Source organism: Cylas formicarius, unplaced genomic scaffold, assembly GCF_029955315.1.
Source record: "Cylas formicarius isolate icCylForm1 unplaced genomic scaffold, icCylForm1.1 PGA_scaffold_8__14_contigs__length_24414737, whole genome shotgun sequence".
In the NCBI taxonomy this organism is placed as follows: domain Eukaryota; kingdom Metazoa; phylum Arthropoda; class Insecta; order Coleoptera; family Brentidae; genus Cylas; species Cylas formicarius.
Window position 1 is genome coordinate 14738730 of NW_026844361.1, and position 125619 is coordinate 14864348.

General features: G+C 33.6%; 2 protein-coding genes and 1 long non-coding RNA gene across 3 annotated transcripts; 1 reads left to right on the forward strand and 2 right to left on the reverse strand.

The window, feature by feature from the left end:
• Nucleotides 1-840: 840 nt before the first annotated feature.
• On the reverse strand, nucleotides 841-3506 carry LOC132706468 (D-aspartate oxidase). Its single transcript, XM_060677817.1, has 2 exons — nucleotides 3212-3506; nucleotides 841-1656 (listed from the first exon to the last, which is right to left on the reverse strand). Exons 1-2 carry the CDS (start codon nucleotides 3504-3506, stop codon nucleotides 869-871), a joined length of 1083 nt encoding a protein of 360 aa, XP_060533800.1. The 3' UTR covers nucleotides 841-868.
• Nucleotides 3507-12338: 8832 nt separating this feature from the next.
• On the reverse strand, nucleotides 12339-104498 carry LOC132705998 (trace amine-associated receptor 8c). Its single transcript, XM_060677027.1, has 8 exons — nucleotides 104408-104498; nucleotides 102792-103059; nucleotides 96525-96650; nucleotides 79142-79258; nucleotides 43765-44079; nucleotides 16884-17135; nucleotides 14892-14894; nucleotides 12339-12636 (listed from the first exon to the last, which is right to left on the reverse strand). Exons 2-8 carry the CDS (start codon nucleotides 103011-103013, stop codon nucleotides 12388-12390), a joined length of 1284 nt encoding a protein of 427 aa, XP_060533010.1. The 5' UTR covers nucleotides 103014-103059; nucleotides 104408-104498; the 3' UTR covers nucleotides 12339-12387.
• On the forward strand, nucleotides 41266-42837 carry LOC132706001 (uncharacterized). The gene is made up of 3 exons (XR_009619541.1): nucleotides 41266-41341; nucleotides 41413-41557; nucleotides 42675-42837. It is a non-coding gene; the product is annotated as an uncharacterized LOC132706001 (long non-coding RNA).
• Nucleotides 104499-125619: the final 21121 nt, after the last annotated feature.

Consider the following 125619-nt stretch of genomic DNA (forward strand, 5'->3'; position numbering starts at 1 on the left):
AAGACTGATCCCTGTGATATTACTTATTGATTCTCTCTATCTAGACAGCTATAAATCCTTCCAGATATTAAACCAATTGCATCAGATGCACTTTTATTTTGTGTAAAACCGAAGTGATTATTAGAAATAAGCCCCTTTAACGTGTTGGGTAGAAATGATCATGTTTATGGGTCTATTATAAAAAGAAAACTTTGTATGAACATGTCTCCTAAACGTCTTAATTTTTGACATACAGAGATTTTTTTAATATCTATAATACAACTTTAGATATTTTAATGAAATTTGGCAAACATGTATCAAGGGGCATTACTTAGAGTATCACAACTTTTTTTAAATACACCATATATATATACAATCACTTTTGTGTTGTGTCAAACGTTGTTTCAACCACTGTGAGGTTTGTCCAATATAACAAACACGACAATTGCTATATGACATTAGAGTTGTATAATAGAGGAGTGGATCTTTGACTCTGGAAAAAAGTTTTGGGTCTTTTTGAGTATTATTTTTGACAAGTTTTATTTCCTTGATTTCTTTGAAAATATTTATTATAGATTCCGTGCATCCGTGAGATTGCATCTCAAAAGTTAAGACTTTCAGCAGGAAAATCGCTCACTTCATTACGCAATACGCAAATAATTTTTTCAATCTCACTAATATCCGTTCCTTCAATTGACATCGACCCTCTGATATTATGGTTATTATGAAGTCAATATTCGTGGTTCGGATGTTATCCGCTCACTTTTACCCTATAGTAGATAAATAGTCATTAAAAAAAATTGCCATGTCGTACGGACCAGATAATATTCTTCCCAAACGTTGAATTTTATTAACCTCGTCGTTTATTATTATTATTATATTTTATTTATTACAATTTATTATCTCCGACTTTTAACAAGTTTTGAACTAACGATGCGGCTTCCCTCGCACAACCCACGCTCAGCGTAATACCAGCTCCTCCGTGCCCGTAATTATGTACCACCTTCACCACCCTTCCATCCGACATCCTCAGGAACTCTCCCTCTAACCTAACTTTGTTTCTGCCCGGACGAAGTCCCACTTGATGCTTCGAGATCCTGCACCCCTCAAGCGAAGGGCATACCTTCAACGTGTTTCTTAAAATCTTCTTATAATCGTCTTCATCTATTCGGGTATTAAAACTTTCCTGCTTGGTACCACCAAGTATTACCGTGTGGGTGTTTGGTATAATATAACAGGAAGAATTATCGTCTTGCGACTGAACTATGTAAATGACATTCTGCCATGGGGCTTCCACGTTCACGATCTGGCCCCTTATTGGGATTAATTTATCGTCATCAATTAAACGTCTGGCATTTAAACCGGTGCAATTTACCATGACATCGTAGTCGGTGAGTTCGCTTAAGCTTCGGATGTGTCTTTCGATAATTCTGCCTCCGTTTTTAGTAAACGTATTTTGCAAATAAGGCAGAAATATCCGCGCCTCCCACGTGAATGTGACAAATAGAAACCCGGCGTTAATGTTTTGGCCGATCTGTTTGCCAAGTCGTACGAGATAGTCCGGAGATAAATCACAACAGCCCACTGCAATGGCTGCCCATTTTGGATGTTTAAAATTTTCGTCGCTGTACAAGTTTATGGCCGGTTGAAGACATATGCCGATATCTTTTGCTTTTCCTGAAAAAAAAAATCGGCAATAAAACACCAAAAATAGAGGATTCTTTGGGCAAAAATCTTACGATTTAACGAAGCTTAACTTAGACCAACAGTTGATATTAACCAAAAGATATATAGAAAGATATTTTTTAAATTTAGCAAATCTGAGAAATCCGTTTTCGTTTCGAATGATGCTAGAGGGCGCTACGCACGGTATTTTTCGTGCATTTGCACATGCAACTGTTTTGCGCCATAGTGATCAGTTTCATGTGTAATTCAAAGTAGGCTTTGGCTAACATAATTGCAATAAAAGACAGCAAAACTGTGCGGCTCTGACGAAAATAGACGCAATAAAATAACTGCAAAATTTTCCAGAGTGGGCTTTGACTAAAAAAAATGCGACAAAGGCCCAGATTTTAAAATTTTTATGAATATTTATAACAGACTAAGCGAAATTGGGGATTCTGGATTCTTTGGGACTTTAAAAAATGATTACTAATAAGCTAAAGGGGAAATTTTGGTCCTAGTAGTTGAAAATCGAGACATAAGCACAAGACGAAGGGTAATGGGAACCGGAGTGAGCAAATTTATAGTGTTTCACCAAGAAAAGCTTTATTGTCCGGTGGCCACATTCAAATTTGCTCGTTTTTGTCGTTATAAACAAAATAATATTTATAGATGAAGCATGCGCGTGTTCTAGAGAATCCCCGTTTGACATCTGTACGCCATTTCCAAGAAGAATTTAAAATAAACGTTTGGTGCGGAATAACTGATAATTACATATTAGGACCCATCGAACTACCACTTAATTTGAACGGTGGGCTGCACCTCAATTTTTTGCAAACCCATTTCCGGATAACCTATCCTCAAAGTTAAGAAAAACAATGATATTTATCTAAAATGGTACTTTTGTCCGCCTAGGAGTCCACATTTCAATTCTATTGATTTTTGTGTTTGGAGGTATATGTCGCTATAAAGAAGTAGTTCATTCTCGAGATTAATTATGGCCATTATTACTTAAAATCAGACAGTCTTTCAATAAAAGTGTCTCGAAATGCATCAAAGTGACTGAAAATCATTTTGAACATTTCTTGCCGAATAGAAATCTTTTTTTATGAATAGTATTTGCATTTTATTTTCAAAATAATGATACTAGATGAAATTTTAATTATTACGTATTGATGTACTGGTCATTTCAATCCCAAATTTCTCGAAAACGGCGATTTTTTGTGCAAAAAAGGTGTAAGAAGTGATATCTGCACCCGCTGCAATTTTCTCCAAAAAACAAACGATTTGCCAAATTTTGTACAAAAAACTCGATTAATTCAGGAATTATAAAAAAAAATGGAATTGTAAGTATAACACCTTGTGTCTCGGTTAATATATACTTTTGAACTAAAGTAAGTTTCGTTAAATCGTAATAATTTTTATTTTAATATCCAATATCCAGGAAAGTCGTTTTTTTTTATTTCTTTAAATTTAATAGTATACATTTTTCCCTCAAAACTGGCCTAACAGTGTATCAGAGAGAGGAAACTCTTGACACCATCGGAATTTAGGGAACACCAGCCCTTACCTTGTTTCCACATTTCCAAAAGGTAATCGTAAGTCACTTTGGACCACCTAATAATGTCATCTTCATTGTTTTCCTGCAGCAAATAAGGTTCCCATAAACCTGCCGCGATGTCGCTGGTAGTGTATGGGCTAACATCTTTTGTGAATATTGTGATATTCGCACTTCCAGGTAATATTTTTTGAATTTCCAACGCCGTTGTTAAACCGATCGCCCCACATCCTACAACGGCGACGTTATACATTGTACTGGCTGCGAGTCTGATAACCCCGACCAGCGGTTTGATAAGGGTTCCCATCTGCTTGGCTATTTTGTTTTTTTCTTAAATATAAATAAAAGTTATATGCTGAAGACAGGTTAGTGTCTAAGTTAGATGTACCGGGTGGCTCATTAATGAATAGTCCAACAACTTAGAATCGGTCAAGAGAACAAGCTGGAAATTATTCATAATATGGCCCCTAGGGGGCGCAACCTCCAGTAGAAAATAGAAAAAACGGGTTTTCTCAAAAATATTCCAAATTAACCTATATCAAAATTCGTTTTAACGTAATCTATAATCTACTGTAGACAAGGAAACCGTATTGTTTGAACAATTTTTTTCTATCTCGTCAAATTAAGGGTGGGGGAAGAGTCTAATATTGTTTTACAAAAAGTTGAATAACTATTGTTTGGCTAATCCAATTTTAATGAACTTCGTTTAGTATGAAAGAGTATTTACAGGAGCTTCGACTGGCATGCCAATATCACGACAATAATTCTTTTACGAGTCAGTAGGTGGCGCTTCATATCAAAAACAACGATTTTTATGATTTAGATATAATGCTATAAATATTTTTTGCTAGGATGAAAGAGCGTAAAAAGACACATAAAGTAGTGGAAACGGCATGGTAATATCTTTTTCCCTTTTCAGATATAAATAAAAATGTGTTTATTAAACTAATTTTTCAACCGTTGCATAGTAATGGCACCAGAAACGGCAGACGTGAATTGGAATGCTTATATTTTTTACTAGAGTTGAATTGATTTTGTCCTAGTTTGTCCATAATAATCGCCAATAATCAATAATAAATCAAAATCAAATCAAAATAAATCATCAATATAATTTATAAATATATTACATTTATTGTCGATATTGGAGAAAAGGGTAAAATAACTAAGTATGCTTAGAGGTTGGCATGGTAACGGCACGATGAAGAAAAAAAAAGAATCCTCTTAAACTTGCTTGCTTGCGGTGTATTTTGAATGCACGCAGAATGCAACTATTGCTGGAATTTTCTAAGCTGTAAGATATCCAGAAAGATTTTGATTGGCACGAAGATTGAAAACCATCGGAAATATTCATCGGCATTAATGATTTTGTTACGTGCGTAGTTTTGTTTAGTGTTAGGTTTTGTTTGAATTAAAATAAGTTTATACAGTTCATGGAGTTAGAAATTATAAACCAGGGCGGACTTCAATTACTATGGAACCCAAGCCAGACATCAATTTATTGAGGTATTTTGTGGTATTCTTTCTAACCTAATTTCCTCTCAATTATGTTTTATATATAAAATAATTTAACAAGATAGAAAAAAATTAAAAGAAAAAAGTTTCCTTATCTAGAGTAGATTACGTTAAAACTAATTTTGGTATATGGTAATTTGGAGTATTTTTGAGATAACCAGTTTTTTTTCTATTTTACACTAAAGTTACGCTCCATAGCGGCCAATTTATTAACCTGAAAATAATTTCCAGGTTTTTCTCTTGTAGGTCCAACAGAGATATGGCCAGCGTCCTTTATTCATGGGCCATCCGGTAGTTATTAATACTGAGAAAACCTGTAAACCCATTATTCTCAAACGTGGATAATGTTCTTAATTGCGGGAAGAGAGACGTATAGATTTATTATCAAATGCTAATCTTTTTTTATATTGCGCTAAGATGTCTAATTACCGGGGTATGTTTGCTCAAAAATCTACGAAAAATGCAGATAGCCAACCACTTCTCAATCGATTGATGACATATCTGATGAGATAGCCGAGCTGAAGCTTATGGTTTAATTAGGCAAAATGAGAACAGAGAGATAATCAGAAGTCTTGAATTTGTCAGCATTCGATTTGATGAGGAGACCAAACGATCAACGCGTTTGGAAAGAATGGTGGTTAAACTTAAACGAATTCAAATTTCATTTTAATCAGGACGCGAAGATAACCAGGAGCAAGCAATTAAGGAAACCCTAGCCCTGTTCTTTTATTTGCATATGCCTATTTGATCAAGTTAAATTTCGGCCAAATGACTCAAAGGCGTGCAAGAATGATGGCTCCAAAGTTATGGCTATCGGTATTGACATAAACTCTTATGGTCTCCTTTATTGATTCTCCTTTGTCTCTCTTTTTATTTTTTTCCTTTTTTTTTGTTGAAATAGTTTAGTTTATTCACAACTTCCTATCCTTATGACTACCCAAAATCATTATATTAATTTAAAATCCTTATTACCAAGTTCTTATGAAATTAAAATGTCGATAAGCCAATAAATAAAAACTAAAACTAAAAAAAAAACTCAAAATTATATATATTCACATGACAATTGTTTCGACAACACCGTGTCTTTACCAAATGTAATATTTACAAACTACCTGCTACTATATACACCGAAAAATGACAATAAAACCTTAATTAATGTTGTTGTGAGAATTGAAGTTTAATAATGGAGAGGTATTTAAATCTAATTGATCGTATAAATAATTTTAATTATTTATTATTATTATTATAATTATTATAATTTTTGTGGCTATATGTAAAATATAAAAATGGTCGTCAAAAATGTGTTCTTCTGTGTTTAAGTGTGTAGCATAATTAGAATCTAGACTATTGTTTTTAAACGCTCTTTTATGTTGGTTAATGCGTTTCATGAAGGATCTACCTGTTTGTCCAATATAAATTTTAGGACAAGATCCGCATTTAAACCTGTAGACAAGTGATTTTTGAGATTTCGGACATTTCGTCTTATTGTTTTGTGAAAATTTTCCTATTGTGTTGCTAGTGCTGAGAGCTATTTTTAAACCACATTTTGACAAATGTTTTGAAACTTTTTCACTGGGTTCTGCTATGTGTAATTGTTTTAAATTGTTCGTGTTCTGTATTAGCTTTGGATAAATACTGTGGTCTGGATTTGTTTTTTATTTATAACTTTATCGATAATGGACGGATTAGAGCCGCTGTTCACTGCAACTTGTTTAATGATATTACGTTCTTTGTTGTGATTTTCTGTTGAGAGTGCCGTATGTGTATAAAAGAGTGAAATGCAGCGATTTTCTGTATATAAGGGTGATTTGAGCTGTTATGTATGACTGTGTCCATGTGTGAAGGTTATCCTGTTCAATCTCGATAGTGAATTTTATATGATTATGTAACGAGTTAATGTAATTTAAAAAAGAATCCAATTATCTGTCCGTTCCAGCAAGCAAGCAAAGACATCATCCACTTTTCTATACCACCATAGAAAGCTTTTACTTAAACTATGTTCTAGTATGATTTTCCCAATTATCCATAAAAATCTCTGCTAACAAAGGACTAATCAATATAATCAATAATCAAACATTACTTAGAGATGTAAATGTCCATTAAATTCAAATTAATTTTGGTCTAAAAATACTATTAAGCCTGTCTCCGAGTGAGGGTAAAATCTACTAAATCTATCACATCCAAAGGTGGAATACTGGGAAATAAGTTTTGTACATCAAAAGACAATAGTGTTGGGTTAGAAGGGATGTTGATATCTTTAATTTTGTTGATTAATTCAAAAGAATTTTTTATTGCAAATTTTGGTTTAAAATCTGTTTGGAACTTTAAAATATTTACTAATTTTGTTGAGAGTTTAACTGCTGGAGCCGTTATATAAGACACGACTGGTCTAATGGGCATATCTTGTTTACGTAATTTAACTGAGAAATATAATTTCCGCGGTTGTGGATTCATAATTATTAAAAAATACTTGTCTTTGTCACTAAATAGTGTGGAGTCAATAATTACTTGCTTGACTTGTCTTTGATAAAACTCGGTAGGATCGTGTTTAATACATTGGAAAAGTTCTGGTCTAAGAAAATTGTTGGTTTTTCAAATATATTCTGGGAGATCGATAGCTGTGACTGTCTTCCCTTTATCTGCACTTGTAAATATTATGTTATTTTCAGAAGCTTTGTTTTTGATAGATTTTACTAGTGACATTTGAGAAATTTTTTGGTGTTTCTTGTTATTTATTAAATTAGGATCGTTAATGTCCTTAATTGCTAATTCACAGTCAATCTCTAGACAGTCTAATTCTCTATTAATCTTCGAGTGCTGTAAGTTGAAACCTTTTTCCATAAATTCAACTTCACTGTCCTAAAATTTATATTGGACAAACAGTTAGAACCTTCAAAAACGCATTAACGAACATAAAAGAGCGTTTAAAAACAATAGTTTAGATTCTAATTATGCTACATACTTAACCACAGAAAAACACATTTTTGATTACAATTTTGATATTTTACATGCAGCCACAAAAAGTAGAAAATTAAATTTATTGGAAGCCATGGAGATTAACAAAACGAGACATTCAAATGTATTGCTTAACAAACAATTAGATTTAAATATCCCTCCATCATTAAACTTAAATTCTCACAATAACATTAATTAAAGTTTTATTGTCATTTTTCGGTATATATAGTAGCAGCTAGTTTGTAAATATTACATTTGATAAAGACACGGTGTTGTCGAAACAAAAAATCTGAACTTTTAGTTCTTATTTATTGCGTTAAATGGATTTTCATCAAGTAAAAGCCATCTCAGTTCAATTGTTGATAAGCCGTTTGAAGTTGGGTATTTTGACAACGTCCGAGTCTTGGCTTGCAGGAAATGTATCTATGGGAGCTTACATTCGATCAAATATTACTCAGATGACCGTCTGTTAGTGACCATGTTCATCTGATCACCAATTAATCTACTGCTTTCTAAATGTCTTTGGTGTTTTAATATTAGCCAAAAGGCTAATACGCTTTCTCAGATGATTCTGATTCATTTTGACAACCACGCACAACTCAACAAAGCGTAAAAGACCACCTTTTTCTTAGTTTACCAATGTTTTATGTACAAAAGCGGGAGACATAAGGAAATTACCAATATGGCTCTATGGACTGAAAAATTCTGATATTGACTAGATAACTATACAAAAAATCGTACTATTGACCATCTGAACATAAATCAATCAAAAAAGAATTCTGAGCTCATTAATCAATATTTTGTTGATTCAGTACGTCAGATTCTTAACACTGTTTATTTTGATTTCCAAATATCTCAGTAAAAAATGTGCATCAGCAGAATTTGAGCTCGAGCAAGTAAGTGAGGAGCAGGGTGTCTGGGCTATAATGGGATTGAAGTCTATTGCGCACGGTACGGCTGGAATTACACTAAAAATTGTGTCGCACAATATTCTTACTCAACTTACTCAATACTATTAGAGACCTTCGACCTATTTCCAGCACCTTCTGAACTAAATGCATGAATATTTCATTACAAACACTTTTTTCGCTTCACTGAAAGTTCTAGATGACATCCAGCAAACAAGTGGGATACCCTCAACCATGCTGTGCTATATCAACTAATTTCGACTGGATCGAAAACCTTAAAAGGTAACAGGGGGATCCCTCGGGGTTCACTATTAGGACCTCTTTCTTTCATTATTTATGCAGCAAATATGTCGGGTATTTAAATACTCAAATATTCATGGCTCAAAACTTGTATATATTTATAAATGGCATTAAAATTACAATTGTTGGGGAATGTTAAAACTTGGGCATAATTTTTGATAATGAACTTAGAGATCGTAGACAGGTTTGCACAGTTCTCCAAAAAACTTATAGTAATTTCAGGAGCACCTAGAAAGGTAAAGATATTCTGAACTTTAATTTAAAAAAAATCGCTGCGAAGAACTGGTCCACTAAATTACTATAATTTTGTCCACGGACCCTACTTGGATGTTTTGACAAGTAACAACATACAAAATTCTTTAGTGGATTCTGTAGTTAATTTACACTGGATTTGTCCTATAAAGAGGTAGTTGAAATTCGTGGTTCCCTCAAAACTATAAAACAGATAAACCGTTCCAACTCTGGGATACGGAAAATGGCCGTTTGTTTATAAAACAAAGAACAGGAGCTTAATAAATATCGTAATAATAACCACACATGCCATCACAAAAACTTAATTTGCCTAAAGAATTTAATGACCCGAATACAATTAATTAATACAGTGACACTAAAAAGTCAGGTGCTTGTAATCTGATGGCCGGTGTCCCACAGGAAAGCATTCTCGGCCCTCTTATTTTCTCAATATCTTGTACTAGCCATAATTAGGTAGAGGATAAGCAATTTTTTTTTTATTTTGAACGAGGACCTTAAAACGCTTTCTGGGTTAGCAAGAAACCATCAGTTACAAATGAATGTTTCAAAATCGGTAACTCTTCTTTTTTGAGGATTTTCAAATTATTCAAATAATCCCGGTAGTATAATGGACAATAAATTAAAATTACTATCAGCGAGGTCGGTTTATAAAAAGTCTCCTAAGTGTCTAATCTATCTAACTTCTAAGTATCTATCGTAAGCAAATAAACATAATTTAAGCTGAACTTTTTAAAAAAATCCTTTTCTTACATTGTCGTCATCATAAATCAGTTTCTAATATGCAATTTCTCAATAGTACCTGCATCTCTTAGAAACATCTTTTTTTTTGTTATAAATGTCTTTTTTCCATTTTAATTTTTCGTGCTATTTGCATATTTATCAATTTCTGAAGGATTTAAAAAATATATTTTCTTATCAGTCGTGTTTTTATTGTTATTATCATAATCTAGACTACGCTTCAAGCTTTTGTGAGTTCGTCTGAAATAAGGGCCAGTTAACCGATTTACCGTAATAGCGTTATTGTTTAATCCTGTTTTGTGTGGATGCAGTGAATTGAGTTCATACATTATTCAACTGGCCAGGATTAGAATTAGATCCCAAAATTTAAATTTTGGGAGAATGCAAGTTTTGAACCAGTTTTATCCCCAATGTACTCGTGTCTTCTGTCATGCTGTGAAAAGAATTGTTTCTCTCCATTCTGTCCTCTCTTGCTTTTCAAGTTTTGTTGTTCTTCAATGTTTTTCAGATTTTCCCGGAGGGTAAAGCGGATTTTAGCGAATTTTAGGTCACTTTTAGTTTGTAGAATAATATTGGTGGGACAGACAACAGTTATTTTCCTACAAATATAAACCGCACTTATTTAGTAATTGTTTGAAGTATGAAAAAAAAAATTAATTGTTATTTTAAGAGAAAACAGTGGCGTACCATCAATGTTTGCCAAAATGGACATGTGGCATTCCGCACGCCTGACACATTCTATATGTGTGCCCAATTGCAAAATTGCATAGAAACGGATATAATGGCTGGAAAATATTAGAGACTCGATAGGAATTATCAACATCAGGTGGACCTTACACGGCACCGAAAGAAGCAGAAGAACGCAGCATTCCTGAGGCCTATTTCGTAAGCCAAATTGACGTAAAAATAAAACTGTTTAACCTTTGAATGACCTTTGTTTCGTGCCATAACAAATAGGTAATTAAATTGACTGTAAATTTATTTAAAGTGTGCGACGCTTCAAGATTCCAGGAAAACACAAATAACTTCACTTTGTCAAACAAAACGTTTTGATTATTTTGACAGTAAGTTCATATAAAAAGTCTTACCCGGTCAATCAAGAATCACCACAGACAACGCAATCATTTGGTAACTATGGCGGTCTCGCAAGAGCTGTTTTTTTTTAGCATTTCAGGCAAGAAAAAGCGTCCAATTAAGAAAAATTAACAATTTCAGCCCAAACATTTCTTAATGCTTAAATTCAACCACTGCATGGGGGCGCATAAATGCATTTCTGTAAAAATTAGCTTCATCTATGAATGGCATTTCTTGGTCAAACAAGGGATAATCCGCAATTTTGTCCAAAAACTATTGACAAAAATTAACACCCAATTTAAAATCTCTGGGAAGTAACGCTTGGACTCGTTGAATGTGATATGGGTACAACAGAAAATCGTGCAAAATTTTTAAACCAAGAAGATAGAATTTAAAACTGCTTCTTCAATATCTGGAGTTCTTACAGTCCGATGGGCCACTTTTAATTGATCATTTCATTGATGAAGTAGCCGTTTTAGTAAACCTTCTATGTCCGTTTGAAGATGTTCTGGTATGACTCTATTTGGAGAGATATCTTGATATAATCGCCTAGTATCAGGCGCACTGCAACAATCAAGTACAAGTACAAGTAAACAAGAAAGTGGTATTCCAGATATTAAAATAGTATATTTTATTTTTGTAAACGTTCTCCTTTTTAAATGAGTACAAAAATCGTCAACATAATTATTGATATTGGAAAACAGCCTGTATGGGGCTGAAATCTGAACCATAGAGCCAGCGTGAACAGCTAGGCAGGTCAGCTAAGCAGTATTAAATAGAGTCAGGGGTTCGCAAACTGTTCAATCAAGATAATAAAGATATTCTATCTGGGGCGCGTTCTTATAACGAAGGAAAAAATCGAGGGACGAAGAAAAATTGGATAGAAACGGATACTATGGCTGGAAAATATTAGAGACTGGACAGGAATTACCAACATCAGGTGGATTTAACACGGCACCGAAAGGAGCAGAAGAATCCAGCATTCCTGGGGCCTTTTTCGTAAGCCAAATCGACGTAGAAATAAAACTGTTTAACCTTTGAATTACCTTTGTTTCGTGCCATAACAAATAGGTAATTAAATTGACTGTAAATTTATTTAAAGTATGCGTCTCATGATTCGAGGAAAACGCAAATAGCTTATTAGAATGCATCGCTAGAACGCCACATACTCGTAACAATTGTATAATAATAATTATAGAAAAATACCTAAAATCCTAGGTCTAACCTATTATTAATCTCGGCCTAGAGTTTAATCGCTTCACATGCAACTTTGTCCAACAAAACGTTTTAGTTATTTTCACAGTAAGTTCATAAAAAAAGTCTTATCAAGCCAATCAAGAATCACCACAGACCACGAAATCATTTGGTAACTATGGCGGTCTCGCAAGAGCTGCCCATGCTCTCGCTCGCCGTCGTAATGTCAAATGTCTGCGTGGTCTTGTCCGATTTTCATAAGTCCGGCACGGCCAAGTCCAAGATCCGCATTTCCTGCAGGCCGTTGCAGTCGAGCTGAGAGTATGCGCCTTGCAGCGCGTGGAGCGAACTCGACGACAAAGTGCGCTCCAATATCTCTCCCCAATACTTCTCGGAGAGTCCCTCCAGGTCGCAGCCGGGCACGTGACCCATGAACGTGGGTGTGTTGTTGCAACAGTGCTGCGAGTCTTCTTGCTTGTGCTGATGCGCCTTGCGGCAGAATATCTATCGAAATGAAGGGATTAGAAGTCTACGAAATGAAACAAAATGAATAATCATAGACGTTTTTTAATAAGATTCAATTTAAAAGTTACGATGGTATGGTAACCCATCAGCAAAAGTACTGCAGCACAGACATTCACATTGTGTTACAGCCAGTTTTAATAAATATCTAAAAACTTTTAGTGTATTAGGAACGACCAGTTTGTTGTAAACCTTGATTCCCAAATAAGCGAAATTTTGACTTTGAGTTTTAAATTTTCTATGGCGACGCAAATGAAAATATTTTTTGAATAGACTCCATTTGTCAAAAATACCTCAACACAGATATTTTCTGTAACAAAACCTAGAAGTCGCAGTTGCTTATATCACATTTTTCTAAAAATTAAAAAATTATTCCTGCGATACTAAATATTCATTGTTAAAAACATAAACTATAAAAAAGAAAAAAGTTGGAAAATCCCACCTTTAGACTTGACGTACTTCGATTTCAATAAAACAGACATTAAGCGAAAACCATATATCGGATTAAAAAAAATCGAAAATTTAAATTTCTTTAGAAATATTTTTTATTTTAAGAGAACTCAGTGGCGTACCATCAATCAAGCTTGAAATTATTTTCAAGTTCATAAAATGGCCGCTAGGGAGAGGAACCTCTACTGTAAAATAGAAAAAAACGGGTTTTCTCAAAAATATTCTAAATTACCCTACATCAAAATTAGTTTTGACCTAATCTACTCTAGATAAGGAAACTTTTTTGTTTGATCATTTTTTTCTGTCTAGTCAAATTAAGGGTGGGGAAAGGATCACATATTGGTCTAGAAAAAGTTGGATAACTTTTTTGGCTAATCCGAATTTGACGAACTTAGTTTAGTTTTAAAGAGTATTTATAAGAGCCTCGACCGGCACTAGGTTAGAAAGGATTATTCAGAAAATACATAAATAAATTGACATCTAGGCTGGGTTCCATAATAGTCGTGCCGTTACCATGCCAACCGCTAAGACTCATTTTACGCCTTTCTCCAATATTGACAATACATGTAATATAAATTAGGACAAAATCAATTTTAACTCTAGTAGAAAATATAAGCATCCTACGTCACGTCTGTCGTCTCTGGTCTTATTACTATGCTACGGTTGAAAAATATGTTTAATAAACACATTTTTATTTATATCTTAAAGGGGAAAAAAGATATTGCCATGCCATTTCCACTTCTTGCTGTATTTTTTACGTTCTTTCATCCTAGCTAAAAATATTTATTCCTTTGTATTAGAAATTTTCGAGAAAATCATAAAAATAGCTGTTTTTCACATAAAGCGCCTTCTACCGACTCGTAAAAGAATTAATATCGTGATATTGACATGCCAGTAGAAGCTCCTATAAATACTCTTTAAAACTAAATTAAGCACGTCGAAATCGGATTAGCTAAAAATATTTTATTTTTTTGTTATTTTATTTGCTAAACCCATATTTGGCCCTTTCCACACCTTTAATTAGTCGAGATAGAAAAAAATACTTCAAACAAAACAAAGTTTCCTTATCTAGAGCCGTCGCCTATACACATGAAAATCGTCAACGAAAAACATATAGTCCGGAATCAAATCGATTATATTCTCCTCAATCAGAGAAATTCAGTGAAAAGTGCCAAAACATAGCCAGGAGCAGATGTAGGCTCGGATCATAATCTTCTTGTGGCGGAGATTATGGTGAAGCTCAAAAAGCTGAAAATATCATCGAACCAAGGACCTATTGATACTATCCTACTAAAAGGGAATGCCGTGAAAGTGAAGCTGTACCGAGACATCAATGAGGACCTGAATAAGTTGAAAAATACCCGTTCGGCAACTCAGAACCAACCTGAAGAAATGTGACAAAGTTTAAAATCGAATATCATAGAACCTTGCAGGAAGCATCTGAAACCGGAGAAAAGAACAAATCGAAAGGATTGGACGACTGAGGATTTATTAGTGCTTATGGAAAAACGAAGAAACCTGAAAAATACGGACAAACAGAAATATAATGAAGTGCATAAGGACATCAAATATAAATGTCGCCAAGCTAGGGAGGATTGGATAAAAGAGAAATAGACCGAAACAGAAAATTTGCAGAGACTCCACGACTCTCACAGTGTGCATAAAAAAATAAGAGAGTTTACTGGAACTGCTTGGAAGCAAAAATCATATACTCTTACAAATGAAGAGGGAAACATTGTGTTGGATATTAAAGATCAACTGATTATATGGGAAGACTACATTAAAACCCTCTTCAACGATCAAAGAGAGGAAATAATTACCAACATCTATTCTAAAGGAAGAAGTACAAACAGCAATAAAATCAACCAAAGATGGGAAAGAACCTGGCCCTGACAACCTACCTGCAGAAGCGCTCAAGTTGATTTAAGAACAACATTGTAACATGCTGAAATTTCCCTGTTTAATAAGATCTATGAAACAGGAATAATACCAAAGGAATTGCTCCTTTCAACTTTTATCACAATTCTTAAGAAGCCTAATTCCAAAAAATGTGAGGAACATCGTATGATCAGCCTTATGAGCCATACACTGAAGATCTTTCTCAAAGTCATCCACCGCAGGATTTATAAGAAGCTGGAAGAGGATATAACAGATACTCAGTTTGGTTTTAGAAATGATTTCGGCACAAGGCAGGCTTTGTTTGCCTATAATGTCTTGATGCAACGGTGTCTTGATGTCAACCAAAACATGGCCTGTTTTATTGATTATACTAAAGCATTTGATAGGGTGAGACACAAGCAGCTAATAGGAGCACTAGAACGAAAAAACCTCGACACAAGAGATATACAAATAATAGTAAAACTATATTTAAACCAAAGTGCGTGGATTTGCGTCCAATCTGAAATGACGAAAGCTATGGAAATCAAGCGAGGAATTAGACAAGGGTATGTTCTTTCACCACTCCTCTTCAACGTCTACTCAGAGGAAATCTTCACCAAAGCCGTCGAAAATGATATCGCTGGGATAAGAATTAACGGCATTCCACTGAACAATCTGCGTTACGCGGATGATACAGTACTTCTCGCCGAAAACATGCAAGACCTGCAGAATATGTTAAATAATGTCGTCAAGACTAGTCGAGACCGAGTACATGATTGTCACTAAAACCATGAACATCTGTACGTTGAAAACCAAGAGCTGGACAAAGTCAAGAGATATGATTACCTGGGTACGAGTGTCGACTGCAATGTGGATTATTCTTCGGAAATAAAGATCCGTATTGAGACAGCCCGTGCAGCCTTTGTGAAGATAAAGAAGCTGCTCTGTAGTCGCGATTTGAGCCTAGATCTGAGAACTCGAATGCTCAAGTGTTATGTATTCCCGGTCCTTTTGTATGGTGTGGAAGCTTGGACTCTCAACCTGTTTTGTGAACGGAAACTGGAAGCCTTCGAGATGTGGGCATACCGTAGGATGCTGAGAATACCATGGACGGAACATGTGACCAACGTGGAGATTCTGAGAAGAATGAAGAAAGGTGTAGAGATCCTACAGGAAGTGAAAGAAAGGAAATTGGCCACATCATGAGAGGACCAAAGTATGAAATTTTACAACTCATAATCCAGGGAAAAATTGTGGGAAGAAGATCTATTGGAAGAAGAAGAATATCCTGGCTTAGAAACATACGAAAATGGTTTAATATCACATCATCTGACCTATTTAAAGCCGCTTCCAAAATCAAAATAGCAATGATGATAGCCAACCTCCGTAGTGGAGACGGTACATGAAGAAGAAGAAGATCTAGAGCAGATTACGTGAAAGCTAATTTTGATATAGGTTAATTTGGACTATTTTTGAGAGAACCCGTTTTTTCTATTTTACAGTAGAGGTTACGTCCCCTAGCGGCCATTTTATAAACTTGAAAATAATTTTCAGCTTTTTCTCTTGGCGGATTTTATTTTTGAAAATTTTACCGTGTGTCTCAAAACTTAGGACGTTTAGGACATACGTTCGCCATCGCCACCTTAATGATTGACATTAAATTAGAAAACACCCAATATATTTAATATCTAGTGCTGTCTAGGATTCTTAAGTCAAAATTTCTAATATAACAATCATATGACTATGCTACTATTATTTTCAGTTCGCCTTGTTACAGATTTATGTTAATTTATTAGGTTATTAATTTCTTAATTTTATTTGTTTTGCTCAATATTTTTGTTTATATCTGTTAGACAATAAATTATTATTATCTCTATACCAAACTCGGTGTTTATACAGACCCCCTTAAGTATATCTTTGCTGATGCGGCGGAAATGGTTGTTCAGTAGCCAGTACAGAAACGGGTTCCAGAAGCAGTCGCTGAGCGCTAACCAAGTGGCGAGGAAATCGAGGATTCGCGGGGCACGCGATCCGGTACACGCAGCTACCACCTCCTGGATGGTCCACGGTGTTACAAGCACGATGAACCCCAAGGACATGGCCGCCATAGTTCTCGAAGCAGACGTGCTCAGTTTTCGTTCCTGCGTCAGTAACTGAAAACCAACAAATGCACAAAGTGAATGGGAATGCTTAAGGTAGGGTTTCAATTTGTTGTCACCGAAAACAGCCTCTAGAAAATCACGCCGGTCTGAAAACTAAACTAAAACAAACAGGACAATGCGTTAAACAGTTCAGAATTCACAAACAGTTATATTAAACGCCTTAAGGTCTGAAAGTTTGAAATCGATGGTCGCTAACATTTTTAAATGTTGGTTTCAAAAGTTCTTGTATTATTGGCATAGACCAAATAGCTACTAGTCATATAGAGGCCCGGCCTATGCTAATAGTGCAGAAACTCGTGAAGCAACTATGTAACAAAGTTTTGAGAGGGTCTCGTTAATGCGCGCATGCGCGAGATTTGAAATTTCGTTTTTAACCAGTGGCAACTCTAATTGTAAATTCTAACGTTCGACCCGATGTTTGGATGTTGCTTTTTTACGGCAGTATTTTCTTAAAATATGTGGAAATCCCATTAAATTTTCAGGCAAAAAAGGACTGAACTTGTGGAAAGCGTTGTAAAAAAAATTAGCGCCAAATGCAGAGTTAACATCATCCGATCGGCGTCCTTACAATAATTGTGTAAATATTTTGGCGTTTTGGTTCTTTAAGATACGATACCGGCTAATTTTTCCCGAATTTGTGCCCGTAAATCGGAGCAAACAGTTTGTTTTTGGGTATTGGAAAATGTACTAAGAAAATTAAAAACTAGTATAAAACAAGTCAATAAACAATTAGTCCTAAATGTAACACAATTAATATTACCAAACGCAAAAAAGTGACGTGTATTGTCACAAAATTGCATGGTGGCTACCGCAAAAAATTCCCCGTTAAAAACATTTAACAACAATTGTTATATGCTAAAAATACCAGAAATTGCATCGTTTCTACCGGGCTTTAGACACTAATATCGATTCACATAATAATTTAGCTATATTTTATTGCAATCTGGATTCAAATGTAAATAACCAAAAGTTACTTTTCCAGAAATGCTCAGGATGTTTTAAATGTTCAAGCTCATATGAAACATTCTAATAGGAATATGTATTATTAGGAAATATTTTTTTCCAGATGCAAACTCCAGACTGGTTTTGTGGACAAGATTGTGGTTTATGCCACAACTATAATTTACCTTTAATTATAATAGCATTTTATATAGTGTTTTTTTAACTCGTTTTGAAGTTCACAGACGATATAGTAGCATGTTAGAGAACTAACACAATGTAAAAATATAACTGAATAAATACATCAATTATTTAATAAGACTTTTATTCAAGAAAAACGCAATAAGAACATGGCTTCCGACGCAACATGCTTCAGTATTACTCTTTTGAAGGAACATTTATATTACTTGATTACACCTTTAAAAATTGTAAAAAAGATTATGAAAGCAATAAAAAAAATTCAATTTATAATACATGAAACTATTGTTAATTATAAAATTTCATTAACCGTATATTCGAAACAAAATTTAAATCAGAATTACTTTACTTGTTGACAATATGTTACTGTGGCTTAAGTTATACTAATAATTAAAGATCTGCTGGTGTCTGCTCTAGTTTTACCAACAAATTATGCATGAAAAATATCAATATTTTATAAAAATATTGGTAACATATTACAAACAAAATAATATTTTTGAGGAATGTGGAATTATTTGATAAATTTTATCAGTCGGGTTAGATATACATCAGAAATGAAACAGTAAAATAAGTAAAAAAAATAGAAAAAAGGTACCATTTGGCACTCTAAATATGGGCTAGCCGTTAAGTATCATCGGCAAATAGAAAACAAGTAACGTAAAAGAGTCTGCACTGCTTACTTTATCAAGTGTTTACCACCTCTCCTATAGGTTAAAAGAGTGTTATAGATGCTGTTCTAAAGCTATCAGCCTCCCTGGCAGCTCCATTTTTGCCAAGAAATGTTATCCACTGTTTCCTTAGAATTTCTTCTTTTGGTAAATTATAAAATAAGATGTAAATTGAATGACACTACCTTGATAAGTGTCATTCAAGTCTACAAAACTGATAGAGAGAAAGGGCATCAGTCCCATAACTTGTACTAAATAGTTCTTCACAGGTAGGTGATACTTACAAGTCAAGAACATAGCTTATTCTCGAGTCAAGGAAGGGTTGGGAAAATAGTCCCAAGTTGTGCATGTAATATGTTTCCTACTCAAGTTGTTCCGAATCCAACAAGCAAATTTACAAAATCAAATGATAGAACTGTTCCTATTTAATCAGTGCCAACTTATGTGTGTAGATACTGTAGTATTCCCTTACCTCCCTAAGGAAATAGGTGACATACAATTGATGTACCCCAAAATTTTTAATAGTTTTCCAGACTTCCCAAAAATATCCTGCAGATTTATGGTTTAAATTCTCCCTGTTGCAGCCGAACTGATTCTGGTAATTCTCCACTTTCTGCGGTAATAAGATCTGTAATTTTTGGCCAACCGAAAAGCAATTTTGTTTTCACTAAGCGTGATTACTTTACCACATTGCGTTTTACAAGGATTTGTAATTTCAATGGGTATTTCTTATGAGTGTTCCAGTAAAACTTGCAGATAAATTGTTTTCTAATATTTCCTGTAATTATTGTACACTAATACATATTAGCTAAACATCTTCTGTAGCTATTTAATTGTATCTTGCAGTTTGTTAAATCAGTCGGGTTTGTCTAAGATCCTATTAGGTCGTCATATTTGTCACACTTGGTGTAACTTCGTGAAGGAGCAAGTAATGAAAGCACAAATTATACAAATTTGTTACTGGCAGTCCTATAGAAATCACTTTTAAATCAACTTGTACATACCGTTTTGACCACAAACACAAGTTTTTCACACAAACACGAAAAAGGTACGGACAGAATCATAATTGCTAATTGTATTCCGATTTGAGAGACTGATTTTGCGTTCTACGAAAATATCATAGCCATCTGCCGTGCACCACTTTTTACCGGAGGAGAGCCATTATATTATCTAACAGCTATATGGCATAAACGCATCCAGCAAGTATATGTTTGCTCTCAAAGATCGACTTTACTTCAGAGCTGGCACGTGATGATATTAAGCTAAGTCTCTTGATGTTCTTCTGATTAGCTGATTAGTACATAATGGTCTCTTTTTCGAAGATTGTATAGAGGAATGTCTTTTTTTATTGGTATAATTAAAAAAATTAAGGGCTTATAACATGTTTTTATTTTAGAAGAAGAAGGCTGGCAAATACGAGCAAACTCGAGTACAAGAAATTAAATTTTTACGAAACGCTATTGAAAGAAGCATCGAAATGCAGGAGGAAAGAAATAAAATTTTGCACTAATTACGTGAACTACAAAAAAAGAGCAATAATTGATAAATTGATCTGGATTGCCTTATCTTTTCCACCCTCATCTGCAATATCCACTTCCAGGTGCGGTAGCTCCTCTTCTAAACATATCGAATGTCTCGCTGCTCCGAAACGTGCTAGATATTGTGCTAAATTCTAAAATAGACCTCTTATAATAAGTTTAGAAATCTAAACCTCGAAAATATTCTAAGAATAAGTTCATTTGACCAACCACATTTATATCTATATTATTCTCTCATTTCGTTTTGAATTAAAATGTCCATTACATCTGTTTCTACTAATTTCTGATGTATTAGGTATTAGAGTACAAAGACGTTTCCATTTTATGAACCCTGAACTACTATCGCACATTTATACTTACATAACTATTATCGTGGGGTCCCAAAGGACCCCCCAATTTTTAATTGATTGTGGTAAATATTTAAACGTAATTTGTGATTTTTTTATCTCAAAAAAATAAAAATATTAGAACATAAATAAGCAACACTTTCATTTTTATATAAACAAAAACAAACGTTCATTAGAACAAAAAAAAAATATTGGAACAAAAAGTCTATTCTATGTAAATATGATTGTCATAATACTATCTGCTCCTGTAACAGAAGAAAAAGATATTCAAATCGCAAGCAAAAAAAAGGACACTCATGTTTTTGACATAATTTTTGAAACTATGATTGCAATAGAAATTGATTTTTTATATGCTTACCTATTCTAGGCTTGAAGTACAGGTGACTTGTTGTAGTGAATGAGTTTTGCAGATTGTTCTATGACATTCTGAGCAAATGGTGGAATGTTTGGTATATTTACCCCTGGGACACAAGTAGCATCTACGCCCTACAACAGGGCTTCCCGTCTAAGCTAATCTCAAGAGAACTTTCAGATCCTAATGCTTTCGAGATTATTGAACGAAGTTCTCTGGACAAATTGCTCATTTATAAGACTCATTCCAGGCTCTTTGATAAACTCAGAGCGATTTTCTTTATATCAGGATTAGCTGCGTGAAAAATGATATATTATAGCGTACCAAATCGCCAAAGGCCATCGACGAAACCTTCGACCTGAACGATAAAGGGCACATTTTTAGTCAAGGACATCAACGCCTCCGTTCGTGTCATTATCTCAGGTTTTTTAGTTTCCTGATCAACAGAGTTGTCGTGGTGCATGGTGGACAACATGGGCACATTGATTTTTTTTTTGACATGTGATACTATTGGGATGTCTCGAGTAAAACCAAATGAACACTTATCAACTTCGTAGTTTTTATTGGGTTGAAATGGTGGAGGAATTTCTCTCTTGCTTTTACGCATGATTCCCACATATGTAAGTCCAAGTTTCAGTTCCAAAGCATTTACCAAATAATGTGTCTTGGAATCACATAGACACATAATCTTGATGCCGTACTTGACTGGTTTCGCTTTCATATACATCCTAAAAGGCCATCCGTGTGTGACATATTCGGAACAGGTGTAATTTGCTATACTGTTGGCTATAAAAGTGTTGAACAAATAGGATATTGCTGCAAGTCTATCACCACTGGCCTTTTTTTGCTCTCTTATTACATGATTATCAAATCTAATCGCAGCGAGAAGAAATAAGAAGCGTTCCTTTGACATTGGTGCCCGAAAAATTGGTCTCCCTAAGCAACTTGTTGAAAATAGTGATTCTACGTCCTCGTGATTGGATTTGAATAAACCAGAGAGATATAAAATACCCATAAAGGCCTTGAGTCCAGCTTCGCTTACATTATCGGCAAATGTGCATGTATCTCCATAATTCGCACTTAGATAGGTAATTTTTTCATTTGTATACTGTAAAATGCTGGCTAACATATTAGGGATTATCAATAGAGACCACGATTTAATTGAACTAGATGGTGTTGCTTGTAAGGCAGGTCCATGAAGACCTGAAAGGTGCGTAATAATATTCTGCGTTACTTAGATGGATTTCTGAAGCTATATCATGTTCAGAGTGTCCACTTTCATTGTCTGTATCACTGTTATTATTGTCACTATTATCTTCAACACTCTCAGGTGGGTCGTTTAAAGAGTCTACAAAGTTGTACACATTGTCCGATGTCACTGTGACACAGCCAATTCGAACATCATCACTATTAGAAGCCATTCCGACTAAATTACTAAAATTAAGCAACTACTATCGCGAGCTCAAATTCGACCCCCAATAGCAAATTACTTGCGATTAGTGCTACGGAAGCTCTACTACTAAACGGTATGCTAAACTATGCACTTAGGTGCAACGTCTGCCAGGAAATCACAGAAGTTTAAGTGCTGGGGCCAGATTTGACCGGACGATAGTAGTTCAGGGTTAAGATTTGCTAAATCGGCAGCACTAAATACAAGCACAGAATAAGATGCAACTTCGAAAAAAACTAAAGCTTAAAATCAACAACACCCGAACAAAAATAAGAAACCATAACCTCTAGATATGTCAAAAATGGACACGGTAAATGTTAAACGGTAGCCATTTTCATATAAAACGCCTGGTGGTCGATATTATTGGCAGGTATCAAATGTCATTTTATCACCTAGACAACTAGACGCTCCCCGCGTTTGCGTGTTCGTGCAGGCAGCGCGGGCAGTAGTGCGAGACCTCAATCAATCCTGTGGCGGCAAATGTAAATGAGACTATTTAATTTTTGCATGTAAAAGAAAGTACAAATAGACAAAAACACATAAAATTATTTTTTTGTGAAAATTATTATCTTAAAATTTAACTCGTAAATAAAAGTTAAAAAGTAAGCACCGATAATTCAATTTTTGTTTGTTTGTTTCTGCGTATTTGCACCTTCTTTTACAAAAGGAACGAAAACGCAAAGAAATAATGAATAAAAATAAATTAATTGACAAATGCATATAAATATTAAGTAACAGGAAATTAATTATAATAAAATTAACAAAAAGAAAACATGATAAAGTGAGTACGAAAGCTTTAATTAAATTTGAACACAATTTTATTTAATTTTCGTTTTAAGGAAATTGTGCATGTATTTTCTTTCTATATTATATATATCATTATATTTATATATTAGTATACTTGACGCATTACCTTTCTGAAATATTTTTTCTCATTTTTGTTTAATCTATGTCATTCGAGAGACACAAAAAATTTTTGATAAATTGATCATTGTCGATTCTTTATAACAGTCGATGCCGATTGTGGTTATGTGTCTTTCAGATATATTCGTCAAAATTGACATTGATTTGTTGTGACTTGTAATTAATACCGACGAAGACCACAATGACGATTAAAACATCTTAGAATTTAATTCTGGTTCCCGATTTAAACGTGTATTATGTCTTAATTACGTTCTGTTTAGTTTTATGCTATAATATTGTTGAATACAGCTTATTACATAGGTTTACAATATTTACCGGGTATTTTTTGATTGTTTTGTTTTTCAAAACCTGTTTTTTTTTAAAGAAATCAACAGATATGTAGCTAATACCAGTAAAGTTCTTAAAATGTCACAATTACATTTCTGTCAGGAAAGAGAGAGAATGTGCCTCATCTAAATGAAACCCACAGAATTGAAATTTAAATTTTTATTAATTTTATACACTTTTTTTTCTTCAGTTAAATTTAAATTTCTCAACCTTCACACAAATATTCCATAAATTTTTGATGATTTGTGATTCTGGTTAGGGCAATCAGTTCTATTTTGCAATATCAGTCTAAATAACTGAAAAACAGGGAAAAAAATGATCTAGGTGAAGTGCCCTCCAGTGACAGATTTTTGAAACAGTTTTATTTTGTAACAGTTATTCTTGATCTGTGTCTGTTGTCACAACCTATTTGGTATGGAAGTATGGAATTATTTTTTGGGGAGGTAGTGGCCAACGGCAGAAAATTTTCGTGGTTCAAAAGAGGACTGTAATTTAAAGAGAGTTGCAGAGGAGTGTTCAAAGCCGAATGCATTTTCACCGTGTACACTTTATATAGTTATGAAGCATTGATATTCTTTTTTAAAAATAGAAAGGACTTCGAGCTGCAGATGTTTTACGGGTATAACACCAGAACCTTGACTGTAAATTATCCCATTAAAGAAATTGCAATTCTAAAACTCTTTAAGTTCACTATAAAAAAAGTTACTAACACTTACCCTTTAGAAGCCTTTATTTTGTTGTAGTCCTTAATAGGATCTAGTATCTTTTCCTTTTAACGCCCATTTCCTTTATGTTTGGTGTGTTATTTTTATGTAATGTATTTGTAACACAATGTGAAATAAAGTTTATTATTGTTATTATTATTCCGTGGAAAATCAAGTCCACTGCGTTAAAAATAAAATGAAATAAATGAATTTTGACAAAGCTATAACTCGGAAGTAATATCTTGCAAATTTTTGTTACATGACTGGTTACCATTATTTTACTACGTTGAATATTTCCTCCAAGTTTCCGAACACAATATCCGAACACCCTGTATTTTGTTAAATAAGTATAGCAAGTATTTAATTTGATTTTGTTGTTATTCAAACAATATTACAATATTGATTTTAACTAACACGCCGCAAAACATTTTAAAAAATGGAAGAGTGAAACAAGTTCATCTGGGAAGTAAATTTTCCAGCAGCAATACAAATTAGGGTCGGAATTTTTGTTCGGAAGAGGAATCCGCTATTTCACGCGCAATTTCTCAAATCGCGTTACTTGTTTTTTGCTCTTTAAACACCAATCATCCTTAATGAAATCGATTTAAAGTTCCCGAACTTTACTTAGGGATCGATGCTGCGTCCTCGTACCGAGATTTCTCCAACGGCGGTGAATATTAAATTACTATCCAATAAAGGAGGTAGAACATAATGGACTACTATCATATTGCAGACAAGTTGTTATGCCTTAATTGTAATAATAACAATAAAATTTCTTTTTAAGGCGATGTTCATTACAAAGATCCTTGAATTTAAGGGATGTAAGGACGAACTTGCGACAGGTGTCCAGTATCACCCATTTCTGGAGTTATGGTATGAGATATTCTAAGTTTAGTCCTTTTGCATGAGTCATAGTGGATTTTGGTATTATACCCGTTGCCGATACAATGATTGGTCTGACGTTGACTCGATCTACTCTCCACATATGCTTCGTTTCACCTGCAAGTTCTATATATTTATTTATTTTTGTTGCATAAGCCATTTGTATGTTCGCTGATCCTGGTATTGTTACTTCGACGAAAGTAATTACCTTATTTCCTTTATCATATAGAAGATCAGGTTTGCTTGGATGTTGATGTCAGTTCTGATTTCTCTATTCCAATACAGTTTAAAGTGTTCATTTTGCAATACATCCATTGGCTCATATTTGTAATACGGAATTGATCCCCTGACAAACTGTTGCCGATTTGCAAGGTCCTGATGTATTATTCTTGCAATGTTGTCATGCCTCTTGGTGTAATCATATCTCATATTCCCTTGTTATATGTTCGATAGTTTCTCCTTTACGTCCACATCTCCGACACTTATCGTCGAAATCTTCTCCCATAATATACTTGCCATGGTTTCTTGTAGGTATTATTCTGTCTTGGATGGACATCATGAATCCAACTGTTTTGCCGTAGAGGGAACCCGTCTTCAGCCATTTGTTAGACGGGGTCTTGTATATATCGTCTTGGTTTAAGTAGCTAGGGTGTGTGCCATGTAGTTGCTTATACTTCCACTCGATCCAATCCAATCAACTTGCTGTATGTTTGCTCCGCTGCAACTTAAACTTGGACAACTTAAAAAATACCAAATTACAGCCTTGAAAGCATTTTTCTTGAAAAAAAAAATTCTGGATTTTATTCCTGGTAAATAAATAATAACTCTTAGATTACTAATTTCAACGAAGTAAGCATACAGAGTAAATGTAGATACAAAAAGTAGAAAAGAATCATGAGCAATAAATGGATCAAATAAATAAATTGCAAATTATTAGTTGTTCTTCAATTCTATTATTCCATGGATTTCATGTCTAGTTATTTCGATTTTAATAAATGTTTTTAATCTGATTTTAAATAACGAAAGTGTTCTACTATTAAGCAATCCTGTAGCAGATAGATAAAGAAAACGTTTCTGTCCTATTGTGTTAGGTACCTTAGGATTGATAGTGACTTGGTTCATTCTGTTGCTGGTTAAGTAAGGATGTTCATAGATTCTAATATGAATTTTATTTTAAAAGATTTGGACTGCTATTTTTCATACATTAAAACATTGTATTAGTTTTATAAATAATTTTTAAAATCCATTTTTGTGAAATGTTAATTCCCTCTAAATATTTTTTGGTCAACCCACTCCATGCTAAAATTCCGTAACTTAAATATAATTGAGCGAGCACATAGTACGAGGTTTTAAGTTGCTCTAAAATTTGGATCAAGTTTGACTAACTTTGTTGTTGCTAAACCATGTTATGTATTCCATAAAATAAATTTAAATGTTCCCAAGTATTAGTCTCATAGTAAAAAGTCATAGTAAAAGAGTGGGCCAAGGACAGTTACTTGGGCAACTTCGCAGGTCAATTCTAAAGGTCAATTCTCAGAACACCACAGACTGCCTCCTATTACAGATGTAGCTTTTTTGTAATTCCAATTCTGCTCCTGAAAAACCATCATTTTTTAACTTTAGAGATGGTTGCAAATGCTTTTGCAAGATCAACGAAAACAGAAAAAGATGAGAGACTTTTGTCTAAGGAATTGTAAACTTTTGAAGAAAAGTCCGCCCCTGCGTCCTGGGTTGATCTTGCTCGTTGTTTCAGAATTTTTATTATTATTATTCTATAATTGAAAACTTTTGGTTTCTCGTCGGTTTTAAACAAAGGTTTAACTATAGCTTTTTTAAATAATTCTGGAAAATGTGAAAAGAATTTCAAATCATTATTGAACTACGAAATTTTTGTTTTTTATAGTTCGACACACGATATGTGGGCAAAATAAATAAATACATTTTGTTTTATTTTGTACTGCATAATTTTAATTAAATAAATAATAAAATCATATCAAATAAAATCAGTCGCCAGAAAAGTTTTCGTTTGTTTTGGTTAGTTCAAGTTCAAGTTTTAAGTACATGGTTCTCTAAGATTACGTTCTGATATTAATTCACACTGAGTTTTAATTAAATTAGTTGGATGGGCGGAAATTTTTGGGATTATCTTACTGTCTTTAGCATTGTTTTTTTCCTTATTCGGACCATATCACTTCTGTAAGATTCAAATCACAGTGAGTTTTATCATGCAATTTGGTCTATTTCTGTTTTGTATAATCATCTTCAAAATAAACTTGCTGACGTTTTGCCAATTCATAATTTTTGTAAATTTTGAAAAATTAACAAAAAAGTCATGCTACCGAACGAGCTCACTCAATACTACTCTTTTACGGTTGGTACTTTCTTTAGTTTTAGCAAAAATGTAGTGATAACCATAAACTAATACGCTGCCTGGTGGGATATTTACAATTTTCAATTTTTTATAATCTATGAGCATGAAAAGAGACTGCCAAATAGAGGGAAGAATTTGAGACGCTGATAACTTATTATTTTGACTAAAATTTACTATTTTTACAATTTTTATATTATTGTTTCCGTAAAAGTTTTAATTTACTTGATCTTAGAATAATTAATATCTCAATTATTTCAATTATTGCGATTTGTCTGAAGTTTACCATACATTACATTACATTACATACAAGTATCATTAATTAATCTCGAGACAGTGTTTTCAGTAAGTTCAGAAACGTAATTTCCCGAAACTGGTAGAAATAGAAAATTATGAGCACAAGCCAAGCCATATGCAAAACATATTTTAAGAGATATTTGTTATTGACGACATTTATTATTGATATTGCTAATGTAGGAACAAGCATATATATAAAATATCTTTAAATTCCTCTAAACTTTCTAATTCTAAAATAACATCAATATTTAACCCAAAAAACTGCATATTGTCAAAATGTTGCCGTCATACGCCATAGAAAGGTTGTTGATAATTCTTCTACTCAAACGTTAGACATTATTTTCTCCCCCTCTGAGATGATAAATATATTTTTTAATTTTTGGCAAACCGAGAATACCAATTTCAAAAGAAATTTTTTGCCAATTCATATCCCCGAGATTCTTGAACGGTTCTGGATAAATTACGATACGATGTTTCCCAAAGAAGATTATTTCGCAGTCTGTCACCCCTTTTGTAGGTCCGTTTAAAGTCAAAGTTGCTTTGACAACCCGATTTCCGGAAGGGTTAGTTAATAACGCCTCCAGGTAGAAGATTTTAGCCTTGATGAATCCCTCTCTCGACAAAGTGAAACAAATTATTTATGTGGTTAAAATATCTACATCATTTATAAACTCTATTAGTCCAAATCTATTCGGTTCCCATTTTATATTAAGAAAATTACTCCAAAGATATAGTTATGCAAATAGAATATTCCACATGAATGATGTAACTAAAATGTTGAGATCATATGGGAAAATATCAACCTATTATTAGAGTTTTAAAAAATAAATCAAATAAAAGTTAACATAAAGATACAAGAAACTGAGATGAATAAAAAATTGTTAGGAATTTATTTACAGTGAGATGGGAGAAAAAAGCGTTTTACAGTTAGAAATTTTTGAATTCCATACCTGCTCTTCCAGCTGATCATGAACCTAACTACCAAAGTCACTGCTATTGCCATTGCCACTACTAGTATTATTTCCAGAAAAATGTCAGGTTGTCAAAGTTGACAAATTGAAAAGCATTTAGAGAAAAATTAAACATTACATCAAAACCAGTCTGGCGGCGGAGTCATCATTGCACAGCAGCGGCACAGAACTACTAAGCATAACACAAGATGTTCTTAGTGTTAGTGAAAAAGGACATCAAAAGGGGAAGTCCTAGGTACCAGTTCCAAAAACAATTTTTAATTATTCTCCAAATTTTCGCCCTGCTTTTTGTGTTTCGTGTTTCGGAATTTAAATTAAAAAGAAAGTTCGTCTAGAGACGATAATAGTGCACACTTAATGAGCTTAATAAAATGTGCAAAATCATTTATATAAAACTAACCAAAACCGGTCCTTGCGGGACACCGTGAAGCTGGGGTAACAAAGAAGAGGTATGGTCTGTTCATAGATATAAGAAGGTGACCAAGTGCTTTTGAATGGGATTATCCAAGGGTGGTCATTAACATACAATGCAACAAGATTATTACCTAAAGTTTCGGAATTTAAATCCAGGTAAAGTTGTGGTCCGTAATAGAAAATCATTTTATAACTACCTGTGTTTAATATTCTTTGGTTTGGTATACTATTTAGTTTAAGTTTATTAGTAATCATTCTTATTTCATGTGTAATACAGCGCGTGTTGAATCGTGTGCGAATTATTCAAAATATGTGCGAGTCCAGTATATCTCAGGAGATGCTCCCGCCCAAAAGTAGAAAACACTATTCTATTGAGACTCAGAAAGTTTTAAACAATATTTATTTGAATCTCATGGTGCCAGCAAGAAAGAAAAAGAAGAAACGGCCACATTGACGAAAATTTCAATGTCAACTGTATGGAAAATTGTGAATAATCCCATTTTAGCGAGGAAAAAAAGAAGCGATGCAGAGATTTTCTCGAGTTTAGATGAAAGTGATCTCTGTCTGCGAAAAATATTAAAGATTCTTCTCTAGATTACCATGAAGACACCATCGCTGATTTATTTGAAAGTTTGTTTAAAAACAAACTAGTTCCAAACATTCCACCTAAAAGCAACAATCCAAAATTACATGTATAGTAACGACATTTATTTTCACGCAGATTATACCAAAAAGCAATTGATTGAGGTTCTAAAAAGCTTGAACCTACAAAAGGAATATGTCTGTGATAATTATGCACAAAATCTGGGGCATACCTTACCACTGTATATTTAATCCCATTGAACATGTTTGGCACCATCTGAAATCTGCCATTCATTGTAACAATGTTTTCCCCGTGTTAACTGAAATGTCCTCAAACTTATAGAAACCGAAGTTTTTAACATCCCTCCACAAAGTTCTTGTAAACATATAGAAAAAACAGAACCATCGTATTGAACAAATAATATATATATATATATATATATATATATATATATATATATATATATATATATATATATATATATATATATATATATATATATATATATATATATATATATATATATATATATATATATATATATATATATATAATATTGAACAAATAATAATTAGAACAGGCGATGATAGCGATAGTAAATTATGTGAATAATTTTAAGTAATTTAAGTAGGTAATAAAAATAATTTGTAATTTTATTTTAGATTTAAACATAAATACATTCATAAATAAGTAAATATTGTTTAGTATCTTTCCTACCAAAACCCCAAATAATTAAATTCTAAGCAAAGTACGGACCTGTTCGGCCATATTTCATTCTTACGGCTTAGCTGGGTCTTTCCTTAATTCATATCAGTTAGTTATTTTCTTATATCTATGAACTTATATTTAGATAGATACCGTAAAACTGCAGGTCAGAGTTAAGCATAGCCTACTATGGTAATTATTAAAAATTGCAGATATATTTTAAACTACTTAATAAAAATAGGTGTAGACTTTTTTTAAATTGGGGTATTCCATTAAAAAAAATGTAACTTTGTGTTATGTCTCGTGAACTAAAGGCCTTAAGACAAAATCAGAGAAACAGATTTGCTCTCAAAAAACCTTCAAAAAATGTTTTTAGTAAAAATTTCTATCTTTACAAATAAAAAAGTTATAGAGGGTTTCTAGAAACGCACATTTTAAGAATCACCGTGTGACTCAGAAACGCTTCGACTTCTCTCGAAAATCAAGCCCGTAACATGCATATTAGTTTTGGGCTGACCATACTGCAAATGCTTAAAGCCATAGAGGCCCCTCGAATTTGGACCACGCTGTGCATTTTCAAATATGGGGATTATTTTAAAATATGAAAATTTTTAAAATAGAAAATCAAGGCGAGTTTTTACCAGATAACGAACACAGACGGTTCGGACAAAACAACCAATGATCTAATCGAGACTCGCGTTGCCCTTGTCGATACGGAAACTTTCGGTAAACCGGTGAACTTCGACACTTATACGTAAAATATTAGGCAGTGCGCAAATGTATTCCAAGTAGGGTGAAAATTCATTTTAAAAGTTGGAGGGACGTGAGACGGAGGTATAAAGTTTTGGAATAATTTTTTTTTCTTCTTTCTTTTTCATTACACTTCGCAAATTTGTTTTTTCTTCGCAATTAAAACGTCTCCCGTTCTCAATTAAATTACAAGAAGTTATAATTTAGTCGTTGATTGCTATCCACGCCCCTATCTAATGTTCTCCAAGTGAAAACCGTCCTTCGGCAATAACTGAAAACGAAAGTTTCGAATATTTGCAGAGATTTTCAAATAGCATTTTGTCTGGAGTTTTTCCTCCCTAAACAGAACGAGAAACTTTGGTACCTCGAGGAATAGTAGGTATTATTAAGTGTCTATCATTGGTTTTACTTTGTTATACACTTTTAATTTCAAATATCCCGGAAATCGCGTCATTTTTAGGTATTTTTTTTATCCATGTCAACTAACAGAGATAAAAAAAACGTCAATGGCGGATTTGGTTGCGACTTTCAGAATATACAGTGACCCATAGCTTAAACGATGCAGTCAACAATAAAGAATTAATTAAATTAAATGCAATATTAAAGTCACAGCTTATCGTGAATGAACGTGAGAAAACATGGGTTGTAAAATATGCAAAAAAAATTGCTCCAAAAATGTGTGTCGAGGTGGAAAAATAGTTTGGAAAAAGGTGTAGCCCCGAAACAATTCGACGAATCCTGGGAAACAATAATTTACATGACTGCCAGCCCGTGACTTTTAAATTTTTCAATTTTAATTCTTCCTTAGGCTTTCTCCATACTGATATTTTTCCATCTGATCCAAATAAGGTTCTTTTGGTTCAATCGGCAAATATTACCGAATTCCAGTAGTTCAAATCTTTAATGCCAATCTCACGCTTCTATTTCTTCGGTTAATGAAAAGCTTATTTCTGGCAGTTCCATCATGTAAATTATTGTTTGCATTGTTTCGGGGTTACACCTTTTCCCAAACTGTATTTCCTCCTCGACACACGTTCAATGATATGTTGAACAATTGACGGACATTTATTTACCATTTTGGCTGTCTCTTTGACTGTATCCATTTCTGTGATGAGTAATAATTAAATATCTTTCAGAAATTGTAGTCCGACTACCCATTAATTAAAAAATTTGAGAAAGAAAACGTGTTTTAGAATAACAAACTAAACAAAAAACAATTGCAGTAATAAATAAAAGTTTGAACCTCCGTTATTATTTTTGCACAATTTAAACAGTAAGTAACTAAGTAAGGTAAATTTAAGACAAAAAATAAGTCACGCCTTTTTTAGAAGGTTCTTTACTAACTTCATTTAAATAAGTTGTTTCTTTTGTTCAAATAAATAAAGCGACATGCAGACTAGTTAGTTTTTGTTGCATCATTTAAGCTGTGGGTCCCTGTATATTCTGAAAGACGCGACCAAAACCGGAATTTACGTTTTTTTTGTGTTTTTTTTATCTCTATCAGTTGGCATAGATAAAACAAAAATTTGAGCTGTAAGTCACTGCATTCGTCAAAATTGATGTGACGCTTTAAACACTTTTGAAAGATGCCGCAGAGATATAATCATCAATCGCGGCTAATAATTTTCAAATGGAAGGGATCACTCTAAAAATGGGATCCTTCAGCAAATTGATAATGTAAATCGGCGAGTTTCAGCGATACGACAATCATAAATATTAAGAAAAAGGAAAGCGATGAATCTTTTACATCTAGAATGTTTCACAAGCAAAAAGAGCTAAAAACAAATATTACTTGCTAACTTAAAGAATAAAATAAGAGATATGATCTACGTTAATACGTTACAATGCAGACTGCTTAAAAAACTAAAAAAGACAAATGAATATTTTAATTTAAAAAGATAGAAATTAAGTATTTTCAGAGGTCTGGAAAAATTATGTCAATCACACAGGACAAAGAAAAACAGTACAATTTTGCTTATTTACCGTACCATTTAAACAAACCATGGATTTAAGTTGCACATTTCCACTGTAGTTTCACAATACATCATCATCTTTAGTCAGCTGCTGTAGTTACGTAATCTTATATGAAGCTTAGTTACATAAAGAAATAACAATTAAATTACACAAACCATTAGGATTAGTGCTTAATGAACACGATATACCATACCACATCTGGGAAAGCTATTTTTTTTTCCAAATAATGCACCCCCAAAATATATTATAAATACCTGCAACCTTAATATGAGTAACTATATTCTAATATTTTCTATTTTATTTTCCTAAGACGCATGTTAAATAAAATGTGTGTATTTAGCAGTAAATTAATATAAATTATGCAAACAATACTGAAAATTTATTTTTATTTCAGATAATGGCATAACGAACATACAATATAGAGACCAATTAGCTGTAGCGTCGACTGGCGCAGCCTAGCTTAGAATCAGCTATTCTACTGAACCAGTGCTTGGCACAATAGTACACAACAAAATTAAAAAAGCAATTGATGATGACGTCCTCTCCCAGCTAGGATTTTTTAAAGCATGGTTTAAACAAATGCATAAGAAAAACTGAAAAAAAAAACAGAAATATTGATTGATATCTTCCTCTCATCCGCAAAGTAGATTATTTCGATACAACAGTTGATTAAGATACATTGATTAATGTGTATTGATTAATATATACTACAGGACTTAGCAGACTAGTTGCATTGGTTTTAATACCATTCAGCGGCTTATTTACTTCTGTTATTGTTGAAAGTTTAAAAGAAAATTGCAAATTATTATTGTAAAAATTGTTGCCATAAAAGGTGTTTTTTTCATTGCAATCGGAAATATTCCGATGTACCGAAATAATTATTGTGTCTGGTATAGTCTGATTTTCTTTGCCATTTCAACAATTTAATTTTTTTTTCCCAGCAAACCATACCATAGTATTTCTTTTTTTTTCCTTCTTATCATGGATAATGTAAAGTTTCTTAAAATATTATTATTCTTCCATTTTTTCATTTTCAAGTTTTGATTTTTTTCTAATATTATTTATGGCTATCTGTTAGATTTAGATTTAGATTAGATTTAGATTTTTTTTATTTAACTTTTTTATTTAACAAAAGAGAAAAAAATGTATATATACACATACGACTTTATGTCTACAATAATAATAGGTATAACAACGTAATACATAACCCATAAAAATAAACAGGACTAAAAATTTAAAATAAAGGAAAAAAAAGAAATATATCGAACACAGCCAAACAGTGGCCACCATCAAGAATCGGGTAATCAGGTAATAAAGATTTTATTTTGGTTTTAAAATTTGTAAATAGCAAGTTTGTGACTTGATTCGGAATTAAGTTATATAAACTTTGGTCAAGACATGCTTTTAGTGTATCTAAACTTTCTAGTTCGAAGCATAATTGAGGAAGTGGGATATTTATGACCATCTGAGTGAACTGAGAACATATTTTTTTGTTTGATACAATAAAAATGATATTTGTTGGTATAACAACAAATTTTGAAGTGCAGTTTAGCTCGGCGCATTTACGAAAGCAAAAATGGCGAGGCATGCGTTGCCACTTCACTTTTATAAAAACAGAAATGGCCTGCGGCATAGGTCGCTTCGGCGGCCGCAGCAATTTCCGAGATCTTTTCACGTTTGACGATCCGTTGGAAGCGTTCCAGCTTAGTTTAAAGTATGAAGGAAATGGCCACGCAAAAATCTGAATTGGTTCGAAAAAAGCAGTGTTCTCCGAAATGCATGGGAAAACAAAATAGCCATTTAATTTTTAAAGGAACTTCCGCGGGCTGTGGATTTTCCGGCACACTCCTGAATTTTTCCTGTGTCGGATATTGAGATGTAAGATTAAATTTTAGATGTAAGATTCAGGCAGAGCAGAACAGCGCTCTCAAGAAGCCACCAGTATGTTTGACAAATAGATAAAAAGACAAATAGATCAAGAAATGTGGCTGTATTGCCTATAATTAACTAAAAGAGGGAAAAAATACGAGGTGTATTCAAAAAAAAGGTGACTTTTAAGTCCTATCTAAAAGTATTTATTTAAACTTGAGCCAACGTTTTTCAATCTTTCCAGACCTGGGTATGACCTTTTTGAACATATCAAACACATCAAATTTTGCTGTTACACGTTTCATGCCAAAAATTTCGTAAAAAAATGTATGGCACAAGCCAAGAGAGATGCCAACGTCTTTTGCCACTTGTCTGCTAGTAATATGACGATTTTTCAACACCCTTTGTTTCACTTCTTCAACGCTTTCATTAGTTATTGACGTACTGGGGCGTTCAAAGCGAGGTTCATCATTGGCGTCTTCTCAGCCATCTTGGAACAGCTTGTACCACGTATTATCTTTTTTTTTTGGCTCAAAGTAGATTCACCATATGCCGTTGTCAAGTGTTTTGCAGCACTATATTTTACACAAAATTTTAGGCAAGCTTTTTGTTCCATTTTTTTTGACAGCAGAAAATCGCAGAGCACACAAAGCACGTCTAACGCTGTCTCACAAAAAATAAATAAAAGTGCGAACTGGCTGAAAAAATATAACAAAAAAAATGTCGAAGTTCCAATAAAGTAGCCCGATACAAAAGTCACTCTACTTTTTGAACACACCTCGTACACAAATACAGTTCAGATTTCATAGTAATATCAACAGTATAAATGTACCAAACGTGGAAAAAATTAATATACCAAAGCTAAGTGAAGAACTCTTTTTGTATAGGATTTAAAGACGTTGAAAATGTTTTGCAAAAAAAAATACCGTTGGCATTTAACTTAACCTCAAGAAGTTAGTCAATAAACTTTTAATAAACGGGTCGGGTGCAAAACTGTTCAATATTTAGTTATTGCCGTTAAGCAAAATGCTGTCCAAACCGCGTTTAAATTCAGACAATCTCTCAGGGTAAACTGTTTCAATGATCGAATGTCATGTTACTTACGAAATGCAAGCGATGTGTAGTCCTGACTTGTTCTCATTGCTTACTACCACAAAATGCATGTCAGATGGAAAACAGTTCCAAGTTGAAGTCAAGTGAAGCCTTTTGAAACACATTCCAAGATGGAAAATTGTAAGTGCTAAAAACTCTGGAAGCGATATATATATATATATATATATATATATATATATATATATATATATATATATATATATATATATATATATATATATATATATATATAATATGATTCACGAATGGAAAAATAAGTTGACAATACATTCCGGACTGAAATCCAAATCCTGCAGACGTTTCGCCAAGATCTCACTTGGCATCTTCAATGCTCGTGCTCCGAAAACACTTCGAACACTCAAGGACGACATTATGGCAAGCTTAAAATCCCTATACCCGAGCAATCCAGTAGATGAGGCACTCCTGCTTATAAAAGCGAACGAAGATCTTCCGCCGTATATAACGGATCTGTCAAGACACTGCCTGAAAAATGCTTGCTTTACGTACAATGGGAAAATTTATCGACAAGTGGATGGAGCATCAATGGGATCATCTCTCTCACCTGTGATTGCTTACCTCTTCATGATTTATTTTGAAAAGAAAGCAAAACAGATGGAACATCTGAGGCCAAAACTATGGACAAGATACGTTGACGTATTTATTATATGGTCTTTTGGCAAGGAGGAGCTTTTGAAATTCCTAGACCATCTGAATTCTATTAATCCAAGGATACAATTCACAATGGAGCTTCAAAAGGATAACAGTCTGCAATTTCTAGATGTACACATCACAAAGAACGAAGATGGACACTTGGAACACACCGTCTATAAAAAACCAACACACACCAATATATATCTGAACGCTGAATCTCACCACCAGCCATCACAGATACGAGAAGAACAGAGATGATGAACTGAAGAAAATTAGTACTCGTCTTCGGCAAAACGGATACCAAAGGCGCACCATCAGCAGGGCAATAAGCGAACAACAGCAGCCGCAACAGAGAGTGCAGGATGAAAGAAAGATCGATCGCTGTTCTGCCATACATCAAGGGGGTTACTGACAGAATTGGCCGGATATTACGGAAACACGAGATATCTACGGCACACAAACCGGATCATACCATTGGAGCAATTTTAAGAAACCCAAAACAAACAATTACTTTGGAAAACCAAGGAGTATATAGTGTGGCTTGCGAATCGTGCAGCTTGACGTACGTAGGACAGACCAATAGGAGGATTTCAGCCAAGCTCGAGGAACATTGACTAGCCATAAGAAATAAACAAATAATATCGGCTTTATTCCAGCACCAACACCAAACAGGCAATAAAATTGATTTCGGCACTTGTAAACAAATACCTAAAATTTCTGATTTTAGCACCAGGATTATACGAGAGGCTATCGAGATAGAAAAGTCCGGACACCTAAATACGAGAGACGATGCTCTGCATTTATCCAATATATGGAAAACGATAGTCAAACGGCAAAGCGATACGCAGCAGCCAACGGGAACATCGCAACTACGATCGGGTCAAATAAACAACGTGACAATTCCGAGGGTGGAGTCGTCTCCCCTCCCGCAGAAGCAGCACCGCTACCACCTTCAGCGCAGGTTATAAATACCGCACGCATCGCCGATAACCTTCCAGTGTTCGAAGTGTTTTCGGAGTGAGAGCATTGAAAATGCCAAGTGAGATCATGGAGTTCAACAAGTGAATGGAATGATATCCCGGAATATATTGTCGACACATTTTTCTTTCTACGAAAACCAGAGTGATAAATAAAACTTAACCGCGTTAACACCTCACGAAAAAGGTAAAAATTTGTTTTCTTTCTTCTTCACTTCAGGTTTTAGACACTTGCGATACACATAAATTTCTAGGCCTTCCATGGCATTGATTTCTCTTCTCGTTCTACGTATTTTTTCCTCTTACTTTTATTTTCCTTTTGATTCTGCCTTATACTAAAGCTACAGCTAAAGCACCGGTCGTTTAGAAGAATATTTGGTAACGCTTTTTCACGACCACAAAGCGTGCCTAATGGTGTTCCACAAGGATCAGTGCTGGACCCGGTGTCGTTCATGGTTCTAAAGGAAAATAAAAGTAAGCGGAAAAAATTCATAGAACGAGAAGAGAAATCAATGCCATGGGACGCCTAAAAAAATATTAAACCTGACGTGAAGAAGAAGACAAATTTTTACCTTTTTTGTTAGGTGTTAACAAGGTTGTGTTTTATTTATCACTCTGGTTTTCGTAGGAAGAAAAATGTGTTGACAAAATATTTTCGGATCTCGGATGCTCTTGTCATTGCTCGGAAGGGGTAGAGTGTCGTCTTACGCAGATCACCCAGTACAATTACGCTTTAGTCGATTTATTACCGCTTGTCAAGGAAACGTTTTGCATCATTTAGAAAAGGGAATCGGGCAATTTATAAAAGTAATCGCCTCCGAAGATCTCTCTTTAAATTCCGCAGTGGGTCAGTGTTTGTCACCGTTTTACCGCGACTTTTTCACCGACATTATTTATTTCTTGCCGAGGGATACCGTTATCGGGTTCGTTTTGTCTGCAGGGTAAAAATGGCATCGGACAATTTATTATGGACCGATCGGGACTGCATTATGTGGTGGCGGTTTCGTGTGTTTCGCCCAAATGTGCTCTTTACAGCTCGTCCACCCAAAGTGTTTCTTTTATTTTTGTTTTTTGATAACCTTTTTTACTCAAATTTATGAAGTCCCGGAACAAAAAAGCCCTATAGAAAAAGAAGGACAATAAAATCGAATTAAGGATAACCCCGCCTTGTAGGATAATGAAAGAAAGAAGTGACTAATAAGTGTATTAATAAGTGTATTGCAATAGTTTTTTCTATAATAATGCCAATGAAAAGAATGTATGGGCAGGCGTGAGGACTATGGGACTATTGAAGGGGGAAAATGGTAATTTACCTGCGAATATATGTAATGTTGAGGATGTAAACAGTCACTTTATAGAGTCTGTTCCCGATTTACTCCCTAATAAGGATTTAATTTCATATCATACAAATAGAGAAAATAGTTCAATCCCACGTACTTTTTCTTTTACCCCTGTAACTGTAACTGTTGTATTGCGGATAATTAAGACTATTAAGACTCAGACAGTAGGTTGCGATGGTATTAATATTTCTACAATCAATTTATCATATCACGCATATTATAAACTATTGCTTAAAATATTCAATTTTCCCGAATCAGCGGAAAAAGGCACTCGTCATACCGTTACCAAAAATTGCAAATCCAACAACCTTAGATAATATTGGCCCTATCAGTATTTTACCAACCTTTTCAAAAATCTTGGAAAAGGTTATATGTGAGCAGATGCAGTTTCACTTAGATAATAACAAGATTATCCCCGTTACTCAATCAGGATATAAAACTGGACAGCTCTACTACATATAACCGATGATATATTTAGGGCTACAGATGAAGGCAAGCTGACACTACTGACCCTTTTAGACTGATAGCCTTAATTATCAAATTTTAATTTCAATGTTAAATTTTATTGGTTTGTCAGAAAACGCAATTAATCTTTTAGCTTGTCAAGTTGTCATAATTATTATGCAGACGACACAAATTTACGTTTCTTTTTTTCCAGGTGAAGCTAAGCAAGCCGTTGCAGCCCTAAACTACGACTTGAACATGGTTTTTGAGATGTCCACTAAGCATTGTTTACAATTAAATGCTAGCAAGTCCGCAGTAATCATTTTTGTCCGAAAGGGTGATAGGGAGAGATTTTTATTGGGTTGCCATGCTGTGATTCGGTAAGAAACTTAGGAATGATAATGGACAAGGATTTGAGATTTTCAGAGCATATTTCTAAATGTTTACAAAATGCATATTTAATGGTAAAATTTATATTTCAAAATAGTGAGTTTTCAAGCAGAAAACATAGAACAAGGCTGTGTGAGTCTCTGGTTTTGTCTCAACTAAGCTTGATCAGGTTGATTTATGGAATCCGAAAGTTCGACAGAATTAGTCACACAGTTCACAGAGTTAATTGGCTAAATATGAAAAATAGAATATTTCTTCATTCTGCCGTCTATATTCAAAAATACTAAGTAGAAAGTCTACTTCATACCTTCAAATAAAATAAGCTATCGCTGTGACGTACATATTCTTAATATACGATTTAGGGGAATGCTTACTGCGCCAATGCATGCAACTGAAATTTTTAAACGCTCCTTTTCATATAATATTGTTGGGTGTTTAAATAATTTACCAAATAAAATCAAAAATTTAAGCAACCTAAAACGCTTCAAAATTAATCTTTTTCAGAGACTACTGGACGAGGAAATCAAGGAAATTTGTAGGTAACTGTGTGCGCTACATGTAATGAAATATTTTTTTTTGTTTAAGTTACAACTTATAAAATGGAAATTCAAGTACTCTTTTTTCTCTCTTTTATCGGGTTAGATAGAACAGTATACTAATTCTTAGTAGACTGAATCTCGCCTTTTTGCCAAAATGTTATCTTGTTTATGTTATATTGTATATAATTGAAATAAAGACCTTTATTATTATTATTATTATTATTATTATTATTTATTATTAGGGTAGCAGCTTTAGTGGGGTTTATTAACCAGTCACTAAAGTTGGGGGGGGGGAAGGTTTATGTCTCCGGGATATTCAGGCTCTTTCGGACGATTTTGCAAGTTTCAAGTATTACGGACTTTTGCATTTTTGTAACGATGGTTTTATTCGTTATATTCAGTCTTTCCAGGTATCCTACAAGCTTCTTGGTAACTAGCTCAGTGGCCGATATAATTACACGGATAACATGTACTGCTTTTAGGGTGAGTATTTTTTTATATTCCTCTGCCAAGTCGTAATACTTATTAATTTTTTATCTTTCTTTCTGTTCCAGGGATGTGAGACGTCGATGAAATACGCCTTTTTATTAGCCTTATCCAGCAGAATAATGTCTGGTCTATTGCTGGCTATTGGTTTATCTGTTACTATAGGTGTATCCCAGTATAGCCGATAATTTTCGTTCTCAAGAACTGGAGCAGGTATGTATTTAAAATATGGACTGTATTTTCCCTCTCCTAGGTTGCATAGCATTGCTAGTTCTTGGTGTACAATATTTGCTGTTGAATTGTGCCTTTTGGTGTATTCAGACGGAGCTAGCGTTTGACATCCTGCTATTACATGTTCGATGGTCTCTGGCACCCGTCCACACATACGACATTTATCATCATCTATTCTGATCTTTTGGATATACTTCTTATAATTCCTAGTCGCTATGCTTCCATCCTGAATAGCTGTGATAAATCCTTCAGTTTCAGCGAATAGCTGCCCCTTAACTAACCAATTTGTTGATTCGCTCCCAGCAGTTTTTAAACTAGCTGGATATTTTCCATGTAGGGGCTTACTCAACCACTTCTCTTTTACCTCATCAAGTGTTGGTATCTCTTTTATTTCATTTTTTCTGAGATCTACAGCTGAGTATCTATCCGACTGACAAGCGAGCTTATGCAACGTCGAAGTATCTTTTTTACGGTGGAAGAACTTCTTTAACTGATTTACTTGACGCCTATGCAGTATGTTGAGGTCAGCCAATCCTCTTCCGCCCGTCGATCTTGGTAAGTATAGCCTTTCAGTGCATGCCTTAGGATGATGAATTCTATGCTCTATCATGAGGGTCCTTATTTTCCTGTTCAGCCTCTTCAAGTCAGTGTTAGACCATTTTAATATACCAAACGTGTACGTGATTATCGGTACCGCCCATGTGTTTACAGCTTTAATTTTGTTTTTTCCGTTTAGTTCCGTTTTTAATATTTTTATCACCCTGTTTTGCAGTTTAGTTTCTATATTAGCCTTAGCATTGTTCTGATTAATATTAAAATTCTGCTCATATCCTAGATATTTATAATACGCGTTGTTAAGATACATTATTTCGGTTTCAGATTCCAGCTTATCATAAGTTTTTGGTATACCTTTATGACCTTTATGAGCTATAAGTTTGTTTAAGCTATAAGTTATTATTATTATTATTATTATTATTATTATTATTATTATTATTATTATTGTTATTATTATATATAAAATCAGTTTTAGAACGTCCTGTAACGTTGTTCGATGACCTGCTTCCATTGCCTGATATCTTCCTATTGCCTTTTTTTTTAGGTCTCTTTTGCTCAGTACCTTTGGGACTCCTGCCCAGATCTTCCTGAATCTTCTTTTCTTGGGTGTGTATGGTGGTGTCCATTTCATGGCCATCTTTGGAAGTCTTGTGTTGTCCATGCGTTTCAGATGTCCATACCAAATCAGTCGATTTGAATTTTTAGCATTAAGGGTACTATAAAATATGTTGGTTGTTCTGGTTAGTTTAATATTTTTTTATAATTGATCTGTTAAAAATAATATTTTAAAAAATTATGTGATTAAAAAATATGTTGTGTATTTTTTCTTTTGACTTATATATCAAAATGCGAAACCAAGAAAATTTTTAAATGCCTGCGACATGGAGTTTTAATGCCTCGTTATCCTCATTTTTTTGAGAAGTTACTAAATACGTTTCTTAGGATTATCATTAGACAACACTTAAACAACAATTTTGTAAAGCAATGCTTATCATTTTCAAATAAAAAAAAATTATATGTGATATACCGGGTGACACAAGGATGTGGGATTTTTTTAATTTTTAAAAATTGTGTCTAGGAGGCTGTGACCATCATAAATACTATTTTTCTACTCCCGTCTGTAAAATACCTAATTACGCACCGATCTAGTGTGCGGGAAGTGTCGCTTTACCACGTCAGTTTCGTTTCCCACGAATCCGAACCACTTCGGGATTTTACGGCACGGGTTTGGGAGCAATCCGATGTTTTCAGAGATATTTCCCACCCTTTGACTTTTCTTCTCGTATTGCATACTGCATTTTCCAGTTGAACCAGTTGAAAATAAATTTGATTATTATAACACACACAAACAATGTTATTATTTTTCGTACAAATTTAACATTCTATTTAAAAACATGTTACAAATTAGATTTTGTATGTTTCCGTTAATTTTACAAAACTCTTATTACGTTTAAAAACGCATAGTAATAGTATATACATAATATCTGTAACTATTTCTTTACACGAATTATGTAAAGTTACATCCAAAATTTAAATTTACTGTGAATTTTACAAGAATCGAATAACCAATAATTTTTGTAGTGATTTTACAGCATTTGCGTTTACGGTGTAGAGTGCCGTAAGATTTCACTTACCTTTTCCATGCTCGATGTTTTGATGTAGCCCCCGTCCGGGCTGGAAATTGCGTTGCATCCTGTGCCGCCGTTGCTGAACTTCCTGAGTCTAAGTTTGTTGACGTGGAACGCGGAACCGTAGCAATACATCAGGATCATTGTCGTAGGAAAATAAAAACCGCAAGCGGCTAGAATACGGACCGAAGATCGACGATAAAACGGCTCGCAAGCCATCATTCCGGTCGAATTGAAGTAGAAACCGCCGCTAGGCAGCACCAGGAAAGTGAACAAACTCATTGAAAGAACCCACGTCATACTGATGAGAGCGACGCAGCCCTAAAACGAATAGAATTTGATATTTAGGGTGCTAGTCCGCAGTTATTCGTGTTAAGTAACATAAAAATGTTTCTTTACGTTTACACCAAGTGTCAAATAAATGTGTTGCAAGTTGCAAGTGCCACAGGCTATTGTAATACTATCTACAAATCTAGAAAATTTGCTGAAGTTTCGCCAATAAACCTGCTGGTGAGTCGCGGTTAAGATTGCTTGGTTGCTTATAGATTTCTCCTCTAGATTATCGGATTTTTGTTTGGTAGACCTAGTGTGATTCAGGATCACAGCCAATGAAATTCTTAAAAAATCCAAACCAAATTTAAGATTCCAAAGCCTGCACGCAAAGCTTATCGCAATTCGAAAGGCAGATAAAGGAAATGCGGTGGCCATGAAAACAAGTGAATATCAGGAAAAATTTGAAGATATCAACTTAAGAAAGATCCCACATCATCTATCGCCTCCTTAAATCCTTAAAGTCACCCGTCATAACTATAAAATTCGTCATCTCTCTAAGATTTACAAATCATGATTGTCCCTTGGACCTATTGTCAACAATATTCTCTTTCAAAATATCTAACTTCTATATCAAAACCCTTTACAGGGAAAACTGATATTTGTCTTACAAATAAATTGCAATATAATGGACAATCATGGAAGAGGACACATTCGGGGAATCATCTGAAATGTTAATGTTATTGAAAAATTTCCTATACTTTTGTTAAAATCAAACATACCAGACATTAAAAAAACAAAGCAAATGAACTACAAATATGGAACCTGAGAAAGAAAGACTAATAAAAATCAATCAGGAAATAAAAGGATTCAAACTGAGAGAATGAGAAACGAATTTTTTTAATTTTATGGAAATAGAAATAAATCCAATTTGAGGAGTAAAAGTGAGCATTTTAAATAGCTGCGAAATAATGAAATGTTGATAAACTATATATTTTTGAAATCAGAAAAAAATTCTACGATTTAAGCTAATAATATATGTCATTTTATTAAAAATGGTCGTTTATTTTTTCTGACATTTGCATATGGTATTAAAGCTAATATCTTCAAACTTTTGTAATTACACAATCTCCCCAAAAGCTTTCGAATATTACTTATTACGGTGATTTATATTTTCAATTTATTGTTATGCGAAAATATCCAAAGTTGTGACGTTTCTATTAAACGTGACCACTAGCTAACTTTACTCGATAATGTCTAATTTAAGAGGTTTCGTCTCCGCACAATATTTTTGTGAGTCATAGAAAAGAACACAATGCAAGTGATGAATACTGGATTCCAAAAGAAAACTAATATACCACATAAAAAATTGCATGAAAATAATCTAAACCACTGATATAAATTTACATAGTTTGACCTTCTTAAGAAACTGTTTATAAATCATTGTATGTCAATCAAACTTGTTGACCTTTCCTCAATTACCATGTTGGCTTCTTGGGAGCTTAGCTGAAACTGGCTCGCATTTTACTCTCTACCTGCTTATATATTGTTTGAGAGGGGCGGAGCTAAATGAGGGGATAAACATCGTCTCGGAGGACTGATTTCCATATTGGTGAAAGAAACCTAAGGAACGGTTAGGACTGTGTGGTTGCTTATACATTTTTATAGATTTTCGAGTTTTTCTTTGGCAAAAGAATTTGAGAAAAGTTCAGTTTCAGTTTCAGTTTGTGTTCTGCAATTACTGACAAGTTTATAGGCTCTTTCGTGTTCTTTGAGCTTAGATGATATTTTTGGTCCGGATTCTCCAATGTATTCTTTACCGCATATATGTGAAAGCTACCGATATAAGAAAAACAGGCCAGAAAAAAATGCTTGGCTTTTTTTCAAACACCGCAAAAGGACACTACAAATGTTTATTTGCAAAATCATCAAAACACGTGAAATGAGAAATGCAATGAAATTTTTAAATGTAACGTTGGTTTTTGAATATTTTGGTAAATCATGAACAGATAAAAAATTTGGCTGCCAAGTCTGTTTGTGGTGTGTTGATAAATATTCTGGTAGAAACTATGTTTTTATTCCAAATTTAGTTCAATTAAATACTTACTGTACCTATGCGCTGAAATAACAGATTATTTAAAGACCCTATTAACTACCTTATGTTGAACTAAATATAATTAATCAAATGTTATAAACGTTGAAATTCTGGTGTACTAAGGTTTCTGGTTTCATCAACTTCTGCCAGTTTTTCCCTGAATTGCGGATTTTGTTTTCTCTTTCATATAGGTTGTCTTATTATAGAAGTCTTGGATGTTCCAGACACATTATAGTTAGAACTTTAAAAATTATATCCTTATCTTGAATATTAGAATTAATTATTTGGCAGCTATTTAAAATGCTTATAAATTACTACACTTTTACTCTGCAAATTGGATTTATTTCTACTTCCATATAATTAAAAAAATTGGTTTCTCATTCTCTCAGTTTGTATCCTTTTATTTCCTGTTTCATCTTTATTAGTCTTTTTTTATCAGGTTCCATATTTGTGCTTCATTTAGTTTTTTTTTTTTTTAATATCTGGTATGTTTGATTGTATGGGAAATTTTTCAATAGCATTAACATTTTAGATGATTCCCCGAATGTGTCTTCTTCCATGATTGCCCATTATATCGCAATTTATTTGTAAAACAAATATCAGTTTTCCTTTGGCCTTGGAATATTAAATTTAGGGGGTTTGGATTTTTTAAGAATTTCATTAGCTGTTTGAGATGGCAGTTGGTGGTATGATTTGAAATTATTTTCTCTTTTATAATACGGTTGCTATCAAGGAAGACTTGACCATTTTTAAACAATATGGATATTGTCCAGAAATCGGATGATAAATATTTTTAAACTGAAATATCACACAAACGGCTAATTAAAATGTCAATAAACCATATGTTTTTGAAATCACGAAAAAATAAATCTACGATTTAGGCTAATAAAGTATACGGCTTTTTGACAGCTTGCGATAGTCGTATATTTTTTTTTTGACATTTGCATAAGACAATAGATCAGATATGCTCAAACATTTGAATTTACACTTTTTTTTCTATATTTCAAAATTAACGCTGTACGTGGGTGTCAAAATATAATAAATAACTGTGTACTTTAAAAAGGATTTTAAACAAATCGGCATTGCAGGCAAAAACGTAACAACTTCGTATATTCTGCGGAATTAATTTCACCAAATTTTATTGCCACCGTATACTGAGGATGATCTAGATAACATTTCCCAGCGTTGGATTGTTATTCCGTGAAAATTTAATGGAGTGTATCGTCTTCGTTAACCAACAATGATCGAAGCGGGGAATAATGTGCACATTGTCGATAAAGATAAGCGGAGACTATCCGGCGTTGTAAATTCACTTAATAAAGACGATCCCGAGGTTCGAAACCGCAGGTGCAGCGTCGTTATGCTTTAATGAAGGGCTGCTATTAAGACCTAGCGAATGCAAAATCTACCTACATCCCCTGTGACAAGAATTACTTGTTTTCGTAAGTTCACTTTCTATTACGGTCAGGTTATTCCCTTGAATTTGGGTTTCCATGTGGTTTAAATACTTATTTTATTCCTTTATTTTTACTTTATGACCTCAAAGACTAACCGACAGGCAAACGGCTGCTGCTCAATACAAAAGAAACTTATCTAGATATTTCCTAAGCTAATAGACAGTAATTAAAAGAATGTTACAAAATTTTCACAGATGTATTTAAGTTGAATAAGTCCGTATCTTCGTTGTTGAGCAAAACACATACTAGTATATCTGAGTTTAAGAAGTAATTAGATCTGATTCTTTCTATAGAAAAGTTAGCCTAGTGTGTGTGCATTCGATAAGCATTAAAAGATAAGTGACTTGTACAATTTTGACAATTTGACAATTTTTTAAAGAAAAATTACGTCTGAGCAATTCCTGCTACTTAATTTATAAAACTCTAGGTTATTTTCATACGAAAAGTAGTGTCTGTCTCTATTATATCCAAAATTAAGGTTTCTAAAAATCTTTTTTTGGACACTCTCTATCCGATCGACATACATGCGATAGATCAGTTTCCATACGGTAGATGAGTATTCCGAGATGGATTTGATGACGCATAAATTAAAATAACTGATTTGTGGTTGTCTTTGGTGTTACGTAATACAAAACCACATACCAAATTTCATATACAGGGCGTCTCATATTTGATGAAGGACATTAGGAGTTTTCAGATGAAGCAATGTGCTGAAAATTTTGTCACATACGTTTTCGATATTCCTCCGTCGATCTAAAATATTTTCCGTGTCGCATTGTTGCCACTTGTATCTAAAGAACAGAAACAGACTCGAATTCGAAACCTTATTGTTATATTTTTGGAAAGCTAAAACTTTGGCTGAAATTTGCCAATATCTTGGATACCAGTTGTTTTTCAAAAACTCAATCTCAAGCAATGAGAAGAACCACCAACAAAACCATATATTTTTTATAAAAATTAAAAACCTATTATGATGGACACTGTTCAGCGCCTTGCTGAGATCGCAGAAGATCCCAACATGACATTCCTCCCCAAGTATCGATCAAGACACTATACTTTTACATGCCGAAAATATTTTATGATTTTTTTATAGTCGAAACTCTTCGAAATAACCGTCACAGTCACTTGCACAGTCAACTTTGCACTCAAATTTCTTTTTTTAAGAATTTCCCTTATTTAACTCTACCGATTCTTAATATACTTGGGAGCTCACCACAACAGAATGATATATTCGTAAGTGGTTTTATCATTTTGCAAGGTCATCAAAACCATATATTTTCATTTTTTTAATTTTGTTAAAGTTATTTTATTATAACGAGGATACTATATTATTATTATATGATACTATATTATTATTATATGATACTATATTATTATTATATGAATACTCATCATTTTATGGGGCGTGTTCAAAAGGTAAGGTGACTTTCAAGTTTTCTCCCCTGTTGTGCCTATGTTCCGCCCCCCGCCCCCCCTCCTTTTTAATCTTTACTCTGAAACGATTTTCGATAGAGCCTTAAGAGACATTGAACCTTCGCTATACTGATGATACATTCATAATAGCCAAGAAGCGCTGCAACGACTAATAGATAGAACAAACACCGACTGGGACTGAAGATCAATATAGACAGGACGAAGGTAAGGGTGGTAAGCAGAACACGAAACATGCAAATTAATATAAGAGTAAAAAACAAGAACATCCAAAAGCTCACCATGTTCAGATATCTGGGTAGACTTAAAGATAAGTGGCAGGATCAAGCAAGCCAGAACAGCATTCATTAATATGAGAACCTTGTTAAGCAACAGCGGAATTAACATAACGCTTCCATATCGCTTTGTAAAATGTTACATTTTATTTTTATATTATATTATATTATATATATTTATATTATATTTATTTATTACATGATTATTACACTGCTATATGGACATTTTTTCAAACAGAACACCCTACATTTTATTGCATTTTTGGATAGTCCTTTCAAAGACAAATTCAATAATATATGTGAGTATGGGTCTATAATGCACCGTTTCGAACTTATTAGCGATCATCTTCAGAATTCGGGTTATATTAAAAAAATCATTGTTGGGTTGCTTATTAACTATTTAAACTTTTTTCCATCTACTATTTTTACAAAAATAATGGTTTTCTTTAGGCAATCATCAAATTTAAAATATTTTCTTAAAATCGCGACGTTGCCACGATTCAATTTTCTTAAATGAGGCACCCTGTAAATTATTGGATTTTAGAATAGCTCTTTAATATCAATTTTAATTATATGACATACCGTTAATACATAAATTCTTTTACATTCGTAATTTAAGAATCTTGTAAATAAGGTCCTTAAATGGAAAAAAAAACTTTTAGGAACTATTCATATTCTTAATAATATTAATAAAAATTGATGATATTATTAATTTTGACCTTTTACTTACTAATAGTTCTCTGTTGTGGTAATATTACTGATTTTTTGACAGGTATCAGTGTATTATAACATTTTAAGCGAATTTTTTCGGAGTTCCACTATTTTCTCTTTATTTTATTATGTTACTTTTTTGTTGAGTCCATTTTGTATAATGTATACAAAGGAGGAAAAAGTTGACCTATTAGAATGTTACATCACCAATAACAAAAATCCGACTCTAGCGCTCAGACAATATAGAGCGATTACCAGGAAAAATAATATTTGCCAAAATATACCAGCAGTTTCGAACAAATTGCAATGTTTTAGTTAACAAAAGTAGGAGCCGAACGATTTTGGATGAAAATATGCCGCTTCAGATGTAGATGTAAGATGATCCACACTTCAAACATATTTAAAAATTAATAGTTATAAGCCATTTAAATTCACACCAGTACAAAAACTACAAGAATCAGACTCGAATTTTGCAGTATAATGATGGATAAAAATTTTTTAGATAACAAATTTCAAAGTTTTATACAAATACAAAATACGCATTTTGAAGTAAACAAGCAGGGGCGAAGATCCGTGAAAGTACGGTGCGCTATCTGGATCTAGAATTTTAGGGCCCATATTATACCAACAAAATTTAACACCCGTTCGATATTTAAACTTATTAAGGTACCAAATTCGGCCACTTATACTTAATAATATTCCCAGAGAGCATCCAATTTTAATTTGGCAGCAAGATGGCGCTCCTTACCATCGAAGTGCTGCAATCATTCGTTCTTTAAACGGAAAGTTCAGAGAGTGGATTGGATAAAACGGAAGCATCTCTCGGCCAGCAAGGAGTCCAGATTTGACCCCGATGGTCTTTTTTTGTTTGGCACTTTGAAAGATATGGTTTACAAAGATAAACGGTCAACAGGTTTGGAAGCACAGCATCGAGTTCGCGTGGCAATACGCTATCTGAATGAAACGAATTATGTCTCAAATGCAACATATATTTGTAGTCTTCAACACGGGCGACATATTGAAAAACTAATTTAATTAATTTTTCATGTTAATTTTTTATAATTATTTCACGTAGACATTTAAACGTAGATATAGGTAATTTGCGTAATTTGGCAAAATTTTGCAGAGCTTAATATTTTGTTTTTAATATGACTTCTTAACAATGCTCTAAAACGGTTGTGAATAAATTGATAAGGATCTAATTCCCATTTTTCATATCTTAATAAACTAAATTTTATAATCAGTTTTCAATTTTATATGCCAATTAATCCGAAAAGGTAAGTCAATGACCCGTACTATGTTACATAATTGAAATTCCTGTTAATGTGGCTATTTGAAAATGCAATAATATACAGGGTATAAGAAAATTGAGAAAAATATTATTTTGCGAAACGTCGCAACACCGCGTATTTTAAGAAAATAATTGATCATTGCCTAAAATAAAGTTTTATTTTCGAAAAAATAATATATGGAAAAAAGTTTAAATAGTTAATAAGCAACCCAACAATGATTTTTTTAATATAACCCGAATTCTGAAGATGATCGCTAATAAGTTCGAAACGATGCATCACAGACCCGTACTCATAGATACCATTCAATTTTTCTTTGAAAGGACTATCGAAATATGCAATAAAATGTAGGGTGTGTTAAAAAAATGTTAATTTGTTTTACCACCTACATAAATTACGTCTCAAATACCTTATGCCATTTAGAAATAGCCTATAGTACTTGTATTCTTCAAATCGGCGGACATATTGAAAAACTAATTTAATTAATTTTTTTTGTAAGTTGTAGTTCTTCTAATCATTTCACGTAGACATCTAAACATAGAAATAAGTAATTTGCGAAATTTGGCAATATTGTGCAAAGCTTAATATTCTGGTTTTAACATGACGTCTTAACTATGCTATAAAATGGTTGTGAATAAATTGATAAAAAGCTAATTCCCAGTTTCATGTCTTAATAATTTAAATCTTATACCCAGTTTTTATGCCAATTAAACCAAAACGGTAAGTCAGAGACCCGTACCATGTTATATAATTGAAATTGTGTGGCCATTCGAAAATCAAATAATATACAGAAAATTTAGAAAAGCATCATTTTGCAATACGTCGCGTATTTTAAGAAAATATTTTAAATTTGATCATTTCCTAAAGAAAAGCATTACTTTCGTAAGAATGATAAATGTAAAATAGTTTAAATAGTTAATAAGCAACCTAACAATGATGATTTAAACATAACCCGAATTCTGAAGATGATCGCTCATAAGTTCGAAACGGTTCATCGCAGACCCGTACTCATAGATATCGTTGAATTTGTCTTTGAAAAGACTATTCAAAAATGCAATAAAATGTAGGGTGTTTTATTTTAAAAAAAGGTAACTTTGTTTTACCACCCTGTATATAAAATAGTGACGATTTAAAAAAAAGTCATTTTAATTGAAACAACTTTTGCATTTAATTTTTTTTATAACCCCCGTAGGTTTCGAGATAACTACTAAGCCGCTGTTAAACAGGCCACCCTGTACATAGCCCTCCCAATTACAAAAGTCACTTTACTTTTTGAACCCACCTCGTACGTTTGTAGTTCCTTTGTGCAGTGCCTTGTTTTAGTAAATTTACTCTATGTGTGTGACGTACTTCAAAAATGTATCACGAACTGATTTTCGTTCGGACTTCATGTTAGTTTTTATTATCTGACAGACCGCTTACACCGCTTCATCCGCATCCGATTATATCAATATGTGGTGCCGATACGATCCGTAAATCCATAAAGTCCTACGTCGCCCATATAAAGCTTTATAAAGACGCTCGCTAGGGTCTGAGTCAATTTTCAAGTGATGCGAAGAAATCGCCCGAACAAAATTGATAGTTGCGTAAATCAGTTTCCTTCTGAAATATTACGGTCAGTCTATCTATAAGATAGCTTAGGGTGCGAGATATCCCTATTCAAAACATTTTTGCGTCTAAAAAACTTTGATCTCCACTCTACAAAGCTCATGCTGATGCGCTATTGCACTTAGATTAATTTGGTGAAGTTATTGATTCGCACATATCACAAATACTTAAGCAACAATATTAATAATGGCCTTCAAAAATTATTTCCATGGACCTGATTTCCGGTATCGCAAAATCTCAAAAATATAAACAATATAATACAAACATTAAACGTTAACATAATATACAAATATTAAAAAAAACGATTATAACAATATGTTACCACAGTAAAAAACATAATTTAAACTATAAAAGGCAGCACGAAGTAAATTGGTTAGTTTGGGTTAGTTTAGTTAGGGCATGACGGAGTAAATTGGTTAGTTTTGGTTAGTTTAGTTAGGCATGACGGAATAAATTGTTTACTTTGGTTAGTTTAGCTAGGCATGACGGAGTAAATTGGTCAATTTTGGTTTGTTTAGTTAGGGAATGACGGAGTAAATTGGTTAGTTTTGGTTAGTTTAGTTAGGCATGACGGAATAAATTGTTTACTTTGGTTAGTTTAGCTAGGCATGACGGAGTAAATTGGTCAATTTTGGTTAGTTTAGTTAGGAATGACGAAGTAAGTTGGTTAGTTTTGGTTAGTTTAGTTAGGCATGACGGAATAAATTGTTTATTTTGGTTAGTTTAGCTAGGCATGACGGAGTGAATTGGTCAATTTTGGTTTGTTTAGTTAGGGATGACGAAGTAAATTGGTTAGTTTTGGTTAGTTTAGTTAGGCATGACGGAATAAATTGTTTACTTTGGTTAGTTTAGCTAGGCATGACGGAGTAAATTGGTCAATTTTGGTTAGTTTAGTAAGGGATGACGAAGTAAATTGGTTAGTTTTGGTTAGTTTAGTTAGGCATGACGGAATAAATTGTTTACTTTGGTTAGTTTAGCTAGGCATGACGGAGTAAATTGGTCAATTTTGGTTAGTTTAGTTAGGGATGACGAAGTAAATTGGATTTTACCCCGTATTTAAACTCACCAACACTATGTGTCTGTTTCAGTGAAGTAGGAAAATAATTAAAAAGTTTTACAGGCAAAAACAATCAGACTATTGACAATATGTGCCTAGGATTAGATTTAACAATTAACACAAAATTATAAATAAAAAGACCGGAAAGAGTATTCCCATATCACGAAATAGTTAACGACAAGAGAAAAACCTAGGTTTAAATAACATTTGTTGTTATGAACATGTGCAGAATAATATAAACGCAATAAATCCACAAAAAACAAATTTCTTAATCTCTATAAATCTCCAGATTAAAAGACTTTTGTTTAAATCCCTGCAAGCAAACGCAAGCAACTTCGTTTTCTCGGAAGTCAAAATAAAATTAGTAGATTGGAGACGTTGATGTTGGTTCCACTGCGCAACTCTTGAAACTAAAAAGTAGAAGATATCGTGTATAAATGCAATAAACAGGCAGACTGCCATCTTTAAGTTTTACTGCTTGACGTTCAAGTGTATCTCCACGCACACCATAAGCAAATAGTTTATCGAACTGCATATTTGAAAAATAATTATTTACTTCTGAAAATGATACGGGACTCATGTAAAAGCCTTTTTCGAAGATTTTAGAAAATACTGAGAGCTATAGCTCTTCTTGTAAAGCGGAAAAATTGTTGCATTTTTTAAGCCAAGTCGAAAAGTACAGTGCAGAAAGAATAATTTACAAAATATATTCAACCGCAGGCTTCGCGGCATGATGGAGACTATTAGAGATAGAGATGGTAAACAAATTCAAGAATTTGGCAACTGGGTCACCAAGCAGCAGCCACTGAACGCTATTGAGAAAGTGAAGATTGAACTCTTCAGCAGCAACTTCAACGCAAGACATCTCTTGACCACTAGTCAAAGCACTCAAGAAGTATGAAAGAAACATTATTAGATCTACGCAGAATACCATTGTTGTAGTTCTCCCTTGCCAAACGGACATTTTGTCATGATTTTTTTTTCAATTTTTTATGCAACCTAGCACTCTCCCTAATAATGTCCGCAATTGCACGTGGTTTCCTGCAATAGGAGACTTTGGAAATGATATTTACATAAAAAAAAGCATAATCAAACACATCTAAAAATGTGCCATGAAAATAATTAAATTTTTCATCTAAGGTATTGCCAACAGCACTTAGAACTTTTGACAGTTCTGAATTAAATTTACTAATATTTGAAGTTTCATTGAATAGTCGAATAAACCATGGTTTGTTCAATTGTCATTTATTAGAATGTTACAAACATAGAAAATGTACACAATCAGTTATTTAATTAAAGCTGAATGAAGATTATCATAGAAAATTATCATCGTAAGCTAGAAGTCCAATAGCTGCAATCCCTTGAATCCCTTGATAAGCTGTAAAAGGATTGCTCTATTAAAAGGTATATAATCGTATCGATTTTAAGCTCCGAAAGTTTCGATCTAATATCCTCTCTATACTTGAAATTTGTGATAATTCGTTTTAGGCCAAAGACTCTTGCTGCACCGGGAGCCTAGCTCCAGTTTATCAGACCATAAAGTAAGTGGAAACCAATTAGAGCATGATATGCTGTCTATATTATGTTACAACCTACAGTTCCCTTTAATCTACTTATTAGAAAGGTTTTTTTTTATTTATTTTTTTAGCCACTTTAGGGCCTAAATGAATTCCCAAAAATTTTGTAGCTTGTCTATTATTTAACTTCGTTGATGTGTCTTTTGAGAGAAGATTGAAGAAACTGTTTTCCCTTCGTTAATGGTTAAGCTATTGTTTGTAAACGATTCCTTAGCTCTTGCTAGCTTCAGCAAGTGCTTCAGTTTTTTTTATTTATTGAGAAAGTAGCGTCGTCTTCTACAACGCCAGCCAACCATTCCAAAGAGCTTCAAGAAGGTCGTTGATATATATGATAAAGAGAGTAGGTCCCATTACTGAGCCCTGCACAACTTCATTTCTCACTGGTTGACTATAGCTTATTGTTGACCAAAGCAAATGTTTGTTAATTTTGTTTTTTATTACTGAATTAATTTTTGGCATAAAAATAGGTCTAAAGTTGTAACTTCCCCAAAAATTATTTTTTTTTTAAATATTTGGGTACACTCCCTCCTCGATTAAGGGATTCATCAAAAGAGTAAGATTAAAATATTTGCTACATGGATATGGCAAAGTGATCTTGGCTATTTTTACTTTTCAAATTTACCAAAAATATCCCTTACTTGATTGAAGGTCACTTGTGAGAATTTGAACAAAGGAAGATTGCTGGTACGATTTAGAAAATTTTGATTGTTTTTTAAATTATCAGCAGTACATGCAAGAAGTTGATCGATTCCTTAACTTAATAGGAAACATCGACACACACTACCTGGGATTACAAGACTTAAGATACTTTTCTACAGCACATCAAAATTACTAGATTTCCCAAAGTGTGATCAACATTCTTACTTTACATGAAAAACATATTTTTTTTATTTAAGTTGACTGAAGACAAATAAAATATTCAAATTTGATTGAAAACTATTAGAACTGTGGCCTGGATCAATTGTCCCGTATTCTTTGCAACTAGGCAAAGACAAATAATATTAGTAGTTTCCACTACAAAATAGGGCCCCTTTTTGCGGATAAGGGTTAAAAAGCAAAAACCCTGTTTTCAGAATTGTATAATATTAATTTAAAAAGAAAATGATTCTTTAATTTTTTCCGCTATGATTTGATCTCGTGACGTATGCTTAATCACGCAAAGCGATAACACGAAAAAATAACATCGTTTATTTTGTACAGACAAATTAAAAACCCTTGATTCATAAATCATCCTTAATGTCCTGGCGGGGACGTGAAAGGGACGTATAAAACATTTTTTTCCGAGGCAGGATAGCATAAATAAACTTTTGCTAGCAGTTCCACGATAGTATTTCCTAAAGGTCCATCTTTGCTTTTATTTAGATGTCACTTAATAACGAAATTATATATATATATATATATATATATATATATATATATATATATATATATATATATATATATATATATATATATATATATATATATATATATATATATATATATATATATATATATATATATATATATATATATATATATATATATATATATATATATATATATATATATATATATATATATATATATATATATATATATATATATATATATATATATATATATATATATATATATATATATATATATATATATATATATATATATATATTCTCACGTATTGAATCACGGACGGAAAAATGTGATGACATTATACTCCGGGATATCATCCGTTCGCTCGTTGAACTCCGACTGGAATCCTGCAGACGTTTCGCCAAAATCTCACTTGGCATCTTCAATGCTCGCACTCCGAAAACACTTCGAAAAAACAGTGTTCGAAGTGTTTTCGGAGCGCGAGCATTGAAGATGCCAAGTGAGATTTTGGCGAAACGTCTGCAGGATTTGGATTTCAGTCCGGAATGTATTGTCAACTTATTTTTCCATTCGTGAATCATATTATATATATATATATATATATATATATATATATATATATATATATATATATATATATATATATATATATATATATATATATATATATATATATATATATATATATATATATATATTATATAATATAAAACTTTGTAATACGAACAAAATTTCTAGTATTATTACAAAACTATGTATTAATCCACTCTGTATAACGAATTTCTCGCTCTGTATACCGAAAGAAAAAAGGACACACTTAGTAAATACGGCGAGTATGGCGAGTAAGCGAAAAATTTTATCTCTAGATGATAAAGTTGCTTTAATTCGGGAGAACGGGAGAAAAGAAAAGTAATGTGGGAAGTCGATATGGACTTACACCGTCGACTGTATCCACGATTTGAAAGTGCAAAGAAAAAATCATTCAGGCTGAAGCGGCAGGCAGTTCTAATAAAATACTAAGAAAGCCAAAATTTGAAGACCTGGATCAGGCAATGTTGCTTTGGTTCCAACAGCAACGTCTTAAAAATGTACCACTCTCTGGACCTATCTTATAACTAAAAGGAGAAAAGTTTGCTGAACAGCTTATCGGTTTCTTCAAGGCTTCGGAAGGATGGTTGGGGAAGTTCAAACAGAGACATGGTATAAATTATGGACAGATAAGTAGCGAAGCCCGTGATGTCGACCGAAACGTCACTAACGATTGGCTGGAGAAGACGCGGCAAACAAGTCTGTATGGATGACATCGCAAATTTTTAAAGAGGAGATACAGAAATGCGTTGCAGAATTAAATAATAACTGCGCTGCACATCCCCATATTTTCATTTCTTCCAGCCAAAACAACAAGTGTATTATAGCCGATGGGCCAGAGCGTAATAAAAAGTATTAAGAGTCGAAACAGGAAAAACATTTTAATGGAAATGATCGTCCGAAGACAAATTTTCCATTAATATGCTAGATGCAGTCAATTTTATTAGTAAAGCTTGGGAAGAGGTGACAGCACAAACAATTCAACACTCCTATCGTCATGCAGGACTTATTACCGAAACAGGACTTGGAAGATGATCAGCCGTTAAGCGAGTGGATAAAACAGTTTCAAACAACGATTACGTTTACAAGTGAGGAGTTGTCAGATTTTATGGTGATAGATCAGGATTTGCCTACAACAGCAGACTTGACAGAGGAAGCCATATTACAACAAGCAAGAAAGGGTGAGGAAGAGCACCAAGAGGAAGAAGAAGATGATGAAGAAGTTGACCTGGGACCACCACCAACCATTCAACAAGCCCTATATTCAGTTAAGCTGCAAGAGAAATTTTTTACGTATCATGGGAAAGATGCCCCTCTCGAAGAAATGGTTGTTAGTGTAAATGGGATCGACCCCCAGTTCACTTTTCTGACATTAGTGAATTAAATGATTGCTTTAATGAGTGAATGTCCACGTTGAATAAATGTGACAATAAGGGCACTCAAGTGTGCTTAGAATCTTTTATACTCCTACAATTAATATTGAAAACTTGACTTGTTGAGTTTTTCATATGTAATAAACGAGAATTCAAAAAAGTTTCCCGAGTATATTGTGTTTATAACTTCAAAGGAATGAGTCTGACTTATGAAGACGTTGATGCATTTTCGGAGCTACTTTTATGGGAACTTGTTTCCATAAAATAATCTGAGAAATCACTCCCTTAAATAGGATGAGATATATCTGGGACTGGTTTTTTGTTTTAGGTGACGTAAGCGCTCAACTAATAATATTCTACTTAATGTCTATAAAAGCTTCGGTTACTCAACAAAATTATGTATAAATTTGTCAGTCCAAACTGTATTACCTAGATAATTTTTCAAAGAAACTTCCACAGGCTACTGCAATACTTTTTATAAAACTTTTGAATTCCCCCTGCGTTGGTTTTTGTTGACCCGAACTAGCTAACGTTTCCCAATCCTAGCTTCTTCAGCGCTTGACTGAAACTGGCTCGTATTTGAGTCTGTACCTGCTTTTATGTTGTTTGAGAGGGGCGGAGCTAAATGAGCATGAACACCGTCTCGGATTGGTGAGATTATTAGGTTGCTTATAGATTTCTATGTTCGGCAACTGCTGATGAGTTTATTTGTTGTAGTCTTCAGACTCTTTCATGTTCTTTGAGTCTGGTTGATATTTTTCGTCCGTCTCTCCAATGTATTCTTTGCCGCATACGCATGGAATGCTATAAACTCCTAGCATCTCAAATGGAATTTTTTCTTTGACTGATCGAAGATGTGAGAGATTTTGGAAGTGGTAAATCTGGTTTTGACGTTATATTTCTTTAGAACTTTTGATATTGATTGATATGTGGACAGTCCTTCCTTATATTCAAAACATCACTGAACACATATCAAAAGTTCTAAAGAAATATAACGTCAATTCTTCTATCAACGAAACATCCGAGAGTCGTTCTTTGACTTCGTTGCTCCTTGAATGTTTACCCAGTTCGTAAAGTAATGATCATGCCCGACATTTCTTTTGAAGGATGTATAGGGTTGAAAGGACTACGAAGCACGACTTCACCAAGAGTATCGCACATTAATTGTAAGAGTAGTAGTAGTAGTAGTCACAGCAATAACCGTATAGTGTAGGCAAGTAAAATTAATGGAAAAAAGGAAAGGTCTCCCAGAAGTACAGGATTGAAAATAAAGAGACAAAGTACAATTGAGTTTTTGTTGCATTGAAACCAAAGCAATTCCTAAATTAAATAACAAGAATTGTAAAAAAAAATAATTAATATCTATACACCCAGAAACCATTAATAAGTACGTTACCTAAAAAACAGAAAAAAATACAAATAGAAAAATTCAAACAGGAAAAGCTGTTTATTATTATTATATATAAAAAATTAAATTTAAAATAATTCCTGCAAATTTCGGCCTGCGGTCAGAGTAATTGAAAATGTAGCTAATTGAATTCGAACCGGTAATAGTAATAAATTTTCTCGTACTGTCGGGTCCATTGCGATCGTACAGTTAATTTACAATAATGGCGTCTTATCTTGGTAGTTTTGAAACGTTTGCGCTCGTTCCAGCGTCCCGAATTAGAGCGTTATCCTAGATAATGTCCGCCGATTGGCGAAAAATTCCCAAAGAAAAATGATGTCGAACGGGACTCGGAGTAAAACGGGAACGCTCCCCTGGGAATTTTACTTTTTTGTGATTACGCCGTTGTATGAGAGTAGTGGGAAGCGCAACAAAAACGATATAGATATACAGGGAATCCTTCTTTAATCTTATTCCACTAGATATTTTTTACATCGTTGATAAGTCTTTTTTGAACACGAGCTTGATAAATTAACCTGTACTTAAGACTTTATATGATTTCGTATTTTCGGGTGAATGTTTCTCATATATTTTGTAGTTTCAGTTTTGATTTTGCAGAAAATTAATAATAAGAACAAAATAAATAAGAACTAAAAGTTCAGATTCTCATGAAATATTTCAAAGTTCCAAACAAATTTTAAACTAAAATTTGCAATAAAAAAATCCTTTGAATTAATCAACAAAATTAAAGATATCAAAATTCCTTTTAAGGCAACACATTTTTTTATGTAAAAAACTTATTTCCCAGTATTCCACCTATGGATATGATAGATTTAGTAGATTTTACCCCCACTCGGAAACCGGTTAACCCTTTGTTGAAACAAGATTTATTACAATGCTTAACAGTATTTTTAGACCAAAATTATTAATGGACAGATTTACATCTCTAAAGAAGGTTTTATTATGGGAAACCCACTTAGTCCTCTGTTATCCGAGATTTTTATGGATAATTTGGAAAATATCATACAAGAACATCCTTTTAGTAAAAGTTTTCTATGGTGGTATAGATACGTTGATGATGTCTTTGCTTACTTTGTGGGAACGGACAGACAATTGAATTCTTTTTTAAATTACATTAACTCATTACATAATCGTATAAAATTCACTATCGAAATTGAACAGGATAACTCAATTAATTTTTTAGGCTAAACTATTAAGCCAAGACAAATTAGATTTTACCCTTTACCATAAACCTTCACACACAGACACAGTTATACTTAACAGCTCAAATCACCATTATACACACAAAATATCTGCATTTCTCTCTTTTATACAGAGACTTCTTAATACGCCACTCTCGACAGAAAATTACCACAAAAAACTTTAACAAATAGGACTGAACAACGGCTATAATCCGCCCATTATCGGTAAAATTATAAATAAAAAACAAATCCAGACAACAGTAAACTCTATTTATCCGAAACCTAATACAGAACACGAACAATTTAAAATAATTACATACATAGCAGAACCCAGTGAAAAAGTTTCCAAACATTTGTCAAAATGTGGTTCAAAAATAGCTTTCAGAACTAACAACACAATAGAAACATTTTTAGAAAACAATAAAACGAAGTGTCCAAAAATCAGGTACGTTGAAATGTCATGGATTATGTCCTAAAATGTATATTGGACAAACAGGTAGATCCTTCAAGAAACGCATTAACTAACATAAAAGAGCGTTTAAAAACACTAGATTCTAATTATACTACACACTTAAACACAGAAAAACACACTTTTCACTACAATTTTGATATTTTACATAAAGCCACAAAAAGTAGACAATTAAATTTATTGGAAGCCATGGAGATTAACAAAATGAGAGAATGAAATGTATTGCTTAACGATTAATTATATTTAAATACCTCTCCATTATTAAACCTAAATTCTCACAACAACATTAATTAAGGTTTTATTGTCATTTTTCGGTATATATAGTAGCAGGTACTTCGTAAATATTATATTTGATAAGGACACGGTGTTGTCGAAACAATTGTCATGTGAATATGTATAATTTCGTGAAAACTGAACTGTTAGTTCCGACTTATTTTTTTTTAATAATATGTCATTTACCGTATCGGGAATGAGTTCGGAAAATCTAAAACTATTAGTTTTGGCCGAACAATATCATCAGTGATATTTATAAGAGCATTCGCAGTACTTGGTGTTCGTCTACTATTTTCTGGTACTATTCTATTAACAATTATATAATTGCTTGAAGGTGGTAGACACTGATTCCGTAGAAATATAAAAGGATGTCGAACTTCCATTGTCTTTATTTTTAACTTACACGACGTTTCGGACAGTTGTATCACTACACGTATTCAAGTGTAAACTTTTTTTTTAGACTTGATAACAAGTAGTGATACAACTGTCCGAAAGGTTGTGTAAGTTAAAAATAGAGACAATGAAAGTTCGACATCCTTTTAGTAATTATATTATTATACATTTGATTATAGACAATTTTTTCAAACATTTTAAGTTATTAAAACTGTACGGGATGTCATTTTTAGCTAATGGTTTTCCGAATAACACTTTCCAACTAGCTGGAAAATAGTTTAGCTATATAGAAGAATTAATAATGTGAGTGAGATATTTCAACAGCACCCGTGGTATTTGTTTTAATTAAATAAAAAATAACAAATTCAATAATAAGCCTTGTTCTGATAATATTGCATTTCATCATTTCACTTGGATGTGTTTTGAAGAAATTGCGAAAAAAATATATTTATTTTTTCAAGGTCATTCAACAAATTCATATTCACGATAAGTGGTCATGACTGTAATAAATCTATTAACCTTTTCTTGAATGATTCAGTAGTTTTTATTTTATTTTACACAACGGTTCGGGCAGATGCATCACTACCAGTTAACAAGTGCAGATTAATTTTGATTCTGAGGCTACAAGGCTACTAAACTACAACGTTTTGCTAATTTATTAAATAAACTATTGTCCGATCCAATTTTCTTTGGTAACGGTCTGGAGAGCTGCCCTTCAAACAGATATTACAGACAGACACTACTATCATTTTTATTAAATAAAAGAATATTTTACACTCAGCCAACACCAATTCTATGGCATTATATACATACTCTTAAAACTTGATCAGTAATTATCTCGAATGTAGCATTCGGCAAGTTTGTTTTTTAATTTTTGGAAATTTTTTACAACTTCAAAGGTAGAACAACTTCTTTCTCTCTTAGTTTTATGATCAAATATGCCATTGCAAATCGTACCGACTATAGTTTATTATATACATTATAATGGGACCGACTCAGATGGTTTACCGATTTCTTATATATGAATTCATTCATAGAATTACCCACACTTTAGGATTGTTCCAATGGAGACAATACACCACTCAAAATCACGACGAAATACCTTAAGAGCCAATTTACCTAATAATGGACAAAAAAAATGTAATGCATAATGCTTCCCGTCAGTCTCATTCAAGATGCGTTGACGACTCCTACTTGAAATCAGCGTTGCTGGAAGTTATCCCCTCATACAAAAATGTACTCAAATATGAAATTTAAGAAATAGCTGGGAAATACGGCATACATGTTTTACGTTTACCACTGTGAGTTCAACCCTGTCGAGATGGTATGAAATCGATTTCAATACAGAACATTCGTTCGGGTGTATAGAGTTTAAATGTCTAAGAAAATCTACTAGGGATTCCTGACCATGAGGCCAATTAACAAAAGAATCATCGACGTAGCGTTTCCATAATTTTGAATTTAGATGGAAACATTAGCTAGTTCAACTTAACAAAAAACGACGCAGGAGGAATCCAGAAGTATTAGAGTAACCTGTGAAGTTTCTTTGACAAATATATTCAACATGTTATGGAAAAAATTTGAAAGGAAATGTTGTTCGCTTATAATCTCCAAAACAACTTGAATGATATTATAATTAGCGTAAATGCTGGCTACAGTTCTTACAGCGACAGTCATTTGATTGATTTCCGATGTCGCTTAAGAATAAAAAATTCCACTGATAAAAGGAAAACCAGTTGAAGGGAAATATTTTGAAGGCCGGACCTGATCGGTGTCCGACACCAGCGATGCTACAGTTGGCAACGGTGCGCTCTGCATTCCCAAAGTGACTTGGCCTATAGAATCGCTATTCATTTTTTCGAAAAACAGGTGATTTGCATTAGAAAATTTAGTATAGAACTGGAAAGCGATAAAAACCATGTGGGCTTTCCTCGTCCGCATCTTAATCACGATATCTTGGACATTCGAGGAAAATATTGCCCCAATCAGTTTTTGCTTCCGCGTTTTTTGTCCGACGCGACAATTTCCCGTCACATAATAAAGAAAAAAATGCGACTCGATCAATCACCTTCAGCGCGGTAAACGAATTGACCGTTCCTTGGAAAAATTTCGACCCGCTTATCAAATTTCTTGAGGCGCTTTTTGTTTACTCGAAGCTCGAGCGGCGGCCTACCCTTGTCTATTCTAGGTTTGATCAAAACTATTATGACAGAAGAGACTGTCGCCCGATAATTTATGTGATGTTTAATAGTCCGGGAACGGTTTAAGCTTATTCTCTTTCCGCGAGCACTAAAAATTTTTATTTATACACAGTGTGTTCCACATAAGAACTGTACACCATTGTGAAATCTTTGTTTATGGATAGATTTTGAATTTTTTTTATGCACCAAAACCCTGTTTTGCTTAGTCATGGATAACTGATACAGTTGTTTGAAGCGCAAAATCTAGAAGTGCTTTTAGAGATTTTTTCAAATAGAAAATGACAACAAATTCACGTTCAGGACTATCTAAAAGTAACTAGAACAATGACCAAAGCTTTCGATGTTTTAAAAAAAGAGACACAGTGAAAGCACCTGTGTATTATAGCCGATGGACCCGAGCGTGATAAAAAGTCTTAAGAGTTAATACAGGAAAAACATTTTAATGGAAATGATCGAGTCCGAAAACAAATTTTCCATAAATATGATAGATGCAGTCAACTTTTTATTGGAAAAGCTTGAAAGAGGTGCCAGCAGAAACAATTCGACACTCCTATCGTCATGCAGAACTTATTAAGGAGACAGAATGTGAACAGGAATTGGAAGATGATCAGCCACTAAGGGAGTGATTAAAGCTGTTTCAAACAAAAATTACGTTTACAAGTTACAAGATTTTATGGTGATAGAGCAGAATTTGCCTACAATAGTAGACTGGACAGAGGAAGCCATATTAAAACAAGCAAGAAAGGGTGCGGAAGAGCACAAAGAGGAAGAAGTTGATCTGGGACCACCACCACCACCACCCGAAGAAATGATGAAAATACAAGCCAAAGTACGAGGTGCGTTTTGGCATACCAAAAAAAATTCAAAAGCAGTGCCTTCAATTTCGTAAACCTTAAAAATAGCGATTATTTTGCATGTGCTTTTAAGATCTTACAAATTATACAAATTTCAAAAATAATGACAAAAAAGACTTTTTAAGGGACACTTATTTTTTAGTGTCATCTTAAAATAACAGCATTAATAAATCTTATTATTCAAAAGATATAATGTAAACAAAATTAAAATGTAAATTAGCAATTGGAATTCACTGTGAATATTCGTTTTTTTTAAATTTAATTTAAATATTTCTGTTATTGTCATTATTAGATAAGAATTAAAAATTCTTTTTTTATTAAAAAAATTCTGCATTGTAAAGTTTGTATAGTTCATATCAAATCCTCTGTAATCAGTATGTAGTATAGTTAGGTTTTATGTAGTCCTGAATAAGCATTCATTGACATCTTGTTCCCTAATAGCCCTTCTCGATATTTGACTAAAAGTTAGTCCCAGTTAGCCATGACTTCAGGTTTATGTAATAAGAAACATAAGGTTTTAGTGCTTTTTTGAGAAAACTCACAAAAAATATATCAAAATCAAACTGTAATCAAAGATTTTACAAAGAGGTACAGCCTTGAGCGAGGCGCATACGATATTTAAAACGCCCTGTATCGAAACATAAAAATTGCTATAGTTGGGTTCTAAATACTGCTCAATAAGAATTCCTTGCCAAATTATTTTTTTATTTTTTTTTTTAATTTAGATAGCACTTCTCCGTTCTGACTCTTTAGTTAAATAGTATCAATTGAACATGACTTTAAGTTGAAGCAATAAACAAAACAAGGTTTTAGTGCATTTTTCAGAGAAAAAAAATCAAAATCGAAAAATAAACAAAGATTTTATCAGGGTGTACAGTTTTTAAGTGGGACACACTGTATATTTTTATTCCTATTTTTTAATTTTACGAAAAAACGTGCCTCTTCCTAAAATGTGCTGCTTGGGGAGAAAATAAATCTGCAGAAGAATATTTGTCTATTGCGCTATGCCAAAGCACTGTAGTTTTCTTTTTCATTGCTTTAGAAATTTTCCTTCATAGGCCCTTTGGTCTTTAGCGGAATTGAATTGATTCTGCTTGACGCCTGTACTGCACTTAGATATATATGCGTTCCCCACAAGAGGCTATCGACAGGGTATCATTGACTTCTGAAGTCCAATCCAGACCAATTCTTAGGAATAAGGACAACAATTACCAAAGAAATGTGGTGCACAAGGTAAAAGTCAAATACTACTAGACTGAGAAAAACGATGAATTTTAAAATGCACAAGAAATAGCCCTGTCATAAATCAAATCTTTTCTACAATTTAACTACTCAAAAAATAAGATTTTGTGTACGTATGCAAATATTTTGATTGATTTTTGTTTGTTTCCTATCTTTAATATAATGCGTATTTGTTTTAAACGTAATTATTACAAAAGGACGTATTTCCGTTCTGTTATAATAGCAAGATATTTATCAAACTGGAACGTTTAATGGGAACAACATAGTTATACTACTAATAGTCCAGACTATCGTTTCCTAATGAATTTGGTACCTTATTTCGAATAATTTGAGTTTTAAGCTCTGAAGAAGCCAACAGGATGATTGGCGAAACATCAGTAAATTCGACTTAGGAGGATTTCAGAAGTTTTGTAATTAGCATAATCAGGATAATCTTCCCATTAATATTAAGAGCTCATACGTGGTAAATACTTTCTAGACGTAACTAGCAACTAGCTTTTGGGTCAAATCCAAAAAAAAATCGTTTTTTTTTACTCGCCCTGATATTCACTTCGATAACAAATTTAGCGAAATGTAAACTTAAATAACTAGAAAATTACTTAACGTAATTTTAGAGCTAAAACTTGAACATTGAGCAGCGCAAGTGAGAATTTATATCGCACCTGGGTTGCCCTGGCTTTTGTTATGCAGCGTAGATATCCGCAAGTCGTGTCGGATGAAACTCGCTTCTTTCTACAGTTACTTTGGCATATAAATCATATTCAAATGAGAACCCGCCTGCTAAAATAGGTACACGGTTATATTGCAAACGGAATGCCGGATATAATAAATTGCGTTGAGCTTTTGATCTTTGTGCTGTGCTGCAAAAACCGTAATAATAATAATAATAAGAATAATAATAATAATAGACTTTAGACTTTAGACTTTATTGGCCATTAAATACATTACAAGAACAACAAATGGCAAGTCACAATATCAAACACATTCTAATAACATTCATAGAGAGCAACATAATTATCAGATAGACAAACACCAAACATTGAAACAAAAATTAGGTAAAAAAAAAAAAAGTAAATAAATAATTTCCCAATTAGTATTATGGAGACACTCGTGACGCAACACGGATGTACTCATCTGCAGTATAGAATGCGTTCTCCAATAGAAATTGTTTTATTATATTACAAAATTTAGTGAATGGCAGATCCTTGACAACGGTTGGTAGAACATTGTAGTAATTAATGTACAATTTATTTAACTCGGATGTAGGCAGCCTAGAATGACCCTGGACAATTAATTCAGATCCCCTGGTGTAGTGATTGTGGCGATCACAGTGCTTAGGCATATCGTTCTTTAGCTCATGTATGAAAGTGACTGTATAGTAAATAAACAGTGATGGTAAGGTCAAAATATTAAGCTTTGAGAAGAGCGGGCGGCAGTGATCACGAGGCTTTGCATTCGCAATCACACGTATCGCTCTTTTTTGCATAAGAAAAGCCTTGCGGGCATGCACGGAACCACCCCACAAAACAATAGCGTACGCTAAATGAGAATGGAACAATCCGAAATAAGCAAGTCTTGACATGATATGAATGAGTGACTTGTTTAAGTATCTAATTAGAAACAATTAACTTGACAGTCTGTGGCAAAGGTGTTCAATGTGATCCTTCCAAGAAAGAGAACGATCGATCCAGACTCCAAGTACCTTAACCGGAGCATTGTTTAAATTGTGCACCTTGCTACAAGAGAAAATAAGATTGTTCGTTTTATTTTCGTAAATAATAATGATAATAATAATAATAATAATAATAATAATAATAACGATAATAATAATAATAATAATAATAATAATAACACCAATGCAAAAAAATGCCTCCCGAACAAAAAGGATGTTGCGAAGGATCTAAGGTGCTTCAAAGATAAGCTGATAATATTTCAAATCAAATTTTTGAGGACTGCAGAAAACGCAAACGTAACTTGACACCGGCCTGAATCGATTATAAAAAGGCGTTGGACAGTGTCCCTCATTCTTGGATCCTAAAAAGCCTGGAACTAGTAGAAGTGCATGAAAATATTATAAAGAGGGGGATATTCCAGGAAGATCCACTCTCACCTCTCCTGTTCTGTATATCCCTAATACCACGGTCTACCGAATTAAACAAAAAGAACACATGGTATGGTCTGTTCATAGATATAAGAAAATTACCAATTGCTTTTGAATGGGATTATCCAAGGGTGGTCATTAACATACAATGCAACAAGATTATTACCTAAAGTTTCGGAATTTAAATTCAAGTAAAATTGTGGTCCGTAATGGGAAATAATTTTATACCTACCTGTGTTTAATATTCTTTGGTTTGGTATACTACTTAGTTCAAGTTTATTAGTAATCATTCTTATTTCGTGTGTAATACAGCGTGTGTTGAATCGTGTACGAATTATGCAAAATATGTGTGAGTCTAGTGTATCTCAGGAGATGCTCCCGCCCAAATATAAAAAACACTATCCTATTGAGACTAAGAAAGTTAAACAATGTTTATTTGACTCTCATTGAACGTGGTGCCAGCAAGCAAGCATCTTTAGAAGAAACGGCCACATTGACGAAAATTCCAACATCAACTGTATGGAAAATTGTGAATAATCCCATTTCAGCGAGGAAAAAAGAGGCGATGCTGACATTTTCTCGAGTGTAGATAAAAGTGATCAAGATATATAATACGGCGGAAAATTTACCAGTTATACGAGGAACAAAGCGTGCCTACATTAGATATCTATTTGCATGGTGGCTCTAAAGATGGTTGGATTCCAAATGAACTTTCTCTGTCTGCGAAAAATATTAAAGTTTCTTCTCTGGATTACTATAAAGACATCACCGCTGATTTATTTGAAAGTTGGTTTAAAAACAAACTAGTTCCAAACATTCCTCCTAATAGCGTCATTGTAATGGACAATGCAAGTTATCACAGTAGACAGTTGACTAAAATCCCTTCCTCATGTGACACAAAAGCAACAATCCAAAACTACATGTATAATAACAACATTTATTTTTACGAAGATTATACCAAAAAGCAATAAATGGAGGTTCTACACAGCTCATCAAAGCAAAGCAAATCTAGGGCATACAGTTTTAAGGCTTCCACCTTACCACTGTATATTTAATCCCATTGAACATGTTTGGCACCAACTGAAATCTGCCATTCGTCGTAACAATGTTTTCCCCGTGTTAACTCCAATGTCCTCAAACTTATAGAAACCGAAGTTTATAACATCCCTCCACAAAGTTGGGCCAATTCTGTTAAACATATAGAAAAAGCAGGACAATCGTATATCCATATTGCAAATAATATAGAACAAATAATAATTAGAACAGGTGATGATAGCGATAGTGATACTGATATATTTTTAATTTTATTTTAGATTTAAACATAAATACATACATAAATAAATAAATATTGCTTAGTATCTTTCATTCTTACAGTTTGCCCGGGTCTTTCCTTAATTCGTATCAGTTAGTCACTTTCTTATATCTATGAACAGACTTTACCTTTAAGTTTGGCTAAATTTGAAAACTACTGTTCTGAAGCTGGACAAATTTTTTTGAAAACATACCCATGGTTCCCCATGCCAGCAAGTATCCATAAGGTACTTAATCATAATAGAGAAATTATATAAAACTGTCTATTGCCACCAGGGTTCGTAGGGGAGGAAGTAGCAGAGTTCCGCAGTAAATTTTGCAAATAAGACCGGGAAAACCATGCACGAAAAAACAGCAGGACTAATACTCTGACCCACATTTTCAATAGAGCCATGGATACATCTGATTAAATTCTAGTTTGTCGGTAGGATCGCAAAAATCGAAATTAGAACTAAAAGCATTACCTACTAAAGTGAAAAACCTTCTAGAATCACACAATTCTGATCGTCATATAGTCTAGAATAGTCTAGAAACTTTTTTTGACGATTTAGGCTTAGATGACATTGAACTAGATACAGAAATGTAAAATGTTTAGTAATTAGTTAAGTTTTAGCTTTCCTTGTTAAGTTGCCCCATTATATGTATCGTTTGATTTCCCTGTTTCTTTGAAAAAAATAATAAAAAATTTGTAAACGGACATGGGGCTTTTAAAAAATATATATTTTTTTAATTTTAAAAAAATTAACAAAAGTAACCAAAATTAATACCGCATTGTTTTTAAAGCATAACACATAAATTGGTTTTAAAAAAAATTCGCTAGATGCATTCTCGATTTTGTTCTCTGTTCGTAGCCAAAATAACTCAATCCTATCCCATAGTGGCATTAGTTTGAAATTTTATGAGCGCGTAACTTGTCTAAATTTGTGAGGCGTCCTCGTTAATGGAAAAACACGATCGTCTTAAAGCTTAAAATACGGTAAATAGCGTTGCTAAGTGCGAATACTGGTACCCAACTTTGGACAAACTGATAATCCGGGAGGAATGAAAATCGCCATCAATTAGGCGCCTCAGATTTATAACAAACTATTCGAGCGAGAAACGGGGCCAAAATAGAGCCACGGCCGAGAGTTCTAATTACTGGCCGTGTTAAATTACATACTTTCCGAAAGTTAGGAGATAAGAAAGGGACCAGGCAGGGACGGCAGGATGGGCCAAACGACGTGGCCCAGATAGTTGCCAAGGTTTTTCTTTTCATTTTTTTTTTGTAAAATTATGGACTGGATTAAAGCCGAAGTTTGCCATAAATCACGGAAATTTATACCGCGAGGGGCGCCAGGGCAAAGTATTTCATGCAATATACACCGGCTTTAACGTTTCTGTGGGTGAATTTTGGTGATGGATGCACGAGGACGCAATATGGCCACTTTTTTCCGGGTCACCTTCTTTTTGTTGCTTTTTGAAGAAGACATATTGTTTTCAAGTCCGAAGATCAGATCAAAAGTTGGCCACGCAAATCTAAGTTTGCCATGCAAACGTAGGTTGGTCATACAAATGCAAGTTGATACTCATTCAAAATTGTATTATCAATCTAGATCAACATTTTGTCAGTAGGTGTAGGAAAAAAATTTTGAGCAAGATTGTTTTTTCGAACATGTAGAAGAAATATTTTTTTTTAAATTACGGTGGGTAATAAGAGGTAGTCCGATTAGATGGCCACCTAGATCTCCTGATCTAACAGAGATGGCTATATGTGACGGATATAAGACCAGGTTTTCGAAAATCTTATAAATACCATTAACACATTTTTATAGTAGTAGTTTAGTATTATTATATATAATACTAAAAATATGGAAGAGCCAGAAGCTTCCCCAAAATTTGGTTAAACTTAGTTAAAGTTAGTCAAAAACAATTCGACTTGATATAAAAATATTACTTGAACGTAAAAAGTCTACAGAGACGAAGTAAGCATAATTTTTTGAGATAATATCATTAATTACATATTAATACAAAATGTAATGCCGAAATTATTTTAGATTTAAACCAAAACAAACAATTTCAAGAATAAATCACGCTAGGGATATTATTAAAAATGCAATATTAATATTGACAATTGTTCCAGAAAAAATACTCAAAACCTAAGAACAAAAAAAAGAACTGTTCAATTAAGTTTCACTTTATTTATTGCTCGAAATGTCTTGAAGAAAATCTTTAAACGAAAATCAAAATAAATAAGAACTAAAAGTTCAGATTTTCACGAAATTATATATTTTGACATGACAATTGTTTCGACAACACCGTGTCTTTATCAAATTTTTTTAAACAGCATGCTTAATAAAATTGTACTACGCAAATAAGTTCGACCTGAATAGCTGATGTTTTTGTTACGTTTTTGACGTATATTTTTATAGGTACATTTTCTGGAATTTAAAAAAATTATAAATAACTATTGCAATTATTTTTACTTAATTATCCTGAGCGCAAAGAAGACAAGAGATCAAAACCTATCCAATTTAAAAATGTCATTTGTAATGTAACATATATCCAGAATTAATCATATTCCTTCTAATTCACAGTTTTAAATAGTTTCAAAATTTAATTGGAGTACAACAAATTTTTCTTTAAAAACTGAAAATATAAATCAGAATATTTATTACCTAATTAAAAATATTTCTATAATTGCAAAAATAAATTTAGAACATTTGGGTAAAAGCTCATATAATGTTTTTAAAGTGTGTTTTTAATGAAAATATAGATTTCTAAATAATATATATGTGTATGTCAAAAATGTAAAAATGAAATTTTTGTTTCGAAAAATTCTCAATATAAAGTCTGTAAAATCTGAGCTCATCAAAAATATGGAACTATTAGGTGTAAGAAAAGAACTCATATTTTAAAAAATATATGGTAAATTTGTAGAAAATAAAATTTTTAAATATTACATGAAAATAGCTGCTTCTTTTGTAATTTTTAAGTTTTAATTTTGTAATTTCTTAAGTATTGTAATTTTTGTAATAAAAAAAAAAGTCTATAAAATCCTGTTACAATTTACTTGGAAAAATCCAAAACTCGTAATGTGAATTGTAGCGACAATCCCGGCGTTCTTAGGGAAGGCATTTAACAATCATGATATGGCTGTATACTAATAATGGTTTTTTTTTCAATGTATAGAACTTTAAGTTGGCATTACTGTTCAAGATGGCGACCGATTTAACAGCTGTCAAGTGATTTATCCTCAGTTTGGTTTGGCAATTCATCATGAATAGACTCATGCCTGAACAACGCTTGCAAATAGTGCAATTTTATTTCGAAAGTAATGGTTCTGTGCGGAATACGTATCAGAGCAGTTAATTCGTTTAACCATGGAACGTTTTCGCACCACGTTTACTCTTATTGATAACTCGCATACAGAAAAAGCTGCTGTAGGGCGTAGCATTGAGAAAGACCCGAATGAGTACATCCGCCATCGAGCACAGGAATTTGTGTCCATCCATTTTATGGAAGATTTTGCGGAAGGATATTGGTTTACGTGCTTACAAAATACAACTCGTGCAAGAATTGAAGCCAAACGATCATCAAGTAAGGCGTAGATTCGTCGAATAGGCCCAAAACGAGATTGCCATTGTTCCCGATTTTCAGAAGTGAATTTTGTTTAGTGATGAAGCGCACTTCTGGTTGAATGGCTACGTTAACAAACAAAACTGCCGCATTTGGAGCGAAGCTAATCTTCAAGTGTATGTCGAAACACCGTTAGTTACATCCAGAAAAACTGACTGTTTGGTGCGCTTTATGGGCTGGTGGAATCATTGGTCCGTACTTCTTCAAAAACGATGATGGCCAGAACGTTACAGTCAATGGTGATCGGTATAGAGCTATGATTACTAACTCTTTCATTCCTGAATTGAATAACCATGATGTCCAGGAGATGTGGTTTCAACAAGACGGCGCAACATGTCACACAGCTCGTGCCACAATCGATTTATTGAAAGACACGTTTGGTGACCGCCTAATTTCACGTTTTGGACCTGTGAATTGGCCTCCACGATCTTGTGATTTAACACCACTAGACTACTTTCTGTGAGGCTATGTAAAGTCATTGGTCTCTGCGGATAAGCCACAAACGCTTGACCATTTGGAAGCCAACATTCGCCGTATTATTGCCGATATACGGCCACAAATGTTGGAAAAAGTCATCGAAAATTGGACGTCCAGATTGGACTACATATTTAAAATGTAATGCCACAAGATTATCTTTCGGATAAATAAAATTCATGTCATCGTTGTTTTATTGCAACTTTTCTGATTTTGTTTACAGGTATTGATCAAAGTGGGGGTCGTATTAAGCAGTTCATTTATTAGTGCATGCATTTTTTTCTGTTTCTAATATTGAACCAGGAAGTTGTAACAGTTGAACGTTTTCATAAATAGAAAAAGGATTTTCGAATCGTTGTTTGACATTGAGAACGTCCCATTCGAGTCAGACGCTTAATCCGAATCTAAATTCATTCCTGTTAAACTGTAAAGATTTTATCGATGAAGATGCAGTATCTGGTGTGCGTAAATTAACAGATTACTGCGATTTCTAGGAATTGGCACACGAAAGGACTTTGTTAGTGCTCGAGTGATTTTTATACATTCACATTTTGTGTTTTTTAAATAAACATTGCCGTTAGAAACATTTTGTGAAGCAATAAAGTCAGATAACAGAAATATTCTTAAAGATGCAGGGATCTAACAGAAGTGTAGGCATTATTCAAATCAGGTTTTCGGTCCGAATGAAACGATTTTCCGGACGATTATCCGTGCCGTTTCGATTTCCTTTTATTTGCCATCTATTTACATAAACTCTTACTCGGCAGTCGAAATCTGTTAGCACCGTTGCTGACGCTGCTCATTTGTAATACGGCTAGGATGGAATTTAAAGTACCGCGTTTACGTCGACGAAATTGGAAAGAAAAAAAAAACGGGAAAGAAGAATCCGCAAAATTATTTACAACATTGTAAAGAAGAGCAACATCAAAAAAGTTTCTTCGAGTTTTAAGTAACCTTAAACGGTAAAATTTTAAGTTTTCTTCGTACGAGTAGAACTGTAGGTCTCTGTTGTATCTAGAGTTGTTAAAAAGTTTTTTTGTATGCATGCTATTTACTATAATATATAATATATAATAGGAATTGAAACTGTAGACGAGTACTCTAGCACAGTCCTTATGCTATTGTACACGATTATTACTGACTGATGCTTCTTGTGAATCCTTTGGTAGTTCTCAAAATGAACGTTTTTTGACAATAATTTCGATATGAGCCTCAAAGTTTAACTGAAAGCCAAGAACACTTCCCAAGTCTTTTATTTGCTTAACTTTTTTCTGCTGTTTATTATCAAGCATAAAGTTAATATCTATAAAACCATTTTTCTTTGTAAGTAGAATATCAAGATTCAAAAATAATCTCTGGTTTCAATTATGAGCAGATCTGTCTCCAATACATCTAAATGTGAACGAATATCTTCTTTTAGTTTTAAATTATTAGCAAAAGAAGCATGAATAGAAACCAGAAAACATCGAAACATAGAAAACAAAAACATTGAAGAGTAAAGGACCCAAATGAGATCCCTGGGGGATACCAGAAGTAACAATTGCACAACGAGATTTTTTACCATTGACAACAACAAAATCCTTGAAAAAATCGCTGCATACAGTGGACGTCTCAAAATCGTTATGCATGGAAAAATTCATGTCATGGATGAACGGTACCAAGTTTATAAGAACTCAACGTTTTTTGTGAACACGTGTTGATTTGGATATATGTTATTTTTTACCAGAAAGAACAACTGTGAATAAATTGTAGCCCCAAAAATCTTGGCAATGTAACATAAGAGACAGATAGGATGATAATTAGCTTCGTTTCCAGCTTTTTGGAAACGTCCCTTGACCTAGACATTTATTAAAGAGAATACTAAGAGGTTTGGACAAAAGTGGGCAATTTTTGAGAGTGGGTCCTTTTTAGGATCCGAATTGTGCAATATTTTTTTAATAGAATTTTCCGAAAATCCAGATATGATGACACTCCCACTTGTAGGAAAAATACACTAACCAACTAACCAAAACTTTGGTTTTACTTTTTAGGAATATTCGACGGTCATATTCACTAGCTAATTTTTATTTATGCTATTGTTTTAATGTGATATTAAAAAATAAAATAAGGGTGTACATTCCTTAATACACTGTATACAACTATAAAAGATTCGAATTCAATACATTTTCCCACTAAACATTGTCGGGTTTTTTTTGTTAAGGTGCAGTTTGCTTGCGATAAAAGTTTCTTAATGAAGGAGTTACATTTAAAATGTTTAGTGACCAATGCAACGATTGCGAGGGTGTATACATTGGTCAGGCAAGCCAACGCTGAATGAAACATCCTTTTAATTTTGAAAAAGTATATAATATAAAAAAGAACATAATATAATGCTCCCCCACTTTGACTCTAACTGGCTGTAAGATTTATCCTATATTGTTAAATGTAATGTTTAGGTTATTTTATTTCGAGGAAGGTCACATTGAACCGAAACGTCAAATGAAAAATATAGTATTCTAATTTTGCCAGTTCCATAACAAGACCTGCATCCCAAGAAACCTAATATACTTTGAGCAAAATTAAAACCATCAGACATTCCGCTCGATGACTTTTTACAGGCAGTCGTAGTAACCATAAATTCAATATACTTCGCGTACAATAAAAAATTCTACCAACAAATCGATGGTTGCGCTATGGGAGCCTCAATTTCTAGGACTATCGCCCAAATTGTGATGGAGAATCTGGAAGAATCAATACTAAGTGGTATCACTTTTGACATTCCATTTTTTTACAGATACGTTGACGATTGCATTATGGCAATACGTAAGAGAAAACAAAACGAGGTTGTACGACTGTATCATCCAAAAATACAATTCACAATCGGGGTTGAATAAAAAAACAAAAAATTAACTTTCTTGATATGACCCTACACAATTTGCAAGGATCAATTAAAACTGGTACACTAAAGAAACTTGGTCATCTGGATGTGTTGATTTTAACATCACATAGCCCAAAAAAAGTCAGTCATTATTATTGGACTGGCTGACCGATCTATTAGGCTTTCTGATGCTGCCTTGAGAAGGACATCCATAACCAAAGCGAAGCAGGCACTAAAATTAAATAACTGCTCTGAAAAAATAGTAAATAACATATTTAAGAAACGCATAAACCTGTTTTATAATTAAAATCAACTTAAAAATAATAAAGGTGAAACCAAAGAAAAAAAAATTACCTCTCCTTGCCCTATATGCCGGGTATGTCGGAAAATCTCAACAAGATTTTCATAAGCAATAACATTACTGTCGCACATAAAGGTTTTAATTTAATGCGACATCACTTTAATTATCTAAAAGATAAGCTTCCTTATGAGAAAAAAAGCCCCGTCATTTACGAAATACCATGCAATGATTGTGAGGGTGTGTACATTGGTCAGAGAAGCCAGTATCTTAAAAACAGATTAAATGGACACAAATATGACAAGAAAAATAAGACAGCCTTGAAGAGCCATTGCGTTGTAAGGAAACATTCCTTTAATTTTGAAAAAGTAAAAATTCTAAAATCCAAAAACAATACAAAGAAAAGAGAAATCTTAGAAATGATTGAAATCCAAAAAAACAAAGATGCTATAAACGCCAAGACAGACACCAACAATATTCTAACTGAGTACATCCAAATATTTCGCATATCGCACCATTTTATGTCGTTCAGTGCGAAACGGAATGCAAACTTGGAAACATTTCGCGGTGCGTCGTCCCAATCGACAGGGTAAAAAAAAGTTATAAAAAAAAACAACTTTAATTATTTTAATTCGATGTGTTTCTACCCCCTTGTGTTGATTATTTTGTGAACCACTGTTCCATGAGCGTGAGTCGTTTTATATACATTTTATTTTGGATTGTTTCACACAAGGGTGAATTGGTTAAAAAAAATCATTTTTCCAATTAACATAAACTAATGAGGAGAAAAACAAAATTCTAGGTACACGACCAACAATTTTAATAATTTGATAATAATATAATGCCCTCCCACTTTGATTCTAACAGATTTATTTATACTGTATGACTGATCTCTTTCTTAAATGTAATTTTTAGAATTTTTTTTTCTGAGGAAGGTCACTTTTGGACCGAAACGTCAAATAGAAAATGTAGTATTCTAATTTTGCCAGTTCCATAACCAGACCTGCATCCCAAGAAACCTAACCTATGTATGGAGTTATGGTGAAACTTTTCAACTACCTTTCAAGTGTGATAACATATTTTCAGTGCCTAAGAGACAATTAATACTCTGAGATCGGGGCGTTTAACAGCGTCCTTTGGATTGATTACACTCTTCCCACTTTTTAACTCTCTCGTTAAATTTTAATGAGTACGGAGAGTGCAGCGAAGTGCTTGCGTTTTTGACTCGGCACGGATTCATTACCAGATTAAATTTGGTTTTGCGGCGACTTCGAATAATTTTAAATTTTAATGAAGTATCCGAGTTCACCTGGGACAGAAATTTTCTCACTGTACAAGTGTTTATTAAGATTTTTTTCAAAAGGTTAACGCCAATCGGATTTTACGTGGTAATAATCAGGTTTAGATTCGAATTCAACGAGGTCATTAATAAGCACAAAGAGATATTACGTTTTGAAACAAATTTCCAATTCCGAATATTACGGATATTTTTGATTCTCTTGCAGGATGGAGTTAAAAAATGGCTAGGATTTATAACAATAATTATCTAAGAACAAAGCAAATTTTCATCTCCAGTTGTGTTAGTTCCAAAAATGGGATTCAGCTTAGTTACCTACACTTACCTTCTTGCTCGAATGCTTGTGATATCTGACTGGGTGCAGCATGCAGAAGTATCTGTCCATCGCCATGCAAATTAATATGACAGCACTCTGTTGGCTTATAGCTCCACGTAGCAATGCCTGTAACAAAACCATGTTTTACAATATTTGCGTGGGAACTGTCTAAGCGAAATGAGCGACACCCTCAAATTAACGAATTGTATCAATAAATTAAAAAGGAACAAATACAGAAAATCAACCTTCTTTTATTTGAGTCCCGCTTCCCAGATCTGTCAGGCCGCCCGCCCTCCTGTCTTGGACGCCATTTCTATTTCCCACATTGCCCAGCTGAATGGTCACCGTCAATTTGCTCTACCAAAAAAAACAACAACCAAGAAACTGTAATGTATCGCTTAACCAGCTTCATGTCTCGCATGCTTAAAGCATTCCTACGCGTCTTGCGCGCTCGTATGATGTTGATGATCCCCAGATTGGCTCAAAGGCCTCAAAGTGAACGAAGAGACAATAACAGATCAGATACGCAAATGATTCTGGTGAGTATAATTGAGAGATTGCAATCACTCGTGAACAAAATTGGTACAGTGGGAGAAAAACAACATCTTAAAATCAATATATAAAAGACCAAATTCATGATATTCAGTCGACAACCTCATCAAGCCAAGTTCAAATACCTCGGTAGTATCATCACAGAAAATCTGGAGATGAAATTTTTCAAACAGAGCACATAAAAGTAAGAACAATGATCTATGAATGCTGAAGCTGAGTGAATCGCTTACTATACGGCGATTAATTTGTGAAGCAGACTTTTCCCATAAATTAACTAACAGATCTGAAAGTGGCATTAACGGTTTTAGACCAATCAATTTGTTGTCAGCCCTCTCAAAGGTTGTTGAAAAAATTGAAGCTAAACAACTTCGTCAGTTCCTATGCAATAACAAAATCCTCCTAGACACTTAATCGGGTTCTCGACTTCTTCACAGTACTATTTCTGAATTGCTTCATGATTTATTGAGAGCTGCTGATTCGAAATTAATCTATTGCCTCATACTCTTGGACTATAGCCAAGCGTTCGACTCCTTGGATCATTTCCTTCTCTTAGCTAAACTGAAATACTTAGGTATAAAAGGTACTGCCCTTTCTTTTTTTTTTATTTTCTTTGTCAGAGATACCAAACAGTAGTTATAGGAAATACTAATTCAGATACTATTTCTTTGTAAATCTCATCAATACGTCGATGATACTTAGTTATATTTATCTTTTGTTTAGTATTCCCGCCAGTATCTAGCAAAAACGTACGAGTTTATGATGTGCCTCTATTTCTTTTATTGATGGTGGTGGTGCTGTGCTGTCTTGGTTCTACATGGAAGAGCGTACCCTTGTATTATAACGAATATTATAAAATTTTGATTTTAAATAAACGCAGTTTATTATTATTGTTAATAATGGGGAATACAGATACAACCAGTATCGAAGTGCAGCGGAAGTGAGACTAGGTTGACTGGGGACAAAAACAACGGTCAGATACGCAGATGATTCTGGTGTATACGATGGAGGTACAGTGGGAGAAAAACAAGGTCTTAAAATCAATATCCCAAAGACCAAATTCATGATGTTCAACCTACAGCCTCATCAAGTAAGGAGTAACCAAGTTACCTTGTAATATCATCACCCTGCAATACAGACGGAGCACATAAAAGAAAGAAAAAGAAATGCCGATCTGAATAGTAGAATTTCAAAGCTGATTGAATGACTTGCGATAAATTTACGAATCAGACGTCAAATAAGTAAATTCAGATTAATTTTGGGAATTTTCGCATAAATTAACTGACGGATCTGAGGGAACGGCACAATTTATAACCAAGAGCCCGGTTCCGCGTTATAACGAAGCGGATTTGCGTGCCTCCTCACAGTTTTCCCTCCGATTTCGAAACGTTATTAAATGCCAGTAGGGCCAATACAACAACAATTAGAAAGGTACGCTATGAAAGTCACACATATAACTTAACCCTTTGTGAAAAGTTTGGGGTGGACGATTAATCAGCGTATGAGAGAGAGGCGTTTTATTTTAGTTAATTTTTGATTTAGAAGGCGTAGATCCTTTGACGACGGAGGCGCCGCAAAACGTAAGTTGACTTAATCTTCACGCTTAAGCAGATTAGCTGAGAATTAACGCGAAAGCTGATATAAAAAATAAATTCGTCCGCTTTCGTACATAAAAAATGTGGGACGTTTTAGACGCAACGGAAATACTGACGTTGATTAATGTGTTAAACGGGAACTAGGACGTGTTCGTTTTCCGGGGGTATTTGTTAAATGTTAAGGATTGCAATGACGTGGATAAACTCCCGTTAAAAATATTTTCTTGCTGATCAGTTTAAAAAAAATATATTTTCTTCTTGTAAATACCCAAGTTCTATCCGTTCAGAGTTTTTAGTTTTGGTTACCGGATGTCCATCTGGTTCTAGGTGTGGAAAATCTACAATTAAGGCAGTTAGGAGAGAAGTGAAGAGGGGAGATTGGTTCGATGCTAGTTTTTCTGACCTTTGCAAGGCATAAGTTGCATAGTCAGGAACAGGTAGTATTGCCCATTCGTTTTGTAGTTCCTATCTGTGTAATAAAAAACGGATGATACCTGTTAATATTATGATTTCAGAGCTAGTCGATATTTCAACGGGAGTGCCCCAAGGCTCGGTTTTAGGACCACTTCCTTTCATTTTTTTACTAAACCGCATAACTATAATACTAATGCCAAAGTATTAATAATTTTCTTATTATTTTCTCAATAGTTTTAAATACTGTCGCAAATTATTTAAAATCAAATCAATTTAGCAAAATGTTTGTTCAAATTCCATCTTATTTGGATTGTTAAGAAATCGTCACTTGAAAAGCCAAATTTTTGATAGAAATCACTCAATTCTTCAATTTGTAATTGAAGAATTGAGTGAATCCATATGCAGAAATAGCACAGGGTAAAATAAGGGTATGCCAACAATACAAAAACCTTATTTTATGTAAATTTTAATGCTTCTTACTAAAAGAAAACTTGTTAAAATCAGCAAGAATAGTAAAGAAATGCATAATAAGAACAAAAACACATTATAAAACGAAAACAAAGAGAAACTTGGGCAAGATGTATAAAAAACCTTAAATAAACTAGTATACCGGGTGATGAATGGCTGAACGACACATAATAAATCCCATGTAAATTTTTAGATGTGTAAATATTGGATGCCCTGTACATTTTACAGCAAAGTTCTAATGCAGCTTTTTGAAAGAGCCGGTAACATTTTTGCAAATTTTGCATATGAGAGACTGTTTCATATATAATACTTAATTATGGTTATTTTTTCTATATATTCCACAATTTTTTTAATTTTGCCGTCATATTTAATTTAATAACTGAAGATTGGCTTATTAAAATTTATTCAAATTTTGCATATGAGTTAAATTTTAATAAGCCAATCTTAAATTAAATATGTGATTGGTCTAAAATCGTTAATGCCACTTGGACACTCTTTCTTTGGAACGGGTATAACTTCAGCTTGCTTCCATGAGTCCTGGAAAACCCCGGTCAGCAGACACCTGTCAACAAGGAAAGTGATATGGTCGACTAAATATGGAGTAGTCAAAAGAATCATTTTTATATCAATATTTTCTGAACCATGAGCCATACAAACCTGATCGTACCATTGGAACAATATTAAGACACCCAAAACAAAAAAATATTTTGGAAAACCAAGGAGTATATAGTGTGGCGTCGCGAATCGTCCAGCTTGACGTACATGGGACAGACAAATAGGAGGATTTCAGCCAGGCTCGAGGAACGCCGACAGCACCAACACCAGACAGGCCATAAAATTGATTTCCGCACTTGTAAACAAATAGCTAACATTTCTGATTTTAGGACCAGGATTATACGAGAGGCCATCCAGATAGAAAAGTCCGGACACCTAAATACGAGAGGACGCTCTGCATTTATCCAATACGTGGAAAATGATAATCAAACGGCAGAGCGATATGCAGCAGTCAACAGGGACATCGCAACTACGGTGGGGCGAAATAAACAACGCGACAATTCGGGGGGCGGAGCCGTCTCTCCTGCCGCAGAAGCAGCACCGTTACCACCTCAGGCGCAGGCTATAAATACCGCACACATCGCCGATAACCTCCCAGTGGTCGAACTGTTTTCGGAGTGTGAGCATTGAAGATGCCAAGTGAGATCTTAGCGAAACGTCTGCAGGATTCCAGTCGGAGTTCAACAAACGAACAGACGATATCCCGAAATATATTGTCAACATACGTGAAAATATATCAGGAGAAAATGACCGTTCTTCGTAACAGCAAATATATAGGATGTACAATTTAAAAATGGAAAACTTGCTACCGTTTTTTTTTATTAACCATTTTTCTCCATTAGGTATATACGCAAATGTAAATAATAACCCTGCACCCAAAAACTACTGGTTATTGAAAAAGCATGCCACTTTGATAAGTTTCTTGAGTGATTCGTTTATTGAACATTAGCTACGCTCCCGCCAAATCAAACCAGTGACTAAAGTGCCGTTTGTAAAACTTCTAGCTTAATATTCTATTAATACACCATTACTAGCCCCTTTATTCATTATCATTTTGAAAGCAGCCTGCACAGTAAATTAAACATCCTAAAACCCTAAAGCCTTTGAGTACTCAGGAAGAAAAAAACGAAATTTTTAAAAATCATCTGTAAAAGAACATTTTATCAGAGAGTTTATCAGTGACATGAACAATCGCTAACATTTTACAAATACCGCCACAATGAGAATACGTCTCAGTTGAAGCTACCCGCATTAATCAACGTCAGTTTTTCAATTGTGTTTGTGTATAAAACGTTCCACATCTTTTATGTACGCAAAGCGATAAAAATTTTTTTTTGCGTTAGCTTCCGTGTTAATTTTTAGATTAATCGGTTTAAGCGTTAAATCAGTTTAGGTACATAAAAATTAATTTCCTTTTTAGAATCAAGGAGAGTGATAGTGAAAACAAGTTGGAACAGGTGGACGTAATTTCAAATAAAAAAGTTTAGTCTGTCGACCTGCCGACGGAAATAAAATTCGGGTCCGATAGAATATTAGGGACTGACTCTCAAAGGTTTTGGTAAAAATATATATATTAATTATAATCTTATTAAATTAAACAAAGAAAAAACAACGACATCAAATATATACAATAAATTCACAGAAAAGAATATCTATACATAATTACAGTTTCATCCTAAATGTCCAAATCTGATTCTGTTTCACTATCAGAGTCGTGATTGAGATTAATTTTTTCAGCTCTCAATTGGTATATTATTAATTATGATTTCTATAATAATAATAATAAAAGCCTTTATTCAGAAAAAGTAGAGCGAGATTCAGAAATGCAAAGGTAGAAAGTTGCTCTATGTAGGTATCTAACTTATAACTGACCGGATTGCGGATTGATATATATATATATATATATATATATATATATATATATATATATATATATATATATATATATATATATATATATATCAATTAAATTTTTTTTCCATAATTATTAAGGGCAGCAGGAGCTCGAATGCTTTCATCGGGACTAAACGACAAGTAAAGCTGCATGTCATCAGGGTAATAATGTTTGACTGAAAAATAAAAGGGAAGTCCGACACACAGATTGAAAAAAGGAGGGGGCGGTGAATAGAACCTTGCGGTACACCGGTTGTAGTATTCAATTAAAGAGAAGTTTTTCCTGCATAAGTCACGACCTGTGATGTATTATCCAGATAATTTGCTATCAAAATGCGTGCATTCTGCGTCAGTCCTACATATTCCAATATTGAATTCAAAATGCTATGATTGAGAGTCTCAAATGCCTTACTATAATCTGACATAATTAGATTGTTAGTTCATTTTTATCTGTATCCGATAGTATATCAATTGTTACCAGAGCTGTGGAGCAGCTATGACCTTGCCTAAATCCGGGGCGTAGGTCATTATATGACAGCGGCTTAGATATTTTTGCTAGTGCTAATACTCTAGCTTTTTTCCACTCCGCTGGCAGGGGAAAAGGTACACACAATTTGATTCTTAAAATATTTAGAACACTGGGAATTAAAGCAGGAGCAATATTTTCTGCTCTGACCTGTGATTTTACTTGGCTCAAATGCAATAAATGCATATGCAAGGTCTCCAGATATTACTGCACTGGGTTTTTTCCTCTGAGCGTATTTAATATTATAAGAGTTTAGGGAAAAATAATGTGTAGGATTCGAAAGTTAATGTTGGGCATTTTCAACGTCTAATAAAATGATGTCTTATTTTACTCACTGTTCACCGTCTGAATATTTTGACACATGAGACATATACATGAAATTTTTCGTACATCGCTATGAAACGCGATACTACACACACTATACTACCTATTGAAATTGGTGGGGCTGGGGGATCGGAAAGCATTTTTAAAAAATTAAAAACCGCGTTTGCGTGGATCTAAAAAAAATCATTTCTCCAAAACGGTGTACGAGATCTATAAAAATTGTGTATCAAAAGATGCGCAAGACCCAATTCTATAAACTTTTATTCCTGACAATTTTTAAAAATGTATAGTCTGTGGCCAGTATTGGCAAAAAACTGGAAATGGGGTTTCTCTTTTAATGAAAATTTTCCATAACTAGAAGACTGCGATTCCGAAGGCAATTTGTATTGCACCAAAATATAGCTCATGTACCCAGCTCAGGCTTTTGCACTTAAGGTTTTTACCTATTGTACAGGGTGTTCGCGATATACCGTGCAATATTATTAAAAGTAATAGGTACTCTAAATTTGCAGCTCCCGACTTCAGATTTAGCAGAAGAATTTTTTAATTTTTTTTTGGGTTATTTTGGTTTCCAGAAAAATATTGCTTTCTGGAAAACCATTATTCCGATCGGCAAAATTCTGTAACCAGCCGACGCGGAAGATTCGGTACTATTACTTTTATTTTCAGCATTTTTTTGATTATGTACAGGGTTTTTCAGTTATGGAAAAAATATAAATGGCCCCGAAAATTCTTGTTTTCCAAAGTAAACTATTAGCCGTAAATCAAAATTTGTAGACAATATGACTAACTGGTTTAAACAGTATTATAGACCGCATCAAGAGTTACAATTTTTGTATTTACGGTTTTCGTCCATCACACTATTCCTCGGACTTAGTCTACATGCGATGACGTCATTGACTACTACGACGTACTGCATAGTTTTAGAAAAAAAATTATTTTCTCGAAAACCATTAGAAAAATTCTAGGGCCAGGAAACGCGCGAGATTCAGGACGTTGTATCCATTTCCAATAAAAATAGTTTAGATTCGCCATATACTTTCTTTGTGTCAGAAATGTAATTGTGACAATTTAATAACCAATTTTACTGAGCATCAGCTACCTATCTTGTTTATTTAAAAATTAAATTCCTGTATTTTATTGTTTTGCTCATAGAAAGTAAAAAATAGGTTGAGAGTATGCTACATGATCGACCCTGTATATTTTATATTTTTAATTTTTATTTTTTTTTTAGATTTTTAAATCAATGTGTTCAATATTTTAGCTGTTTATATATATTTCCTCTTGGAAGGACTTGATGGTCAACAAATTCCATATAAAAAGGTTTATTGAAAATTACAATCTCTAGTAGCTCATTTTTTAGAATATTTTTCTGAAATTGCTTCTTACTCAAGGCAAGCCAACTCAAGATGTAATTTCTTTCTGAATTCTGAATTTTTTCTAGGTAAAACGACTGTCATTCTCCTTTTCGAATTCATTTATTATAGTTTACTTTATTGCCGTACTTCTAAGTGACCTAATGTGAAATATATGACAAATATGGCCTGCATTGCAACTATTTCTGCAATTCCGAATATTGGATTTTCGACGGCGAAAAGCTTTGAACACATAGAGAATAATAATTTTCTCTCATTTCTAGAAAGCCAGATTTTATTAAACCGTTTCCTAGTAACAAATTCAGGCACGAACGAACTTTGCCAACAATTGCTGAACGGTAACTATAATTCTAATTTTAAACACTAAAGAAGATGTACCTCGTTCACTCTTTACTAGACTTCGTAATATTTGCCAGAAGTCCCAGAGAGCTGGAAAAAATCCTTTACTAAGCCGTTACCAAAAATTCCCTACCCTAAAGATAATTTTAAAGGTTTGGCAGCGCTTTCAAAAATTATAGAAAATAATATTTATTATCAATTGATTAGTTTTGTTTGATCAGCAATTAAAAATTGAAATACACAAAAATGATTGCAGGTTTACGGCTAGGGTTCATTTTATCGCATCTACTATTTTCGCCGGAAGCTGATACATTACATGCATCCATTACACGTCCTTGTCTTAAACAACTTGCGGACTATTCTCAGCTTCAATTATTGTTCAGTCTTGAAAATATCGAACAAACACAAAAAAATGTTAAAGGGGACCTAAAACATATAAGTAATTAAGCAAAAGAGAATCTCAAACCAGAAAATTCATAATCATCAACATTACACAAAATGAGGAAATAATTAAAAATTTAGGAATTATTTTCGATAGGGAAACGAGTTTCAAATCACATATAATCAAAAACATGCGCGTATGCGCGGTTATAAACATGTATAAAAAATATCTTCCACAAAAACCAGATATTATTTACGAGGGCGGCCTGAATATGAAAGAAACAAAGTAGAGTAACAAATTTTTATTATTTTTCAATATAATCCCCCTTAACTTCAATACACTTATTACATCTCTTTATTAAAAACTCAATCCTTTTAAAAAATATATTCTTTTGGTTTGTCTGCAAAATGAGCTAAAACAGCCTCTTTTAACTCAACTTCGTCGTTAAACCGCATATCGGGGCCATATCTGGACTATGGAGAGGATGATCTATCTGTTGGAACCCACACTCCAAAATGGCAGCTTGTGCAACACCAGCAGTATGGACAGATGCATTATCGTGCAAAAGACGCACGCCTCTGGTTAGTTTTCCTCGATTTTTTACACGTATGCAGTCTCACAATTTATGTAATCATGTTGCATAATACTTACCATTGACAGTGGTATTAGTTTCGCTTTTTACAAAACTGCTGGATTCCTGCTGCGTCGGTTTTTGCTTAGTCGAAATTGCTGACGTTTCGCCAATCATCCTGTTGGCTTTTTCAGAACTTGACTGAAACTGGCTGGAAGCTCTGTAGAAGCCAACAGGATGATTGGCGAAACGTCAGCAACTTCTACTAAGCAAAAACCGACGCAGGAGGAATCCAGAAGTTTTGTAAAAAGCATTACAGTAGCTTGTGGAAGTTTCGTTGAAAAATTAGCAAGGTATTAGTTTCTTTAAAATCTATCAAAAGAATTCCTTCACAATCCCAAAAGATCATGGCCATCACCTTTTTTGTTGACTGACAGACTGAATTTTCTTGGAGGTGTTTCACCCTTACGACGCTACTCCATTGATTCTTTTTTCGATAGAGGGTCATAATAGAGAACCATAGTTTCATCTCCCTTCACAATAGTTTCTATCACAGGCTTCGGTTCCGACCCACAGAGTTCCAACAAAGACTGCGCACACTCGACACGGCGTTGTTTTTGAATATCCGAAAGGTTTTTAGGAACCCATCTTGCACTAATCTTATGCATACCTAAATAATCATGCTGGATTCAACGAACACTTGTATCAGAAAGCTTAGTAATTTCGGAGATTTCCTTGAGCTTTAAACGTCGATCACTCAATACCACCTCTTCCACAATCGCAACAATATCTTCCGTTATGACCTCCACTGGTCGACCAGTCCTTGAATCATCTTCAAGGGACTCCCGCCCCATTCGAAAACGTTTCGCCCATTCTTTCACTACAGAATACGAAGGAGAACTTTGGCCATACACACCATCCAGCCTTTCTTTAATAATTTTAGGTGCTAACCCTTCCTTTGTCAAAAACTTTATGACTGCTCTATACTCAATTTGCGTTATTTGCGACATTTTTTCGGACACGTCTTATTTAAAATGCTGTCAATAAAAAACTATTTGACGCTAGACTTCAATTTTTTTTTGTAGCCTACAAAAAAGGAGGCAAAGTTTTATCGTGATACTGGAGCTGAATCTAGGTCAGACTGGGAAATTTTGGCGCTAACCTCATATGTAATGCCTTACACTAAACAATTCAACATTTAATTTTGAATATGAAAAATCGATGAATTATATTTTTACATTTATTTACAAAATCTACAGGCCAGCCGGTTTACTTTCCCAACATAAATCTGTTTGATTTCAAAAATCTTTTTCCTATTTTGACTTGATCGCAAATTAAAACTTATATTTAAACTAAGCTACTAGATGAGCAAAGATTTTAAAAATTACGAGTTAACGCTTTTTCTTCCATGCCTGAGTCCTTCTTTCCTTTTTCTTCTCTGTTTTTTCTGCTTTAGTGTTTTTCCTATATTAAGTGAGCAAAACAGAATATCCTCGCAATGTGTGCAGTTCACTAATGGAAAAAATAGTTTTTTTTTTACATTTAGCAATAAATGTCACACGCAAACATGCAGGTTGATGCCCGTGCAGATGGTTAGTGAAGTTCCACATACCTACGCCCTTCCTGATCTTAATTAGCCTCCGAAAAATGCCATTGACTTTCATTACGTGGCCCTCCAACTCGGTATGCGGTCGTAAAGGAAAATTAAACGACAGGGAGCCCTCAATTAACAGCGAAACTAACGCTGTAATTTCAACAATGTCGACAACATCGCTAATTAGAATTCAAACAACGGGGAATTGAAGTTTTAACGGGCCTACGTCGAGAGAAGGTTCATAAAAAGGGGTAAAAGGGCTCTTTTTTTTTTCGAGGATACGCGACACGTGATGTGAATTATTTTATGTTGAAGCAACAGTGGAATTCGAAACCAAGAATAGGTGATTAGCTAAGTGTCAAAGCTCTAGGCTGTTTTTTTTATATATATAATTTTGCCTTGATAGTAAATTATAAAATATAATATAATAATAATCGGAGACAGCCTAGACTGGATATTTGATTTTAACTTATGAAAACCTCATTGATTCGTGGCATCCTAAAATATCACTCAGGCTAGATTAATATTTCCGAATGCTAGTCAATTTACAAGCGAATAGGCACTAAAGGCACTCTTTTCAGGTACTCTTTTTGGTTAGAACTGTACACTCTGGTAAATCTTATGATTTTTACCAGATCAACTTGAATAAATGGCTGACTGGGACTAACTATTGATGTCAAATTGCAAGAAAGGTCATTAGGGATTTCTTTAAGAATAAAATTTCAACGAATTCTTATTCAGATCTACACAAAACCTAACTACACTAATTTCCCTGTTGTTCCAATACAGGGTGCTCGAAATATCGCTGGCGCCTCGATTAAGCATAACACCTGTAGAATGTTTGTTCATGGCTAATTTTGATAATCTTTTTTTGATGGAGGATTAGATATGAACTAAATAGACTTTACAACGCTGTATTTTTTTAATTAAAAGGGACATTTAATTCTCATCTAAAAATGGTATGGTACTAAAAAATAAAAAAAAAATTTATCATTATTTTGGCAATTTGTATAATTAAAATTTACAAGATGTTAAAATCACACAATATAATGTTATTTACAAGGTTTACAATATATTTTTTAAAACATTAAAATCGTGGGTCATTGGTCTAGTTATTTTTAGGTAGTCCTAAATACAGTGTTCGAAGTGTTTTCGGAGCGCGAGCATTGAAGATGGCAAGTGAGATTTTGGCGAAACGTCTGCAGGATTCCAGTCGGAGTTCAACAAGCGAACGGATGATATGATATATATATATATATATATATATATATATATATATATATATATATATATATATATATATATATATATATATATATATATATATATATGTGTGTGTGTTTTTTTTCGATGTATAGAACTTTAAGTTGCAATAAAACAACGATGGATTATTCGATTGACATAAATTTTATTTATCCAACAGATAATCTTGTGGCATTACATTTTAAATATGATTTCTGCCATTTCCGCCACGGCTGGCGGTCCAATGTAGTCCAATCTGGACGTCCAATTTTCGATGACTTTTTCCAACATTTGTGGCCGTATATCGGCAATAACACGGCGAATGTTATCTTCCAAATGGTCAAGCGTTTGTGGCTTATCTGCATCGACCAATGACTTTACATAGCCCCACAGAAAGTAGTCTAGCGGTGTTAAATCACAAGATCTTGAAGGCTAATTCACAGGTCCAAAACTTGAAATTAGGCGGTCACCAAACGTGTCTTTCAATAAATCGATTGTGGCACGAGCTGTGTGACATGCGCCGTCTTGTTGAAACCACATCTCCCGGACATCATGGTTATTCAATTCAGGAATGAAAGAGTTAGTAATCATAGATCTATACCGATCACCATTGACTGTAACGTTCTGGCCATCACCGTTTTTGAAGAAGTACGGACCAATGATTCCAACAGCCCATAAAGCGCACCAAACAGTCAGTTTTTCTGGATGTAACGGTGTTTCGACATACACTTGAGGATTAGCTTCGCTCCCAATGCGGTAGTTTTGTTTGTTGACGTAGCCATTCAACCAGAAGTGCGCCTCATCGCTAAACAAAATTCGCTTATGAAAATCGGGAACAACGGCAATCTGGTTTTGGGCCTATTTGCACGCGTTGTTCAGGCGTGAGTTCATGATGAATTGCCAAACCAAACTGAAAATAAATCACTTGACAGCTATGTAAATCGCATAGAATGCAACATAACATTTAAGTTTCTTACAAGTGATTTTCTTTTCCTCGCACTTACTGTCTGTCACATTTTTAAATTATTATTTTCTCATGCACAGACTTCTTCGATCTGCCAAAGACAAAATTCCGTTTGAGATGCCAGGAGTTTACAGCATTCCATGCATATGGGACAACATTGGAGAAACAGAATAAACTAAGGCAAAAGAACACACGAAAGAGCCTTAAGGCACAATGACGGAACAGGATATCAAATCATACTCGATAAGACTGAAATTTTTGCTTATAATCAATTTTTCTTGCAAAGAAAAATCCCAAAAATCGATAAGGAACCAACTCACCAATAAGAGCATCAGTCATCCGAGACGGTGTTTAAGCCTGTCCTTTAGCTCCGTCCCTTCAAACAGTATATAAGCAACTACAGAGTAGAATACGAACCAGCCTCAAAAAACTTCACCAATTACAGAGCACTACAAGGAGTGATATTGGGTGGCACATTTGGGCATTTGCATGTAAAAATGCCCGAAATTAGATCCGCATCCGCGAACAAATACACCGATATTGATTTCGACGTCCTGTCCCGACGCTAATGCATTTCAACAGTGCACTTAGCGGGAAATTTTAGCGATACGTGATCGGGATTGCTTCGGACGATCATGTCTACGGTTCATTACATGAGAACAGCCACAATTTGTCCGACGCAGGGAGTATGCTTTAAAGTTTCGCGTCAACTTTGATGATGATGTATGTACACGGAATGTTGTACACTATGTAATACTGGATTTGAAAACGAATCCAAAAAAAATTATTTTCTTCAATGCGGTTCTAACAGCGTTAAACATACCCAAATTAGGATAGCGATTATGAAAACGACACTCAGTAAACAGGTTGTTTGCCGTATTGTATAGTCCAGCACACAATATACTCAATAAACCCAGCAGGAAACCAATAATAACTGATTTACAAATTTTTTTCAGGGATTAATTTTAGTAGTGTCTATCACAAAACCAACCAAGTTTGATACTATGACATACCAACCACAACCTGGGCAGTACAGTGTTTCGGATCAACATAAATAAGAACTTTAATATTATCAAACAATATTCAAGAACAAAACGTGCATTGAATTTTAATGAATGAATAAAACGAAAGATAATCTATTTTCCTTAATATTTTATATGTTTCTTATTTACATATTTATACATATGCAATTCGAATTGTATTTTCTTTTTCTGTTTCTCTGTTTTATACGCCTCACAATATTTTCCCTTCCATGCAATTCCTCCAATTCTTCATTGTTGCTCCGTCTCCATTCATTAGTGTTTATATCTCTATACGGGCCGTATATACTTCGTAGTATTTGACGTTTCCACAACAACAACTTATTTATTTCTCTTTGATTTAGCGTCAGGCTTCTCTGCCATATATAACAACCGGTCGACTTAATGATTTATGTAATTTTGCTTTTGTTCTTCTAGAGAGGAGTTTAGACTTAAATAGGTATTGTACCGCATAGAATGCTCTGTTTCCTGCAGCTGCTGCTTGCTACTTTGTTGTGATCTCTTATAACTGCTCCCAAGAATTTCAATTCTTTAACGACTTCGAAATTGTGATGGTTGATGGAAATGTTTTGTCTCATTCTTTCTCTGGTATTCTTTGACACTATAATATATTCGAGTTTTTCTTCATTGACTTTGAGCCCCATTGGTGATGCTGTGCTTTCAAATTATGTCAACACAGTTTTCACATCTCTCGTTATTTGTGCTGCAGTGTCTAAGTCATCTGCAAATGCTAATATTATTTTTGTTCTTCTTGCTGCCATATCAGTAACAAGATTTGATTTCGAAAAATCGTGGCAGTGCAAGTCGTCTGCTCCGTACTATGCGCTACGTCAACACACAGCTTTGTGCCCTAGTGGGCATTGTTTTTCTATCGTGTTCCTGCGGAACGCTATGGAACTTTCGCAAAACCGATGTCATTTTATTGCGCATACACTCTGTATAAAATGTCTTTCACGTCTCGCCGAACTGTAAAGTTACGGAAAAGTTTGGTAAATATTAAAATATTCCAATGATATTTTTTCAAATATTTCAAATTTTTCAAATATTTCAAATATGTATGATAGATGAAACCTCAACCTCTCTCGACATGGTATACGATAGTGTTCAAATAAAATTATCCCATCTTAAACGGTTTTTCATTTATCGCCAATAATTTACCCACAAAAACGGAAATGTTTAAGATCTTTTAGATTTTGACACATAAACCACATAGCCCGCATATAATTCAAACAATGTTCGAAATAGAGGTAATAGCCCTGGATCTCTCATTTCTCCTATTATATAAATTTTTCCAATAGAGCAAATGGTTTCGGAAAAAATACTTGTTTTCTGAAACCATGCAGTACGTCGTCATAGTAAATTGGTGAATTTCATTTGGATTTTTTTTAATATCACGAACAGTGTATGTGATAGACGAAAACCGTTTCAATAATTTACGCTAAAAAAATTATTTTCAGGATCTTTTTAATTCTCTGCTAAATTTGAAGTCGATAGTTACAAATTTGAGAGATCTATTACATTTTTGAATATGGTGCAGAATATCTCGAATACCTTGTACAATATGTGAAAACCCAAAATACAAAAATGTTAGCAGTCCATACGCATTACATGGTCGCGTGAAAGAAAATGGCATCTCAAACACAGCCCTCTAGTTTTTTGCCACTTGGCGCACCCTGTACATTTTTACAAAATCATCAAGGATAAATGATTTTTTCCAGGATCTCGCGCGTCTTCTGGTTAAAGAATTTTGCGATCACGTATAAAGCTTTTGAGAAATGATTTTTTTTCTCGATACCCTCTAAATGCGGTTTAAACATTTTTAAAATAATTCCCGACTTCCCCAGCCCCCAATTTCAATAGATTCCGTTAGGGGACTAAACCCTATATTTGAAATCGATAACTACAACTCTCGGACACTTATCATGTTTCATGGCGATGTATGAAAAACAGACGAAAATCGCAAGAAAAAGGGAGAAGCCAATTTCCAATCGCAGCCAGTCTCGTGGTCAGTTCAAAACTTCAGCTCCCTCACTGAAATCGTACGGAAGTTATTCCCGTTCTTATGGAGGGTCGACTGAGAACAGAGAATAGTGAACAAAAAATTAAAATGTTTAATTTTCGACGCTGATTCCATCGGTACTAACGGCGACGCTGTACGACGCCCCGTTAATAATCCTCTATTACGTTTTCAACATAAGGTGTTATTCTTTTTAGTACAACAATGCTCATGACTTTGTACGTTCTATTCAGCAGAGAGATTACTCTATAATTCTTGCACTAGTCTTTTGTACCCTTTTAATGAATAGATATGACTACAATTTCTCCTCACTACTAAGGCATTGCTTCTCTATTCCAAGCTGTTGTCACTTCCTGGAGATTTGTCGTTCTTTAAAGATCCCAGAGCCGCCCTTACTTCTTCCAGTGTCGGGGGACTGAAGTCTGGTTCAGCAGAGAAGTACATTATTTTCTCAGCATTTTTAACATTGTGGATGTTAAGCAGTGGTTCAAAACACACCTTCCACCTTTTAATGTTCTTCTTTTCTGCAGTTAGAAGCTGTGCATCGCTGCTCATTACACTGGTGTCCGTCATAGTTGTCCATTTTTGCATTTCTTGACATTTTTTTGTATTGACTCTTTCCTTCCTCGATCTTTCTGATTTGTGCTTCTAGGTGGCGTATTTTCTTTGTCGGTAGCACTTTCCATGCTTTTGCTCTTTCTCTGTTAAACTCTTCTCTGTTTTCGTTTACCGGATTATTTACGTATTTTATCCTCCTTTTGTTTTTTAGTTGTAGAGCTTGTTCACATTCCTCATCGTACCACTTGTTCGTATTATTGTTATTTTTTCCTAGACACTGTCTAGGGGTTTCGTATACAACTTCTGCCTGCCACTCCTCCCTTTCTCGATCTACCACCACTTTTTCGGCATCTTCAGCTTCCTCCTGTGCTTGGGACCTATTACAGACAGCTATTTGGTATTGTGTTCCTCTTTTAATATCTTGAAGCTTCTCCACATCCCATCTTGCTACCCGTTCTTGTTTTTGTGTAACCTATGTCGATAGTCTTGTCCTCAGTCCGTCTTTAACCAGGAAATGGTCCATGTCCCCATCTAGTCCTCTTATACTTCTTGTATTAATAATGTTGCTGGAGTGTCTACCCTCACATAATTTGTCATTGTCAATATATCAGGTAAATGTCATGTCCACTTCTAAAATTTATATATAAATTCTTTTTTTTTTGTTTCTATAAATGATTTAAACTAATTACCTCATAAATTCTTATTTCTATGATCAAACTAAAAAAGTGACACTTTTAATGTATAATGTTAACACTGAATTCCCATTCAATAACTTTTGTCTTTAACATTTAATACATCTTTGAATTTATATGACTCGAGCGAAATCTACATTGAGATTTACGAAACGTATAGTGAATCATATCATCTGAGTACCGTTTACAAATATGGAGTTGATGAAATAATGCAAACTTTATATGATTTTAGAACTCTGATTTATTTTATATCAGTACCGTGGATAAATGACTCAGTAAAACCTCAGCCTTACCTGAATTTGACATACTAGTTCGCCATAGGGCCAACAATTCCTCAAGGATGGCAGGACAGCAAATGGCGTCACCAGTAAACCCATCGCCAAGTCATTGCAGGCCAGTGAGGTCAAGAGATAGCGAGGCTGAAATTAAAATTAAAAATAAATTAATCCGCTCTGTTGTTCGAATACACTAATATTAATAAAGTTGCTTCGAGAAGTATCAGTTACTGATTTATTACGCAATTTTTGACGACAGGAAAAAAGGAAAAAAAGGCGATCAAATTTTGTAAGTTCGTAACACTTTCCACATTTGTGGAAAGTTTATTGCCTAGAAATACCTAATCCATTAGCACAATATTTTAATCGAGCTTCATTAGTAACGTCATTCGTTCTTAGTACATTAGTAACTTTGACTTAAAATAATATTGTATGTGGAATGTGTGTATGTAGTGTACACAAATATGTGTATAACTCAATTGTCTGTACAGTGTACACAAAAGTGTAGATTTAAAAATTTAAACATTTTTCGTAAACCAAAAACTACTTCTGACTTATATTTATTATTTTATTAACTATTAAGATTAGACATTTTTAAAATGTATTTTGGCATGATGTTCTGCAAGGACAAAAATCATATCAATGACAATATTAACTTTCCGTTTGAAATTACAATAATTACAAAAAAATATACCAGAACAGCAAAAAATTGAGAGCCTAAAGAAATTTTAAATATCATAGAGCAACTAGTGTTGACAAATCGTTGAATCACTATTAGAGAAGTGGCCGAAGACTTCGGCATCTCTATTGGCTGGTGCGATGCAATTTTTTCCGAAACTTTGGTCATGAAACATGTAGCACCAAAATTTAACTTAACTTTGAACGAACAAGAGCTGTTAAGCGACGTCAATGATAATCCTGATATGCTCAAAAAGGTCATAACTGGAGGCGGGGAATCAAAACTATAGATCAGTCGTCTCAATGGAAGAACCCAGAATCGCCAAGACCGAAAAACGGACGTCAAATTCGATCCATTGTCAAGGTTTTGTTTGACTATCGTCGCGTAGTACATCAAGAGTTCTTACCACAAGGTTCTTACGATCAACAAAGAGTTAAGTTATGTTAAGTTATGCTCAGTTTGCGAGAAGCAATACGAAGAAAACGTCAGGAATTGTGGGAAAATAATTAATGAATTTTGCATCACGATAATGCCCTTGCTCACTCATCGTTGTTTGTGTCTAATTTTTTGGCCCAAGGCAACACTACAATCATGCCTTAGCCACTATATTCACCGGATATGACCCCCTGCTAGATTTTCCTGTTCCCAATTGAGGAGATAAAGAAAAAATCATTGGAAGAACTCAAGGCTGTACCCGAAACTGCTTACAGAAGTGCTTGGAGGATTGGAAATAACGTTGCCACAATTGTATTATATCTGAGAGGGATTACTTTGGAGGGGACAACATTAATTTTTATAAGTAAATATTTTTTGATAAAACTTAAAAGTCACCTTACTTTTTGAACATACCTCGCAGATATCAACTTTATCAATATTGTGACTATATGACCATCTTATTCCAGGGCAAAACTTGTGACAAAATCAATAGAAAAATTGAAGAAGCTATACAAAATTTCAGACCTACTGTATAATAATAATAATAATAATAATCTTTATTTCAAATTGTGTTAGTATATTACAAAATACCCTTCAATTGAGTAGGGTTCTAATTCTATCAGAAGTTTCCTAATATTTCTTTTAAATCTTTTCAAACTATTTATTTCTTTTAAACTGTTGGGCAATTTGTTATAAAATCTTCTACACACTCTTCTCAGTTAGAGTTAATCTATGTATTGGGTAATTTACATTTCGCGTTCTAGTGTTGTACGTATTCCCGGTTTTTAAAAAAGAAAATGAGTGACTTATAAATATAGACACCGTATACTGTCATTAAACCTTCCACCTGGAAAATTCCTCTACAACTTAATCCTCCACACTTCGTCTTTTTAATTAGCCTTATAACTCTCTTCTGAACTTAAAATAATCTTAATATTGCGCTGTGCCCTCCCCAAAAAATAATGCCATAATTTAAAATGGACAGAAAATTGGCAAAATATAAAATTTTTGTATTGTGATGCATGTACCTTCTAACTACTCTAATTTCATAACAAACAGAATTTAACCATTTCATTAAACTGTCAACATGCCCATTCCAGTCCACAAATTCATCTACATTTACTCCTAGAAACTTTACACTATCTACCATATTGATAATATGCTTATCACATTCCAAATATGCAATTTGGACTGTTTTGTTCGAAACAAAATAGCGTGTGACTTATCTTTACTTAAAATTAATTTGTTTTCTTTATACCAATTGTCAAGCACCTTACATTAAACCCTGAACGAACTGTAGTACTTCAATTCGCAAGTCAATACATAAGTTATATATACGGGTTAAATATCAAAATAGATGAAAATAATAATAAATAAACTAAAATTTTGCATACAAAATATGTAGGTACAAAACTTGAGTGTAAATTAAGGTGGTCCAATCAAATAGACTGTGTATCAAAAAAACTTAATAGCTCTTATTTTGCAGTCTTAAAATTTAAAACTTCCTTAAATTCCTCTTCTCTTTTTAATGTAAACTACTTAGCAATATACTCAGTAATCTCTTCCGATATCATAAGTTGGGAAAGAGCAGTACACTCGGGCAGAATCTTTGTTCAACAAAAAAAAGATAACAGAGTAATCCAGTTGAATCTTGCAGAGATGTTTTTAAACTAACAATTTTTTAACGCTGACAGGTATTTATTTACTTAAACTATTATGTTATGTACATAAAAAAAATACAAACTTTCAAACAAGATCTGATATTCATTCTTACTTGACAAGAAACAAAAATAAAAAAAAATTATTTACTATTGCTATAAAATATAAGCATAATAACCTTCCTGCTGAAATTAAAGACGTAAAGCAAATTAAATTCAAAAAATATTTAAAATCTTTAATTACAACAAATGTTTTTATAATCTATCTGAATACGACAATCATATGATTAATGTAAAAAAAAAAATATTTAGACGTATGTTTTCCTGACCAAACTGTCCTTTGTAATATCGGCATTATTGAATAAATAAAAATAAAATAAATTTCCATTGCAGTCTTTTATCATTATGACGATGCGAACGCGAAACATTATGAATTTTATTGCTGACAAGAGAAAATATTTTAGTTAAACAAAAAAAATAAGAACTAAAATTAAAAAATTTGGACGAAATTATATATATTCACATGACAATTGTTTCGACAACACCGTGTCTTTATCAAATGTAATATTTACAAACTACCTGCCACTATATATACCGAAAAATGAAAATAAAAACTTAAATAATGTTGTTGTGAGAAAGTTTAATAATGGAGAGGTATTTAATTACATTTGATAAAGACACGGGGTTTTCGAAACAATTCTCATGTGAATATATATAATTTCTTGAAAATCTGAACTTTTAGTTCTTATTTATTGTGTTAAATGGATTTTCATAAAGTAAAAGCGCCTAAGTTCAATATTTGAAAAAAGCTGAAATGGGTATTTTATATTGCTTCTACGTGGCCGAATATGTTCCCAAAACATTTGGTTTTTTAACAAATGTTTACAAAATAAGGTTTTTCCCAAGTTTATTAAATTAAAAACCAACGACGCTGCAAGGAAAGCCCAGATCCAAAGTCAGACGAAATGGACGAAGGAATAACAAAGACACGAGTACAGAAAACGGGATACAACAACATTCATGTAAAGGAATTGTCTCATAGACTTAACCACCTATAATTTGACACATTTGATTATAGAGTTCGAACAGACATTTCATCTATCATTCACAAACAATTTCTTAGACAAAAAGTAAATTTAGACAAATTAATTTCTAATACAGAAATATCTAACAGCAATCCAAATTTACAACAGGTTCGTAAACTTAACAGACACAACATTTTCTAAAAATGAAGTTGAATTTCTGGAAAAAGGTCTCAACTTTAACTTACAGCACTCGAACATTAATATAGAATTGGACTGTTTAAGGATCGACTGTGAATTATCAATTAAGGACTTTAACGATAATAATTTAAACAGACATGTATTAGCGAACATAATAAACTCTCAATAAATGTCACTAGTAAAATCTATTAAAAACAAAGTTTTCAAAAATAAAGTAATATTTACACGTGCAGATAAAGGGAAGACAGTCATAGCTATCGATCTATCAGAATATATTTCAAAAAACAACAATTTTCTTAAACCAGAACTTTTCCAATATATCAAACACGATCCTACCGAGTTATATCAAAGACAAGTCAAAGAAGTAATTACTAACTCCACACTATTTAGTGACAAAGACAAGTATTTTTTAACAATTATGAATCCACTACCGCCGAAATTATATTCTTTAGTTAAATTACATAAACAAGATATGTCCATTAGACCAGTCGTGCCTTGTGTAACAGCTCCAGCAGTTAAACTCTCTACAAAATTAGTAAATATTTTAGTTCCACACCGATTTTAAACCAAAATTTGTAATAAAAAATTCTTTTCAATTAATCAATAAAATTAAATATATCAAAAACCCTTCTAACGCAAAACTATTATCTTTTGAAGTACAAAACTTATTTCCCAGTATTCCTCCTATAGATGTGATCGATTTAGTAGATTTCACCGTCACTCGGAAACAGGTTAACCCATTGGTGAAACAAGATTTATTAGATTGCTTAATAGTATCTTTAGACCAAAATTATTTTGAATTTAATGGACAGATTAACATCTCTAAGGAAGGCTTGATTATGGGAAACCCACTTAGTCCTTTGTTAGCCGAGATTTTTATGGATAATTTGGAAAATATCATACTAGAACATTCTTTAAGTAAAAGTTTTCTATGGTGGCATAAATACGTCGATGATATATTTGTTTGCTTTGTTGGAACGAACAGAATTCGTTTTTAAATTACATTAAAACAATTACATACATAGAGAGGAGAACCTAGTGAAAAAGTTTCAAAACATTTGTCAAAATGTGGTTTAAAAATAGCTTTCAGAACTAACAATAGAAAAATTTTGAAAAAACAATAAAACGAAGTATCCAAAATCTCAAAAATCAGGTGTCTACAAGTCGAAATGCGGATCATGTCCTAAAATTTATATTCGACAAACAGGTAGATCCTTCAAGAAACGCATTAACGAACATAAAAGATCGTTTAAAAACAATAGTCTAGATTCTAATTATGCTACACACAAAACCACATTTTTGACGACAATTTTGAAATTTTACATACAGTCACAAAAAGTAGAAAATTAAATTTATTGGAAGCCATGAAGATTAACAAAGTGAGACATTCAAATGTATTGCTTAACGATCAATTAGATTTAAATACCTCTCCTTCATTGAACTTTAATTCTCACAACAACATTAATTAAGGTTTTATGGTCATTTTTCGGTATATATAGTAACAGGTAGTTTGTAAATATTACAATTTTCATGTAAAAATATATCATTTCGTGAAAATCTGAACTTTTAGTTCTTATTTCTTTCTACGCCACTCTATATTATCTTTAACCAATTTTTAAAAACGGGAACTTCTCCAACTTACTGGATATCAAGGTTCATTACTCCTATAGAAACTCACTTTTCAAACCAACTTGACTGCTTCCAGAGTGCAAAAATATTCAAAGAAGAACTAAAAGACTGACGAAACTGACTTCTGAATAGTATTGTCTAACAATGTGTTGATGCCTCGCTACTGTTATATGTGTTCTGACTCCTTTTATAATATTTGAGAAAACCAATGTTTTTCTATATATTTCATTCCGTTTTATTTTTGTATTATTTTACTTTGTTTTTCACTATTTTGTTTATGAGAATCTTATTTTATATTGGGCAGTTGGCCGTTGATAAATAAATAAATAAACAATATGAAACACGCGATTGAAGAACATTTTCCAGCAATGCAGCGGAAAGCGGATCTTTTCGAGGTTAATTAATATGCTAAACTCCCGCGGCTTGGTTTTGTACCCCGCTTTGATTTCGCATTTCAGTATCATCAATTACAATCAATTTGGGTTCCATTAAAACGCGACTCGCGATGTAGAATCTCAAGCGCCGAGGACAGAAATCGATCCCTGGCGATAAAATTCACGACGTCGTTACATACGCAATCAACTTAAGCGCCCCTAAAGGGTCCATAACGTGTAAACGCCAGAGAGGGGCTTCGAAACCCGACAGATAAAATAATGCTCACCTGAGAGTGGATGTACTTGGAATATCTTCGACTGTTGATGACGGAGATAAGGAGCAAATTGGCCACGATTATTCCCATAGTCAGGATTAGGACCACCGATGCTTGTACGACGTCACCAGTAGTCAGGTTTGTCCAGAATGTCACCTGGTTGTAACGGGGATGCGTACAGCTGCTGTTTTGTAGAGACGGTGTCACCTGAACGAACGTTCTGTGGTGGTACATAATCTGAGGTTGCTACGCCTCTTCAGGCATTGCTGCCACGTATAAGCTGAAAGATGCTCGTTGTTGAACATTTTCACAGTAGCGTGGCATACAATGCAAAATTTGCAAGGACAGGCAAGGTTTTCTTTCTTTGCTGGTTTATTTGGTCCCGCAACTTAGGCAATTTGGCCACCTTGGTCAATATAATTCAATATTCGTAAAGTTAGAGTTTGAACTATTCCATCGAGATAGTGACAAAGTGTACAGAGAAACTTATATGTGATAGAATGATAAAATAAAAATTATATAATTTATTGCCAAATCATGTATAAACAATACATTTAAAGTTGTCAGTATGAGTTTTCGAAGTGAACATAAAAGTATATATCCCATACACAAACAATCTAAAATTCATAGGTCACGTAGCTGTTAAAGTTGCATTCAAAAAAATCTTTATAGTTATAATGTTTAAAATGTTTTTAAGAGTGTGTTTCAAACGTGGAACAGTTGTTTTTGATAGTTGCTGGTATTTTGTTATACAGTTTAATACCAATGACGTTCATGGACGATTGAGTTAACACGATGATAGGGACCACACAGATCATTTCTATGTCTGGTATCATACATATAAACCTTGCAATTCATTAGTGGATTGCCCTGAGTTGCTGAGCCAGCAATGATTAAAGGTATCAGTTGATGAAATTATTTAATCATTTCATGAGTTTTTTGTCGTAGTTGCTACCAGTTTACCACTTTAATTAAATTGTATGTTTCACTGTTACTTTGCTGAAATGTATATAGTTGTCTACTTATTATAATTATAGTAATAGTTATCAAGATGAAATTCTTTTCTAAATGAATGTTCATCTTTTAGGCAAAAAATATTATTGTTATTATTATTATTATTATTATTATTATTAGGAGTTCTTATGCACATTATTCACTGATAAATGAAAATTGAAGGGAGAGTTAGTATTTTCATTTTTTTAAATAGTGACTTACAGTGATCCTTATTTTGTGCACAACACAAAGTTCGAACAATCTTTTTTTGAATTTTAAAGGTTCTATCTGCCTCTGAAGAGTCTCCCCACAATAAGTTTTGTTTAATATCTCGGCCAGTTAAGTCTACTATTGAGCCGTTTATCTTAGGACTCAGAAACCATATGAGCCAAAAGTTAAATACAAAAGATACATACGCTCGGGATATTTGAAAAAATCCATATTGAAATCGTTATTTCGGGGGCTGTCAAGACGCGATGACGTTATTGATTATAAAAAAGCTGGTTCGCGCTACGCGCTAAACACTTGCCCCGCCCAGTGACGATTTTTCGAAAGCAATCTTGTTATCTATAGCATGATTTTGTCAAATCGACACTAAATGAAGTTCATAATGACAATAAAAAAAGTTTGCTTACCACCACAAAGGTCTCGTGTAATGCCTTATTTGCTACCGTTTTTGTTCAACTAATGCCGTGAAACGTTGGTATCCGGCAGTGAGCATTACAGCTGTCAAGAAAAAGACGGAATAACGTACTCCAAATTGCAATTCAGTAAACATTTGTGAAGTTTTGCGGCGATTCCTGTACCTGAAACAAACATTTGGATTGACGGCTATTATTAAACAAAGTTTAATAAATGGGATATTAGCTTTAGTTTCTCTGGAAAATTATTGTGTATTGCTTAATGTGTTCACAGGAAACTCGTGTACTTCTTTGAGTACAACTCTTTAGAACAGACTTTTTTTTGTCATAGATCACTAACGCAGGCCAACGTCAAGACCCTCTGGTCGACAACTTTGAACACCACTATTCTAGAAACTCTAAAAACTCTTTTTTTTTTCATTTATATGTTCGTTATTGTGTTATAATGACGCTGCTTTATTTTAATTACACATATGAAAAAACTAACGGTAGTAGAAAAAGTATAGTATGCAACACGTTCGGTAAACTTTTTAACTCACTCGTTTATTAAAAACTCGCTCCGCTCGTGTCAAATAAACTCGTAAGTCAAATGCCGTTTACCGCACTTGTTGCATAATATACTATTGAAAGTTTCTATGTGCAAGGCCTACAAATACATAAACAAATTATTACCTAAACTTGCGTGCATAGAAATCAACCCATTGTGAACTTTTGAATTCAATTTCATTTCTTTTTAGACACTAGTTATCAGATAAAAAAAAATATGCTGTTTGAAAGACAATCTTATTTCTGCTTTTTAGGTTTAGCATAGTAAAATAACTATACTAGTCAAATTAACATTTTTTTTATTATTAAAAACAAATAGTGCTATTGACAATTAGCAACTCAACACTTATTTTTTCATAATAGGTATAATAACATCTCTTACTTGATTAAGCATAGACCTAATTAAGTTGGCTATTATTTCTTGTGGAATGTTAAGCCACTCTTCCTCTACTGCAACAATAAGCTCTGGGATCGAGGTTGGAGTACGAAGTCTAGCCGGAATTCTCCGTTTTTTGTTTAACCGCAGCTACGCATATAAAAGATCAGAACTCTTGACAAATCTAAACTCATACTAAAGCGTATTAAATTGTCTTTCAAATAGCATGTTTATTTTTTGGGTCGGATGAATGATTTCTACACAAAATATACCAAAGTCAAAAATTTACAGTTTGTATTTCCGCCTTTTTTCATCACAGATATCAGCAAATCTCCATGGCTGAAAAGGAGTCGACACTAAGAAAGTCGTGTTTATTTATGAGATAACGGAGAACTGTAGAAAAAATATGAGTACGCCAATGCATTTGCGTTTCAAAAATGCCCTAATAATGTTTTTATCCAAATCCAAGATTTTCATGAACAAAAAAGTTATAAGCAATATTCAAAAGGGTCTGTATCTCGTGAAGTCGAGATATTGCCATGCGGTTTTAATCATTAAATATTTTTAACTTTGCTCTGTTTTTCATAAAGATGAAGATAAAGATAGCTTTATTTCAATAAGACTTGAGTTACAAGTGTTGAATATTGTCAGTATAATATGAATGTAAAAATATAAAATTATCTTAGTATAATTAATTAATTAATTAATAATAATAATAATAAGTAATAATGTTAGATAAATAACAAATATATAAACAGTAACAAACATCTAATATGTATTAAAAAAAATCACAAGAAAGAAAATCCTTAATATTTTAATAGGCGAGGAGTAGCAATCTGTCTTTAAGAGTGCATTTCAATTTTGTTTGACTAGTTATCTCCTTCAGTTCGATAGGCAATTTATTATAAATGTTTGCTGTCGAAACAAAGGGACTGTTTAATGTAAGAGACAGTCGATGTATAGGTATTTTTATGTTAAGATTCGGTCTTAAACTCTACCGAATATCTGATTTTCTTGAGAGCATAGATGTATATAAAGATTAGAGTTAATTTTTACATACGTGGCACAATTAAGTATGTACATACTAGCAAGTGTCAATACCGAGTGTTGTGGAAATAGGTCCCGACATGAAAAATTCCAGAACTTAAACAGTATAGTCCGTAAAATGAGTTTCTGCATCCTAAAGACTTGCTCCGCGCGTGAGGAACCTCCTCAACAAATCAAAGCGTAGTTGAGACAGGAATAGTACATTTTTAACAAGGGGAAAGAAATCTGATGGCGGAGCTTCCATATGACAAAGCAGCAAACAGAAAGTTTTTTGAGAATGTGGTCCACCTGTTCGAAACAGGAGAGTCTCGAGTCTACATAAACTCCGAGGAATTTTGCAACACTTTTCTGCTTTCATTAAAGCGTATTAATAAACTCTTATTTAAATCCCGCGCTGAAAAGGCGATCATCTTAGTTTTACTTTCATTCAATATCAATTTGCTAATTTCTGCATAATGTTTAATTTGCTCAACAGTTGTCTTGGTTGCAATGCTAAGTTGTGCAGAAAGGGTAGAAACTGCATCATCCGCAAAAAGGGAAAAGTAAGTATGGGGGAAAGATGAAAACACATAATTTATAGACACTATAAACAATAAAGGACCTAGTAAACCTCCCTGAGGTACACCACAATTCCCTGACCTGGAATCAGAGACGTATTCAAATCCTAAGGTATCTCGCAATTTAAGCAACGTACGACCTCCAAGAAAAGACCTTAACCAACTTAAGGCGTTAGCTCTAATACTATATGAATAAATCTTGTCCTCTAAAATATCAACATCGACCAAGTCAAACGCTTTTTGTAACTTGCGAAAAATACGCTTATATAATGAGAGAATGGCATTTTGCGTTGATCGCTTTTTTTGAAAACCATGCCGGATAGAGTCTATAATGCAGCATGAAGCGGATGTTTTCGGAGATATTTCCCACGCTATGTACCCAAAGACTAACGGTAGTAGAAAAAGTATAGTATGCAACACGTTCGGTAAACTTTTTAAGTCACTCGTTTATTAAACACTCGCTCCGCTGCACTCCGCTCGAGTCAAATAAATTCGTGAGTCAAATGCCGTTTACCGCACTTATTGCATGATATACTATTGTATCGTTATTGTCACTAAAGTTCATGTTAAAGTCTCCACAAAAGAATGCTTTATAATTAGTCAAGATATTATTCATTCATATTATTCAAATCACTGTTAGGTGATCGGTAAATTACGGCAACGCGATATACTTCTTGGGAAAATTTAATCCCGCAAATTGCGTACCCGAAAGCCTTACTTATTCTGCAACAAAGGATTGATAACTGCGTAAAATTAACATTATTGCGTTCAAAAATTTTAGAATCTTATAATGTAATCTAATGATATAATTCTGAATAATTATCAGCTGAATTTCAAGACTGATGTTTCAGTAATACAGAGGACTTGAGGAAATGCAATTGGATGCAGTAAAATGTATAAGTCATCGGTTTTCCTTTTCAACCTCCTTACATTAATGTGACATATTTTTATATGTTTCTCTCTGCTCCTTACAACGTTTGGTTTCATGTTTCATGACTTGGAAACGGCGGTATCATTAGCCTTTCAGCTGACTTGAGGCAGGTGGTCTGAAATTTCCGTCGTTCCTTGTCTTGAGTTTTTGGAAATCGGTACCTGTTGATACATGCACCGTTTGGCCCGAGGGATGGGTTGTACACTTTTTTGACATCCTATTCAAGAAGCGCCTCAGTTCGTTAGTTGTCGTTTGTGAATCCAATGTGTACACGTGCAGATAACCCAGTCTACGTGCTGCAACCACTGCAGTGTTTTGATTGGAGCCTATAACAGGTTTACGTAGTGTTCGACTATTTGAGAGCACGTGATGGCTGTGGGGGAATTGACCTTCATTAGGTACTGAGTGTTATTTGAGGCGTACTATTGTCGCGCTCTGGTGGTCGATCAGCAACGTCGTTGTTAAGATGCTTAGAGTGATATGAACCTCGGCGATTCGGCCATTCTTAAAACACTCCAATTACGTACATGCCTTTTGCGCCATTGAATATGCCATATATTTTCAAATCGGTACAGGTATTCATCCACAAAAACAAAACGTTCATGTACAAGTGCCTCCCAAAATTCTTAATAATTGTGCAAATTTACTGTTTTATTATAACGATAAAATATCATTTAAACGATTTTAAGACAGATATGTAATTTTAAATCGAATCCGCCCGATTTTCCGATCTACAATAAAAATCTCACTGTCGCTGTCGGATACAGCACCAGTAATCGACGTACAATAAAACTGACGACAATAAAACTCTAACACTTTTATATCTCGACACATTGAATTTCGATCGTAAACGTCTATAATGTGAACCGCATTATATCGTTCGTTAATCCAAAAAATTACGAAATTGTATAGCCAAAGGCCCCAACTGATTGATTGGATCGGATTGATAGTCACGGAAATTATTTATCCGACTCCAACCAAATAAATTGCACTGAAAGTAGGATTTTTATGCACTTTTTTTTAAAGAAACTTCCACAGAATGATTTAATACTATTGACAAAACTTCTGGACTAACCCTGCGTAAGTTCGACTTAGCAACAACTGACGCAGTAGGAACCTAGAAGTTTCGTAAATAGTGATATATTTTCTGTTTCAATTAATTTTTCATTTTGATAGTTATCAGCCAAGTTTTTTCCAAGTGACGCATAAAACAAAACACTATCATTTTTTTTTAATGGAAGACCATCTATATTATACATGTGTTTAATTGAATATCGTATTCCGATTACAATGATGATCACATTTTATATTTTAGTCCACTCGTTTTTGACAAATCGGCAAAAATTGGAAATTTTTATATAATTTCAAAGAGTAATTATTTAAAAATTAAAGTAGAACAAAAACACTAAAAATGACAAGACACACTAAAATCCATTAAATTTAAGCCGGTGCTGTTGGCTGGCCAATCCATAGTTCCGCCGTTCCCTATCCAACCCCTGGGATATTCCATGTTAAGACAATTTTTAACTTGCACAACATTGTGAGGAGGGGCAACGTCTTGCCGCCATGTAATCAGCGCTGATATATTTAGGGGTGAATCTTCTATATATTGTTCTATTTGGTACTCTAAGACATGCAAATAACGATCTTCAGTTAACTTTTGATCTATAAATATCGGACTCAAAATACGCCCATCTATGACACCACGCCATACATTAATTGATGGGTAAAGTTTGCTCATAGATATAAGAAAGTGACTAACTGATACGAATTAAGGAAAGACCCGGGCAAACTGTAAGAATGAAATATGGCCGAACAGGTCCGTACTTTGCTTAGAATTTAATTATTTGGGTTTTTTTAGCAAAGACACTAAACAATATTTATTTATTTATGTATGTATTGATGTTTAAATCTAAAATAAAATTACAAATTATTTTTATTACCTATTTAAATTACTTAAAATTATTCACATAATATATCATATATCACTATCTCCATCATCGCCTGTTCTAATCATTATTTGTTCTATATTATTTGCAATTGCGATTGTTCTGCTTTTTCTATGTGTTTAACAGAATTTGCACAACTTTGTGGAGGGATGTTATAAACTTCGATTTCTATCAGTTTGAGGACGTTGGAGTTAACAAGGGGAAAAACATTGTTACGACTAATGGCAGATTTCAGTTGGTGCCAAACATGTTCAATGGAATTAAATATACAGTCGTAAGGTGGAAGGAAGCCTTAAAACTGTATGCCCTAGATTTTTTGCATAATTACCACAGACGTATTCCTTTTATAGGTTCAAGCTTTGTAGAACCTCAATTAATTGCTTTTTGGTATAATCTTCGTGAAAATAAATGTCGTTATTATACATGTAGTTTTGGATTGTTGCATTTGTTTCACATGAGGAACGGGTTTTAGTCAACTGCCTACTGTGATAACTTGCATTGTTCATGTATTGAATACACTTCCATAAGGTAGTTTTGCAACATTTAACACCGATTTCATCTTTTTCAAGCCTCCTAATTAAGATATCTAATGTAGGCACGCTTTGTTCTTCGTATAATTGGTAAATTTTACTCCGTATTATATCTGAATTATTTACAATTTTCCATACAGTTGATGTTGGAATTTTCGTCAATGTGGCCGTTTCTTCTAAAGATGCTGGCTTGCTTGCTGGCACCACGTTCAATGAGAGAGTCATATAAACATTGTTTATAATTTCCTTAGTCTCAATAGAATAGTGTTTTCTACATTGGGGCGGGAGCATCTCCTGAGATACACTAGACTCGCACATATTTTGCATAATTCGCACACGATTCAACACACGCTGTATTACACCCGAAATAAAAATGGTTACTAATAAACTTCAACTAGGTAGTATACCAAACCAAAGAATATTAAACACAGGTAGGTATAAAACTATTTTCTGTTATATTTATATTATAATTTTGTTCCATTGTATGTTGATGACCACCCTTGGTCACTTTCTTATATCTATGAACAGACCATACCCATAGGATATTTCGTGTATTTGTCTAGGATTATTTAAAGACCAATTTCGCATATTTTGTCTATCACAACCCTTTCGTAGGTCCATAAAATGTTTTTCAAACCATTGTTATTATCATTATCTCTATTTAAAAAATCCAAACGAAACTCCATCCTCCTTTGACATTGTTCAGCACTTAGTGTTTGAGTTTTACGAAACTTAAATGCCCTATATCTACAGTTCTTGAAAACTGGGCGAATTGATAACCAAGAAATAACTGTCTCTTCATATACTACAGGAATAGAGAAAATTGGATATGCTTCATAGAATCCTGATATGACTGATTTATATTCTTCCGGCATACCTTTTTAGCATTTAATACGTTAACATTTTCTGCAAATTTCTCTTCTTTTGAAGGAGCTCAGTGCTTTGCTTATATGTCAGAAATTTGATACATAACACATATTAGTAATTGTTGCTGAAGATCGACTATTTTCCTAATCAATGGAAAATTTCAAAAATATCAAAAATATTTGAAAGATTTTTGTATAACCAAATATTTCACCGACAACTTAATTTTACGAAAAACCCAATAGGGTTTCTGAAAAAATGTTGGGACATCTGTTGCCCTTATGAATGAGACTTACGACATTTTGCGTGCCTTTGATTAGGTTTTAGATTATCCATTTGATGCGGTAAATCTATATATATCTAAAAAAATATTAAAATATTATAGTTTGGATAATCCAGTTTCTCTTCTTATTACTTACTATTTAGACGGCAGGTATCAGTCTATACAGTGTAATAATAATTTATCTGACCAGATAGACATTAAATCGTACTCTTACTCTTTTTCGTGTATACTTCAGATTTTCTTAAGCCACTGCGATACTGTAAAATAAAGGCCAGCTGATGAAGCTCAAATTTATTTTTCTTTTGATACGAAAGATTTCTTATTTATTTATTTTTATTAATTAATAATAATTGTCTAACAGATTAACATACATTTACTGCATATACTATGGCTATAATAAGCATTAAACTATATTCACTCCAGCAAAGTAATAGTGAAACATACAATCCATTATAGTGCTTCAAATTCATGTTAAATTAATGTGGTAAACTGTGAACGACTAAGACAAAAGACATCACTATCATTACAGAAGTCATTAAATACTTTCATCCACTAATAGAAAGGACCTATGATCAAAAAATTGGTTCTTGGAGTTACTAAATGAAATGCAGGTGGTGCCCTTACAGTCCTTGAAGAAACAGGAAAGTTCAGTTGGCTCAGCAAGTCAGGGCAACCCACTAATGAATCGCAAACTTTCTCTGTACTTTTTCAATTCGGGTTGCCAAATATTGGTTGTAGCACCGTTGAACCGTAATACTAAGCAAGCTTTCTAAATGACACAACTTGACAAAAAATTAATTTTATGATTTTTGGGGGCAAGAATAAAGTTGATTATCTGAAAAGCAACGTTCAAATTTATATGGGCAATATTAAAATTGTTTTAGTTGATGAATAAATCTTGGGCTCAAGCAACACTTAAAATTATATTCCAGAGAACTTTGTCGTCTCTACGAATGCCTTAGAGCAACCAAAATATTTTAAACTTCAAGATAAGTAAAAGTTTTAATTAAACATTGTTGTCTGCCTCGATGGGAACACCAAAAATCGAATACAAAGAGTCCATGACTTAAGAGTGTATGATCATGTGTATTTCATTTATACAGTGACTTTTTATATAAAATTATTAAAAACAAACGCTTCGCCAATTCACTCAGAGAAAAATTGGCAATTATACCCCATCAGAGTGCCATGTTTCAACGTTTGTTTTCTTATAATGCAGCTTTTTGTTATAATGCTTTGCCAGCCGATTTATTAAACTTAAGTGTTGAAAAGTTAGTGACAGAATCATTCTTTCTTAAAATTATGTTTTAAAAGTATAAGCATGTCATTCTTGGTTTAAAATTTAGTACCTAATTTACAGTGTACTTCTGATTCAATGCTCTAAGCTGGGTTGCGCCATCAGAGAACAACTAATTTTCTTTTGGTTAATTGTAGATTAAATAAGTCATATTATTATTGTCACATATTTTTCAACTGGGATTTTTCTTCGAGTAAAAACGTTTCCCTAAAATGTTAGCTCAAAGAAGAGCGACTAACTATACTAACATCTTCATTTGTTTTATCAGGGCGTAGTAAAACAGTTAGTAAAGATTCATGTTCTTTTTATTTCCGACTCGTACATTTTTTCCACTTCTCTGCCTTCAGATGAATCACAAGAACAACATATTAACCTTAGAAATTTATTATACCGAACCATAATGGTCAAATAAATGTTAGTTCAATTTCGGTTGCTGCGGGGATACTTAAAGCTCAAACATGAAAAGATCGAACGAGAAAGATGTCCGCCTCCTAAATGGCCAATCTACTCCTCCTGTTTTTCATCTGCCGTTATTGTTTCGTCAGTGGATTTTTTCGGTTAAATCGATTTTCTATTGCCGTTTGGAAACCAATAAATTCGACCGAAATTTCGCAATGGAACGTGCCTTGTTTTGTAAAAGCGTCTACGCTCCTGAAACAGCTGAAAATAATCAGAACATAAGAATGCAGAGTATCGCGGAGTGTGCAATAAAAACAACCATTGTCACCGCACCACCGGGGGTAATACGATGGTTGCTAAGAAACGGTTTTCCAAGTTAGACATACAGTGTGTCCGAAATTCGTTGTTAGGTTGTTAGGTTATGAGTGAAACTTGCAATTTCTGAGCTACAGCTAATATTGAAGCTATGGGAGATATAATAATACATTTATGGAGATCTTTTTACGTAGAATACAATGGAGTAGCTAGTTGCTTCAGAATTTTTTGTATTGTTTTAATTGTGACATAAAGTTGTGTATTTTTAATTGAGACACCCTGTACAATTTTACGTCATCGTATTAAGGGCATTCCGAATACATATAATACTTTACCATTTGTTTTTAATTCAGGTCTGTATTGAATATCATAATATTTTAATATGACTTCTAATGGTAGGCCATGAAATGCTTATAAATTGTTATTATTTTTATTGGTATTATTATTATTATTAAACATTTTATTAAATAACTATACCATAATTTGGTATATTTAACAATTATATAGTTTTAGTTCATTGATACTAATTACTATTCAGTAAAAAATTTTTATTTAAACGTAAAAAGTTTATTCTAGACGTATTTTTATCCACGTTATCTATTTTGCTTCCGCAAAATTAGTTTAAATTAGAATCCACAGAGTGTAGTTAAGTCTTAAACAAGGATGTTGCCTTTCTCCTACCTTGTTTAAAATTTTTACACAAGAAATATTACAAAAATGGAGGCAAAAATACTCAGGTATGGGAATTAAGTTTGGCGACCACTACTTGTCAACATTATCCTTTGCTAATGATGAAGTACTAATTGCAAATCGTGAAGAGGATGTAGATTATATGTTAAGGAAACTACTACAAGATGAATATAATCCAGCGGGAATTAAACTGAACATGGCCGAAACAGGATTCTTAAGAATAGGAAAAGAAGACGAAGATTCTGACTTTTGTTTAAAACAGGTTAATCAATGCGAAGAGTATAAATACCTTGGTTGTATTATATCTATCTGTACAAGACACTACGCAGAATACAACAAGGACAGAGGAGTGTATGAGTTTCGAATCCTTTAATGGCATTGGCAATATACAGAGCAATCGTAGAACCAATAATCACATACGGATCAGAATGTTGGCAGCTGACGAAATCAACGAGGAAAATTGATGCTGTAGAAATGGATTTTCTCAAAAGATCATGTCGCATATCTAGGTTAGAACTCAAACCAAATGACGAATACACAGAACAACTGAATGAATTGAAACAAGATAACTGGTATGGCACCGGCATGTTAGGCGAATGGAAGAAAATAGTTGGACAAGAAAAGCTTTTTAATATGCTCCACTAAATGGCAAGGCTTTGAAAAATCGAGGTTATCGATACTGTTGCGAATGGCGGCCGATCCGCCGAACTTGGGAAAATTTTTGTGCTGATCTCATCACTGCGTTTCCTGATAAAGAAACACCTGGGGCTCGCACATTTAAAGCTGCCACCATGCGAAGTCGTGATTTGGATTCTTTATGTGATTATGGCAATCAGAAACTTCGTAGTATATACAGGTTTTATGAAAAATTGCCCTGGGAGAAGGTTTTAAGTATGGTTGAATATGGGTTAGATCACGCAGAAGTACGTACCTCGCTCCATTTACAACTACCGCAATCCGATCGTGAGGTTTTGATATTACTAAGCGAATATGATGCAAGACGAAGCATCAAACGTGTTTTGGCAATCGATGATCTGCGTAAAAGAAAATTCCGTTAGGGGAAAAACGAGAGGTAAGCCATGAAAAATCCAAGAAGATTTTAAAAGGATCATGTTTTAAATGTGGCCGCCAAGGACACCGTCGTGATACTTGTCACAATAAATACGAGGCCCCAAACGTAGTTCAAGAAGAGGCTCCAGGTTCATCCAAAATTCCAACTTGTAATCATTGTGCAAGTGATTGACATTTTTATTTAAAAAAAAAAAGCCATTTCAACACAAGACCAACAGCGACGTTATTGTTCGAAAATAGTGCGCTCTCGATGCGATAATCAAAACAGACGATAGGGTCCGTGCTTTCTCGAGATTTGGGACCCAAATTGTCTATGCTATCGGTGTTTGTAATTTAATCACTGTCATGCCGACGTTGAATTTGGATATTACTTATGCGGTCGTACCAGATATTATTGTCATCAGTCGACCTTGTTTACAAATCGAAAAAAAAAACAATTTTGGGCTCGAATTGCACCATAACCTGCTTAATATTTCGAACGTAATGACTTTAAAAAGTGTGGTGATTAATCAACCTGACTTGAAAAAGGACTTGAAATTAAGAATAGCAAGTCTTTTATTCTTTTACAAAAATAAAACTCCCGACAAGATTATGACTGGTGAAATGACAATAAACTTAAAGGACACTAATCCAGTGGCGTATCGACCTCATAGGTTGCCATATCAAGAAAGACTTCAAGTTAAGGCTATAGTTAAGGGCTGTTATAATTCGTGAAAGTCTCTCAGAATATGAAAGCCCGATAGTTCTAGTATCAAAAAAGAATGGTGAAGTTTGAATGTGCGTGGACCTACGTGATGTCAATAACAGAGTCGTCAGAGCAAGATACCCTCTGCCGCATATTCAAGATCAGATCAATGCTCTCTGCCATGCAAAATACTTCACTACACTAGATATGAAATCCGCCTTCTATTGAATGCAAATTGAAGAAGGATCAAAACACATCACAGTTGGTACACCAGAATAAAAACTGGCGCTTCAATTAGCATTGAGGAGGCCATGCAGAACCTGGAAGATGTAGTTTATGCACTCACTAGCCACTAATGCGTTTGCTTTGAACTATGAATGAACTATGAAAACAACTTTGACTACGGAGAAAAAAAATGGACTGTGGTACTTCCCGCCATAGAAGAAAGCCGAGGTTGCTGGTTAATCAGCAACTCCTATTAGATGCGTCACCGAGCGATAACTTTGTTGATCCAGACAAAGCCGTTGCAGAGACTCTAGGAGGTTAATAATGGCAATCCCCTTAGTAAGTAGAAGAATAATGGCAATCCAATTATTAAAAAAAAAGAGGTTAATAATGGCAATCCCATTATTAAGTAGAAGAATAATGGCAATCCCATTATTGAAAACAAAAAAGAGGTTAATAATGGCGATCCCATTATTAAGTAGAAGAATAATGGCAATCCCATTATTGAAAAAAAAAGGAGAGGTTAATAATGGCAATCCCATTATTAAGTAGAAGAATAAGGGCAATCCCATTATTGAAAAAAAAGAGGTTAACAATGGCAATCCCATTATTGAAAAAAAAAAAGAGATTAATAATGGCAATCCGATTATTAAAAAAAAAAGAGTGAGATTAATAATGGCAATCCCATTATTAAGTACAGGAATATTGCAAAAAAAAAATCATGTTACAATAGCAACCCCGTTGTCTGATTGTAATGAGTTAAACTTTAAATAGTAACATTTACAAAAATTCTGTTGTTGGTTTCTAAAATTTTGGAAATAGCGCGAGGACGCTTTCAGAGCCGGATGGCCGTGTTGGCGATATGTTTTCTATGGCCGCCAAGAGTCACGTATGCTGAGTCGGGACGGACGAGCGGCATGTCGTTCCAGCTACGCAAGAACGAATGGCAGTACGATATAGACCGAAGAGCCGAAAGGCAATGTTGTAATAGGTAAATAGAACAGGGCTTTGGTTTTTGGGGAGAGTTTTATTCCGTATAGGGTTGAAACCCTTACACCATCTCTTAAGTTTTAATATATATATATATATATATATATATATATATATATATATATATATATATATATATATATATATATATATATATATATACATACATATATACGTTAGAGGGCATCGACAACGGAGTTAACTGGCATTCCACTATTAATAAAAATATATCGACAATAAATTATGACGATTGGAATTCAGCTGGAATTCCCTCACGGCGTACACTGCAATTCCACTGCGATTTACTCCTCGGTCTGAAATATCTAATAGAAATAGACAAATGAAAACCACGAACAGTAAATCCAGAAATTTTCCACGCTTAACGGTTTATTAGCTTCCGAAATTTAAACCGCTAAAACCCGTAAAATTTAATGGGTCATTTTTTCCCGCACGCCGACTCACTGAAATATTTGTTTTGGAAGTTTTTGGCAAACGAGGAATTTATATACTTTGCAGGAGTCGATAAAACTTTGCGGACTAGTTTTCCGACATTCGTTTTGACGGAAAGTCGCCAGTCGAACTCTGAAAACAACTTTTTGCCTTTTGGTGAAATGAACCGTTAAGGCCAGAGTTGGATCATCTATATTCTTCGATGGATTTTATTTAATTTAGCCGTTCGCCGGAATTTTAAATTCCGGCGAAAATTTCAGCAAATCCGGTTTTCTACTTTCGGAATGTTGCGTTTCTTTTACGATATTATTATTGAAGCGTTATTTTATGGTGTTTTATTTGCAAAAAAATAATTATTTACAGCCTAATTATCGTTTTCAAAATGAATAATGTAATTCTTATGATCCAACTTAGTTGAAACTTAGTAAAAGCAACAATATCGATATCTACCATCCGGCACTTAAGATTAGTATCTTCAGGAAAATGGATTCTCGGATGTGAGCCTTTTCAGATCGAAGTTGGCATCAACAAAATAGAAGTTTGTTTGAAAATGTTTGTCCAGAGTTGTTTTTGTGCCAGTGTAATAACTATAACTAACCAAATATAAGCGCACGTAAATACATAAAATTTAAATTTGAATGCAAACGTGCATTTTTATTATATGAAAAATTATGAAGTTAATGCTATGTTAAATTAAGTCAGAACAGTCTTTTTATGATTAAACCCGTTCTTCAAAAAGCATATGACTTTTTACCTGTACCACAGACCTATTTGAATAAATATAAACGAAACAAAAAAAATCGTCAAAAAAGTTTAGTAGATATTTTAAAGTTCTTCACAGATTTTGAACCAAAATTAAAGATATCAAAATCCCTTTTAACGCAACACTATTTTGGTGTACAAAACATATTTCCCAGTATTCCACCTATGGATGTGATAGATTTAGTAGATTTCACTCGGTTAACCCATTTCTGAAACAAGATTGATTAGATTGCCAGAATTATTTTGGATTTAATGGACAGATTGACATCTCTAAGGAAGGTTTGATTATGGAAAACCCACTTAGTCCTTTGTTAGCCGAGATTTTTATGGATAATTTGGAAAATATCATACTAGTCGTTTAAGTAAAAGTTTTCTATGGTGGTATATGGTGGATGATGTCTTTGCTTGCTTTGTTGGAACGGACAGACAATTGAATTCTCTTTTAAATTACATTAACTCATTACATAATCGTATAAAATCCACTATCGAGATTGAACAGGATAACTCTATTAATTTTTTATAGTTAACTATCACGAAAACGCCAAATAAATGAGACTTTTCCATTTACCATAAACCTTCACACACGCACACAGTCATGCATAACAGCTTAAATCACACACAAAATGGCTGCATTTCACTCTTTTATACACAGACTTCTTAATACGCAACTTTCAACAAAAAATTAAAACAAAGAACTTAATACTAATAAACTAATACTTAACTACTTAATACTATTAAACAAAAAACATTATCGATAAAATTATAAATAAAAAACAAATCCAGACAACAGAAAAACTCAATTTATCCGAAAGCTAATACAGAACATGAACAATTTAAAACAATTACATACATAAGAGAATCCAGTGAAAAAGTTTGCAAACATTTGTCAAAATGTGGTTTAAAAATAGCTTTCAGAACTAACAACACAATAGGAAAATTTTTAAAAAACAATAAAACAAAATGAAAAGAAAAGAAACGCATTATCGAACATAATAAATTCTAAATTCTAATTATGCTACACACGAAAATACATTTAAGACGACAATTTTGATATTCATACAGCCACAAAAAGTAGAAAATTAAATTATTGGAAGCCATGGAGATTAACAAAATGAGACAATAAAATGTATTGCTTAACGTTCAATTAGATTTAAATACCTCTCCTTTATTGAATTTAAATTCTCGCAACAACATTAATTAAGGTTTTATGGTAATTTTTCGGTATATATAGTAGCAGGTAGTTTGCAAATGTTACATTTGATATAGACACCGTGTTGTCGAAACAATTGTCATGTCATAATATATAATTTCGTGAAAATCTGAACTTTTAGTTCTTATTTATTTTGTTAAATGGATTTTCATCAAGTAAAAGCCACCTCAGTTCAATTTCGATTACGTTTTATTAAATACTAACTAAACATAGCCACCTTAATTTAAGATGCACATTTCATTTTGTAAATAGAGTTTGTAAATAGAGTAAGATAAAGGTCTAGTTAAATTTGGATTTTTATTGCTTTATAGTTGGTGATAAACATGGGTTACAATTAATTTCCTCGTAATAGTTGGAAATTATTAATGGAAACAAGGGCGACAATTCCAATACGCCTTTTAAGAAAAGTATCTTCTGAAATTAATTCTTAGATTTGAGGCTTTTCGAATCCGTTTGTTCGAACCGTCACGGCCCGGACATTTCCCGGAACTTTAATTAAGTTTTCTCGCGAGAACTTGGCCGCAGCAAACTTAATAGAATTTTCGTTTGAAAATGTCTGTCCAGGGTTGTTTCTGTCACACTGTAATAACCCTTCTAGAGAACTAATTGTATCATTTACTTTCGTTTTTCGACTAGTGACTTAATTTACCAATCCTCAAGGGTGCCTACAAGGTTACTTCTCACAACGAGAGCAGCATGGAAGAGGCAGTTATTTCACCCTTTCACTTATTTCACTCTAATATTAACGACACAGATCTACAAAATTAAAGTTTGTGAAAGATGTTTTTATTTTGAAAATTGATTTTACATAATTTTGGTAGGCCGATTTCCAAAATTGTATGAATTTATTTGTATCACGTAACGTTTTTTTTTTTTGCAAACATTAAAGAAAAACTTTACTCAGTCTTTTTTGAGTGAAATCTTCGTCTTTGCTACTTTTCTAGTTCTCGTCTTTAGAGTTCCCAAGAAACTTCTCAATTACTTCTTTAAATGAAACCCAGTTGTTTATCTCGACATTGGTCATTGTCTTTTGAAAACCCTTGTCTTTGGATAGTGTTCTTGTGTGCGGCCCAACAACAATACCTTCTTTTATCTTGGCATCAACTAAGCGATCTCTTAATACATATTTGCTACCAGGTGAAAGGCATATACAGCACATTTCCTAATTTGGAAACTCAATCAGGAATAATGTTACAATACACTAGTGGTCGCTCCTGAGTAAAATATTGACATAACTCTTTTTCGCGATCCCGGTAAAAGCTTGATGTGACTCCAAGTGCCAGTAATTGCTTTGGTAGGTGCAAATCTCTAATTAAATAATTCTATTCACTCTGGTTAAACACTTCGGGACTCTCTGAAATTTGGTGTGAAATCTGAGTCAACTGAATCGGAATTAGATTCCTCTGATTCTGATGATATGACGTTTTCTAGTTCTTTTTGGGGCAGTAGGTATCGGTACATCTGGTTCAATTTGTTTCTTATTTTTTCTGTTGAATCCTTGAACATTACAAGAACAAAAATACCAAAGCTAAACATTTCTTCCTATTTTTGCCAGTTCCTTAATGCCTCAACGCAAACGGAACAAACAGTATGAAGAGGCCAGAACTTGTCAGAGAGACAGCACAGTAATACCATTCTAGTTACGTCTGTAGGTACCGATGTTTTTATTTTACTTCTGCATCATTACTTCGTTACGGAGCAAATGCACGGTTTCAGATTATTGATTGAATTTTGGGGCATTTGAAAGATAAATGCGTTTCTTATCAATTCAGAACATAGTGGAAAATTTGGGAGAAACAGAAAAAATGTTTTGGCAATAAATTATCTGACGAGATGTGACACAACAAGTGCATTTTCCAAAATAGTATCGCGTACTGAGAAAAGACAAATAGGCCTTTTGGGGAAGAATACTATAATGATAACGGTGAGAAGTTAATTCACATCTGCAAAATAACGAGTTGATTCTTCAACCCTAAATCAATAGATCGCTATACCTGGAAACAAACAACCCGTAATCTCAAATCCATTATCGACTACCTCATAGTTAGACAAGAATCAAAGGCAAAAGAACATCAGGATCTTTAGGGGCGTTATCTCCTTAAGGCAAAAATAATTTTACCTTACATGCACCAACAAATACAAGCAGTGGATCCAGACAACATCACACAAAACAGAATACAAATAGCCAGAATGGTCGCCAACCTTCAATGGAGGACGGCATCAGAAGAAGAAGAAGAAGAAATGTCTATTTAGAAGAAGTCAAGTGGAGAGATATCTGAAGTATTCAGTGGTCATCTTCCTGTTCAAAATTTATCATTGACTATTGTTAAGGAATCAAATTTACGTTTATTGATAATATATTAATTTTATTGGTAATAAACGTGGGTTATTGTGCAATTTGTAAAAGGTTTAAGATCATCACTGATTCGAGGACAGAAAATCCATGGCAACATGATCTCCCGCTGGATTTCACTGTATTTGTTTCACAGTTCGATGTCAAAGTTCTTAATTACTTACATGAACAAATTAACAATTAACGGTCTCTCATTATCTTGTCAAATAGCAATAATTTGTAAACTCACAACTGAGCCGAAAACCACACAAGGATCGTGAACGAAAAGTTATTAGATATGCGGGATGTCCCATAAGTAATGGTACTTGACAAAATTGGAGACCTTTTCGGTAAAAATTAACGAAACTTACATAAGTTCAAAAGTTGACCAAGATACGGGGTGTCAAAATTGCAATTTAATTTTTGATTTTTGCAAATAATTTCTGAAATAATCAAGTGTTTTGATATGCCAAATCCATTTCCATGAATTATTTTGGGGCAAATGGTACTTTTCGTGCATTTGATACTTTTTAATGAAGTAACAGATGAATTTAGATTTGAAATTTTCCGCACATCATTATTTAAATTCCATTTTTTATGTTATCCATTTTAAAATAACCTTAACCTTAAATATGAGATTTTTACAAGAGTGGAATATGAAAATGGAAATACAAATTCAATTATAAGCTAAAGTAAAATGCAAAAGCTGTTAATAATAAAACGATCTTCGGAAAAAAACGTTCAAAATGATTTCCATTCACTATGATGCATTTAGAGACACGTTTATTGGAAGATTTTAAATGATAATCCATCGTCTCGAGTTTGAACTACTTCTTGATACCCTAGCGAATTCATATACCCTGAAATTGCAAAGCACTACATACGAGGTGTGTTCAAAAAGTAAGGCGACTTTTAAGTTTTATCAAAAAGTATTTATTTATTTATCAAAACTCAAGTTGTCCCCTTCAAAATAATCCCCTCCCTCCCGAGATACACTTGTGCCAACGTTTTTCCAATCCCCGCTTTCTAGTATTGCCTTGAGTTCTTCCAGCATTTTTTTTCTTTATCTCCTCGTTTCAAATTTCCTTCCTTTCATGGGTTGATTGAATTCTGGGAACAGGAAAAAGTCACAGGGTGCCATATCCGGTGAATATGGAGGCTGAGGCATGATTGTGGTTATGTTTTTGGCCAAAAATTAAGACACAAGCAACATTGATTAAGCAGGTGCGTTATCGTGATGCAAAATCCATTTTTTTGCTTAAAGTCAACATTTCAAGTGTTTTGCATTTTTTTACACAAAATTTAATGCAAATTCTTTGTTCCACTTTTTTTAACAGCAAAAAATTGCCGAACACACAAAACACGTCTCACCCTCCTGTCTCATAAAAAAAGTGAACGTGCAAACTGGCTGAGACTGTGAAGGCATGTTAGGGACATGTGTACCAACATAACGAAAAAATATATCGAAGATCGAATGTACGTAGCCCTCCGAATTACAAAAGTCACCTTACTTTTTGAACACACCTCGTAATTAGTTGGATAAAGCAGCTTCAGCACGCGATAGACTAAACAAATCCAAGACGTAATAAAAAGTTTACTCGACGGAAGTTCCTTGGAAATTTTAGACGTTTAGGTATCCCAATGAAACTCGATATTCTGCAAAGCCACCGTATAAACAACGTAAATATACTCCTTTGAAAACCGATTCCAAACACAACGGTAATGCACACCACAACGTCAATATTATTGCAGACGTTCAATTAATTTTCGTTTTGGAGCAAACAGAGCCTTGATTGCACTGATGGTTTCGAAAAGAAGTTCAATTTTATTTATTTTTAATCGCGGAATTGTTGCAATAACAGAACATAATGAAGTAACAAAATGAAAAACTAAACAACTTAAGAAATTCGAATAAATAAATCTATAAAACTAAAAGTAAACTAAGAAGAGTTGGTCAATTCGGTCCATAATAAAGTTTAGTTGAAACTGTTCCTTTTAAAATGCTCGTTTCATCTCGCATCAAGACAACGAAGAAATATCAAAATATTTAAAAATGTAGTTAGCTATGGCATCGCAATCTTTTTTTTAACGCATTAAGGTATAAACAAACTTTGACATTACTATTTGTTTTTGTTGTTCTTCATATTTCTATTTAAAAAGTATGGAGCATTATATTTTTAAAAGAAGTAGTATCGAGACTTTGTTATTTAAAAATACCTAATATTGCCAACAAGTGACTTAATGTGGACAGCTTTAAATTCAACAAGAAGTTATACGGGTGTTATCTTAAAGAAAAATTTAAATATAAGATAAATTACAAACTTACCTTATTTTTTGTCCTAGAATTGATATCTGAATAAAAATATAGGGTATTCCATTTGAAACTCTTGATATTTTGTTAATAGAATTCACCAAAACGGCACCACCTATTTGGGACACCCTGTACAGACTGACGCGCATCTGTCAAACTGATTGAAAAGTGATCAGTAGCGTCACAACACAATTTTATATGGGGCAATCAAAATATGAAAAAAAAATACATAAACTCAAGTTCTGCATAAACTAGGCAAAATTCGAATAGGAATTTATTAAGAAAGTGACCTTTATTTTAACCAAAGATTCCAAAAATGCCGAAATATACAGGGTGCTCCATTTAAAATAACAAAATTGATGTCATAAATTTGTGTTGGCTTTTGACACATACAGGCTTTTTAAACCTAGGTGTCTAGGTCAAACAATTGTAACATTGAAATTGACCTCTAATAAATTATTTTCTGTTTTATTAATATATATTATCTTACAACTAAAGTGCAATTTCGGGTCTATAAGACATTTAGCACAAAGGTAATAAAAATTACTTGTTACTGCAGGACCGAGTCTAGCCGCATTCGTCGCCGAAATAGATAAAGCCGTGCCTTCAAGCGTCTGTTAATTAGCACAAGACGTGACAGATAACGAGCTAATTATATTAATGATACTGCCGTTTGCTGTCTCTATATTTCTTGCTATCGCAATTACTGCTTGTAGACTAATTTTTTCTACTCCCGTCTGTAAAATACCTAATTACACAAAGATCTAGAGTGCGGGAAGCACCACTTTACCACGTCAGTTTCGTTTTCCACGGATCCAAGTCACTTTGGACAATTTCCGGGATTCTACCGGATGTTTTCGGAGATATTACCTCACGGCTTGAATTTTGACGTTTGTCAAAATGTACCCAAAAACTAACGGTCGTAGAAAAAAATCATACAACATTTTTCTACTCCTGTCTGTAAAATACCGAATTACACACCGATCTAGCGTGCGGGAAGCGTCACTTTACCACGTCAGTTTCGTTTTTTACGGGTTTGGGAGCAATCGGATGTTTTCGAAGATATTTCCCACGCCTTAAATTTTGACGTTTGTCAATTCTGACGGTCATGTCAGTGAATGTATTCGTGTTGTTTCGCGAGAATATACCCAAAAACTAACAGTTGTAGAAAAGATATAGTATGCAACACGTTCGGTAAACTTTTTAAGTCACTCGTTTATTAAACACTCGCTCCGCTCGTGTCAAATAAATTCGTGAGTCAAATGCCGTTTACTGCACTTGTTGCATAATATACCATAGTAAAATTATACTAAATTTTTGTTAAATTATGAGAATCAAAAGTGCTAAAACGTCAAAACCAGGGGACTAAATTAAATTAAATAAACA

Excerpts from the sequence above, each read along its gene's own strand:
- LOC132706468 (XM_060677817.1), bottom strand. The coding sequence starts at position 3,506 with ATGGGAACCCTTATCAAACCGCTGGTCGGGGTTATCAGACTCGCAGCC. Across the intron at positions 1,657-3,211 it reads TTTGGAAATGTGGAAACAAG|GAAAAGCAAAAGATATCGGC; the intron begins GTAAGGGCTGGT and ends TTTTTTTTTCAG.
- LOC132705998 (XM_060677027.1), bottom strand. The coding sequence starts at position 103,013 with ATGTACCACCACAGAACGTTCGTTCAGGTGACACCGTCTCTACAAAAC. Across the intron at positions 79,259-96,524 it reads AACTAGTATGTCAAATTCAG|GCATTGCTACGTGGAGCTAT; the intron begins GTAAGGCTGAGG and ends GTTTTGTTACAG. Across the intron at positions 44,080-79,141 it reads ACAAGCATTCGAGCAAGAAG|GGCTGCGTCGCTCTCATCAG; the intron begins GTAAGTGTAGGT and ends TATTCGTTTTAG.